General features: G+C 43.6%; 1 protein-coding gene across 3 annotated transcripts; it reads left to right on the top strand.

Annotated features, from left to right (window-relative positions):
* The first annotated feature begins 31,425 nt into the window (after window positions 1–31,425).
* On the top strand, window positions 31,426–81,483 carry SMAD2 (SMAD family member 2). 3 transcript variants are annotated; one of them, XM_058824178.1, is made up of 12 exons: window positions 31,426–31,534; window positions 42,411–42,700; window positions 64,865–64,954; window positions 66,098–66,291; window positions 66,771–66,905; window positions 69,967–70,041; window positions 70,979–71,041; window positions 71,633–71,686; window positions 72,753–72,965; window positions 74,705–74,842; window positions 75,000–75,144; window positions 79,567–81,483. In XM_058824178.1, the coding sequence occupies exons 2-12, from the start codon at window positions 42,468–42,470 to the stop codon at window positions 79,688–79,690; spliced, it is 1,464 nt and encodes a 487-aa protein (XP_058680161.1). In that variant the 5' UTR covers window positions 31,426–31,534; window positions 42,411–42,467; the 3' UTR covers window positions 79,691–81,483. The 3 variants fall into 3 exon arrangements, with proteins under 3 accessions (XP_058680161.1, XP_058680162.1, XP_058680163.1); XM_058824179.1 differs by lacking the exon at window positions 70,979–71,041; XM_058824180.1 differs by lacking the exons at window positions 64,865–64,954; window positions 70,979–71,041.
* Window positions 81,484–132,553: the final 51,070 nt, after the last annotated feature.

Here is a 132,553-nt window from a genome sequence, read left to right as displayed (position 1 = left end):
CAGTGGTTGTTTTACATGAAACCAACACTTAGAAATGTAAATGTTACCAATTGGGGCTTTTATTTCTCTTTTTACTATGACCTTCCAACGTCAGCAAAGTCGAAGGGAATGCGAGGAGCGCGGGTTCATGAGGTTTTTGGTTTTTCCATCAGTGGCGAGGTGGCTGGATGAGAATCTGCCCACCAGAGGCAAGGAAGGGGACACAGGGAAGTCAAGGGTTCCACAGCCCTCAGGAGGGTTGAGGGGCTTCTGCTGTGAGACCAACCATAGCAGAATGGCCCCAAGGAACTGCCCAACACTTGGCTTCCTCCTCCCAAAAGAAATCCTTAAAGACTCCATGTGCAACAAAAGTCAATGGAGAGAAAAAAAAAAAAGAAAGAAAGAAGAAAAAGAAATCTTCTTAAAACTGCATCAAACTTTTTCTTTTTAATCCACATCAACTTCTTAAACAAGCGACGTTTTGCAGATGATTGGTTCCTTCAGGTGTTTTTTTGTCTACGATTTGGAGTCATTGTAAAATATCCAAAGATGCCAAGTACTGTATGATCTGCAAGGACTTGAAGCAAGGTGTTTTTTCTGTCTTGGTTTGTTTGTTAGGTGGTTGGGTTCTTTTTTTTTTTTTTCCTATATGTCTAAGTGGGGATAAACCTTTGCAATTTTTCTATTTATAGCTATTTTTATGTGATTGCTTTATGTACAAAACAATGGAAAAAAATCAAAACAAAAAAGTAGAGAGGAACACACACGTACACAAACAAATTTGCCTTAGTTACTCACGGGACAATCACCCTTAACTTTGATTGATGCTAAAAAGCTGATGAAAAAAAAAAGAGACTAGATCACTTCATGTATTTATTAAACTGTATTAATTGATGCTTTTAAATTATTAGCAGGACTTGATTCTCTTGCCTGTGGCCATGGTGTGAAGGCAAAGGCGCTGCAGTTGCTGAGCTGCCAGCACAGCCACCCGTGTGGCCTCAGCTCTGTGGATGTTTGCCTGACACCTTTTGGAAAGCCAGAATAATCACTTATTAATTAAAGATTGAGCTGGTATGGGCTCCAGCCCGAGGGGCTGATGCTGATGACAATTATGGAGTTAAGGTTGATTTTCCCGCATTGGCGCTGGGTTGGGCAGGGCTGGAGGGAGCTGAGCACTGGCTGTGATCACTTTTGGGGTGTAGAGGGATGGTTAGAGAAAACTCTTGTTTCTTCCCGTTTCGGTGTTGTGTGGTGGGTCCAGGCCACAGGTATCCCCGTGGGAGCCCAGCTGAGTGTGAAGGTGCCTTCCTGGGGATCTGCTCCTGTTTCCAGGGCGGGTGTGACGAGCACCAAACCTCGGCTGGAGGGACACGAGCTCTGTCCCAGCTCACGGTGTGGTGGCTTCTGGTTCATCCCACCCTGGCTGCAGCAGGGCAGGGGGATCCTGCCCCTGTGCCCCTGCAGAGCTGCCCCAGCCCTGGCTCCAGCAGCACAAGGAGCTGGAGCTGCTGCAGCCAGTGCAGAGGAGGCCACGGAGCTGCTGCCAGGGCTGGAGCCCCTCTGCTCTGGAGCCAGCCTGGCACAGCTGGGGCTGTTCAGCTGCACCAGAGAAGCTCCAGGGACACCTCAGAGCCCCTGCCAGGGCCTCCAGGGGCATTTTAGAAAAGAGATGGGGCAAACATTTTAGCAGGGCATATTGTCATAGAACAAGAGGAGATGTTTTAAACTGAAAGAGAGGAGATTCAATCTAGATAGAAGGAACAAATTTTTTACAATGAGGGTGACAAAACACTGAAACAAGTTGCCCAAAGAGATGATGACTGCCCCTGGATCCTTGGAAATGTCCAAAGCCAGGCTGGATGGGGCTTGAAGCAACCTGGGGTCGTGGAAGGTGTCCCTGCCCATGGCAGGGGGTGGGACTGGATGACCCTTAAAGGTCCCTTCCAACTCAAATCTTCTGATGATTCTATGATTATATGAACTCAAATGACACAAAAATGAGCCCTCTAATTCATGTGGCTGCACAAAAATTGCAGAATTCCTTTGCTGTTTTTGAATGAGGTGCAAAAGCCTGGAAGATAAGCTCCAGCTGGGAACGGTGGGACTCATCCCACATTGTTCAGCCATTTGGAGGTGAAGTAAACAGGTGCCCTGAGCCTCTTGGGACACCTACGTGTTGTCCTGCAACCTGCAGTGTGATTCCAGCCTGCCTCTGAAGCCTCCCTGGCTTCTGGTGGAGGGTGATTCACCCTCCCCTGCTGGACCTCCCAGGGCTGGGATGAATCACCTTGGGCACCTCTCTGCCACCTCCCAGCGTGATGTGCTTTCCCAGAGCTCTCTGAGATAAGGTTAACCAGAGCAGGGATGTTCCCACCAGCACCGCTCCCTCCTCTCTGCTCAGCTCACGGGACGGCCCCTGGAAAAGCCTTTCCCAAGAGGATGGGATGCTGGTACAGCCCAGGGACCCAGGTCAGGGTTTCTGATTTCTTCCCAGGCTGTTTTAACTGGGAACACTATGGGAAATAAAGGTCTGTGTCAAGCCTCCCAAGCCTGGGGACCAGAGATTCATGCTCATGAATCACCCTGCTGCAGTCCCAGTAAAACTTCCCAAGTTCTTATAGCCACAGGTTATTTTCCTTCCTTTACACTTCAGAGAAGGACTCCACAGCATCAGGTGCTCGGGCAGGGGCCCAGATCTGCAGGCAGAGTCCAGAAATGTGACTTGGGAACAAAGAAATACCAATCCCCCTCCCAGGGCAGGTGGTTGATTGTTGAGCAGCTCCTCTGTGCTTGGAGCCTACAGGACTGTGGCAGGGTCAGCCCATAAACTCTGTGGTTTTGAGCACAAAAAAATCCCCAAATGAAATTTGTGTGAATCACTTTTTAGCTATTTAAATACACCTGTAACTTCTTTTTTTTTTTTTTCAGCTCTTGTGGCTTTTAACCCCATTTTATGCTCACATTCTGGTTTGCTTATAATGCCAGAACAACAACAACAACAAAAGAAGAAATAGATTTGCAAGGGGAGGGTGAAAAAAAAATCTAAAAATCGCTCGGAGGAGCTGTGCATTAATCAGACACTTGGGAATCACAGGAAGAAACCAGCTTCAGTAAATGCTTGTTAGCAACAACATATGGCTAGATGCTTGCTGCTGAACAGCTGCTGTTATCTGCTGGAGCATCCAGGCTGTGCAGGGGGAACAGCACCAGGGTGATGCTGCACAGGCAGCGTTTGCCTGGACCAGGTGTTGCTGCCAAAGGAGCATCTCCTGGCACGAGTGGCAGGGAGCTGGGTGGGCAAACCCTTTCCCTGGGCTTGAAACCCTTTGCTGAGCATTGCAAGAGCCTCTTCCTGCAGTTGTGCAGAAGGAAATTACAGAGAGAAAAAAATATTTGTGTTTTGAGAAGGGAAGAAAGAGCCTGCAGTTTGGGAAGTGAGAGGCTTTTCCATTTGGCAGTCACCTGCAGGAAAAATATAAAGGGAATAATTTTGCAAAGTACAGCCTGAAATGTTTTAGGCTTGAATGTGTCAGCAGGACTCCTGGCAGCCCCAGTGAGGCTGCAAATGCTGCCTGGTCTCTGCTCCACTCGTGCTCTGCCTGCAGCCCCTGGGACCTGCTGTGCCCCCCATCCTTTTCCATCCACTTTGGAGGGGATTAGGGCTTTATTTACAGTCTTGGTGCCCTGAAGCTGGAATATTGTGTGGTTGCAGAAAAAACTTTTCAGGTAAGAGAGTACATGAAGCAAGACCCCAACCATGTTGTTTTAAGAAAATTATGTGCTTGGCAGCAGGTCACCCGTGGCTGGGTTTTTAAGATCTACCATTGCCTGTTGGTACCTCTGACTGTGTGCACCTGTGTTTCTTTCCAAGCCAAAAACAAAAAAGGGAAGAACTGAGAAAAATCCCTTCTTGTAGAAGATACCCCCTATGTAGTCCGAGCTGGAGTGAACTCATCCCCATCCCACCTCCCAGCCCCTCCTCTGGGACCTCCAGCAGAGGGAGAGAGAATACCTGTGGCTTGGAAATACCTTTTTTCCCCCCGTGTTTTCCTATGTTGAACCAATGTTTTACATGACTTGCACTATTTGCTGTAGGGCAGGATACTGTTTAGGTTTCTTTGTTCCAGTCTCTTGTTTGGTTGCGACTCCTCTTGGCGGTCCTGTACACGTACCTGCTGCACATCTTACACCCCTGGAGAAAATAAACTGTTACCTGAAGCACTGAGCCTCTCGTGTGTCCTTGGCGCTGCTCTGGGGCTGGGGAATTCGGATTTCAGCATCAGATTCCTGGTGGGACTTGGTGATCTCGGGGGTCCATTCCAGCAGAAATGATTATGCCATCGAATGATGATGAGCTGGGTGATGGAGCATTTTGTGGTGGCCCTCCAGGGTCACCCTTCCTGTGGCATCTGGGCTGTCACCACGAGGGTGCAGGGGCTGAGAAGAATGAAATTTTGTGCGGGGAAAATAAATGCTGTGTGTAAGTGTAATTGTCGGGGGTTTATTTCTCCCCGTCTCGGCACATCTGCTCGCTCAGCCCCTGCACACTCGAACTTGGGCTGCCCTCGTGTGGCGGCCTGCGGGCAGCTCGGCCACCGGAGCGACGCCGGGGACCGCAGAGGGCCGGGACCCACATCTGGGGCTGTTTTAGGGGTCTCGGCAGCACCAGGACACGCAGGACCCTCCATCACCTCCCGTCTCACCCAGCCACGGCTGTTTGCCAGGAAGAGGAAATGCAAACCTCAGCCACATCCTGAGGGAGCTTAATGGTTGGACTTGGTTTTAAGGGTCTTGTCCAACCTAGATGATTCAATGATTCTTAAGAAGTTTTTACAGCTTAGTTAACCACCACCAACTAATAAGGCCAGTGAGGCTGGAATGTGCCACAATTGTCGGTGGCCTCATGGGAACCCTGATTTTTTAGGGAATTATTCGTGCAGGGTAAGCCAGGACTGGACCCTCTGATGCCCAGTGCTGGTATTTCCCACTTCCCCTCATGGTACCACTAATAATTTAGCTCAATTTGGGCAAGCAGGGCTTTCAAATGTAAATCTTACACAATTATATAAAGCCCATTTCCTTAGGAACTGAGACTAAAAACCATAAATGCAAATGCCAAGCAAGGAGCCAAACAGCAGTGCTGAGCTGCAACCCCCAAAGTTTGATTTTATTTCCTTCTTTCTGCAGGGATGACACTGACTGAGATGTCACAAATCCGATCGGGCTTCCTAATAGTTCATGCAGTGCCTCGAGCCCCGGGGGTCATCTGAAATTCAGGCAGCCAATTTGCAGGCAGGAGATGCAAAGCCAGAGCAGGCAGGGGCTGAGGTTTATAAGGACAGACCCTGTCTGTCAGCTAAAACCTTCCTCTGCTCTTGGGTAACCTCTGGCAAATCCTTGCAGGGATGGCTGTAAACCTGCGTGTCTTTAATGGCTGACTGTTAACTCAGTGCGGTTTGACCAGGAAGAAGTGGGAATTCTGGGATGCTGTGGTCAAACCAATGGGTGCTCGAATTTTGATATTGGCACCTGATGTGGCCAGTGGGTTTTTGGACACACCTCTGAGAACACACAGGGGTTAAAAGCAGAGCTTTGGCGCTGCAAGGCTCTCTTGGGACTTCGAGGGAAGGAGGTCGGATCTCCCTCCCCGGTCCAGCCGCTGCCGCTGGGCTGAGAGGGGCGGCCATGTGGTAGGCCTGGGCCTGGACAGAGATGGGGGTGAGGAGGCCCTGGAGGATGGAAGGGTGGAGGAGCCCCAAGAGACATCGGGCAGCTATTCCCCCCCCCCCCCCCCCCCCTTGGAGACAGACAGACAGACAGACAGAGAGAGAGCAGCCTGTGTCCTTATCTTGAAACTCAGTAAACATGTGCTGGCAGCAGGCAGCCCAGCTGAGGAGATGGGGGGTTGCAGCCAGGAGTCCAGCTGCCTGGAGGAGTTTTTAACCCTTTTTGGACAATGAAAACCTTACAGAACATTAACCCTTCCTAGACGAGTGATAAGAGTGGAGGAGGACAAAGGAAATGAACAAGTGATGGGGGTCTGGACCAGAGAGAGAGAGAGAGAGAGTGAGAGATGTTGAAAGAAGGGAGAAGATGGAGTGGCATTTTATGCTGGACTCTTTCGTGTAGCCATGGACAGAGCTATGTTTCCGTGAGATACAGAGACTGAGTCCAGGGGGAGAAATGTCCCAGTGCCAGAGAAGATTCAGTGTGGGTACCCCTCGGCCCCAGGGGGTATATAAAATATGGGGGGGACGGATGTCCCAAAGGTGAGAAGGTGAGATACTGTGTTTTTCTGGAACTGGACGAAGCATCCTTAAAAAGACAACCCTGGAAGCAGCCCTGATCCCTGTTGGGTGGTGAGAGCACTGGAACAAGGACGGAAAAGGCCACCATGACACATGGAAGGACTCCCTCTCCTCTTGAGGAACTGAAAGTTTGAGCAATCTAGAGGGTGGTGTTGGACCCAGAACTGGTGATTTTGGAGGATGTATTGTATTGGGAATTTAGGGGGGAGGAGGGGGAGAGTGTTTTTTGTGAGGTTTTCATTTTCCTCGTGTTTTCTTTTTTTTCTTTTGTGTGTAGTTTAGTAATTGTTTGTGTGTAGTTTAGTTAATAAACTTTTCTTTATGTTTAAGCTGGAGCCTGCTTTGCTTATTCCTGGTCACATCTCACAGCAGACACCGGGGAAAAGGTGAACTCATGGGGGCTCTGGCTTCGCCAGGCCAAAACCATAACACTCAGTTTCCATAGTGAACAGGACAGGGCTGTCTTGGTGGGACCAACTTCTGCAGTGTTAGCTGGAGTTCTGCTTCGTTGGGGAAATATTTAAGGCTTCACCTCTGAGTTCTCAGAAAAAGGCTTCTCATTTAGGCAGATTTTGTGGTATTTTTCTGGAGTTCTTGATGATAAATTCATTGAAAAATCAGTTGGAAATACAAAGTCCTCGCAGCCTTTCTGAGACAAGGTCCTGGATCTGAAGTGAAGGTGAGCAGTGATTTGCTCTGGGTGTTGCTGCAGGGGTGTAAGCCAGGCTGTGACACCCCAAAATTTAGGATGATTAGGATTCAAACAGGACCTGGATGAGAAAAATGAAGAGTGAACAGAAGCCCTGTGGGAGATGGAAGAAAATCTCCCATGGAGAGACAGTGAGGCCACACCTGCAGTGCTGGGGACAGCTCTGGGCCCTCAGCACAAGAGAGACACCGAGGGGCTGGAGCGTGTCCAGGGCAGGGAACGGAGCTGGGAAGGGGCTGGAGCCCCAGGAGAGGCTGAGGGAGCTGGGCAGGGGCTGAGCCTGGAGCAAAGGAGGCTCAGGGGGGCCCTTGTGGCTCTGCACAGCTCCTGACAGGAGGGGACAGCCGGGGGGTCGGGCTGTGCTCCCAGGTGACGAGAGGAAACGGCCTCAAATTGTGCCAAGGCAGATTTAGGTTGGATTTTGGAAAAATTCCTTCATGAAAGGTCTGTCCAGCTCTGGCACATCTGCTCAGGGCAGTGGTAGAGTCCCCATCCCTGGGATTTAAAGGAGACTTGAACGATGTCCACATGTGGCACCAGGGGACATGGGTTTGGTGGACTTGGCAGTGCTAGGGGAATGGTTGGATCTGATGATCTCAGTGGCTCTTCCCACCTAAATAATTCTGTGATTCTGTGAGCTAAGGGCAATCATCACTGCTGCAGCAGCAGCCCAGATGCAGATGAGCTCCTCCTGCAGCTGCCCAGAGCTCTTCATGTTCAATCAGCTCAGCCTGTGAGAGCGATTTGTAGCTCCAAGCACTTGGGATGCTTTTTCCCTGGAGTGAAAACAGCCAAGCTGGATAATATATATGTGTGAGTGTGTGTGTGTGTACATATACATACAATAAATATAAATATAAATATAAATATAAATATAAATATAAATATAAATATAAATATAAATATAAATATAAATATAAATATAAATATAAATATAAATATAAATATAAATACATATATACACACTTTCAGATTGATCCAACAACCCTAATATATGTATGAACATGCTAATAATGTAATATAATATAATAAATATAACATAACATAACATAGCATAACATAACCCTATATATGTGTGAATGCATTCACAGACTTACACACATCTAATATGCATTTAGCTGTTACCCTCACCAGATATTATATAGAAGACAACAGAATTTCTCCTTTGGGAGGGGAAACTGAGGCACGGGGAGGCACAGAGATTTATTCACAGCGCCCTTGCAGCACACAGGTATCTGTGAGTGTGCTGCTGGCCTGACCTGTACACAGGTGCAAACCATCCCTGGGGGAGTGCTGGGCTTTGGCAATGGCTTCATCAGCCTGTTACATTAAATGTTGGGAAGGAGTATTCCCAGGAAACCCCCCCTCCTTGTCTGCAGCATCCCTCCCTGTCTGATTCAGCAGGGATGATTTGGCCGCTGCGCAAATCGCCATCCGGCTGGCGAGGGTGAAATTTGGAGCAAGAGGGAAAAAGAAAGTGACCAAGAGAGGGCGTTTTCAGCCGAGAGGAGCCCCCGCCCGATGAGCGGGAGAGCAGCGGGACCCGCACGGGTCCTGTATCTGTGATAAAGGCTTGGCTCCGAGCGTGGAGGAACCTCTGCCAACAGCCCACCCCGGAAAAAATCCCACCGCCAGCGGTAAACGCTCCCGTCCCTGGTGATGCTCTGAAGCACCCGAGCGGCAGCGGGGGAAAATGAAACGCGAGCATCATTCCAAACGGCAGGGAGGAGGGAAATTCCTTCCTGGACTTCCCTATAAGCGGCATCCGAGTAAATCCCAGCAGCCGGGAGGGGCTGCAGACGCTGCCACCACCGCCCTGATGGGGCAGGGATGTCCAGAGCAGGGGATGTGGCCGTGTCACACACGGGGGCTCCTTGTTTGCAGCGAAATCCTGCACCGGCCAGTGCCAGCTGCTGCATTAACGCCCCATATGCCCGGCCATATGCTCCATCCACGCAGGGGATGCTGGGGGGGCCTCAGGGGACGAAAAGGGACATCCCAGCACGGGGGAGCAGGTGGGGTTTGGATAGGGCCAGAGGTGTGGGAAGGACGCCTGACAATTGTGAGATGGTGTGGGGTGAAACTCTCTGTGCCCATCAGCAGCACAAGGGGGCTGGAGAGGGCTAGGGACCTCCATCCAAGCTGGGTGGGTCTCCAGAGGAGGAAAAGGGACATCCCAGCACGTGGGAGCAGGTAGGGTTTAGACAGGAACCAGAGGTGTGGAAAGGATGCCCGACAATTGTGAGATGGGCTGAATGTCTCTGTGCCTATCAGCGGCACAAGGGGACTGGGGGGTGTTGGGGGGGTGTTGAAGGGCACCACAGACCTTTTGAAATGGGCCCCTGGCATAAAGCAGCTAAAATGTGGGCAGGAGGATGCTAACACGGTGTAGGAGGGCGCCACTGACACTTTGCAATGTGTTTCTCTAAAGCAGTTTGGCAGCAGGTTGCAATTACACAATTTATTTTGGAGCGGATTTTCAGGACACGAACGAGCTTGGCAAAGTATCACAATGGGAATCAGAGGGTGCTGGGTGCTGCTGCCCTTTGGGAGCACAGCCTGCCTGGGTGGCATGGAGGAAAGGGTGGAGGGAGGAAAGGGTTTCTGCTCATCCAGGTCAGACACTCACAGAGGTGCTCTCTGTGTTCCAGCTCCCCTCAGACACTCACAGAGGTGTTCTCTGTGTTCCAGCTCCCCTCAGACACTCACAGAGGTGTTCTCTGGTGTTCCAGCTCCCCTCAGACACTCACAGAGGTGTTCTCTGGTGTTCCAGCTCCCCTCAGACACTCACAGAGGTGTTCTCTGGTGTTCCAGCTCCCCTCAGACACTCACAGAGGTGTTCTCTGGTGTTCCAGCTCCTGCTACAGTCGAGGGGAGAGCAGTCCTGGCAATCCAGCTACACACCTGGAATGGGTCACAGAACCACGCTTTGGAAATGCTGCTTGCTCTCCATGTCCCTTCTCATGCCGTGTCCCCTTTGCCTCTCGGTCTCCTGGTCACCTGAACTCATCATCCAAAGCTTTCCCCAGTCACCACTGAAGATCCCAGCACATTTAAACAGCCAGGATGGGACACAGCACGGCACTAAAGGACACGTTCTCTGTGTGGAACAGCAGATTGGAGAGGCAGGAGGCTGTGGATGCTCCCAGTGCTGGAAGAAGGGCTAAGAAGGGACACCACCAGCTGAAGATCCACAGGTGCAGCCCAAATAGCCTGGGGTGGTTTGGCTGTGCTGTTAATCCCACAGCACAGGGAGAGGGGAGGGTGGGATCTGCACCATCCTCAAGCCACGCTGTGGGGTGAATGTGGTTTTTCCTGCATTCTTGGTAGCTCAGACAGGTACTGGTGAGAGAGAGAGAGGATACCAGCATGATGCAAGAGGCTGGTGCAAATGCTTGAAAAGACACTTTTTGCTCTGAAAATTCAATTTATCTGGACAAATTAGGGTATTGGCTTCAAACAAAACTGGGGACCTAAGCCTCATTACATTTAATAAACTATCGTGTGTTCTCTCCCATCAGCCTGCACCAGGCTCCCCGTGATTTACAGCCCACAGCTGTAACCTGAGCCATCTCCCTGCTTAGAGAGAAACTCATTTAATCCAAGTCCAGGTCTGAGGCTCCGTGAGGGAAGGCAGCTAATCTTTCTGCCTTAGCTCCTCTATTTGTAAAATGGAAATGGTGACTTTATCCATCTTTGTGGATGGCTTATCGCTTAATCTGAGACTCTGCTGTGCCTTGATCAGGAGCCTGGTGTGAGGGGCTGCATTAGCTGTGTTGTTTGGGATGCTGGTTCCTGTTATGGCTCCAAGGACGGGGAGGAGGGGAGGGAGGCACAGGTACAGGCTCATGCCTGGGGAAAAGTGAGGAGCTGCTTGCTCAGGAGGAGATGGGGAGTATTGAGTATAAGGATAAATGAGTCTTGTGGCCCTAAACCCATTGGGGCCAGTGCAGAGGAGGCCACGGAGCTGCTGCCAGGGCTGGAGCCCCTCTGCTCTGGAGCCAGCCTGGCCCAGCTGGGGCTGTTCAGCTGCACCAGAGAAGCTCCAGGGACACCTCAGAGCCCCTGCCAGGGCCTCCAGGGGCTCCAGGAGAGCTGCACAGCCCCTGGGGACAAGGCAGGCAGGGACAGCACCCAGGCAATGGCTCCCACTGCCAGAGGGCAGGCACAGATTTTGGCACATTGGGAATTAGGAATTGCTGGCTGGGAGGGTGGGCAGGCCCTGGCCCAGGGTGCCCAGAGCAGCTGTGGCTGCCCCTGGATCCCTGGCAGTGCCCCAGGCCAGGCTGGATGGGGCTTGGAGCAGCCTGGGATGGTGGGAGGTGTCCCTGCCCATGCAAGCCTCGAGCTCAGTCAAAGCAGGAGGACACAGCTGCTGTCCTCTTGTTGCTGTCCCTGCCAGTGCAGGACCAAAGCCTGAGAGGATCTGCATCTGCATGTTGTCTTCCAGTGTCTTTATAATTCATGATGGTCTGTCTGAAAGAAGCTTCTGGCAATGTGTTTTTGTTACTGGTCTTAAAATAGGATGCAGAAGAAAGGTTTCTGGGACATAATTCATTTTATTGGCTCTTCTGCACCAGAATTAATTACAGCCATGTTTATTGCTCCAGCTAGTAGAGATGAGTTAGATAAGGGAATTACTTTGTTTAGGACAATGAATAATTTATGTCGCAAATTCGCCAGAACCTTGAAATTTGAAGGCCTGGTTTTGCTTCCTTCCATGTCCAGGGAGCAAGACTGAGCCATAATCCTTGTTTGTGACAAACATTTTATGATTTTTTTCCATCATTGTAATCATGTATTCAAACTCCTGTAGCACAAAACATGGAATTTCTCTGTGTAAGCTGCCTTGGCATCCAGGTTACTTCTGTGTGTGGTGGTGAGAGGTTTGCCCAAGGAATAACCCATTCTGTCCTAGGATAAACACATAATGCACAATAAAACACACAACTGACTGCAGAGGGAGTTTTGATGGCTTTGATGGCTCATCAAATCCTCTGCCAAGACACAGGTTCTGTGTCAAACCCACAACTCCTAGCTGAGCTGGAGGACAAGGTTTTAGAAAGACACCCTGAGCATCAGGGACTAAAAACCTCCCAAACTTTACTATAAATTTGCAGTTTCTTTCCCAAAGTGACTTTCCCCCAGGCTTTGGGCTTCTGATGAGTATTTGAATCATAGAATATCCTGAGTTAGAAGAGACCCACAAGGATGATCAGGAACTCTTGGAATATTATTAGCATTTGTGCCCCAGGGGAAAAACAAAAAAAAATCTATTTTTTCCCAAAGAGGATAGAGCTGTTGTTGAGTTTTCCTGTCCCTGGGGTGGGCACAGCTGCCTGCCCACCTCCCTGAGAGCCTGCACAGCTGTGGGCTGTGTCCTAGGATGGGGCTGGGTGGGTTTGAGAGCCTTTCCTTGGAGATGGATGGTGCATATGGGTTTATCAGCCTGGTCTGCCTGTGTTCTGGAGCAGAGCTGGAGGGCTCTCAGACATTGGTGTCCCTTGGATGATCCCTCACTTCAGAATGAGGAGGGTAGGTAGGAGGGAGAGACAAAGAAAGTCAGGAACTGTAACTTCAAAGACGAGCTGGGATGGGAGCCCGTCAGCTTCTGAGAGGAAAAACAGGGATGGTTTTCATTAGTGAGAAGGTAAAACACATGGCTAGACAAATAGCAATGCCCTTGCATAGCTCTCTTCCAGTCCAAGAAAGGACAGTGGTGGGGGACACTGGCACCCTCAGTGGAAACTGTTATGTCTTAGGAGAAAAATCTATTTATTTTAACCAACTGAGGAATAGGCTTCAGCCTTGGAGTGGCTCCCTTTTAGTGGCACCAGGGTTGCTGCTTGTGCAGAACAGAGGGCTCTGATATCGAACCAAGGCTAAAAGAAGGGACTGAGTGAGGAGAGAAGGACACTGGGGCCTAATCTGCCTCTGCAGAAGCTAACACTGCTCTGAAGAATGCAAGCTGAAGGCTGGTTATCCAGAGCTTACAGTCTGAAGGGAGGTCACCAGCATGTCCCAGCTGCCACAGAGTGTACTCTGTACCACCCAGCATGGGCAGAAGTCCTCTCAGAGCACACAGAAGGTGGGCAATTGCAGGGAATACATGTGTTTGTCAGAGTCACTAAAAGCAAAAAGCAGCAGTGGGACCGTGGCGTGGAGTGAGCAGGCCACGGGATGGCAGAAGAAACCCAAGCCACATAAAGCCCAGGTGCTGAGTGTGGAGGGGCAGTGGGGATTGGTGGCACTGCAGTGGCTTGCGCAGTTTGGCCAGTGTCTGACAGATGATGACAAACACCAACACTGGCTGAAAATTAACACTTAGGGCTTGGATTTTGGATGTGGGTACCTGAAATGGGATTCAGCTGCGGGATTTGGCAGTGCTCTGGTAGCTCTAAATGTGGTCCCTGTGTTTGTTGCTGTGTGGTTGCTTGAGCTCTGGTCAAGCCTGAGCTGTGTCCTGAAGGCCTCAAAGGTCTTTGTTTCTAACACCCATCCTCATGTTTTGCTGAAGCAAAACACAAATAATAGTGGGGAAAAGGAATCACACTGTTATCTATTATTTTTTTTTTTTTTCTTTTAAAGTACAAGTATGCTGGTGTTGCTCTCCTTTGCAGGTGCAAGGAAGGCACAAGTGTGTTGGACCCCCATCCTGCATTTTCTCAAATTTGCAGGTCAGGATTCATCCAGCAGCTGAATTTTTGTCTCCTGCAAAGGCAGAGAAGAGGTGAAAAAGCATGATAGCTAAAAAGCCCCCTGTGGATCAGTCACAAGGAGACAGAGCTGGAGGCTGCTGTGGGAGCACTTTTCAGTGCCAGAAGTGACCAAAGTGGGCAGCTCTTTCCCTTGCTTGGTGTTGGGAGTTGTCAGGCAGTTGTGAGATGGTCTCTGTGCTGGAAATTTCTGTGACAGGAGAGGTAATTCAGCAGCTGCTGAAGTGTGCTGGCCCTCAGCTTCTCCTGCCCTCCTGGACATGGCCTTAGAAGCCATCTTCTGTGTGTGGGAAGATTGGAACACTCCTGGCTCCTCCAGGAGGATACACTGCTGTCCTGGTGAAGAAGTTTTGAGGCAAAAGTTTGGCATTTGTCAGGGCCCGAACACCAAACTTTTAACTGTGCTCTCTCCCAAATCTGCTAACCTCATCCATGCTGTTTGCTCCCCTGCCTCAGTTTTCCCTCCAGGATTTTTAATTCCCATTTACTCTAGCCTTCAAAGCTTACCCCGAGGGGTCAGGTTGGAGGGCATGGGGAGAAGTGGATCATCACAGGGAAGAGGGTGAGCACTTCTCTTTTTTTGTCTGAGCAGGCTGTGGTTTGCACAGAGGCTTCAGGCCTGGGCAAGGATGAGTGTGTCAGCGTACTGCAGGGTTAGATTTTGGTGCAGGGGCACTTTTTGCAAAAGCATTTAGTGACAGGACAAGGGGGAATGCTTGCCAGCTGACAGAGGACAGGGTAGGATCAGATATTAGGAAGAAATTCCTCCCTGTGAGGGTGTGAGGCCCTGGGCAGGGTGCCCAGAGAAGCTGTGGCTGCCCCTGGATCCCTGGGAGGGTTCAAAGCCTTCAAAACCAGTTTGGGTCTGAGTGACCTGCTCTGGTGGAAGGTGTCCCTGCCCATGGCAGGAGGCTGGAACTGGATCATCTTTAAGGTCCCTTTCAATCCCAGCCACTCCATGATTCCCCAGCACCTGTAGGGCACAGGAGGCCCCATGCCACAGGCGCAGCCCTTCAGGGCCCACTCCTTGGGTTATGGGTTCTTTTTCCTTCCCTAACACTGAAATCCCTTCTGAGACAAACCACAGCACAAACCAGAATGCACTGAGTGCAGAGTCAGGCTCTGCCTCCCTAGCAAGGCCTGGATCAGTGTTCCAATGCATTTGCAAGGGTTAGGCCATAGTGTTCACCAGCCACCCTGCTCCTAAGTTTGTTATCAAAGCCTCAGGAATTTGTCAAAGCTATTAGAACATAAATTGTGCTAAACTAAGAAAGAAGAAGCTAAGAAACTGAATACCAACACAACAAAAACTAGATAACAGATGACTGTGAAACACCTAGACTATAACCAATCACAGATGCTAAGGGATTGAAGCAGAAAATGAAAGAGCAAAACAAAAGCACCAATCAAGAAGTGTCTACTTAGTAGTTTATAGAATCTATAAATATGTGTGCAAACAATAAAGTGGCTTCTACTTGATCATATTAGTCAGTTATTCAAAAGTCCTAAATTTCCCACAATAGATCAGTGTCTTTGTGACCCCTGCCTCTCTCTGCTCAGCCACGGGGAAGCTCCACAAGAGCTTCCACTTGTTCCCATCCATCCAAGGCTCTTCAGGACCATGCAGGGAACAGCAAGAGGGCTGAGCCCATCTGTGCAGTGGGACTGCACTGGGGGAGAGGCAGAGCTGCAGCCCCTGGGCTGACAGGGTGCCACGCTGGGCTGGTGGGCTGCAGCAACACCCCATATGAACCTTGTGCCCCTCTTCACAGGATCACAGCATGGTTTGGCTGGGAGAGACCTTGGAGACCATCTCATTCCACTCCTTGCCATGGGCAGGGACATGTTCCTCTAGATCAGGTTGCTCCAACCTATCCAACCTGGCCTGGAACACTTCCAGGGAAGGGGCATCTTCAGATACGCCCTGATTCCCCTTCTTCTGATGACTCCAGAATTTAGTCTGTAGTATACAGGCATAAGCAAGCTCAGCCTTGTGCTTAGCCACTAGCAAAGCATCTTCCACTTCCACTGTGTTCCCTTGGCCCTCAGATGGAATTTCCAAGTGCTGCCTTGTTGAAATGGCTTTAACAGCATCTTTGGACTGTGTAAGATCAGACTTCAAGGTGTCCATCTGAAAGGTGGCTGCTGCAGTCTCTCCCACAAAAGATTTGTGTCCTTTCAAAACCCAATCTCCACCTGGAATTCTCTGAACAGCCAAGCTGACAAATTCACAGACAGAGGTCTAGTAAGGGAGCAGCTGGGGTTACATTAGCACCAGGCTGTACAATACAGTTTTTTCAACACAAAATCTAAATAATCTAAGTAATCTAAAACCAGGGAGAAAGTTTTGTTCCAGTCAACCAAGAGAACAGATTTAAATTTCCATATTTAAAATCACTGCAATGTAAAGTAATGCTTCAATGAAAGCTCATGAAATATATTTATTCTGAATGATATGAAGGGAAAAAGGGAGTAATTACTTAGCCAAGCTATAATTTCATTCATTATTATTAGGTGGATTTAGATTACTTGCTCACTCGAGATTAGAGATTTGAAATACATGGCTGAAATCCTCTTTCTAATCCAGAATTGCTAAATCCTTGGGTATTTCTCCACGATCATGCTTTGATTTGCGTCTGTGTTGATGTTCAGGGCATGATTTCAGTTCTCTGCCAAATATTTGTTCCTTTCTTCTCCCCCAAACACAGTCCCTGGTTTTCCTGATAACAAACACTGTAGACAAACCAACAGCACCAAGGTTCCACAAGGCTCCCAGCATTTCAGATCTCAGCACAGTGTTGTGATTATAAGCTAAAAGCAAAAGAGAATTAACTTTATTGAAACAAAAAGTGCCAGCAATGTGAACCCACTTGAAAATGTGATTTTCTTTTTTAATTTTAACAGCTCTGTATAATCATAGACTGGGTTGAGTTGTAAGAGACCTAAAAGATCATCTAATTCCAAGTGGGCAGGGACACCTCCCACCATCCCAGGCTGCTCCAAGCCCCATCCAGCCTGGCCTGGGGCACTGCCAGGGATCCAGGGGCAGCCACAGCTGCTCTGGGCACCCTGGGCCAGGGCCTGCCCACCCTCCCAGCCAGCAATTCCTAATTCCCAATGTGCCAAAATCTGTGCCTGCCCTCTGGCAGTGGGAGCCATTGCCTGGGTGCTGTCCCTGCCTGCCTTGTCCCCAGGGGCTGTGCAGCTCTCCTGGAGCCCCTGGAGGCCCTGGCAGGGGCTCTGAGGTGTCCCTGGAGCTTCTCTGGTGCAGCTGAACAGCCCCAGCTGTGCCAGGCTGGCTCCAGAGCAGAGGGGCTCCAGCCCTGGCAGCAGCTCCGTGGCCTCCTCTGCACTGGCTGCAGCAGCTCCAGCTCCTTGTGCTGTTGCAGTACACAGCATACAGCAGGTACACAAACTTGACAAATCTTCTTTCTTGGGCTGCAGCTGCCAGAGATGAATTCTAACCCCTGTCCCCAGTTGCTCGGTCCCTTTGGCTCTGCCTGCCCACGAGCTGTTCCTGAGTGTGGGGATGTGTCAAAGGAAGGAGAAAGCAGACAGAGCTGGTGCTCCAAGAAAAAGGAGTTGACCTCAGTTGGATAACTGGGGTGGCTCCCATAGTGCTAACGGGGTTATGCCAATTTATGGTAGGGAAGGACTTTTTTGGTCCTTCATCTTTTTGGAAGGGGGTTTCTAAATCCTACTGGTTCTCACTTAGCCATTTCTCTTGGTGTTAATGTACTCCAAGAGGATCTCCAAGGTCCCTTCCAGCCAAACTATACTGCCTGTTTGCCCTTGTCTCTGTTAGGGGAAGAGGTTATTGTTTCTGGGTGCTTGTGTGATGTGAATCCTCGGTAAGGTGGAGTAGATTCTCATTTCAGGTTGCACAGTCAAAGGGGATAGGCATCCAGTCCCAAGACTTTGCTCACTGCAGTTTCACCCATGGAAATTTCAGCTACAGAAAGGGTCGCAAGTTTTTACTTTGGGGCACCAGGATGTCACTTCATGTTCACTGCCACATCCTAGCAACTGAACCTCACATCAAGAGATGGAGCAAGGAGTGGTGCTCAGGGACCAGCTCTGAGTGTTTAGGCAGCTTCTGAATTGTGGCACTCAGCACCCTGCTCATTAGTATGGCTGGAAAAGGCATCCATGTTTTCCTATGTAAAGTAAAATAAAACAAATAATTGTATGAGGAGGGGGAAAAAAACCAACCACATTTTGTAAAAAAAAAAAAATCTCAAAAACAAAACAAAACAAAACAAACCAAACCAACAAAATAAAAACCACCAGAAAACCAGTCTTGTGGAGAGGCACCTCCAGCCCTTTTGGTTTTTCATCAGCCTAAACAAATGCTCAGGACGTGAGTTTGGGTGCTGCCCAGAGCTGTAACCACAGTGGTTGATGTTTCAGTCACGTCTGGTTTCTAGCTGCTACCTGCTCTCACTCAACTGATTTTTAACTCGCTTGGCATTTTCTGTGCGTGCAAGATGTTTGATTAGAGCCCTTGTGTTGCGTGTGTGGAAATAAAAGGCCAGCCAGGAACAGACAACTGATTAGGCATTAGGTGAGCTATAATCCTCCCTAATCACATTTCTAAACGTGGTAGTTGGAGGTGGGATTAGAGTTATTAACATGCGGACAATAAAGCATATAATTTATTTAACAATTACTGGCTCTTTGTGAAGGAGGGTCTACATGAGATGCAACCACACACCAGCTCCTTCATCCTGTGCAGGATGGAGCTGCTGTCAGTGACAAAGCTGGCAGATAGGGATGGATGTCCATTGACATGAAGGGCAGGAAAATAATCACAAATTCCTCCACAGGACCCCTATAGGAGAACACTTGACATCTAGATATTAAACAGTACAAAAATGGAAAAAAAAGAAACTCCAAAGCTGAAAAAAAATTTACTGAAGTTTCCTAGTCTTCTCTTCCTGGACACACTGAAATGCAAATGTACAGTAATCTAAAAAGCTGTTTAAAAACTTGTAGGATGAACAGGAGGCAAAGGCAACAGCTGGCAAGCAGTGATGTTGTGCAAGATCAGCAAGGAAGGGAATTCCAGAGCTCCCAGACCAATCCCTGTCCTGACCCTGTCATACAGCTATGCTGGGCACTGTGGTGTTACACCAGAGATTTGCATGCCAGGTAGAAATTCTGGTAGTCAACAGATTTGTATTTTAATTCTTGAGTTTATCATGCCTGCCTTTGAAGAACTGAGGCTCCATCTTGTGATTGTGTTGAGGATGCTTGGGACAGCAAGGTTTTTTCCTTAGTACTTTAAAAAAAATGAAACAAAACAAAAGTCCCAAACCTGACAAGCAGACCCAAGCTTGAGACCTTTAGAAACACCAAACCCCCCAATTCTGCACCCCAGCCTGTTGCCTAGGATAGGTATTACCCTACTGAAGGGTAATTCCAAGTGGCTCCAAGAAGCATTCAGGTCTGCTGTGCAGCAGGACAGAATGCCAAAGCCCGGGGGCATCTCAGCCTGATCCCAGCACCAAGCAGATGCAGATGAGCAAGCCCAACACACAGAGCTCTGTGTCCATGCTCTCTGATTGCTGCAGTCCAGGAAAAGGCGGGGTCCTGGGCCAGATGCTGTTTGCAGACAAGTTTTGGGCATGGTTTGGGATGTAGGTCAGGCCAGGGACCATTTGCAGCAACGTTTTCCACATGCCTGCCCTGTTTGGAAAGAGGAAAGTCTGGCTCTGTCTGGGTATTGCTGGTTCCACGCTGGCTGCATCTCTGGCTGTGGCACCTACACCATGCTCTGCTGATCTGCTCACACTGCTGCAGGAGGGGGAAAATGAGACTGCTGTGGCCAGCCTCAGGCCTGGTTCCAGGTTTGGACCCTGCAGGTTTAGACCCTTCATGCTCTGCTGTGTGTCCAGAGCCAAGCTTGCAGACTTGAATACTGAGGTATCTAAAAGTTAAGAGGCTACATTTATAGTCGGGGCAGAAAAACAGAGGGAATTCCTATCATTATTCATCTCACCCTAAAACAACCTCTGAAACAGGCCAGATGAACTGTCCTCTAGAAACTTTAGGATGAGTAACTTAGACTTTGATGTCTAACTTCTAACATTTGGTGAAGTGCATCCAACCATCTGTCTGCTAGGATTTGGTGTTGGAGATAGCCTCAAGGCACTCTCAAAAGCCAGCACAGGCCTAGCCTGTAAATCCCACAAATGCCTTTTAATTTATTTTTTTTTTTTTGGAATATATTATAGAGCAAAACCACGTTACAAATATTGTTGCATGGGAATGAGGTTGGCCCTGTTCCCCTGATCTTCCTCCTCAAGGCTTTGTTCTTGCCACAGACAGCAGCCATGCAATGCAGCTCCTGGCTCAGAGCACGGAGATCTTCCATGTAAAGCATTCTGTGAGAGACCTGGCAGCCTTGCCAACAGCTGAAGCTGTAGTTGGGTCATGTCACAGACTTGAGCCATATCAGACACCAGAAAATTTTTGTGCTCAGAAAAGGGCAAAAAGACAGGAGAGGAGAATGGCAGAATTCATTCATGGGGACAATCCTGTCCATCTGGATCATAAATGGTGCTGGGATAATTCTCTCACTCTTCTCTGCTCCTCACCCTTTTGCTGGGAAGCAAGCTAAGAAGAGATACTGATGTTCTGTTTAAAAAAATATTTTTTTCCAAGCCACTAGCCTTAATTTTTAATTGTACTCCAAGTGTAAATTGTCACAGATTTTCTTCTGGCTTTATCTAGCAGCAGGAGACCACTATCTACTGACATTAGCTGTTAAATAAGTGCAAACTACCTGTAACTGCAGCATTGCATGTGCCCGGGGAATTTGTGTAAGCCTGAGCTGATGACAGGGATGGACTTCTGGAAAAAAAAAAACCCAAACCCTAGAACATCTTAAAGAGGCAGAGTTGATTCATCGAATTATGTCTTCATCTGAAATTGTTGTACTTGCCACTGACACAAATAACCTGTGAGATCATGACTGAAAGAGGATTCAGAGGGAAAATATTCTCCCCTATCATTTTGTTAACTTTGTGCCTTTGACAGCACATCAGTATGTCTAGACAGTTCCACGGGTAGGCTGGCAATCAGCTGTCTGGCACTGACACGTGGCAGGTGAGACACTGCAGGTGCCTCTCCTCCGGATCAGCTACAGGAGAAACAGGAAGGATGATCACAAAGAAGGCCAAGTGTCTGGCTGTCACTTCTCTAAGCATTTTCAGGACAGGGCAGTTCTCACACAGAGCATTGTGGCTGTCAGTGCCCATCAGCAGAGTCATTAGAGCTTGTGCTGGGCACTTTCCCTGGGCAGAGTGACTGCTGGACTCAAACCTGCTCCAGGCATGTCTCCATGGTGTTTCTTAAGAATGGACAGAGTTCAGACTGACATTCCCTGACTCTCTTACTCCACAAACAGTGTAATCACCTGCCAAGTTTGGTGCATTGCAAAATCCACCAGGGCCTGGGTAGCCAGCCAGCCCTGAGCTCCACACTGTGCTGGTCACAGAACTCACAAACCCTGAGATACTGAGCTCCATCGAGAGGTTTTCAACTCTCATTAAACTATAGATGAATCCTGGAAACAGCTTTCCAGATGATTCTTCTGTTTTCTTTAACTTCTAAGGGGCTTTTTCTTGCTGGTGGGCCAGAGTTCAGCTGAGCTTCATACACGAAACTGAACAATTGCACCCAATTCAAGGTCCTCCAAAGCATTGTACTGTGATAAAATCACCCACCGAGTGCTTGGGCCAAAATATTTAGCCTCTGCCCTGCAAACCACAAACATCTATCCCCTTTCTTATCTAAGGAGAAGTCTGTGGTTACACTGAGCAGAGTTAATGTCAAAACTACACACAGAGGACAATGTGGGTCCTTGACTCCAAAATAAAAAACCTCCTTTAAATCTTTACCTAAATCTTAAGTTTAGCTTTTAAGTTTGTGAAAGACACTTGCATTCTTTCTGCAAAGAAGACATAATGTCCTTGGAACATTTCCCATATAATGTCTTAATATCTGCTTGAGGTGCAAACTGTTTTTTTTTTTTTTTTGTTTTGGTTGGTTGGTTGGATTTTTTTGCTTTAATCTTCAAGCCAGTGGATGAGAGCAAGATGCTCCTTCTGAAGGTTGATACTGTTTTTCTTCTGTTGCTGTAGACTCCGAACTGGTGCAGATTGCTCTTTGTGCAGGCTTGGAAAGCAATGTATCTTGGAATGAACACATAAAGCAGGATCATTGAATATTAGCCTCTTCCTTTGTTTCTTGCCCTTTGCAGACCACTGCCTCTATTTCAGATGCTGCTCCTTTTTATTGTCCGTGGTGTCAGCTCCCATGTTTTCCAAGGTTTTCATCTTTTGCAGCTCATTTTTGCCCTGCTCCCTGCCATGACACACATCAACATACTGATTAATTCTGAATCTGACTTTTGTAGCCTGTATGCAGTGATTTCCTTATCTCTGCTTCGTAAAACTGTATGATCTGTAATCTGCTTGCCTGCAGCCCTGTCAAACTTGCATGAAGGAGCTGACTCTGCCAGACTGCAGTTTCAGGTTTGGTTTGGTCACATCTACCACAAGATATACCTCTCCATTTCCATTTCCACCAGCAATACCACTCTAAAGCATTTAAGTTCTCATTTTTGTCTGACCTTTCCTCACCTGTAAGCGTGGAGATCTGAAAAATCAAAAGCTGTCCTTGCCTGTGGCTGGAGGCTGGGAATCTTTTCTTACTGCCATGTTTCATAAATATTGACAAATTACTTTTACAGACCAATTTTCACAGTGCAGAAGGTGTAGTCACTGAGAATTGGTGTTTTTAAGACAGCTGTCTGAAGGAATCAGGGGCGCACATCTCAACATGAAGAGCAGGGACTGCATTTGGGAAAGCAGTGGCTTTAAAAAGAAACTTACTGGTCACTGTATCTATTCCTAGTTTTACATGGTAGCCCAGAGAGGAAAGAGGGCCTTTGAACGTATAAACAGATGACAACTGAACAAAGGCAGAGAACTGTTGTACCACTGTAAATGAATTAAAGGGCTGTTCACGGTTTCAATGTTCATATTTAAAAAGAAAATTGAAGAGGTAAAGAAGTTGTGGGATAAACCTGAAAGTTTGGAAATCCTCCTAGCAGGGAAAGACTAAAGAAACTTGGTTTAGAGTGTTTACTTTAGAAAAAATCCACTGAGGTGTCTCACTCCCAGTAGCCAAATATTTACATGGGATAAAGATTTGTATGTGAAGACATCACTGTGACAAAACAAAACCAACAAAAAGGTATAATGAGATTTGATGGCTTGAAGATAAAAGAGAGAGGCCTCCATTTTCACCACACCAACTTACTTGGCAGATAGGGGATCCTTCTCAACCCAAGTTTGCCATCAGAGCTGAGCTGCCTTTCCTGCAACAGCTCACAGCTGCAAAGGTTGCAGACTGAAGAAGGGATCCTCTGGGAAAATTATGTGGTCTTTGAAGTGAGCAACATACCGTAATGGTTGTAATGCTCCATCTTAGTTGAAAATTTGTAGATTCTGGTAAAATATTAATTTTTAACCTCTTGCAGGCAGATCATGGCATGAGGACAATGACTGCCCACATATTGCTGAGATGTGGTCTGTGTGGCCAGCAAGGCACCTCCTACGTGTAAAACAGGGCAAAACTCCCTTCTGCAGAGTGGAGTTTGCTGTGCTGAGAGAGGACAGGTGCCCACCCCCAGTTTGATCCCAGACTGGGGGAGGACACAGCCAGCTGACTCTTACACCACCCAGCAGTGCCAAGGATATCTCCTCGTGCTCTCCCCAGCTCCTCATAAACACAGCAGCTGTCACAGCATCGCTCCAGGGCTGTCCAGAGCAAGGAGCTCCTTCTCCTGTCACCCCAGACAAGGAAACCAGCCCCTGGTAATGCAGGATGCCAGGGATGGAGGCTCTGACACAGGCTTCCCTGGGGATTACACAGAAAAACTATCAGTTGGCTGCAAGCACTGTGAGATGGATAGGCAGGTTTTTTTTGCATCAGTTATTCATCATGATACATGCCAAGAGCTAAAATAAACAACATGACAGCTCTGTAGTGATAAAGTCCCACTATATTTTTAAGGCCTAATTTTTTTTATGGCAACATTTTTATTTTGTGTTATCTTCACCGGCTCAACAGTAATATATGTTTTATATCTCTAAAAGAATCTAAGCAAGAAAGGATTTGTCAAGTCCTTTAAAGTCTTGCTTGATTTATTTAGTCCATCAGAATAAATCTTTTAAGATGATAACTTTTAATCAAAACTTTAAAATGGATAATGTAATACATCACTAGTTTTTGAAAACAAGGAGAATGGCCAAAATCCGTAAATAAAGATTTGTTAGGCCAATAATAACAAAAAGAAAACTTCTACCTCAAAGTGTTCTAAACACGTCTTCAACTAGTATAGACAATATATACAGAGATCACTCCCAACTCAGCTACCAATCTTGCACAGATGGCATAGAAAACTGGGGTAAATCTCATTGAGACTAATCTATACAAACATATGCTTAATTAGCATAGTGCATCTTACACAGTGTAAAACAGAAACAGACTGTATTGCAATAACTGATCACGGCATAAATTGGTTTATTTTGATCCTTCCTGCAGAGCCACAAACTATTTGTTATTGATTATTTTGCAGATTTCAGTGTAATGAATTAATGTTAGTTTCCTGGAAAAAGCAAACTAAAAAAAACTAAAGATGATAAAAAAATAATCATACCAGGTTTGCATTTATGCTGAATTTTGTTTCTATGACTGGTCCCACTGGCTTGTTCACTGCATAGATTTAAACACGTACTCAAATCCTTCCTGGACCAAGGCCTACCATTAATTCAGAAACAAAGCTATTGTCCCCCAGGCCTGCTCAGAAATTACACTTGTTTATTTAAGTCAATAGAGATAAACTTGTGTAAATCTCTTTGTAAACAAGGCTATTTCACTTTAATGATGGCTTATTTGGGGTTACCATAAATGTGTTTCTAATCAACTAATCCAAAATAGAGGATGTAGGCAGATGAATGGTGCAGTATTTGGAAGAATAAAAAAGGACAAAGGAATAATCTGAGGAAAAACAGAAATGCTGGCAACATGAAAAGTTTCTACACAATAAAAAACAGAATTGGGAAAGGAAAAGCCAGTTTCAGTGCACGAAAGTTTCCTGTCAATTTCAGCACAAAATCAATCAAGATAATGCAGCAGAGGAATTAAAAACTTGAGTGTCTGATTGTGTCCAAGTTGTCTGTCAATTCTTTACACTTTGGGTTACTGAGGGCAACTGGGTGTATGTGCACAAAGGCACTAGGAATTAAGGCAAGTTAAGGCAGTTAAATAATTTACTCATCAAAATCATACAGTGTAAATTAAGAACAGATATATAGGTCTTCTCATTGTGCTTTGAATGTCTCAAGGGGGATGTCACTTCTAAGGATTATGTCTAATTCCATTCCATCTGATGAAAGCACTGTGCTTTGTACCACAAACACCAACCAGTTTGTGCAATGATGGGTCAGAAAGGCAGAACTTTGCTTTTAGCCTATTATTTTGAATAGTGGTTATTTCTTAAGTCTGCTTTGCCAAGGGGATAAGACAGACACAGCAGGCTTACATCAAGAGCTGTCAAGTTTTATTTTTTGTCAATATTTTTTTCACTGTGGAACTGATTCCTCTTTTTTTTTTTTTTTTTTTTTTTTTTTGGCTTTGTTTTGAAATCTTCCAACAGCCCAGTCTGAAATGACAGTGATTTGTGTAATATTGGAAACATACTTCTGCATTTCAGAAGAGGCAGTGAACAGATTTGTGTTTCAAGGTTTCAGAGGTTGTTCATTGCATTACTGAAATAATGAATAATTTCAATATTGGCAAGATAAGAATAACAGAAATATGCAATGCCTTTTTTATGTATTTTGCTGTTATTCCTAGCCATAGGTTCCAGCATATTTTATTAAGTTTGAGAAGTTTTGTATTTAATTTATGCTGGTATGACTGAGTAAAGTTGCTGTTTATTTTGGAGATTTTTATCCCTCATGCAATGGCTTTATTTAAATTTATGATGCTAAATCTCTTCTCTAGACACTTTAATGCAATGCCCGTTTTGACGCTACGCCAGACATTACTTGTCTTGAAAATCAACTGACATGCTCCTCATGATGTGATGGGGAAAGCAGAGTGTGGTTTTCTCTTTAACCCTCTTTGTGCAGCCAGAAGAACTGGTACAGCATGAAGCTTATGTGCAAGCTTGACAAAGATGCAAGGAAAAGGGGTTTAATCCATATTTAACTCTCAGAGGGAGACACAATCTCAGTCCTCCAAGAGGTTTTTCATGCTGGTACCAACAATAGGGGTGTTTTTTGTTGTACTGCTTCCCCGTGGCAGGCAGTCCTGCAATGGCAAGGACAGGCTGTTTCCATGTTTGGCCATGAAGTAATGCAGAGTGAAAGGGGATCTGTGTCTTTCACAGCTTCCAGACTCAGCACCATTCCCTCTTTCATAATCTTTTGCAGATTTGTGCAAGGGGAAAGTTACTTCCATGTAAGTTTGGAGAGAAAATAATGTGCTCAGATGGCATTAAGAGAAAACAGGGAAGCAACATTGCAGCCAGTGATGCAAGAGACAAAGCACCTATTGAAATACAGAATAGTTCTCCAACAGAATGAGCTAAGAAATCTAGGAACATTTAACAGTGGTTTTCCATGGATTTGCGGCAGGTTTTATACACAGAAGTAAGCACTATACCCTGATTTGGATGGGAACCACAAGGACCACCAGCCCAGCTCCTGCCCTGCACAGACCCCCAGCAATCCCACCCTGTGCATCCCTGGCAGCGCTGTCCAAAGGCTCCTGGAGCTCTGGCAGCCTCGGGGCTGTGCCCATCCCTGGGGGGAGCCTGGGCAGTGCCAGCACCCTCTGGGGAAGAGCCTTTCCCTGAGATCCAACCCAAACCTCCTGAAACAGCTCCAGCCATTTCCATGGGTCCTGTTAGTGGTCACCAGAGAGAAAAGATCAGTGCCTGACCCTTCAGCTCCCTTCATGAGGAAGCTGCAGACCAGGGTGAGGATTTCCCCAGTCATACATGGTTACCTGTCTTGAACTGATCTTTTCATATCACACCTCTGCTCAAAGCTTTTCAATTTTTTTCAGTTTAACACATCATTTTGACATGTTGGTAATAATGACTTCAACACAAAAACTATCTACTCTGCCTCCAAGACCTGTCCTCCTGGCATTGCACTTTGCACTTGTCTCTACTTTCATGCAGGGATACCTGCTAGCGTTGAGTCATTCAGAAATCCTAGGTGTCTTTGAAGTTATCTGGTATTGATGTTGTATTTCCTCTGGTCATAGGCTTTGGGAAGTCAGCATGTATCCTCTACAGCACAACAGAGCCAGCTACTGTTTCTTGACACTTTTTTTAAGTCCTGGGCTATTTCATACAATCACAGAGTGGTTTGGGTTTGAAGGGACCTTGCAGATCATCTTGTTCCACAGGCAGGACACCTTCCACTAGACCAAGTTGCTCAACCTCCTTTGTTCTTTTTAGCAGACAGATGATAGATACCACTGAGCTGTTGCTGTCTCTGCACACGACATCCTTTGTGAGGATGTCGAACTGCTCCCACACACTCAGAGACCTTAAGGTGGATGCTCATGTTCTCACATGGCAGCCTAAAATCCAAATGGGACTGACAGCCATTTGTATCTAACTGCTAATGTCCAAAATGTGCTGAGCTATGTGGCTTGAGAAACAGGAGGACCTGGAGTGAGTCCAGAGGAGGCCACGGAGCTGCTGCCAGGGCTGGAGCCCCTCTGCTCTGGAGCCAGCCTGGCACAGCTGGGGCTGTTCAGCTGCACCAGAGAAGGTTCCAAGAAGACCTCACTGAGGGTCTTCAGTACCTAAGGGAATCTCATAAAAAAGATGGAGAGCAACTTTTTACAAAGCAGATAGTGAAAGGAGAAGGGGAAATAAGGAAAACTTAGATTTGATTTTAGGAAAAAATTCTTGCCTTTAGGGTGGTGAGGCTCTGGCACAGGATGCCCGGAGAAGCTGTGGCTGCCCCTAAATCCCTGGAAGTGTCCAAAGGCAGGTTGGACAGGGATTGGAGCAACCTAGGATAGTGTAAGGTGACGCTGCCCATGGCAGGGGAGTGGAATGAGATGAACTTCCAGCCTTCCAAACCAAACTACTCTAGGATTCTGTGACTAATTAACAGGACACAGCAATATCCAGCTTTGATGTCAGGGATCAAGTTTTGCAAATGGTTTTACTAAATCAAGTATTATTTCACAGTTTGGATTTGGATTTGCATGAGACCTTTAAAGGTCATCCAGTCCAACTCCCCTGCCAAAGGCAGGGATATCTTCAGTGAGATCAGGTGTCTGAAAGCCCTGTCAAACCTGACCTTGAATGTTTCCAGGGATGTGGCATCCACCAGCTCTCTGGCCAACCGGTGTCACTGCTTCATCACCCTCATTAAAAAAAACTTCTCAATGCCCAATCTAAATCAATGCTCTTCCTGGAGCTGCAGGCATAGGGCTGGGAGCTCTTTCTAGATCAGATGCACATCCTGTCTGCCTTCTCCACAGCCACACTGCTTCTGAGGTGACTTCTGGGCTCTGGGATTTGCAGCTGTGATGCTGCCTTCTTCCATCGGCTTTCTTCCTCCTGCTGCTTGCAATTTCCTTTCCTAGAAAAAGGTTTATGGAAATGTTGGATTTTTTTTGTGTGTGTGTGTGTGTGTGTGTGTGTGTGTGTGGGTGTGTGTGTGTGTGTTTGTAAGTGTCCCCCAGCATAAACTGGCCAACCATTTGACTGATTTCAACCACACCTGACAGAGAAGTAGAGCTTCTGGAAACACAAAGCCTGTGGAGCTTCATGGCAAGCAGCAGCCCTGTTAGAGAAGACACATGTTGTTAAGTGCTCTGCCGGGGAGAAAGGCAGGCAGAGCTCAGCCCTTATCAGCACTGCTTGGCTTCCTTGGCAGCAGATAAGGGGCAGGCAGCTGGCCAGCCAGAGCACACACATCCCTGAACCAGGCACAGCATGTGCTGCTCCAGACAGAAGGCCAACACAAGAAGGCTGGGGACACAGAAGGGAGATTTGGATGTATCAGGAATCAGCCTTGGAGATAGGAGGAGAGGGAGCCACAAATCTGTTGCAGAGGAGAGGTGAAGGGAAGGTCTGATGCAAATCCATATGAAAACTGATCTTAATTAAATTACTCTTCATAGGGAAAAAAAAAATCTCTCTGAATGCAGTGAAACCTCCATAAAGCAAGTGCAGTGTTGCCTGAATAGTCTGTATGTGTTTCCAGGCACAACAAGACTGGAACACCTTATCTTTCAAAAACATGATGGCAATCTCTCAGGTGCTCTGCTTTGTCTGCAGAGGGGATCTTCTCCATTTCACTTCGCTATTAATTTCATGACCAGCTTGAATCTGGTTTGGAACTGGCTGAAAATGGTTCCAAAAAATTAAGCCACATGTCCGCTTCAAGCTGGGAAAATCCAGGCACAGAAGAGGCAAGAGGGGGATTTCTGTGAGTCCACATTCTGTAGAAGGGCTAAATATTGTGAGGTGTCTCACCTTGCTCCTGGGAATACCAATCCTGATAAGATGGGAGCTGTGCCCAAGACACTGAATCATAACACCTACATCACTGAATGCAGAAACCCTTCAGTCTAGAAGATGAGCATGACTCTGGAGAGACAACTGCTATGTTAGGGAGAGGTGACCTCAGGTGTGAAGGAAGTGGCTTGAAGTGGAGATATATGATATATACTAAAGTACCAAAAAGGCAAAGCAGAAAAAACCCAGAGGATCTCCAACAGACCTACAGCAAATCTGGAATTGACCTTCTCACCCCAAAAACCCCCATTAAATTCTCACCTTGTGGCTTCCCACTTGTAGAATCACACAATGTTAAGAGGTTGGAAGTAACCTTAGAGTTCATCTGACCCCACTGCCATGTGCAGGGACACCTTCCACAACACAGGTTTCCCCAAGCCCCATCCAACCTGGCTTTGAGCACTTCCAGGGTTGGGGAATCCACAACCTCCTTGGGCAACCTGTCCCGGTGTCTCTCCACCCTCATAGCAAAGAATTTCTTTCTAAGATCTAGCCTAAAGATCCCTTTCTTTCAATTTCTACCCATTCCCCCTCGTCCTGTCACTGCAGTTCCTGACAGAGAGTCCCTCTCTGGCTTCCGTGTGGGCCCTTTTGGATACTGGAAGGTGCTGTGAGATCTCCACAGAAACTTCTCTTTTCCAGGCTGAACAGCCCCAGGGCATCACTGCAAAGGTCTCTACAGACACAACAGCCATGGAGACCCACACAGATAGGTCCCCAAACATGCACTGCTACAACAGGCTCTGATTCCCTTATGGTTACCCTGGACACAGGGTCTTGGTTACCTTTCACCATTACCTCAACACAAGTGGTTAAAGCTTTGCAGAGATTATTGAAGAGAGTAGCTAAGAAAACCCCAGCATATGGGGAACCCCTATGTTAAGAGTTAAGAGTGTGTAAAGAGTTACTGAGTTTGGGGTGCAGGCAGCAGAGGGAGGCTGGGCAGGCTCTGCGCCATGTCTGTGTCACACCTCGGGACCCCCACCCTGGAACTGTTGTGCCATTGTTGGAACATGGAGCTGTGGGCAGTTTGGATCTATTTAGAAACACAAAATCGTTTAGGCTGGAGAAGCTCTCCAAGACCAGTGAGTCCAACTGTGACACCAGCAGTGCCAAGGCCACCACTGACCCATGTCCCCAAGTGCCACATCCACACGGTTTTTAAATCCCCACAGGGATGGAGACTCCACCACTGCCCTGGGCAACTTGTGCCAGGGCTGGACAGCCCTTTCCATGAAGGAATTTTCCCAATATCCAACCTCAACTTCACCTGAGGCCGTTCCCTCTGCTCCTGTCCCTGTTCCCGGGAGCACAGCCCGACCCCCCCGGCTGTCCCCTCCTGTCAGGAGCTGTGCAGAGCCACAAGGGCCCCCTGAGCCTCCTTTGCTCCAGGCTCAGCCCCTGCCCAGCTCCCTCAGCCTCTCCTGGGGCTCCAGCCCCTTCCCAGCTCCGTTCCCTGCCCTGGACACGCTCCAGCCCCTCGGTGTCTCTCTTGTGCCGAGGGCCCAGAGCTGTCCCCAGCACCGCAGGTGCCTCAGCAGCGCCGGCACAGAGGGGCGGTCGCTGCCTTGGTCGTGGTATCGCACTATTGCAGGAAGAAGCCAGGTGCCACAGCCCACCCGTGCAGACCCCAGCCGGAGTCCAGTGGCAATTCCCGCCGGGAATCCATGCACTCTTTCTCCGCTCCCAGCGTGCCCGCCGCGGAAGAATACGGAGCGGGGGTGCCGCACTGCGGCCACGCTGCTGCAGCTCATCCAAACCTCCGGCGCGCGCCGATCAGCCTCCCGCGGCGGGCGCGCGCGCTGTGATTGACAGCAGAGCCAACCAATGAGCGCTGCGACCTCGACCCGCCTCCCTTCGCCTCACGCCTGTTTCTTCCCCTCCCCTTCCCTTGTCTTTTTTTTTTTAACGCTGAGGGCACTCCATTGGTCATTCTGTCTGCCAATCAGACCCTTGGACCAATAGTAGTGCGGCTCTTTAAAGAAAAGATAAATGAGGCCAATGGGCGGCCTCCCCGCCCAGCGGCGGGGGCGGGGCGGCTCGGGGGGCGGGTCCTCAGAGGAGGTAACGCTGAGGGAAGAGGCGGCGGCCGCACAGCACTCGGGGAGACGGAGGAGGATAAGGAAGGGGAGAGGAGGAAGAAGGAGGGGAAGGAGCTGTGGCTCTCGGCGGATCCTGGTGGCTCCCGGTAGGTGCTGGTGGGTGCCGGGCCCGGGGTCCTGCCCCATGGGCAGGGTCGCTCCGCTGGCGTTGTGCGGGCCGTGAGGAACCGTCCGGGCCTGGTCCCGGCGGGGCCGGGGGTGCCTCCCTACGCCCTCGCCCTTTTTGTTGTGGTGGGACCCCGGCTTGGTTATCCCGCTCCCGCCGACATTACCCCCGGGCTGTGGTGGGAGGGCCGCGCTGTGCCGCCCGTTTGTGTGTGTGTGTGTGTGTGTGTGTGTGTGTGTGTGTGGGTGAGGGGAGGGAGGAATAAAGAAGTTGTGCCGCTCCCTCTCTCCCCCGCTCCCTCCCTCCGTGCCCGGTGTGTTTTCCTTGCAGGGGTCCGCAGAATATCCCGAGCTGGAAGGGACCCGCGAGGATCATCGCGTCCAGCTCTTAGCGCTGCTCAGGACACCCCTCTGTGCCTCCTGGACGTGCAGTCAGGGTTAAGTGTGCGAAACTCCGTGGAGTTATGGAGGGGAAAGTTAGGAGCGGTGTGGGGTGAGGGGTTGTGTTTGGAGCTAGGAGTTTGTGTTTGGGATGGCGAGGCCTCGCCTCACCCTTTTGTCTGTCCCCTCTCCTTGTCTGCAGAGCCGCGGGTGTAAAATACACACAGCCCACGTGAGGCAGGACTCGAGATTTTATTCACTGGTTTAATTCACGCCTTTAATGCTGCAGCGACCTGTGTGTTGTCAGAGGGCAGGGGTAGGTGGGATACTGGGGAGAAATTCCTCCCTGTGAGAGTGGTGAGGTGCTGACACGGGCTGCCCAGAGGAGCTGTGGCAGCTCCATCCCCGGGTGTTGTTTGTAAACAAACACAACCTCGTAATGTCTCATCTGTCTCGATAAGTGCACGGAGGAAGCTCTGTCGTGATAAGGGCAAGAGGTTGGTGTTGTTGCTGCAGAGTTGTTTGTAGGGTTTTTTGTTTTGTTTTTTTTACATTTTGTGGAGAGTGGAAGGGAAGAGAAGTGCAATGCAGCGTGGTCTTTTACTGTTCACTCTGGGGAAATAAAAGAATGGAAAAAAGCTTGTGAATGAGTGAAGAGCCCTTGTGATGATTGTGGAGAGCTGTTGAACAGCTGGGATTCAGGCTACAGGCTGGTCTTGTGTCTCTTTGGTCATCCATCACAGTTTATGACTGAGAAAAACCCAACACGTGTGTTGTGCTCTTTTCAAATGCTTGTGAGTGGGATAGCATTAAGAAAAAGTTTGTTTACTGGGCTTGCCAAAACAAGTGTCTCCAAAAACCTGCAGCCTGTGTATGTTGTGTGTGGAGCTCATGCTGTCACAGTCCAGGGGTGTAAAGGGTTTAGATTCCATTGGTAGTGAGAGGTTTGTAATAACAACTTGTTAGGAGACCGCAGGTAACAGCAGGTTTGTCTCTTCTCGAGTGCTCTGTCTTAGCCTGGAGAGCTATACTTCCGAACTGATTCATGGCATTGCTGCTGTGGGGGCTGGCCTCTGCACCGAGGGACTGATTAGCGCTGCTCTGTTCTCCAGGCTGGAAAAAGAAACACCCTCTGGCTGAGGTGAGGGGCCAGCAGAGCGAGGTTGCTTGTTTAGATTTTCTCATGCTTTGTCGAGGTGTCGGTGCGTGAGCGGGCTGTTTGTGTGCTCCTTCTGAGGCACAGCTTTCAAACTTCTAACGTTTACAAGCTCCGGTGAATTCGGGGGGGATGAGAGGGTGGGTAAAGGAGGTGTCTGTGAAGTCCCTTCCCCCCTTTGCTTAGCACTGTCGTGATGAAAGATAACATTAGTTACAAATGCCTTGAAGAAGTGGAAGGGGAGGTTCTTGTTTAAAGTGGTTTCCACTTGAAGATGAGTCTGAGCATATGTTGAGCAGCATCTTGGGGTGTTGAAAAGAGTAACCTGGCAGCTGGTTGTTGTTCTGCAGTTGTGTGGGTCAGATACACAGTCAACAAAAGGAGTGTAAGTGTTTGAAGATCCATTTTTTTGATTGAAGAGGCTGGATGTGCATGATAGAACCTTGGAGAAGAATTCATCAGCTTTCCTGAGGTTTTGTTTAACAATGAAAGAAACAGGACAATTGAAGCAATTGAAAAAATGAGGTTCAAGATTTGGTCTCTGAACTGTTCTCTTGTTTCCTTCCACCCAGCAGCTAGATTGACCAACAAAATCAAATACCCTGGAATTGCACAGTGAATCGCCAAATGAAAGGCTCTCCTCCTCCATCTTCCTGTTCCACTTGATCTCTCAGAAGTCTTGAGCACCAGTTGATATAATTGAGTTTATTGGAGCTCAAAAAAACCTCCCTGCTACTGAGGACAACTTTAAAAAACAAACCTTGTTTCCATCTCTCTAATCCCTTTCTCACAAAAGTACTGGGAGAACAGGCTTTGTAGTATGTTCTGGGCAACAATGAATCTGAGCTCTGCTTGAGACTGAAGCAAATTCCTAAGTTTTGTTTGTATAAAGAACAGTACGCAAAGTTTTAATTATTATAAAACGTATTCCAGAGTTTTCAAATGTATTCAGTGCTGCCTTAATGGTTGTGCATGTAAATGCCCTATAATTGAAAGCATCCATTTATGGGCCTGACTTGCTAAGTGAGCTGTAAATTCTGCTTTTCAGATTGGATTTAATGACTTTTATCATAAAGCCATAAACTGGTTGTGAACTGTGCCGAGAGGCAAACAATACCTAAGCTTACTTTGCCAAAATATTTGTAATTGTTGATTTGTTAAACTGAATTGCTGCAGGTCATGCGATGGGATTAGGTTTTTGTAATAGAATGGAGAGTACAGGCAGCCCTGTGCTCAATACTCTCTGGGCTAGAAGAAATTGGCCACTGCAGAAAACCTTCCTAAACATTCCTCTCCACTTCCAGTAACAGCAACTCCATTGCAAACATTGCAGCCTTCATTCCAGATGACTTTTTACTCTGATTATGTGTTTGACAGCCACAGTGTGAAGAAAGACCAAGCAGAGACCCCAAGAGGGGAGCTCCAGAGTCTCCCATCAGTTTAGTCTGGGGCTCGAGCTTGGTTTAAAACGCTGGAGCAAGAGGAGATTAACATCAGATAGATATATAACATAATGGAACCCTGCTTATCAAGGGGGTGGGGGCTGGCTTGTCTGAGGAGCACTAGGCCCCTATTGAAAGTGAACTTGCATTAACGAATTGTTAAATGCAGTTGTTTGGGCTTTGACAAAGTGGAGGAGCTGCTAAGCTATAAACTGAAACAGGTACCTAGGTAACTGATAGCAGCTCTGTGAATATTCCTGTCAAATTTAGCCCAGGAGTATTTATTTTCTAAAATAATGAAGCTGACACTTGCCTGTTGCACATGGAAAATTTTAGTTAAAATTAATGAGGTGAAAGGGGCTTAAACTGCTATGTTTTGGAGTGCTTAGTCACAGCTTTTCTGGGGCTGTTAATGTCCTTTGAGTTTCAAGAAGCACTACTCTGATGTTGTTCATAATATTGATTAAGTGGAGGAATTTTGCATCTTTGTAGAGACAGGTGGATTGGCCAGTTACAGTTGTGGAAGTTTTCCTCTTCTGCAATTTTAAGAGAGTTGCTAAAATACATTGGGCCCTCCAATAGTTTAATCAAAGGTCAATAAAATTAGCAACTCTTCCTTCTCATGTCTCCTGTTGCAGGCAATTTTAGTGTGCCAGGAGTGCATGTGTTAGATGGAGTGCTAATTTTTTAATAGCAACACACCTTTTCATTACTGCATTGGCTACAATTTGAGGTAGCCCATAGTAATTGAAGAAAAATCCAGCTTCCCAAGCTTTTTTAAGATCATTATCATGCTTGTTTAGCTCTATGAGAAATTTGAGTTTTCTCATTTGATTCATAAACAGACTTCATGGAGTGGGTGAGATACACAGTCATGATAGGTGAGTAACTGTGTTTTCAATGAGTATAGTTATGTAGAATTTCGAGATGCATTGCAATACTAGAGTGTGGTAAACTTAAAAATATGTGTGAATTGAGTCTCTGTATAGGCATGTTTCAATTTCTCACTCTAAAGCTGGCCCAGAGGAGGAAATCCCTTTGCTCCCTCCTTCCCTCACAAGTGTCACGCCTTGAACTTCATCAGCCTGTATCAAAACAGAACCAGGACCTTGATCTTGCTGGCCAGAGCTCCTTGGGATGGGAGCTCTCCAGAGCTGCCTCCCCTACTGAGCTGACTGTTGAAAACCTTAGCTGGAGTCTGAGGGCATTGCTCAGTGGGGCTGAACTCCCCTTCCAAAGGCAAAAACCCAAAAGAAACCCTAACACCCAAACCCCAGTAAGGGAATACTGCCCTGCTCTGACCTGACTGTGAATGAATGAGCAGTAGGAATGAGCACTGTATCACTTTTTCTGGTGGTGGTTCTTCAGAAGGGTATCACAAAACCAGATGTCTGTTTGTAGGAAATGAAAGAGTTAGCCCTTCTGGAATCCTGAAAGGCAGTTTTTTGAGGAGTGGTGAGGGCAATAGATGCCCCTTATCCTTTCCACTGAGTGATTTAAGCTAGAGTGTATTCTATCTCAAATGTAAAAGATTGACTTTGATTTTAGTTTGAAGTTCATACTGAATTCAGGTGCACATTGTGCGCTTGGTGAAATTGATAAAGAATCTTTTCCAGATTCCAGGATTAATGAAAAAAACATTGCCTTTTAAAAAATCCCAAAAATGGGACTAAAATAGGGAGGAAATGAGCTTGTAGACTTTCTCTCAAATACCACAAATTATTTTCCTCGATCTTCTTTCCTCAGGAGCTTAACTTCTGTCTTCTTTATTTCAGAAGAGCTCTTGCAAATGAAATTCTTCTAAGCCAGAATACTTCTAGTAAAACCAGGAGAGATCAGATTTCTTTATTTCAAGTTTAAGATGAATAAGCAGACTGATATGAAATATGTTGCATAAGGCTTTAGAATAAATTAGCCAGAAATCACTTGATATTTTTGGTAGCACCAGTGTGTTTATAGTATGTTCCAGACACTCAGGAAAGGAAAATTTTCCTTGAAGATTTCAGTCTGCTAGTATGCTGCCCTTAAGGTTTTCTTCATCTTTTGTGCTTAGTTATTGCTGGGATCATGGGCTTAATATTTAATACTTGTTCCAGAGAACCACAGTAGAATGGAATAATAGTAGACATGACTCAAACTTTGACTTTAGGAGTTGCCAACTATGACACTGTTTGACCAACTATAGAAACATGTGTGCATCAGGGAGGAGAGATATACTGCGGGGGCAGAGATGAAACAAATACCACCAAAGTTAGGCAATTTGTAGCTCTTCCAGTTTTAATCTGTAGGGAGTAACAGCACATGGCTCTCTGTGTTCCATCAATCTAAAGGAACTTTTGTACCTTTCTGGGTAACAATGAGTACTCCCTTGAGTATCCCTAGCTGCAGTTTGAAGGCACATTCTGGAGATGGACCGGGATGGAAAGGGCTGAAATGGAAGTTTTATGCTGACTTGGTACTACTGGTTCAACTACAGTTGAGCTTGGGAAGGGATCCTGAAAATCTCTCTGCAGTTGCCCAGAGAGTCCCTGAATCTTGGTGTCTTGTGGTGGATATTGGAAGTAGTGCACAGGAAGGAAATAAAGATCAAATTTGGGCCATGCCATTGGGCCTCAGCAGAAGGGAGCAAAGGGGTCATGGTGCAAAGAGTCAGTGATGGTGAAGCACATCTGAGCTCCTTTTAAAAGCAAAAGCTGTGAGTACTCAGTTTTTTGAGGAGGTTGGCTCTAAACTACGAGGGAATCACAAAAAAACACTTCAAGTAAGAGGGGATGTTACATATTTAGCATGTAGTTAATCTGAGGCCATTTTAGCAATGTGGAAATGTTTCTTGCAGCATTGGTAAAGATTGTGTTCTATGTGCATTTGGGGGAAGAATATGTTTTATTATTTTTTTTTTTAGTGGATGAAGAATGTGTACCATGCAAAAATCTAGAGGAATGTTTCTAGCAAGAGGCAAGTGTCAGCAGTGGCAGTGTATGCAATTATTGTTCTTTAAAAGATCAAAGCTTCTTCTATTACTGTATCCATTTGAAGGTAAAAGTTATAATTGATGAATAGAAATGGGATTTTCTGGTCAAAAATGAGCTTTAACAGTGACTCCTAAACCCATTGGTGTAAACAAGGTGTTTCTGATACCATCTGGGTGGGTACATTTAGAATGATCAATGCAGGTCTAGGGATCCTTATGTTTGTTTGAGAGATGTTCTGCAGCAGACACGTGCACCCTGCCTTCTATCTCCAGTTCCTCATGAGGTGTAAATTTCTATCCTTATGCTTTATATTTAAATTATAATGTTGAGAGCTTTAGGATAATATGACAAAATGAATAAATGCAAAGATAACGTTAGGCTGATACAGTATTTTTCTGTGGTCCTTGGATTAGTCCTTATACAGTGTCTTCAAGTACTTGAAATTAATTTAATGGAAGAAGTAAAGCTTTCAGGCTTGGTCTCTGTCCAGGGGAACATCCCAAACTGTGTGAGCTGAGTTCAGGTAGTTTCTTTGTGAGGAGAGGCTGAGAGCCCTCTTATTTGAGGGAGGAACGTGATTCTCGTGTACCGAGTTGTGAAGCTTGCAGGCCAGATGAATGCAAGTAGTTCTTCATTCTTCAGCAAAGTTTTCAGTGGTAGAACAAGAGTGACTTTCTGAAACTAGGAAGGGAATGAATTAAATTACTAGAAGTAGTTTTTCTAACAGTGAGCACTTAAATACTAGTGCAGTCTGCCACAAGAGGTTGTGAAGGCATGTTTAAAAGGTGGTTAGATGGATTTGTGGGACAGCAAGTCCATAAATTGCTTCTGATGGGAGAAAGTAGCGATGTAGCCTTTAATTTTGTAACAGTTTAAATTGCTGAAGGATTATGGGGAGAGTGGACTGCAGAAAACAGGTTCACATGCTTTCCTTGAATAGCATGTCCTTTTGCCACCTTAGGAGCCATTGTAGCACTGGGCTGGATGCACCATGGCTGCATTTTCACTGCAAAATCTCCTTTTATCCAAATTGCTCATAATTCAGCCCACTCGTGCCTTGCAATTTGCACTGTCTTCTCTAGGCTTGGAGCAGAGTGCCTTTTTTTCATAAATTAAGCTGGTTGAAATACTCCCATGTGAGTACTCATCACAATAGGCTGAAGTATTAAGCTGAATGAAGTCCCTGTCCTACTTGTGTCACATTCTCTCTGCTCACCCTTTGAAAGATACAGGGTCACTACTGGAATAACTTACTTACTGAAATTCTTATTGATAACTCCTGGCAAATCACTGACATGGCAAAACAATAGCTAGAAGGAAGAAGTTAGTTTAAGCCTCCCAGACTCCTAGTCTGCAGCTGTGATGTATGTTGTGTTTTTGTTAAATAGCTGCAAAGTTGCAAAAAAATCATTGTTAGAAAGGCTTCTTTAAGTGTGTCTCTTGGTGTTTTGGGGTTTTTTGCAGTTGATTTTCATGGAGGTAACATATCAGTTTTTGCTTTCTGACATCTTCTGCAGAAGCTGGATGAGCCCAATCTGTAAGGCAACTGTATAAAATAAAATGTAGTATCTAGAAATTTCTGACTAGTTAGGTCTGCGCTTACTGTCATTTGGAAATGTAAAAAGAGATTTTTTAAAAAATTTATTTTCCTCCGAGTATGTCAAAATAATGTGAAAGTTAAAATGAAATATATGGAATTTCTAAATTCTTTTGTGCTCCAGGATTTAAGTTACTCAATGTGTATTTGAAGGAGAAAGGCAAATCTTTATTAAAGAAACACCAAACCACCAGAGAACACAGAAAATTTTATTTCATTATTAGGGGAGAGAATACTTCAAAATTGAGCACCTCATCACAGGGAGTATTAAAAGCTGAAAAATTGGATAAATGCATTGAGACTGTTTGGAGGGCCTGGAAGAATAGGCTCCAAAAGAGGGTATTTACTGCCTTGGTGGTAAATGAGACCTTTCTGAAGTCTGTGTTTTATAAGGCTGACAGTCAAAGGAGTATTCTGTGGCACTGAAAGGTGTCAAATTTGAAGCTAAAGAACAGAAAGTATTCAGATAAGGATAAGAATTGGTGTGTGGATCAGCAATGATAGTGGTACTTGATTGCCTACATCTGTCAGCACTGAATTTAATATTTAGATATTATACATCAATTGCTGCTCTTTTGAAACAAAGTCTTAAAAGCCAAAGGGATTGTCTCCTTTTGTTCAGTCTTTCTGAATTTCTTGTGTGTGCCTCTGAAGCACCCAGTGCTGGCCTTGCTCAGAGGCTGAAGTATTTTTATAAAGCTCCCAGGGACTGCTGCTCCCTGCTTTAGAAACTGAGTGTGATTCTTCAACCAGTGGAGGCCCTGCAAGCCTGCCTGTTTAATCTTTGGAGCTGCTTGGTGTACTCATTAGGGGTCTAATGTCTCTCACTGCAAGGCCCTCAAATGGTTCAGAACATATCAGGCTGCTTAACTTGGCTTTGTCACCAAAATAAATGACTTAAATTAAAGCACATTTCCAGCTATGCAGTCAACACTAGTGCTGCAGTGGAAGTCTCTTTCCACACTCCTGTAATTCATCTGACATCACTTGTAGTACATCAGTACCATGTGTGAGCAGCTTTTTAGCTTAAAAGAGAACTATCTTGGCAAAACCCCCAGAAAACTGATGGGTTTTTGCTCTTACCTAGCTGAATTTTTGTGGAAGGGCATTAGCACTGGTGGTACCACAGAAAGGAAGGAGAACTGGGCTTCCTGTGGCAAAAAGCTGTTGTGTTGGCTTGACTCCTTTTCATACTATACCTTGAGTGTCTGAGTCAGTGTTTCATTAAAAAATGTTGTCTATTGAGTTTTATTTTTCTTGTTTGCTGTAGCCAGGCCTCCAGTGCAATGCTCAGCAAAACCATGAGTTGGAGTTTTGGGGACAATTCAGTAATAATTTAATGTTGCTGGAAGAAGATAATTTCTTTATAGTCTTGTGTGAAAATGAATGTTTTATCTTTTTACCAGGGCCTCTACAGACAAAAAATGTGCAGTAGTTTAAAACTGAGAGAGGGTTGGTCTGGATTTGGTATAAGGAGGAAATTCTTGCCTCTGGAGATGGTTAGGTCCTGGCACAGGTTGCTCAGAGAAGTTGTGGCTGCCCTGTCCCTGGAAGTGTTGCAGGTCAGGCTGGATGGAGCTCTGAGCAGCCTGGGATAGGGGAAGGTGTCCCTGCCCATGGCAGAAGGTGCAACAAGATGATTTTTAACAGTCTCTTCTCAAAATACTCAGTGATTCTGTGGTTTAGGATGGAGTATTTTCAATGGCTTGCGTAAAATTATCAGTGTTGATCTTGGACCCTGTTAATTAGCACCTCTGTCTCCCTGACCCCAGAAAACTACTTTGCTACCTTCTGTCATATTTTTTGGGTGCTCTGAGAAGCTGGTTTATGGAGGTGTAATTTATTTGAATCTGAAATGTCATGCCTACTGAATGTTCTGTTTTGTGGAAGTTGCAAAGTTATGACTTAAATTACCTGTAGAATATAATCTAGTATTTGTTGACTTGGCCCTCACTGAAAGTGCAAAAATGTGACAAGGCATAAATTAGCCACGAATACTGTAGGCTGAAGTACCTCGGGTCATGCTGTTGTGCAGGTGGGAGACTTCAGTAAGATGAAGTTGGTATATTTGGGATAGATGTGAGGAGTGTGCCTGTACAGGTTGGAGAGGCACATAAGCTGCCTTCAAAGCTCAAATCATCAAATAGCCTGAAGGTAGTGTTAGCTTTTAGCTAAAACAAGGTATTTTCAACTGAACTAACTTACTCAGCTTGGGAATATGGGAGCTTTCTGGAGTTCAAATACCCATTTTTTGCCTGGAAATAGAATCATTTTTGACTTCAAAGCTATGCTTCCATCCATAGGACCATTAATGTCCTTGAGCAATTTCTAACAGCTGTGTCTGCCTGTTGATTTCAGGTATTTTATTTTAATGCCTAAAACCAGCCTAATGGAAGCTGCAAAAGCAAGATGCTTTTTCCTAAGTGGCTATCATTTCTCTTTTAAATTATTTGAAGTGCATATTGCAGTGAATGCTAAACATAGCTCCAGTTTCAGCATCCTTTTTAATATTTCATTTTATATTAATATCCTGCTCAGGTAGTTATACTGAATGAAAGGCTTTTAAAATTGAAAACAGACAGTTCTACTACCCTGATGCCTACAAACTAAGATTTTAACTGTTCCTTTAGTGAATTTTAAAAGACTTCATGTTAAGGACTGCCATTTGAGAGGATTTATTATCTGTAGACCACTAAATTTTAGAGGGGACTAGGCTTATTACTAGACTTAGGGGAAATTTGAAATTGGTGTCTCCCCAAGTAAAAAAACCTGGTAGTTATTTAAAACATGACAAAATGAGAAAAGGTTTGTGAAATGACTGGCTGTTGTAAGGTTTCTCTCCAGCTATAATGACTAAATCACCTTCCAAGCACAATTTCATCTGCTAAATTAATTTGGAGATGGGCAGAACGTGCATATATATGTATGCAATTTGTCAGTCATTTGGGGAAAATATTAATAATTTACTTAAACCAGCTAGCCTAGGTACAAAGCTAGACTCAAGTTACCTCTGTATTTGGTGAAGTTTGCTTTAGTCAGGAAAGACTTGACAAAAAATAAATTTTCTATTCCAGTAGTAATCTTGGTCTGTGTTAGCTGTTGAAGAGTCTGCAGCAAACTTGATCTTTATTGATGAAGTACCTAACTGCAATACAGACTACTTCTGAGCTATTTATCTTTTTTTTGTTGTTTTTTTTGGGATGCAGTGTCCTTTGGAATTTCGCAGTGAAAGGTCCTGAGGCAGACAGGTGTTTAATTAATGTGAAACCTCAGTGCTAACGTGTCTCTTGTTTTGGTTTGTGTTTTTAGGGATCAGGTGGGAATCTCCAATTCATTGCTTGCTGAGTGTCCTCTCTGGTGGAAGTCATGTCCATATTGCCATTCACTCCACCAGTTGTGAAGAGACTTCTGGGCTGGAAAAAATCTGCTGGTGGCACTGCAGGGGCTGGTGGTGGTGAGCAGAATGGTCAGGAGGAGAAGTGGTGTGAGAAAGCAGTGAAAAGCTTGGTCAAGAAGCTAAAGAAAACAGGACAGCTGGATGAGCTTGAGAAGGCAATTACCACTCAGAATTGCAATACAAAATGTGTGACAATACCAAGGTAAGTGCTATTGTGTTTGAAACTGTTACAGCCACTTAGGAAATTACTAAATGGATGCTCAGACCTTCTGTGAACAAATGACTGAAAAATAGTTGCATGCTTTTGATTCTTTAAAATTATTTAAAACCTGTATAGGATTAATATGGTGCTTGCTTATAATAGAATCATGTGCTTTGTGAAATCACAATTTCGTTACAATTTTTATTGATATGTAGGATCCTGGTTTTGTGCATTCTGATGATATTTAACACTGGTCTTTGTTTGTAGCACTGCCTTATGCTTTTATTTAATAACCCTGTCTATACTTGGGGAGGGGAGCATGCTGGAGCCAACGCTTTTACTTGAAAAAATACCAAAAGACTAGTTTTTCCTTGGTCAACACTTCAGTAATCTAATTATTTTCAGTTTTATCTGCTAGTTTAAATGGTACAAGCTGCCTCCATTCTCCCTTTTGAAGGGAAGTTTTATCTTTGGAGGCAAGTTGTCTGAAGACCAGTTTATTTACTGTAATTATTGTTATTGTTTAATGAAAACACTTTTTGCTTAATAACTTGGGGTATTTCTTGAATTGCTCTTCTGATATGTATAAAGATTTAGATGAACAACTTGCATTCTACCCCTTTGACTTTCCCAGCTTAATTCATAGCAACTGCTGTGCGAGAGCAAGGGTTATGTTTGTAAGTATAATGCAGTCTGCTCTTGATTCATGTTGCACTGAAATCCCACTGGGGTGCCTGGGCAAGCTCATTGTGTGTGACAGAAGTATCAAATCACTTCACAGGTGTGTTTTCCATGAAAAAGTTAGACAGTTTCACTTTTCTGGGCACTTAAGTCACTTGATGCTAAAGTTATTTATAGGGGAGAGGAGCTACATCTGGTTTATGAACTTCATTTCTGTATTAGCGCATTCATCCTAGCTACTTTCAAACTTTGTATTAATCATAGCGCAAGCTAGATTTGACTGGTGTCACTGATGATTCCATATATCAAATGTGTTGTACTTATTATCTGATAATGGTTTCAGCATTCTGTTTTCGATTTGACACAGCTGTCTGGGAAAATCATGACTATACCCTGAATAACTGACTATTTTAATTCTTATTTTTCTATTTTTCTCTTCACATTTTGTTTCTAATGCTGCACTCTGCTTCTTCCCTAGAATATACCCAAAAATTTCTGGTTTTGCCTTCTGCTTTCTCCCTTTGCCAGATGGAAACAATAGATTCACAAATATTAGTGCTTTCTTGTCTTAGTGTATTATCAGCAGACTAAGATTGGAACCTGTAAGGTTTTATGTTTCTTGAGATGACTCCGTGTATTTAGCGAGTCTTTACTGAGACTCAGATGAGGTACTTAATTGGAAGTTGTTTCATATGACACAAGTTAAACACAATATAAAAATGTGTACTTAAACAATAGATTCACAAATATTAGTGCTTTCTTGTCTTAGTGTATTATCAGCAGACTAAGATTGGAACCTGTAAGGTTTTATGTTTCTTGAGATGACTCCGTGTATTTAGCGAGTCTTTACTGAGACTCAGATGAGGTACTTAATTGGAAGTTGTTTCATATGACACAAGTTAAACACAATATAAAAATGTGTACTTAAGTTCTAGAGCTCTTGGATTTTATAGAGCCCTCCTCAAGGATACTGAAACAGTAGATATTGTTATTTCAGAAAAAGAGATGTTTACAGTGAATTTTGTTAGAAGATAACAAACAGTATTCTAATACATTATTATTTTTGAGTAGACTCTAGTCTACTCATGGTAGAGTATGCTTGTATGACGTTTTGTGCTAAAGTAGACATAATAAATAATTCTTTAAAATGGAATACAGATATTCTGTGACTAGCAGTTCTTGCTGTTCTCTGTCCTCCACTCAGCTTTAAAAAGAACTGGACCTGGATTTTGCTCCTCTTGAGTACCTTCAGAGTTAGGCAGGAAGAGTTTTTCTGTTGGTGTTGGCTATTATACAGGGCTTAATTTTAAATTTAAAAATTGTTTTGGCACTAAGGGGCAGGGTGATATCAGGGCTGCCAGCAGTGCCATACAGAATTTTTTAATTTCATAGCTGGGTTTTGTATTGTTGATATTATTTCACTTTGACAGCAGTAGTTTGCGTTCCCAAGAAATAATGAATGTCAACTCGGTACTGTAATGACTTCTTGGAGATTCTGTTCTTGGATTTAGTAAGTTAATGAAACCACTGCTTGAGACCCGCTTTAATGAATGTCTTAAAGATCTGTAGATCAGCAGGGATAAATAATAAAATGCTGAATTTGAAACTTTTTTCCTTACTAGTCAGCAGGAAGTTTGTGGTGCCAAGCTGCTGAGATGCAGTTCTGATGTGACAGCTGGGCTAGCTTTCCAAATGTTGTTCTGCTTGGGGAGGGTTTTTGTGTATGTTGGTTTATTAGTTAGCTTTAGTTTACTTACTACTGTTTTTAATTTGGTGCAGATATCAACAACTGTCGTGGAATGCTTCTGTTTGTCACTATTGCATTATTGCCTAAAGAAAAGTTTCATTTGCAGTTTCAGAAATTTCTGGTCCCCTGGGAGATTTCCAGAGGTTTGATACAGTGTTAAACTCTAGTATACTTTTTCATCATTGAAACCTAAAGCGTCCAAACTCCCACAGACTTTTCACAAAACTGAGAAGCAGCTTGAACAAAAGTAGTATTAAATCACCTACTCAGAAATCTGCATTTCTTACTGTGTGTCATTGATAATTGTGCTGAATCAGGCTTATTCCGCTCCTGTGCTGTTTGTCAAGGTGACTGCACACTAAGGGAGGCTGATCCTGTGTGTACTACACAAAAGCTGCTCATGTGGTAATTAACACAACTTCTTACGAGACTAATGGAGGTTCTGAGAAAGCAGAAGCAAACAGATGGAGTGGGTGTTGGCATTGCACAGCAGGACTGCTTAGCTCTTCATAAGTGGGTCAGTAATCTAGAGCAGAGGCTAAATAAGTACAGAAGTCCTTTTGACACTAGCCCTCTAAGTAATTTGTAGTTATCTTGCTGAATCCTCCCAACGAGCCAGTGGGATTCTAATCACATAATCCTTGTGTATTCTGAAACTAAACGTTGGCACATGAGTTCACTTTTCTAAAATACAAAATGAATTTGGTGGCGTTTAAGAACTTGTCTTCATGCTCTCTCATGCAGTTTTGACATGGGCAGAAGATGTAGTCAGTGGAGAAACATTGTGAGCATCCTTCTTCTAATGGAGCAGTTTCTTCCTTCCTAGCCTGGATTATTCTTTTGAATCTCAGAATCCTAGATTAGTTTGGGTTGAAGGGAGCCTTAAAGATCACCTAGCTCCAACTCCTCTGCCATGGCCGTGTGCAGAGGCATCTTCCACTAGACCTGGTTCCTCAAAACCCAGTCTATAAATGCTTTGTTACTAGTGGAGGCTGAAATCCAAGCATTTAACAAACCAAACCATGCCATGTAGTGAATAATCAGCTGGCATATTGTCCTATCTTTGGCATATAGTCTGGCATATAGTCTTATCTTTGTTATTCAAAAAGTTGTTTCAGTGGTAACAGCACAGAGAATTGAAATCCAAAGTATGAAAACACAACTAGTTTCAGCATCCCAGTATTTTGGTGTGATCAGCTGAATCATTTTTCTCTCTTAAAAAGAGTACAGGTATGCTTCATGCCTTATTTCTGCTCTTTTTAAATGGGACCACAAAACAGTTGCTTTTTTCAAGTGCCTTATAACGTACAACTAGTAAAAAGAGTTTGGTTGGGTCAGGTTTGGGATAATATTGACTTGCTGTAGTTCATTTATTTTCAAAATTGGAAATAAATAAATAAATAAAAAACCACAAAACCATACCAAAGCCTACGGGAAGGGAAGCATTGAATTTGGACAAATTTTTGTTGACATTAATAGCAGTAGTCATATTACAGTTATTATATATAGTTGCTTTTGATACTGTATGTGGGGCTGTAGTTATCACTTGAATCTCAGCTTTAATTGGGGGCTTTGGTTCCTGCAGAGGAGGTAAATTTTACTGCTGATTTATATTGAATTGCATCACAAAAGTAGAGCAGTGTTGAAAGTTGGAGAGCACTCTGGCAGATTTTTGGCTGAAGAAAGGTTTAAAAAGCCCAGCTTTCTGAAACTGCAGTTCAGAGAGTCTCTGCTGGGGTGCTGGTACCATGCAGGTGCCTCAGAGCCCCAGCGAAACGCAGCCATTGCTTCCAGAGCAGAGCAAGGGCTAATACTCTTGTCATGCTCTTCCTTTCCAGCCTGCTTTGCCATTGGAGTTTTAGTATGATCTGGTCTTACATGTGCTTTCTGTCCCTCTTGTTTAACATGAGGAGAGCTTCTCTGTGTCATGGTTTTTAGAACCTTATTCTTGCTTGTTTTTTTTGCAGCTTCCCAGTTTTGACTTAGAGTGAGAGTAAGAATGTAGATGATCTATGGAATTTGCGGTCCATATTTAGATTTCTAAAGCACCTGGCTTCTGCTTCCAATATGAGCTGAATTCTGAATTTTTGTATCATTCAGAATCAAAGAGAAAATCCTACAATGGGTTCCATGGTTTTGGGAATGTGGAAGATAGTGAGGGAGTGTTGGGAAGGTGAAGCACACAGTAACAAATCAAGTGATTGGTTGGAATTACTGATCAACTTCATTAACATTGATGGTGCTTTGAGATTTTAGGAGGAAGTAGTAATATTTCAAATATTTTAAAGCCATACTTGTATGGCTTTCACTTCATCCAATAGTAAAGGCTGGTAATTTTTTTAACTGCTCCCATGGAATTGATTGTTGCTGATTCTTCTGGGGAAATAGGATGTTGTTATTTAAGCATTGCATTCAGGATACCTTTCTGATATTCTTTCCTAAAAAATGTAAAAATGCAGCAGCATGCATTGATTGCATCTGAAGGCTGTAGTGTTTTTGGGTTTGGTTGTTGTTTGGTTAGGGCTTTTTTAGTGAAATAAATATCCATGTGACTTCTGAGCCTGAAAGACTGCTCTTGATGCTGAAGTGAATAATGCTATTGACACAGCTTCTCTTAGGCTTACTTTAAGTATCCAGGAAATAAATCCAGTATATCATAATTTTGCTGTATTTCTGATGTACTCAGCAATGCTTCAATACTTAAAACTGCAGAATCAGATGAAAATTTGTCAAACGCATGAAAAAAAATGCCATTTGACTTGATTAAAATCCTTTGAAGAAACTGTTTCTCTGTTATATAAATGTTATTCCTTTGGTTGCTTGCCCCACAGCCCTTTCCTCATTCCCTACTGTGAATAAGACAAGGGGCCTAGGCATGGCTTATGGCCCATGTTAAAATTGTTTTCTGCAGATTGGCTCTCTTTATTGGTCACTCTGAGCCTCCAAACATGGCTGCAGATCACAGTGTCTACACAAGAGTTACCAGCAGGAGTACACTGGGCAAAGAAATACCCTGCTCAAATATTGGGAAGCTGGCTTGGAACTGCTGTTTGAAAACAAATCTTTTAAAATAATGCTTTTTTTGATGCCTTTTTCTTCACATAACTGAGTAGAAAGTAAATTTAGGTGTAAAGAGGTGAAAAAAACAAACCTTCTACCAGTTAGCATGTTGTCTTGAATTTCTTGGGGATATTTGTCAGGAAAGTGATCACATAGGTAAGTGCAGTAACCTAGTTTTAGAAATGTTTTTGATCACTAATAGAGCTGAGTTGTCAAGCTGATGCAGCTTCTAGAATAGATTGTTTTCAGGGTTTAATATCTTTCCCAAAAATAGGTTACTTCAGAGGAGAGCACTACAGGTACTCCTTTGTTCCTTCTCAGGTTAAAGCCATAGGACACGGGTGATTTCAGCAATTAAACTGGGGTGCAGGGAAAGTTTCTCTGGGAACTGTTCTAGGAGAGTTCCCAACGTCTGCTAAGCTATGAGCAAGTTAGTGAAGAGGACAGTGGTAGGCACTTGCAATAACATTGCAGTCCAGACAGAGGTGAAACCTGTTTTCCCAGAAAGAAAACTTGGCACTTTCTGATAGTTTGTAGCAGAGATGGGATAATTCACTATTTAAGTTGGGGATGGACGCTTAATCATAGTTTAATGTATAAAAAATGTCCTCAAACCATGTAGTGTTTCTCGGTCTGGATCCGTTCAGTTGGATGTAAATGAAAATGCATGAAAACTATAGTTGAACATCTTAAGCTTTCAAAAATATGTATAGATATTTAAGACAATGCTTCAAAGTTCTTGCTGAGATTACAGGAATAATATGCTTGTAAATCGCTTGTTGATAAATTGACTCCCTTTTCTCATGACAGGCTTATTGAGGATGAAGCAGACCCCCCCTCTGTTTTCCTTTTGTTGGAATTTCAATAAAAACATTCTTTAGAACAAAGCCAAATAAATCTTTTCTGGAAGTATTGCAAGAAACAGCTGAGATTGGGGGATATTGGCCAAGATCAGCTTCATAATCTTGTGCTCCTCCTTATGATATTTGATGCTATGAGTACTTTGGATGTGTTCATAGGAAAGGTGTAGCAGGAGAATCAAACTGCCCTTATTCTGCAGTCCCATAATTATGGTGGAACTTAAGTATTGTTCTCTGTAAAAGACTAAAGGATGTGGTTATAGAAAAAAGGATGCTGCCCTAATTATGTAAAATGACATGTTCAAACTCGAGGCTGCAAAACACCTTTAGATGTTGCATGGACATACAGTGGGAAATAAAAATTCACATGAGGTTTGACTTCAAGGCTCCCTGAAACTTCCTGTCTAAACTAGAGTTTAACAATTAATATGGCAATGTTGGTAATGTTATCATGTTAAATACTGTTATTCCTTCTATTATTAACCCTTTCAATATAATTCCCACATTATAGTCTAAAAGCAAATTTTGTTAGTTTTCTCCTATTTGAGTAATAATGTTGCTGTATTTCATGTGTGGAGTACAACACAGGATGGATATGAGCACAAGGTAATGTTTGTTTTTTTCTCTAATAGCTTTGTTTTCCTCTACTGCCACTTCCTACTGGAATAGTCTCTCTTCAGGGATACCTGAGAGCTTCTTCAGATACCTTCAATGGACTATAAGAAAGGGACTTTGGACAGGGGCCTGGAGTGGCAGGACACAGGGAATGGCTCCCCACTGCCAGAGGGCAGAGTTTGATGGGATATTGAGAAGGAATTGTTCCCTGGGAGGGTGGGCAGGCCCTGGCCCAGGGTGCCCAGAGCAGCTGTGGCTGCCCCTGGATCCCTGGCAGTGCCCCAGGCCAGGCTGGATGGGGCTGGGAGCAGCCTGGGACAGTGGGAGGTGTCCCTGCCCATGGCAGGGGGTGGAATGAAATGAACTTTTAACTGAAATTAAGGATAGCAGTTGTGTTCAAGTGTAATTGAGTGGGGTTTAATTACAAATACTAAAACATAACTGTTAACTTGTTTTGTGGCACAGCTGTGGCTGGTGGTGAGGACTGAATTGCTCTAGCTGAGGTTAAGCTTTAGTGTAGGCATAGCTCAGGTTACAGCATCTTACAATGATGTCATCCTGAAAAAGGAAGTCTTAGAGTATTAAACAAAGATACTTATGGCTGCCAGCTTTAAGCTCCTGCAATTCAGGAAGCCATGTGACTTACCCACATAATTTGTTAGAGTTGGTGTGCCAAGCAGGGAGTATTGGCATGTCATTTGAGCTAGGTCAATGTGTAAAAATACAAATGTGAAAAATACTTAGCAAGTAGCAAAATGCTGTGTAGTTCAAAGGAGCTTGTCTCTCAAGTCAGAAGGAAGAAATGTTGAATTTTGAGGATTACATTGTATACTAACTGGAATTCTGGATAAAGGCTGGGGGAATGTGGATTCTGGCCTTGGATTTCCTGCCTTTTTCCAGGTAACCTAAGTTTCTAATTTGCTGTTATTTTTCTGTCTATAAATGGAGATACATATTTTTTTAAGGGTTGTAATAATGCCACCTTCACTGCTATAAGGCATATTAATTGTTTAGAGAGAAAGCTTAAAGTATTTTTTGCTGTTGGATTATCAGTGATGTGAAAGCAAATTTGGGGGTGACAATGTGAATGGTTAAGATTTGTGAAAGTTCTTTGTTTAAGTTGATGCTGCTCTTGATTAGGATTGCCTTAATGGTTAGAAGCAGGAAAAGTCTGAATCAAAAATAAATGTTAAAGTAAGTGTTTAGGCTTGCTTGATTTTTTTTTTTTTAAATTTTTAATTTGCAGTTAATTATCAGGTTAACAACTGATGCCAAGGCTGCTTGTGTTTACTTTATCAATTTACCTGCACAGTAGGTTCTGTTAGCAAGTTCTGACTAGGAAGAGTAATACCTGCATCTTGACAGTTCATGCTGCCTTTAAGAAGGTGTATTAGTTCACTCAAAAAAAATATATTGACTGTGCTTTATTGTCAATACTGAGCCCCAAATTATCTCATAAATAGGTTTTTTTTTTTCTCCAATAAAGGAGTCAGTCTTTACCCAGTCCCAGTCTATGCCAAATTGTTCCCTATCTTGCTGTGGTAACTCATGCCTTTAGCTGGCCAGCTATTCAGTGTGGTGAAGATTCCTCTCCTCATTATATTCTTCTGTCAAAGTCAGCCATTTTAGTTTTCTTGGTACTGTAACAAAACACCTGAGTGCTGTTTTTACTAGTGTGAATGTTTTATGACAACCTAGCCAATTTTACATGAGAAACTTCCCAAGTATGTCGCTCAGGCTGTTAGTCTAGGAGGAATTTATAGGCTAAACAAGATACTGCAGTTCCTTTACTGCTGCAGCTTTGAACACAAATAGCTGTTTAATAGGCTCCCTACTGATTTAATCCCACTTGTAATGTACACCTGCTAATTTAATAAAAGTAATTTCCCATGTCTTGTTTACTACTTGGAGTTGTTTTTTTTTTTCACTTACTCTGACTCAGTTGCACTGCTGATTGGTGGAAAGCTTCTAAAATTTACTGTGTACAATGCCATAGTCTCATCATGAACAGCTTTCTTTGGTTTCTGTCATGTTGCATTGTTTGAAGCCGACTGGCAGGATACAAGAGAACAATCGGGAGCTGGAGTAAGTTCACATCTCGCTGCATATGCTTTAGAATTGGCAGAAGAACAATGAGGTTGGGGAAATCCCCTTGAACAAGTGCTGCACAGTAATCTGACTTCAGCATTTGTGCAGAAAAATCCTCCAAACTGTGGCTTTTCATTACCAAATATACAAGGAAGTCTTAGAATTAGAGTTGAGAATTTTCATGTAGAATCTTCACTCATAATTGTAGGTAGACAGGCCCCTTTTTCAGTGCTTGGTTTGTTCTTTTCTTGAGTAGTGGATAGAGAAAAGCCTGGTGCAAGTGAAGCATACTCAGTTTTAGTTTAAATGCAGAATTTCAAAGTTACTGTTTAGTTCAGTTAGTGAGTTACCTCCCAGAACTGGCCTTTACTTCTCCTTAGTTTTGTGGAAGGTTTTGAGTTCCTCTGATGCTTGAAATAATTTCACCTCATGCTGTAGTTTTGCAGGTTTGAACATGAAGAAAGGCTTATACCAACTGATGTGGAATCTTGCAGCTTTGTGGCACAGAAAGTTGTGTTTGAAATGGTTTTTGACTCAAGTCAAAACCCTGAAAAAGCCTTGTCTCTAGTAGACTACTCAAATGTTCATCTCATGGACTCCCAACTATATTTTTCAGGAGTGGCTTCTGAACCTTACAGTTTGCATAACCTGCAGAAGCACAGCCTCCAGTGACCCAAGCTCATTGATAATTCTTTACTCTCTTTGTCTTCTCCCATTTCTGCTGCAGTGGGAGGAACTTGAGTATGAACTGAACAGCTATACCAGGGAAGGGAATTCATATGTGTCCATAACCATGAATTCCACAAAACCAATAACAAAAATGCTTTTTCAGTTCTTGTGCATTTTAATTTTGAATGTTCTGTTTGTCCCATGTACCTGTCTTGCAGATTGATGTCTTGTCTAAACACAGTTAGTACCCAAACATTTGCTGTCCACTGTATGTCTCAATTAGATGAATATAGGAGGAAAACAGAAGGGCTCTACCTAGTGCAAGCTGCATTAATGGCAGTCATTTAAAAAAATCTGTAGTTCTGTTTGCTGATGGGAAGACATTTTTACTGGAGTTGAGTGCTGATGTGTTTGTTCATCCTCTGGGAGCCCCTCAATGTTTTGGCAAACAACCACAGATATTCCAAGAAGGATTTAAGCAGCTTTCCTTCCAGCAAAATCCATGTATTTGTTAACTTAAATGTTAGTGTTCCTTAAGCCTTTGAAACACTCATCTTTTTGGCTGCCATAGGACAGAGAGAGAGAGAGCAGGGCAACTGCCACCTCAGCAGAGGGCAGGTGGTGGTAGACCAGGGCTGACTTCAGGTAGGTGGAGTGAGGAAAAGAAACTGTTGGATGTCCTGGGAAAGCGTTTTACCTGTTAAGCAATTGGATGTGAGGCAAGAGCACTTGTGGGCACAGTCTTCAGATGCATGTTGTGGGTGTGGACCATGAGCAAGATGTTGAAGACTTCAGGACTTGGCCAAGGTCTTAACATGTCCTTTCTGCCTAAGCTCTAGTCAGCAAAGCTCAGGAAGTAACTTTGGCTCTTATTCTAGAGGTGTCTCCTGCATATTCTAGTTTTCTGATGACAGTATCTGCTGTAGGGTCCCATGTTCTCTTCTGGGCCTGAGGAGAATAGAGGCTTCTAGTCAGGCACATTGGCTATTACCTTCTTGATTTTGTCTTATGAAAAGCATATGAAGTAATATAATATCTAAGCAAACAGGCAAAGTACATTTTAGAAATGTTTCATTTATTTATTCTATCTGAATAATGCAACTCTTCAAGGCTTTTTATGGCTTCCTAGCTAGTTGTGAGTTTTCTTTATTCTCATAATGAAATATGGGCATTGTCAGACATAACTTTGTATTTTTTTGGCAAAAAGTGATGTCACAAGTACTGTTCAATTCTCACCCTCAGTGTGTTGCTCGGGGAAGCTTTCTCTAACGCTCAAACTTTAACTTCATTTGAAATTCCTTACAGGAAACACTTATAATTTAGCTATATAATCATTGGTATTTCTTTATGTTTTCATAAAGACAGTCTGTTGTTTAGCATATGGATCAAGGTCAGTGTATTCTCTGCTTCACCAGTTTTCTGCCAGGTGTGCATGGCTCGGGCTGCAGCAGGGATTGTGGTGGCCTCCCTGCATTGAGCATTTCATAGCATATAACCTCTGTTGTTCTTCTTGGGTTTTGAGATGGATGTGCAAGTCATAGGGGCTGTTCAGAGGAAACTTCAGTTTGAAATGAGGTATTTAAAAGATCCTGTAACTGTTGTTCCACGAGTAATCTTTTTGCCAAGGTAACATCCTTTTTGAGGACTGTGGACAATTGACTTGAAGGGCTAATCTCTCCCCTTCACTGTCCCAAATACACAGTAGTTAGAGAAGGTTAATCAAAACATCTCATGTTTTCTCAGCTGTCTATCAGCTGCAAAACAGCCCACGCAGGTGGTAGCATCAGCCACTCACCCACTTGAAGGATGACGGACTCCTCAAGAAAAATTACTTGGCTTGGCACTTCCTTGGTAGCTGTACCTGTTAGCTTGTGGGGAAAGCTTTCACCACACCTACTGTGACTAACAGTGGTTAGAGAACTTGAGATAAAGGTCATTTTTTAATGTCTGTTGGGAGTATGATCTTCTGTGAGATTTGTCTGCTATTAACAAAACAGTTGTTGTGGATATATCAGCCGATATTGTGGTGGATAGGTCTTCATATACAGGTACTTTGTCTTTGGATATTTCTGATTTTCAGGTCTGTAAAGAATGATACGACATCAACGTGTGAAAATGCACTGGGTGTCATCATAACCCACTGCCTGATGTTATCACAGAGTAGTTTATGTTTCTAAAGATGTGAAACTGCAGCAATTAGAAAATCTTTATCGGCAATAACAGTATAATGAATAAAGCAATGTAGGAACTCCAAGTTACCATTTCAATAATGCCATCTTAAAGCATAAACATCCACGGCCTCAGTGTTTGTAGGTTTATATGGTAATAGGTTTTTCTTTATTGTTGGTTTTGTTGCATGGGGTTGTTTGTTTTTTGTTGTTGAGTTCCCTCCACCCCTTGGTTAGTCTTTAGAGAGCTGCCATTGTGAATGCTCTTGTACACTTGTCATCTTCAGTAGATACAGGGCATCTAGGAGTGATTGGTTTTGATGGCTATTTTGGAACATGTGACTGGGGGCAGTTTTTCCATGCTTAGGTTCCTCTTACCTCCAGTTAGACTGCTTTAGTGTTTGTGAGATGCAGAGCTGCTGAAAGCTGTGTGGTGTTTGGTTGGGAGTAGGGGAACTGCAGGGCAAGTTTCCCAGCAAAGCTGTTAGCTCATGATTTCCGTGGGCTGCTTTTGGATGCTCCACATCTTTGGTCTTTGAGCAAAAGACTTGTGGCCAGCTCCCTGCTGAGCCTTGAAGGAGGCTGAGCTGCACTGCATGCCTTTTATTTCTCAGTCCTGACACCACCTCTGTGTTGCTTGACCTTGTCATTTAGAGATTTTCAAGTTCTACTCCCCACCTGCCTTTGAGCAGAGAGTAGAAACTCCTTGATCAGATCTGTGTCTGAGCAGACCATATGGACAATGAGAAAAGAAAGGAATATTTTACTTCAACTTGGTTTCCATGGCGTCCTGGGAACTTTGCTCTTGAACTTTGAGGTTCTATCCTTCCAGGATCTCGTAGCATTGAGAGAAAAATAAAGGTAGCACTGGTTGTTGTGGACTGCTTTATTCTGTCTGCACTGGGCTAGCAAGTCAGGATTTGGGAGAAGGGAGGATGATAAAGTGCTTTGAAGAGCCTTGTATCTGTATTTTTGCCTATGTAGGCAGTTTGTTGCACATTTGACCAGGAAGAAGTGTTCCTTTAGAAAAGGCAACAGAAGCATAGGCTGTTCATCAAGATCGCTTGTTGGCCTGGCACTCAGCAGCACTAGAGAAAATCAGCTACTGGCCCTGGGCAGCAGCCCTCGAATGCTGGGCTCTAACAGTATCTTCTGTACATCACGTTCCACTTTCGTGTCCCCTGTGGACATCCTTGAAGTTTTAATCTGAAGTAAATGGGAGTTATTCAATGACTTTTTTTCTTTTCCCACAGTGTTAGAGAGGTTAATTGCATCCTGTGCCTCCTGCTTTTCTGGCTATTTTGATGTGTTAATTTTTTTAGCATACATCTATTTATAAGGAAGGTTATTAAGTCATTTTCCTCGGTTCAGATGCTGCATTTTGTATTTGATGTAATGGTTTTGAATATGCTTTATAAAGTTCTATGTAAACTTTATTCGTAAAAGCATTCTGAAAGATGAGAGGTTGTGTAATGGTTCCTGATTTATATTCCACTAAATATGCACATACATAAGTGTATCCTTCTTGGCTGCTTGTGGTGTGTCTTGAACGTGCCTGTGGGGTGGGGGGAGGGAGGGAGGGAGGGAGGGAGAGAAGGTAGTTACAGTTTTCAGCAAGTATCTGTGTCTTCTGCTTGAAGCATAAAGGTCTGCTTTTGGATTCTGGGGAAGGAGGAAAAGCAAATTTTTTTTTTTAATTTCTTTTTTTTTTTTTTTTTTTTTTTTTTTAGTAACTGTGTAAGGCCAGTTGCTTAAATAAGTAAATCTAAGGGGTTAGAGATACTTGAGGAAGCACTCCTAGTTGTAGATGATCAGTGCACAGCCCACACTTTTGTTTTGCTGAGTTTGTGCTGAGAGAGAAATCTGTGATTTCAGTTCTACAAGAAGATTAAGTCCAGGACTTTGTAAGACAGTACTTGGTATCCTTTTCCTAGACTTGCCAGGCTCTATTTCTGCCTTTAAGAATGGGAGATTCTGGTGGCAAACTACCTGTAACTACCTAAACTGTCCACCTACAGTTGTGTGTAAATACATGTAAATATTCATTTACTCTGGTTGATAATACAGCCCTTTAACAGAACTTTTCTAGGGGTCTGCTTTTCTACCCCAGCTTCTATCACAGAATTGTCTACATAAAAGAACCTTTGTCTAGCTCCTCCAAAGGGCAAGTGCCACCACAGAGTGGTATTGATAATTTTCAACAAGAATTCATACCTGTGGTTTTTATTTGGTGTTCGTTAACTTATTAGGTCATCCCTCTAGCAGATGATTGGATGAGAAATCATTATTTCATGCTGAATTACTGAAACTTTATATTTTCTGTTGCAGGATAATGAGATCAGGACCTCTGTAACTTGATGTCATTGACAAGCAGGAATGAACTGCTGTAGCTCTGAGTCATTCCATTTGATGAATGTGTGTGCCTGGTTCTGCACACTTAAGTGAGCAGATGACATTATGTCACTATAACATGGAATGCTGGAGATGCAAGTGAAGACATTGATCAGTTCTGCAGGGATGCAAAATAATTCAAAGGAGGAGTATGGTAGATCTGTCATGAAAGGAGCTTAGCATTCGTGTCCTTATTGCAGGTTGTTTTAGTCTTTCCTAAGTCAGCATAGTGCACTGAGTCAGCATTCTTTTCCCCTGTCACCCTCAGCATGGGGAAAAGAAACATAAGCAGCATGCATTTCAGTAGTTGAGGCATTTAGGACAACCAGATTGCATTTTAGTGGATTTGTTCAGGCACTAGCTGAGGTGCTGCTTGGAAAGATTGGTAATATAGTTAGCGTTTGTAGGCATTTTAGACTGTTACAGGCAAAAGTGCTAATTGTCAGTATGCAGAAAGGACTGTCAAATCAGAATATAAAAGAATATTTCCATAAAAAGCTATTTTCATTTGAAACCCAGAATTAAGGAAACCATGTTCAGGCAGGTTTGCTAGGAGCTGTCTGCGCTGAGTACAATACTCATGTACAATGTATCAATGTAAGCAAGTGAACTTTTTAAAATGCTGGCTTAGTTTAATTGCTGTTACACTTAAGCGTTTTAATTCAGTTTTTCCTATTACTGGAGACTTTGAGGCCATTCCTGAACTAGCTTCAAAGGCTTGGTATATCTCCTCAGCTGTTCTTGAATCTCAGTTGCATCAGGAAGAAGGTAACTAATATGAGAAGGATTCTGTTCTTCCATATATCAATTCACTGGTCCTTTTCTCAAAGGTAGAAACAGTGGAGTGCAATGGGCAGTGTGTTCACAGAAATGCAGCTTCAGTGTAGCCATACCAGTGATAAACTGGAGGCCAAGTCAGTGTTGTGGTTCTTGCCTTGGCTTCCTGCTCACTACATTGCTCTGAATTCTTGGATCTAAGACATTACATAGCAAGATTGATTTATTTCTTATAAAAGAAAGGTACAGGTCTTTTATACAAGGTACAGATCTGGAGTTTTCAGACTTCAACCTGTTTTCTCTGGTCAATTTTACAGAGGCAGCCATGAGCAGAGCTAAAGCACTGGAATTGCCCATTTGTTATGAGAAAATGGGATTCCATAAGTCTAATGGCCATTTTTTACCATTGCTCTAACTCCAATTTGGATAGCTTGGTGTAGCTCTTGAAGCAAATTTTCTGCCTCTTTTCTGCCTACTTGGCAAAATAACAGGGTTGTAAGCCTGATAAATGTTAGGCTAGTATAAAGGTGCCTGCTTGCTTGTATAAGTAACTTTTCTAATTCAAGTGAAAAGTCTGATCGTTTTTGTTGTTGTTGCATTTTTTTCTTGTTTAGTCTTTGAGTAAAAACAGGGAAAACCAACATCAGGCTCACTTCTGTAGGGCAGACTTTGCGTGAGAATTCTAGAACTGGAAAACTAACTTTGATTCTCATCTCCCATTTTAAGAGATAAATGGAGTACTGTCACAGATTGCTGAAATTATTTTTCGTTTCAACCACAGCTCCAGCACTATGAGTGCCTCAGAAAACGTAGGGGCAGACAAATTAGATTCAGTGGGAGAAAGGCTCATGATTATAAGATGCAGGAGAAAGGCAAATGGAGAAGATTGCCTTGAACATGAACTTGGCAGACTTGTTAGTGGCTGCAGATTCTGAAAGATGTGAAAGATTCAGGAAGGATATTAGGGGCTCAGTGTAATACTTCACAAATAAGCAAATTAAATGTCCAAGACCATTTCTGTAATGTTTTCTGTATAATGTGGGCTTTGACTAGCACAGTGCTATTTGCATTTCAGGTTTTATTTGTCATATTTCTAGTGTTACCACTTCAGGTAAAGAGGAGGCTGCCAACTGAACTCAGTGTGTTTTAGCTCCTTTAGAGCTGTTCCACCTTGCAAGACTTCGAAGAAAAAATGTGTAACTACAGTTATATATGAATTGTGACAATATTTAACGACTTCTTTATAGAGTTTCTGGTACTTCATATGTAAATATCTTTCAAGTGGTTCTGCCTGCTTCCATCTGATGTTGTACTTGTTGCAAGCACTTAATTTAGTACAAAAAGTACCTTGAGCACAAGGAGTTACCAACACTGTAAATAGGGGTAGGATAGTTATTTGTTCAGTCTGTTTCTCAATAAAAATTGGTAATAAATTAATGATAGCAACAACTTGTAATATACCTAGATCAGCCCAAGCACTGTGTGTGATAGTTTTGGTGCACACCAAAACTGTCACATACTGGGTACTGATTAAAATTCTTTGGCTTCAGGTTTTTCAGCTATAGCCTCAAATAAACATCTCTGTAAAAATGAGTATTGTTGACAAGATCTATCTCATTTATCCCTGTTTGTATCTTCTGCTTTGCAAGTGCTCTCAGGGAAGGTGCAGGGATGTCTTGGAGGATGTGCAGTGCTATGTATAGACATGAGCATGTTGATGCTGTGGCCATGAATATCTGGTCAATGCATGCACATACTTGCTTGGATCTGCAAATCAGTACATCTGGCTTTTAACTGTCTTGAGAAACTGATCCTAATTAAGTAGCCGATGTTGGGTACCAGTAGGCTTTAATAGTTGGCATCTGGACATGAGTGAGGGGATTTGTGGATTGATCTGTGTATATACGTCTCCAACTGCTGATGTTTCTAGTTACAATTACTGCTGCCACAAGCCAAGATCCAAAAGTCTTTCTATATTCACTGAGATGAGGTTGTGCTGTCACAGGTCATCTTACCCTGTTCAGTGTTCTCCTGCAGTGTCCTTTACCACCTAAACGTATCAAATAGAAGAACTTGGTTTTGGGCAGTGTGTTCCAGATAATAAGAGCTCCATGTGTATTTTTGGACTCATGAAGATCAGTACAGTGCATTTCTTTAAACTATTTCATTAATGTAGGGTTTTTTTAATTGGTATGAATTTTGATAGAGACAGTATTCCTCTGGTTGAGATACACTGCCTTAAAATAATTTTAGTGCTTACTCATGAGTGTAGCACAAACTGTTTTCTATGTTAATTTTGTTGTGGGCAGATCAACAATTTATTTGTATTTGTACCAGGACTTGATAGCCCAGTTTTTTTAGTAGACTTACAGTTAACTGTTATTCCACTAAGGTAGTGGAATAATGACTGGGAACATCATCTGTAGATAATACAAATACTTGCAGATTATCTTCCATAGTAGTTGGGGTTGTCCCGTGTCCACATGTTTCTTGTGTATGTCAGAGTTTTCTGTCTTACTGAATAAAGACAGTCAGATTTGTCACTTTGTGTGAAAATAGTAAAGCGTTGCTACAGCTCATTGCTGTGTAGGTAATTTCTTGCCCAGAGTATAGGTTTTTTGGAACTCAGATTTTCCTGTTAAAGGAAATGATGAAATGGAAGAAGTGAAGGCATACTGTGAACGTTGCACGCTGATAGCCACATTAAAGATTCTTCTTGCCAGAATTGCACAGTATCATATGAGATGATATTCCTTATAAGCAGATAAAAAGTCAGGTTGAAACACCAGCTCTTACAACCCTTTCCATTCAGGGAAAGCTGACAGAAGTAGCTTTGGTTCCACTGCGTATAAATTTATCTGATCCTTTCTTTACCACCTCAGTCCTAAAGAGTCCCAAACCCCAGTTGTCCCAGGTTTAGTGTGTAGCAGCTTAACCACATACCTGCTAGATTTGGTTTCCCTAAAAGTGATTGATCTCAAAGAGTGCTTCTTATTCCTTGCAAATATTTTTTTCAGCACTTCTTCTTTCTCTAGGAAATAGTTTTCTCCTATTAGACCATCCTCCTCACCTGGGAATCGGAGCCAAATTGGTATTTATATCCCTGAAGTCCCTTATAATAAATTCACTTGTGGGAACTGCAAAAGTAACAATCTTCTGTTGAGGCATGGAGTACTAAAGGCCACAGAACATGATGATTTGCTGTTGGGAGCTACTGTTGAAAAGTGTTGAAAAGATAAAAAACTAGCTTTTGTATTGTGGACCAAATGTTTGCTTGTTTCTGTCAACAAATTGTTTTAAGAACAGCAGTGAAAATGCTCTTTGGAATGAAAGTGTCCAGGAGAGAGGAAGTACATTAGCTTTGAACTTGTGTTTTGGAGTATATTTAAACACTCTCTGCACAGGAAACATTTAGGTACAGTGACACAGAAGCCAAATTATATTTTGAAAACAATGATGGCTTACCAGTGATACAGTGTACAGCGAGTTCAAAACCAAACCCCCTTGTTTGGTAAAATACAAAGCCTGAAGTGTGCTTCCAGGCTTCAGCTTGAGTGCTTACTGAGGGTGAAATGGTGATATGCTTTGGCTGCCTCCTTCCTAATAAATTAAAGGTGCCTGGGAACGTTCCCAGGCTCTGTCCAACTGGCTCAGGACTGCCTTGTCCATTCTCTTCAGCCCTCAGCTAGCCGAGCAGGGGAGCTGCATCTGAATTGTCCACTGTGACTGGGTCCCGATGGTGTGCGACTCACAAACCTGGGAATTGTGTGGGAGGACAGTAATTGGCGCAGCCTGGTGCTGGGGAATGTCCTAGCTGCTTTCTAGCATACATGATCATGTTCCAGGGCCTGGGAACATTTCCAGACAAGGCTTGACTTATGAGTACAGATGTTAGTACTTGATTCTCCTGAAACCTTTATGGACTAACGCATGGAAAGGACTCTGCACCACACAAGATTTTGGATGCTCCAGAAAGGTAGATTTAGGAGTGAATGATTCCTGTTTATTTTGAGGCAGTAATTCTGCACTATTAAAAATCTGTCTTATTTTCAGATGGTTTTACGGGTGGTTAAAACATCTGTCAGAATTCAGTCACCTTTCCAGCACCACCTTTCAGGGACGAGTAGACATGCCTGCCCTCTGTCAGGCAATGGCTTGTGTATGAATGAACATACTGTGGCCTTTCATGGAAGTGCTGTGTATTGAAGTACGGTTTTTAAGGTTGTGAGGAATTTAGTTTTGATCTGGTGTGCGTGTGTGTGAATTTTAGAGTCTTGATTTATTGCCTAGGGGACGTAGTGAGGGGATGGTCTTGCACCTTGTGGGCAATGGATCTTTTATGTCAGCAGGAAGTAGAGAAACCTCTTTATTTCTTTAGATGTTTCTTCCAGCAAGCAGTAAAATCTTTGTTGAGCTGACTTCATTGATCATATGGAATGATTTCCTGCAGGCTCTTTCTTCTGTGTTTGATTGTGCATTACTGGAGTTTAAGTATAGTCCTGGTGTAGATGAAACAGTAATACACTAGTACTAATCCCAACTCCAAGCAGATGTGTATCCTGGAGGATAGCACATCATGTAAACCAATGACTTGGGAGCTGCTCTGACTGATCACTTTTCTGTGCCTCTTGGCCTGTCCTCCCTCCATGGTGTTTTAAGCTTCATTCCAAGCTGTGGCTCTGTCACACAGTCTGCTTCAGGATACTGTTTGTCTTTCTGTAGGTTGTGGAATGCTGTCAGCTTTAAATATTAATAGGGAGAAGAGGTTAGCAATATAAAATACTGTTCCTGTTCATCTTGTTTTGTCAAGGGCTATGAAATTTTACTTTTGCATGTGCTGTATTAAAAGCCTTGTGAACCAAATGCATGGCAATGTCATGCTTACACCAGTGATGCCCCCGACAATTTTGGGAATGTGTAATCTGTGTGACAGCTCCACAGTTTTGGAGCACTGCTTTGTATGAAGGATCCATTGCTCAAAGGTAGTGAGCTGTCAGAGCTCACTGTGTCAATTAATATGCAGCAGGCTTTGTGTCTGCTGATTGTTCTTCTAATTGCATGTAAAGATGATCTGTCTTAGCAGCTCTAGTGGTGCATATTTAAGGACACAGTACAGTGCGGAGATGCTCCCTGGTGTCCACGTGTCTTCAGGGCAACTGCTTCAATCCTTGCAAAGCTTCTGGCGACCCAGGGTTCTGACTGCATCTTAGGAATGTGGAAAAGAGAGGCTGCAGGCCCTGCTGATGCAGCCATGGGCAGGATCCCTCTTTGCCCACTCCTTCGGGAGAGCTGTGATCTCCTTGAGATCTGGATGCTTGGTGGTTGGCTTCTCTGAAGAGCTGGATCTGTGCCAGAGAATGGGCCTTCATCTCTGGCTCTCTGCTGCTCTCTACTAGGCAAAGTCATCTAGTACAAGATTTTACTTGTATCTATAATCAGTAATATATCAAAAGGCTTTATTTAACATATTTAATTCTGATAAAAGCAGTCTGTTGCCACCCTCTCCTCCTACTTAGTAGTGCTCATATAACTATGGTGAAGAGAAGTGATCTGACTGAAAAGTATCTCAAAACATGTATTTTCAGCCATGTTTGTTCTCTGGTCAGATAGCCTGTTTATTGATTTGGGTCGCTTCTCACTGGCATGCATGTTTCAGCCTTACTGGGATGGCATTAGAAATGAGGTATGTGGTAGAGGCAAGAAGGAAGCAAGACCCGTTCATTGCCTTCACCAGTTGCCAGCACTTAGGTTTTATTAAAAGTCACTGTGGAATTGAGGTGGTTGTCAGCCCTGACAGTGGTTTCAAGTCCAATGAAGTGCTGTCTGCTCTTTTGTTTTGTAACACTAATGAATTTTCCCTGTGTAATGAGAAGAAAAAAAACATCAGCCTCACTTTTCTTTTCTTAAGCACTCAATTAAAACTTGAGTGTATCAGCTAAACTTGGTAATTTAAATTTCAGTCACAACACTTGTATTTAAAATCAGAAGTTTGGTGACCTTGGATTCTTCCTGTTGCAACTTTTCAGAGGCTGTTAATTTTAAAGGTAATACAGCAACAAGCCAACTTCAGGCTGCATAATTAGGAAGGAGAGATTTGCTTGTGAAACAAATTCTCTCCATTTCTGAAGTGAGAGTATATAAGTATGTTACTTACATAAAATAAAGTGTTTTCAGTGGTCACTGAGCAAGTAGGTTATAGAACTGAGCTTCATTTATGCTTCTGAAAGTCTGCTGCCTGATTACAATCCTATGCTGTTTTCTTGCTTTGTTTAAATGTGCCTCTGCTTTAATTTGTTTCTATGACTGAATTTTCCTTTATCTTCTCTATTGTGATCTGCTCCTTGAGCCAGTTTGGTAAAGGCTTAGCTGCCTTTCCTTTTCTCCTGCTTGATTTAGCAATAAAAGTTATGTGATAGTTGAATCTTAAGGTACTACACTGTAAAGCATTCTGTTTTGTGTACTGTGTGAAAGAATATTTAGCTGTTTAATCAAGGAGAGTACAGAAAACAGTTAAATATCAGCTATAATGTGTTTTTCTTCAGAGTTTGAATTTCTGTTTTTCAGAATAGCAACAAATTACTCTGTGCATGGAAAATGAGATTAATGCTGATTAATCAAGTGGTGATACTTGAACTTTAGATTGTGATGTTCAGTTTTGGATACACATAGCCTTTCTTTGAAGTCTTAGGGCAGTTTATGTTTAGAAACAAACAAAAACAAAAAAAAAAAAAAAAAAAAAAAAAAAGCCAAAAACCAACCCAACCCAGAAACTACCTTTTAAAATTGAATTTTGTAAAGAACTAGGCTGAGGAAGTTTTGCCTGTTTTAAGAAACATTGCAACTGTATCAATTATTTAAAATCTGAGAACTTGTTCACCTTTAAAAACATTTATCATTTACCTTGAATCACTTGTTCCATTTTGATAGCCTCCTTCATATAGAAAATATAGCATGAGATGTCAGTTTAAATGCCAGTCTAACAGTGCTCTATCTTCTATGTGAAAGGAAGTATTCTGTACATTTTTCCATGTTTGACCTCATGGTGTTTTGAATAACCATGTTCCATATTCATATCAATTTTTTGTTTTTGTTTTCAATTTATGCACAGCACTTGCTCTGAAATTTGGGGACTGAGTACACCAAACACGATAGATCAGTGGGATACAGCAGGCCTTTACAGCTTCTCTGAACAAACCAGGTGAATATTCTGCCCTCTCTCGCATCATAAAAATCTTGTGGGAGGGATTGGCTTTGGAGGGTCTGTAATGGGATGCTTTAGCTGTAAAATAGACTAAAATGATTCCTAGGCCTCTCATGGTACAGCATTTTGAAGTATTTCCTTGCCAGTGTAGAGATCAGTGTGTTCACAGCTGATGTTTTGACCAATGAAACTCTTAATTCTACTGTTACTCCTTTTTCACGCCAGTGCTATTGAAAGAATGGGAAGACTTGTTAAATGCAAGCTCTAATGTGATTTGGTATTTATATTAACAAAATTGGCAAACTTAATTCTTTAGACCTAATCTTACAAAGTGTTTAAACTGCTTTGTATGTCACAAGCTTTCAGTTAAATCTTGCTAATTGGCTCAGATACGAGCTACTAAAGAATTGTTTGTAAATTCTTCAGTACTTAATGGTGGGCAAATTCTAAACAGGGTCTTTATTTTTTCATGTCACATTACTTGATTTGTGTATTGAGGTTTGTCTCCCATCCCATAACAATCATAAACATCTGCATTTGTGTAAGCATATGCAGTCTGTCTTAAAACTAGCAAAACATTTTCAGCTGGTAGCAAGGCAGATGAAGTGAAGAAGATAAACTGTACAGCCCTTACAAGATGTGCATTCATGTGTTTTGCATTGCAGTTATACTGCCATGTGGATCACTTGGGCAGCTGACTGCTTATAGGCTTATTTGCAGTCCTGTGGGAGTTCTTATGCTTAAAACCATAAAGCATCCATGCCACAGCAAAGCCTTGAGGTGCCTTTAGCAGTGGAAGGGACCATTAAGTGTGTGAATTTATTTTTAACAACTGTGTTCTGCATTTAAAAAAAAAAGAAAGTATATGAAGCAATCATTCTAAATACTTCGTTGTATGTAAGTGGCTTTTAATGAACCCTAAATTCACTGGCAATAGTTTGAGCAGCTCAAACATGAGTTGACATTGCTTGATACGATCATTGTCATGGCATTTGAAGCCTTTCAGTTAGAGTATAGATGTCACTAGCAGAGTCAACGCACTAAGTTCTGAGAATGAGCTCCCCATCTGTGTGCTCTGTTGCTGGAGGGGCCGAGGCAGCACGCAGTGTGTAAATGCTTCTCCACGTCTCTCCCCTGCAGATCCCTCGATGGCCGTCTGCAGGTGTCTCACCGCAAGGGACTGCCTCATGTCATTTACTGCCGCCTCTGGCGCTGGCCAGACCTGCACAGCCACCATGAACTTAAGGCAATTGAAAACTGTGAATATGCTTTTAATCTTAAAAAGGATGAAGTATGTGTAAACCCTTACCACTACCAGAGAGTGGAGACACCAGGTAGGAGGACTGCTTCTGACTTTCTGTGTCAGCATCTGTTTGTGTTTATTCAGCATAATGTTTTAAATGAAAAATGAGAGAAAGGTGATGTCCTCTCTTGATATAAGTACACGATTCTTTTTGAGATCGTATCCCTGAAAGTTCTTAATAGTAAAGTTACTGAAAAATCTTTACAAATGTGTTTATAAACACTTCCAGGACTGCTAGCAGTTTCCAGCTGGCCAGGGGCAATTCAGACTAGATACGATAAAAAAGTTGATTTACCTTTGTTAATGTGGAGTGGTCTTATTTAAGGCACCTCAGGAATCACATCTCTTCCAGTAACTAGCTGTGCAAATGTAGAATTAGCAGTGCTGAGTTTCAGAAGATTTCAAAACATCTGAAGAAACTCTTAAAAGTTTTAGATTTATTGTTTTTCATTTTATCTTACAAAATTGTGTATTTTGATTACCAGTGATTTTTGAATTTTGCCTTTCCAGTCTTGCCTCCTGTGCTCGTGCCACGGCACACTGAGATCCTAACGGAGCTGCCACCTCTGGATGACTATACCCATTCCATTCCTGAGAACACTAACTTTCCAGCTGGGATTGAGCCACAGAGCAATTACATACCAGGTATTTTCTTAACTCCCACTCTAGACAGCATATTCTGACATTGTGCCCCTGGAACAAAGATGGTCATTTCATCCTTTTAAATGATCAAATTAATTGAAATATGCACCACTGAATCAGATTTAGTTGATCTCATGTACTAATTCCAGTGGAAATACCTAAACAATGTTGTTTGCAGAACGTGATCCTGCATGAAACTATATTGCTGTCGTTTCACAATAGCTGACTTGGTTTCAGTAGCTTGAGATTCAGAATGCTAATAAGTCCACGGTAGATCTTCACCTTCTGCTTTAAGCCTCTTTCATAAACATGCAAGGGGTTGCCAATAGCTGTGCATTTGAGATTGAGTAATAAACTGATGCTCAATCCCATCCTGTGTAATATGTGGAGAAGACTTTTAAGTTGCAATGTAGTGACTTAACTGTTTTGATCTGTAGTTCACATCAGTAGTGGTCTCCTTTAGCTTTTTGTTACTATTGTGTGCATATTGTTTTATCTTTCTGTATGAAAGAGCAACCTAACAATACTGAACTGTTAAAGAGTTTCTCCTCACTCTCTTTTCCCCCTTTTCCACCCCAAAATAAACAATGCTGAACTGCTGCACCTGAAACCCTGTTACCCTCATTGAAACAAAATTGGTGACCTTTTTTTCCTGCCCCAACTTCCTGTTTCCTGTCTCTTCAGGAAGTCGCATGGAGTGTAAAACCAAGCAAAGCTGAAGTTTGCTCATAAATGTTTAATGCATTCATGTTACAAATAAGCTGAAAATTCACATCTGGAGTCTCTGAAAGAATGAGATGACTGCCCCAAAACTCAAATATGTGCAATATACATATTTGTACATAAGTTGTACTTACAGGTCTTAAGCAGAATGTTGCTTGTGTTTTCTTTAAATATATCCAAGAATTGAAATGGCATTAAACAATCAATTAATTTGACCTTTCTGTTTAATTTTGGTCTCATCCGTTTCCATCTTTATAGAGCAATTGAAGGCACTAGGAGTTGGTGTTGCTTTCTTAACTTGCTTATACTTTAACTCAAACTGAGGGCTTTTGGTAAGGTTTGCAAACAGCTTGCCTGAAAGCCACTTTCTGCAAACACAGTGCTATGGAAATGAGCTAAAGTAGTTATTTGCAGGAAGTTTGCTCAAGAAGATTGTAGGCATTCACATGATCTTCAAATGTTTATGCAGGTAACCACACCTCCTTCTCTTTGTCACTGACACCCTCCTCCTGTGCTCATATCATGCTATCTTACTTTATTTGACCTTGCGGACTTAATCTGGAACGCTTGGCTGGGTTCTGATAAGCCTTGTGTGCCTTGATAGCCTTCTTCAGAGAACGATTTTCTTCAGTGGTAGGGCAGGCTCACATCTGGTAGCTTTGTACCCCAGACCTGTCTCAGTACTTGATCTGCAAGAGAGAAGGTTCAGGGTGGCCTTTGAGAGCTGCATGTTCCAGTTGAGGTTCTGGATGAGCTGAGCTGCATCACCCACACTTCTGGCAGCACTCAAGCTCTAAATTTTTGGTGTCCCACCTGAGTACTCATTTCCAGCTGTGTGGTGCTCATCCTCTGACCCTAAACTGCTAATAGTACTAGGTAGAATAAATCTTCTGTGTTTGGGCAGAGACTAGACATGGAAAGTAATCTGTGCCAAAGAGCCTAGATTAGCAACTGGAAACAGGAGTCATGGGTTGGATTAGAAATGTGTATTGACCTTTTGCCACAGCTGTGGGTTTAGCTGTAGCTAATGATTTGGAGAAGGGTGGAGTCCCCTTTATCACAATGAATGCTGTAAAAATCTTCAAAATGGATATGATTTTTGTTATTGCATTTCTTACTAGTGATGATTTCCTTTAATTGTCCTTTTAAATTGAATTCTGTCAAGTCTATACTTAGCGCACAGAATGAATCAAAGATAAAATTCTCTCAGTTAATTTTAATTTAATCAATTGACTTAATCTAGTTTCCTCTCACTGGTTTCCTTCTGATCTCATAATATTGCAGTACATCTCAGACATGATGCTTGTTATAACTGTATTTTATTTCTTAAGCAAAAAGTCTTTATCTTTAAGTTTCTGCTGTTTGGTAATAGTGCAATTAAAGATGTTTAACCCCTGGGAGTTTCAGAGACAATTCTAAGGTGATTGTAGAGATAGTTAGCTTCAAACACTTTCACAAAAGAAACACAGGTTTTGCCTATAATATGTAGGAAAAGACATTTGCCCAGTTCAAAGAAATTTATTTCCTGAAATGCAGTTGGTTAACTTGTTATGTGGATTACAAAGAACATCTTGAGTGGAAAAAAGGAACGTGTATACTCTCCTGGGTTTTGAAGATATTTCAGAGGAATTAGACACAGTTTCTGGTATCAGAACGCTTCAAAGTTGGTACTGAATTTACTTTGGTCTGTGGAATTCTATCTTTAAAGAAAGCTAGTTAAAAGAGTAGATGATAGTTTTAATAGAGCTCAGAAGTATCAGTGGTAACAATAACAGAACTTTAGCAGCGTTTTAAGTCAATAGAGTTATAAATGAGTCAAATCAGCTGTTGTGTATGGAAGAAATACATATTTGGGAGCTGAACTGAAAAACAACCTTTAAATCTAACAGCTTCAGTAAGGTGTGGGAGGGTATCTGATCTGATGGTTATCCTACATGAAGACAGCTCACATTATTTTTTTGTGGAAATCACCAGATGGTTTTTTTCATTTGTGATTCTACTAAATATGAAAGCTGTTGATCAAAATTACAAAATTGTTACTCATTGTAGTGACAGCAACTTATCTTAAATGGAACAAACAAGGATTCTGATATTTATATAACAAATTTCAGCAACTGATTGACATACAAAAGAAGATACATTTTACATACCAATAAGGCAGGTAACCTGTTTGAAGTCCTACTGTAAGGAAAAAGGGACAGCAAATTACATTCAGATTCAGTGTTCAGGTAGGTATAACAGAGCTCATGAAGATGTCATGACAGAATCCACAAGACTTGGATCTTACAATAGTTTGCCTAGTCATTTTACAAATTGGTGGATTTTTCTTTTTTTTTATAAGAAACACCTCCTCCAGGATATATCAGTGAAGATGGAGAAACAAGTGACCAGCAGCTGAACCAAAGCATGGATACAGGTAACATTTATTTTTCATCACTTTCAAGGCTTTGTATTAGTAGCTGTGATCCCTCTGCATAGGAGCATGAATTCAGCCCTAAAGATGATTGCAGTTTTCCTCTGTAAAATCTGGTGTTTTATGCCTAAAATACCACTTTCAGTCTTTAATGAACAAAGCAGATTTTGCCAGGGAAATGCTTCTAAAACATTCTGTGACTTACTAAGTATATTACATTTGTTCTGTAACAGGAGCATACAAGTCTAATTAAGACTTGACCAGAAACCCTTAAAATAGATTTTAATAGCTAATTGGTTTCAACCATTCCCCGGCAAACAGGTTCATTGAAGCACAATGTCTGTGGCCTAAACAAGGTATAGACAGTCTGTGTTCTGAGAACCGTCTCTAACTCTGACAAACTTACCACTTCTGCCATGTTTAAAATTAGTTCTTGTGTGGAAGGTTCTGTGGCAAAAGTAATGGCATTTGTGCCTTTGTACATAAGGGTTTCTAGATAATGTGGTTGACCTTAGACTTGGACAAAGCACAGTTAATGTGCTGGGTAAGAGCCTCCTGCTGTGTGTTGGCAGACTTGAGTGTGCTTGGTTAGCTAATGTTAGCAACCATTTTCAGTAAGTTGGAATCTGCTGCACCAGTTTCTGTAAGAACTGCAATATTTTCCCACTATGTGACAATAAATACCTGAATTAAAACAGCCTGACATCAGTGGTCACTGTAGGAATGTTTCTGTGAAAGCTTTTCTGTATTTTGCCACCTTGTGTGCAAATTGTGTTGGAGAGTTCATTTTTTTATGAGTGTTTAAATTCCTCCTTCTGGGAAATAATTCTATTTCCTCAAATGAGGAAATTTAGCTTGCTCTTTTCTGGCGATCATAGAATCATAAATTATAGAATGGTTTGGGATAAAAGGGACCTTAGAGACCGTCTCTTTCCACCAGGGACACCTTCCACTACCCCAGGTTGCTCCCAGCCCTGTCCAGCCTGGCCTTGGACACTTCCAGGTATGGGGCAGTCACAGCTTCTCTGGGAAACCTGTGCCAGGGCCTCACCATCCTCAGCATAAAGATTTTTTTTCCCAATATCTAATCTAAATCTCTCCTCTTTCAGTTTGAAGACTTTCCCTCTTCTCCTGTCACTACCTGCTCTTGTAAACAGTCCCTTTCCAACTTTCTTGAAGGCTCCCTTCAGATACTGGAAGGTCTTTTCTAAGATAACTCTTTTCCTTTGAGAACAGAGAGGCAATGTCTTGCTTGTCTCATCGACTCTTTCTTACCTGTTTTTTTACTGAATTTGGGAAATCACTACCTTCTCACTGGAGAAGTGCATAAATGATGTTGGGAGTGTGTGCAAAGTGGCAGTTCTGCCAAAATACAGTGCTAAGTTAATTGAGTCTTTACAAGGAGTGGGGGTACACAGAAGTCTGGAAGATTAAATGAAATCCTAATTCAGAGTAAGTGTGTGATATTCCAGAAAACTGATTTTTCTTACTCTGAAAAACTTCAATGAAAACCTGATGTAGATAATGGTTATGCCTACTGATCTGAAATAATAAAAAACATTTGCTCTGAAACCTGTCTGTCTTGCTTCAACAGGATCTCCAGCAGAGCTGTCTCCTAGTACTCTCTCTCCAGTTAATCATAGCCTGGGTAAGCTGGAAATACTTACAATTATTTCTCCATGTGTAGTGATTCTTCATTATATATGTAATTACTTTAAAAGTGAAAATGTGCTGTAAGAAATTAAGAGCTATATTAAGAGGTCATTCTTGTGTTGGCTTCCTGGTGTTAAGCATAGTGGGGCTGGGTTAATCACTTGTTAACAATTACTCTATTTCTGTACCTGTTGAGCTCGTAGCAAAGAGAAGAAGTAGTATCTTTGTGTGCAGGAATAGCATTTATAAAATGAATAGTTTAAAAGGATGTTTGCCTCTCTGTGATGCTGCCCAGACTTGCTGTCTCCCTTGCGTGTGTGTTCTGCTGCTCTTCTCATGTACTGTTTCACCTGTAACCACAGCACAGTAGTTGCTCCCACATTAGTAGCCCACCTGCTTTGATCCAGTGCTATTGCTGTGTGTCTGTAAGTGCCGCAGGAAGATCAGATTGCCATGGGTTTGTTTAAGGAATGGTGACAGGATGTGACAGGAAAATGCAGAACGCTGAGTAAGTAATTAGGGTAGGTAAAAAGGGGAAGCAGTGAAGAAAAAAGCCTGAAGATACACAGGGAAGAGTCTCTAGTAGGGGACAATAAAGTAGCTTGGAACTACCTTTATCTAAAGAGAGAGTTTAATGCAAAAGAACATGATTATCTTTTTTTTTTTTTTTCTTTTTGTTGTTCCATGTTTGATAGTTTAATCTTTTCTTTAATGCTGCCAAAATGTTTGCAAGCTACAGAAAAGGCAACAGGAATGTCTCAACGTCTGGCGCTCAGAGCACCATTAGCTTAATCATTTTGCCGAGCAAAATGCAAGTACTGAACTAAATGAGCTGTGGTCAGATTAGATCATCCCTTCTTCCCCTCCTCATTCCCTTGTGTGGAAGATTGAATTCCATTCTGTTTACTGAAGTAGGTAAAAAGGACAGCAAGCAAAATATAGTTTGAGTAGTTTGAGGAGACTACTGCTGTCATTTCTGGGAGAGACAAATAGCAGGGTAGATCTATCTACTTTCAGCCTCAAAATCTGTGTTAAGTTTGGTTTTTAAAATTTTTTTTTAGACTTGCAACCAGTTACTTACTCGGAGCCTGCGTTTTGGTGTTCAATAGCATATTATGAGTTGAATCAAAGAGTGGGAGAAACCTTCCATGCGTCTCAGCCTTCCCTGACTGTAGATGGCTTTACAGATCCATCAAATTCAGAGCGATTTTGTCTAGGTCTGCTTTCCAATGTAAACAGAAATGCTACAGTGGAAATGACAAGGCGACATATAGGTAAAGATCTCTGATCTTTTAACTATTTAATTTCATTTTGTTGGTTAAATTATCTGGAATGACCCAGGTAGGATGTGTGTTGGGTTCCTTTCACCCTTGTGCAGCCAGCCATCAGCCATATCTCTCAGGGCTTGTCAAGGATAGTTTGGTTTCACTGGCTGAGAACAGAAGTGGAAAGACAGAGTCACTGCTTCTGAAATTAGGGAGAAGCATGGCAGCTTCTGCTGCTGAAGCCAGTTTGAACTGGGAAGAGATGTAGTGATGGCTGGAGCTGAAAGGAGCTGCCTTTCCTCACTTGGTAGCCCCATAGCTGGTGGCAGCTGCAGTCACACAGCTGTCACACTCCGGGCAGCACAGGAGCAAGCCACTCTACTGTGTGGCACTCCAGTAGCTCACATTGCTGTTCTTGCCTTCTGGAAAATGATGGTGCACCAAAGCATCCCAGGGACAGATTTGTGGCTTCCAGCATCCTCAATGGACCACTCTGCCCTGGGCAGCATTTATATTCAGATTTACTTGTAATTGAAATTTAAGCTTTAATTACAACATATTCCCATGTTGCTTAGTTTACTGTAGTTTATAAAATGCAGAATGGACACCGATAGAATGAAATTCTGGATTCTTTTCTGGAATGGGAAAAGCTGCTATTGAGAACCCATTGTTCTGACATGATTAAGGTTTTCTTTGTAATGGTTAGTCAAGAATGTTGTTTTCCACAATGCAGTGTCTTGACTTCAGGTTCTTCAGTAAACTACATTCATTCTTTTTTTTTTTCTGGATACTTTCATTAGCAACATTTATGAGATTTGTTGTTGTTGTTATTTTTACTTGCAGTAAAATTTCAACCTCTTCAGTAGAACTGACTCCTTTTATGCCTAGTCCAAATGCCAAATCCAGATGCTTGTCTAATAAAATTTTAGATGTGCAGAAACCCAGGCTGTGCTTGTGCTGACTGGTCAAAATGATCAATGATAAGGAAGAGCAAAAATCTCATGAGCCCTTACTCTTTAATAGAGGGAGCTCGCATTTTGTTTGAAAAATTGTTTTAACGAAAAAGGCGAATGGAAACTATGGCCTCTAAAGTACCTGTTAATTATAAATAGTTCTCTCTGGGAGATCATTTGCACATTATTTACTTTCTGCTAGAAATAAACCATGCAGATTTGTTTTCCACTCAGAGACAGAACAAAGTAACAATTTAAAGGTGGAAAATTGAGTTTGTTTTTTTTCACAGTTTTTTTTGTTTGTAATAGGGCTAAATGAAATCATATTGTTTTTTTTAAAGCAGCACGGGATATGCAATAGGCTGTGAAATAGTGTGGGTGTATGTAAGCGGAGAGTTTTGCAGTGGTGATCTTATGTTTTCTCCTTTGATCATAGTGGCCTGTACTGCTTCACATACAATGCCTTAATATTAGCACAAGTTTTAATTCTGTTTTATGAACACTGCTTCTGAGCTTGGATTTGGTTGCAAGCCATTATATGGCTAAAAAAGGCTCTTTCACTTTTGACCAAAAATTATGCTGCTTTTCCTTCATGTATTTTGCATTCGTGGGAGAAAAATCCAATTTAATTGTGTTCTGCTCCTGCTACAGCTGTCAGCGCAGCAGTGAGGTCGTGTAGATAATTGATTTCTGTTTGTGTTGTAAAGAAAAACCTTGGCTTTCCCTGAAAAATAAACTTCCTTGTTCCCCAATCTAGTCATACCATAACTAGAGTTCCTTTGAATTTTGCTACAGGCAGGGGAGTGCGTCTGTACTACATTGGCGGAGAGGTTTTTGCCGAGTGCCTGAGTGATAGCGCGATCTTCGTTCAGAGCCCCAACTGCAATCAAAGATACGGCTGGCATCCTGCAACTGTGTGCAAGATTCCTCCAGGTTAGTGGCCTGCCAAAGGTCTTGGGTGAAAGCGCCCAGTGGAGGTGGTCACTGTATGATGTTTGCTTTCCTTTTTTTGTAGTTTCTTCATAGATTCAGACTTCTGTGTAGCAAGTGCAAGTGTATTCCCTGACTGTACCTTTTTGAATCTTTATAGGATGCAATCTAAAAATCTTTAATAACCAAGAATTTGCTGCTCTTCTGGCTCAATCTGTGAATCAGGGCTTTGAAGCAGTTTATCAGCTTACTAGAATGTGTACCATAAGAATGAGCTTTGTTAAAGGATGGGGGGCTGAATACAGGTAAGAAATTAACCTCCTTTGTTCTTAAATTTTGAGTTAATAATTTTTGTTTTTTCACTAGTATACCATTTCTGTCTGGCTTGTATGTATGTAAGCCATACATACACACTTCTTGCTGCTATTGTGGATATGCTCTCTGCAAATTGAACCCATATTTTCCATTTTCCCCCCCCCCAGCTATGGAACTGCTAAGTTACAAAGTCCATAAACTGATTTTAGGGTTGCGTTGAAGCCAACTGCTGAGCAAGGAATGTCGTCAAAGTTCCGTTCCCTTGCTCAGCCCTGCTGGCTTGCATGTTGTGGTGAAATCCACGCCATCATCTTAAAGTTCCACAGTTTGTGCTGTGAGATTATTTGCTGTGTGTTAGACTTGCAGTCATTCTGGTCTCTGTCCTGCTCTGCATGTAGCATGAATTCCTTAGGCTGTGGTGCAGGATGGGGTTGGTGGTACCCAACGGAGAGATGGGCAGTGCCTCTTGCAGAATGGAATAGCTGGAGAGCATGCATCTAAGGGATGGCAAGTATTTTGGAACTTTCAGTGGAAAAAGCTTTGCAGGAGTAAGATGATTGTGTTTATGTAGTAAAACTTCTAAAAACAGTTCTTTGAGTGGAAAGAAATAGCATTCTGTCTGCTTTGGAATAGATTCCAATTGTGTTCTCTATTAGCACAAATGAAAAGTGGTAGTTGAGGACAGTGCCTGTTTTTAATGCAGTATGGAAATCCAAAAAGAAAAGGAATTGACGTCTAACTGAGCAGTTCTAAAGATTTCATTATTTTGGAGAGCTAGACCTGTGGTTTTAAACAAATCTCTTAAACCTCTCTAGAAATTGTCCACTGAAAGAATGAAGTTTGACAAGTCAATACCCTAATGCATATATAACGATTTTTTTAAAAGCCATATTATTTCTGAAGTTGAATAATGGTGTGTAGGCTCCACTTAGGTTGATTCCTTTATCTGCTCTTGAAATACATACATGTAAATAGCAGTGTCAGTATGTGGGGGAGGTTTCTCAGCTAAATGAAGCCAATTTTGTAGTAGTCTAATGAGATGAAATGAGAAATTTGAGTAATGGAATAAATTGGTACCTCTTTGTTAGGAAGAAGTAAGAAAAAAATCTGGCTCAGGTTTAAAGAGCTATTGGGTTTGGCCCTGAAGGAGTATGTATACACTCAGGCATAATTAAATACAACATTCAAATCTGAGCAGAAGAAAGGCTTAATCAGTCAGATTATATAGAGGCATCTTGAAGTGAGTGTAAGTGCTGGTTTAAAACTGTGGGGAGGCTTTTGTTAAAGTTGATTCTGAGTGGGGAGAATGTTGGTGGTTGGTCTATAAACTGTTTGTAGACTGTAGGATTGAAAAAGCTGCAGTGGTAGCACTGCCAAAACGGCACAAAAACTGGTTACTGACTCATGATGAACTAATTTCTTTGCCCATCTCTTTAAGATGGTGCTAATAAATTACTGATACACAAAGCTTGTAAATATGCTCTAGCTGGGATTAGAGCAAGAAGAGGTGGCTCCAATGACATAACCTTGAATTTAAATTAGTGTGGCTTGACTTGTTGAAATGGATCAGGAAACACTGTAAACCCCATCACTCTTGTTAAAACATCTGTGCTTCATTATTATGTGAAAAAAAACATTTCTCATAGAACAAGCTTAGGCAAAGCATTGCTTGCATTTTGAGCATATGTGCATAAATGTGCAGATACAGCAAGGTGATATGTTTTATAGGCTTGGTAGACACAATACCTAACAAAGCTTTTTGCTTTGTTACATGTTGGTCCAAATTGGGGATGGTAGAAGTTCAGATCACCAGTCAAACGCTCATGTTAGTACAGGAACAATCCAGGTCCAGGATCATCTTCTGAACAAAGTTCAGCAGAGGTAATAAGTGATCTTTGAACTGGAAATCTTTGGGTTGAAGAGGTTGAGTTTTTAGCTTTAAGATGGCTGCTAAGTGACTGTCACTATTTTACCAGTTTTTACCAGCGTGGTGCAAAGGGAGGATTGTTGAACTGAACCAGTTGTAAAATTTTGAGGAATTGTGTTGTGAAACACATTGTAGGAGAGTTGACAATGGTGGAATAATGAACTTCCTTCTTTGGGAGAGGATTCAAGAGTAAATGCAATCTATATTTCCTGTGGTTTAGATTTGTTTTTCTGTTGTATCACTTTGTTCTGACATAGGCATTTGGAGCTAAGATAACTGTTTTGTGGAGTGCTGAAAGAGCACAGACCCCAGCTGCTGTCTTCTCCTAGAAAATATGAAACTTTTGAAATCAATCTTCACTGTCTTAATCTTTCTGCCTTTTCAGTTCCTCTGTTTATATAAACAGATTTCCTTAAAGGAAAGGGCTGCATGCCGACAGTAAAAATGAAGGAGCTCCGTTTGTGTCTGACTAATCTGCTGCCTTTGAATCTTGGGATAGCTGGAGTTACTACAAAAAACTGGCTTAGCAACCATTGTCTTGCCAGTCTGGTTAGGGAAAACTCCCATGCCTAGAGTGGGTACAGTGAAATAGGATTTCTCAGGCAGAATTTGTTTTGTCCAATACTGATTTCTTTACTTTGGAGATGAGAAGGAAGATGTTTGAATAGCAGATCTGTGAAACAAAGGTATGTGGGAGAGAGAATGAAGCTTTTATGGTTGTCAGTCCTTCAGCTTTACTGAAATGTGCTATATGGTGTTTAAATTAAGGTCTTCTATTGTGGAAAATTATAGGCAAGTTATAAAAGACAAGGGAAACCCAATTTCTACTTCAGTTGTTTCTGTGAGGATGTTGTAGTACAAAACACATGTAGAAGTGTAAGATTACGGGAAATCAGAGATAAAGTTTGGTGTTCCTTTGAGATACCATCAGTTAGCACAGTGCAACCACACACTGAGTTTTGATACAGTGTTTCTGACAACATCTGCCAATTTCCTTGGTACATTTATCATGTAGTTTACCTCAAAAAGCCAGAGCTTATGATCGCCATAGCATTGTGCTGTTGGCCACGCTGGCAGTGCAGAGCCAAGGACTTCTATTCCATATTTCTCAGTAGTTGTCTACAAAATTCAAATCCAGGTATGCATGCAGACCCTTGAAAGGTTGACATACAGCTGCACACAGTTGTTTGTGGTGTGAACACTGCATCAGCTGGACAACCTTCACTTCTGAATTTCTTTTCAGAAGTAAGGCTTTTGGTGTGGCACTTGAAGAAAATACTTGTGATGTTATTCTTCAGGGTGAAATATTCTTCATTTATTATGAACAAGCAGGTAATTATCGATTTGTCTTACATATGTGAAATGCTTTGGAGTTCTGGGACCTTTTTTCCTGGAAGAGGTTTAGTAACAGTTACGGTAATGGTTACAGATTTTTATCTCTGTGTACTAGGTATGGATGGAAACATATCTAATCATAGGATGCAGAATTTTGTGGCTGCTGAGCCTGCTCTCTGGCTGTAGTGGGTTGACTCTGACTGGATTCCAGGCAGCCACCAAAGTAGCTCTCTCCTGTCCACAGCTGGACTGGGGAGAGAAAATGGAGCAAAATAGTAATGAGATAAGGACCAGGAGAAACCCTCACCAAATACCATTTGGGTAAACAGGCTTGAATCAGAATTATTGAATGAATTATTGCTAACAAAACCAGAGCAAGATAATGAGAAGTAAAATAACACTTAAAGCACCTTCACCCTTTGCCAGCTCTACCTTCTCCCCCAGCTGCAAAGGGAGGTAGGAATGCATGTCATCGTCAGTTCTTTAGGTGTTGTTCCTGCCACTACTCAGGAAGAGGAGTTGGAATCCTTCCCCTGCTCCAGTGTGAGATCCCTCCCACAGGAGACAGTTCTACATGAACTTTTCCAGTGTGAGTCCATCCCATGGGCAACAATTCTCCATGATCTGCTGCAATTTGGATCACACTTCCATGGGATGTGGTCCTTCAGGGACAGGCTGCTCCAGCATGGGCTTCCCTCTCCACATGCCTCCCACAGGCTCACAGCCTCTCTCAGGCACCCCCTGCTCTGACATGGGCTCCTCCAGGGGCTGCAGGTGCGTCTCTGCAACCGTGGTGCCCTCCATGGGATGCAGGGGAATCTCAGCTCTGGCACCTGGGGCAGCTCCTGTCCCTCCTTCTCCACTGCCCTTTGTGTCTGCAGAGTTATTCCTCTTACTTGTTCTCACCCTGTTCTTCTGTGGCGATTAAAACTGGGTAACAACCTCATTTTTTTCTTAAATCTGTTATCCCAGAGGCATCACCATTCCTAGCTGGCCCAGCCTTGACCAGCAGCATGTCCATCTTCAGAGCTGCCAAAGGATATCTCTGCCAGACAGAAGGGAAGCTTGTGGCAGCTTCTGGCAGAAACCTCCCCAAAACCTGGTGACACCAACCCCATGGAGTGACTTTTCCCTATTCTTTGTTTTCTAGGCGGCAGACGGTAACAAGCACTCCTTGCTGGATTGAGCTTCACCTGAACGGGCCTCTACAGTGGCTGGACAAAGTATTGACTCAGATGGGCTCCCCTTCAGTTCGCTGCTCCAGCATGTCCTAAAACTCTCCTCTGTCACCTGTGGGCTAAAAAAGGAGTCCAGTCAACAGACTTAATATAACAGCTCGTCTGTCGTAGTATTTGTGTGTGGTCCCCATGAACTGTTTACTATCTAAAAAGGTTTTTTAAAAAGGAAAAAAAAGAAAAAGAAAAAAAAAAGAAAAGAAAAGAAAAAAGAAAAAACAGCACTTGAGGTCTCATCAGTTAAAGCACCTTGTGGATTCTGTTTCCTATACTCTGATACTAGATGAAAATTTAGTGTATAGAAAAGCCTTCTTCAGAAAGAAGGGACAGTTCTAAAGACTCTTTAATGGTGTTTTTTATTGGGTATATAATTGAGTGTCCTAATGGTTGTCAATAACATGAATAGCTAAGTATATATACAGATAATGTATCATGATCTCAAGTATCACAGTATTGTGCTGTTCTACATTTTAGTTCCCATAAATAGTAATTTTGGTTTTTTGATTGGGGCAAGTATCTCATGAAATTCCAAGACTTTGCTCCCTTATTCTTTTATATTTTTTTAATATAAGCAGGTTTTCAATTTGTCCTAAACATAAAAAGACTTTCCTTATAGAAAAGCTGATTTTTTTTTTTTGCTGCGTTCTTAAAGAAAAGTCCCTTGATTGGAAGGGAAAGAAATGTCCTGAGTTTCATCTGTGAAGTCTTAAGATACTTTGTATACTTAATGGGGCCTAAAATGAATTCATATTATAAATTCTGAGTGTCCATCACACTAGCAGTCTACTTTTTGATACCCATTTGAGTTGATGCATCTGTTGCCAGCAATATTGCTGGCAGTGGTGTAATTTGGGACTTTTTTATACCTTGGATCATTGAAATGAGTGATTTTTTTCTCACGGACTGAGAATTTACCATGGCTTTGGATATTGGATTAAGTGCACAAGGCTTACCCCTTACATCTGTAATTTTTTTCTTTTCATTGAGTAAGTCTTACCCCTTATCATCTGTATTTTTTTCATTTTTTCATGTCACTAAAGTTAATGGGGTTTAGTTTTTGGAGCCATATACCTTGAAAAATTATTTCCTGGGTTAAGCTAGGCTCTTTGTTTAGGTTTTAAATAGATGCAGCTTCTTAACATATTTCAGTAACAGAATTTAAATTTCTTATCTGAGTCGCTTTTATAGTTTACTTACACACCAGATCATACGCATTCATTATGTCATAATGGGCCTTGTTATTAAAAGTAGTTGCTTCTGCAAAACCTCTAGGATAGTGGTTGCTGAGGTATGACCAGCGAAGGAGGACTTCCAGGTTCTTCATGACAGTGCATGTTATTGTGAACCCTTGGACACTACAGCTGCACCATATTAAAAATATTCTGAAATATATTCTACAAATAAGTCTGGGTTGGGGCTGGGTTGGGAAACTGTATAGAAGGGTTATTCTGACTTGAAAAATACACATCTTACTAACAATCTTGTGATCTAGCCGTCTGTCATTCTTTTGTTATTGTGGCAGTAGCAGGATTGCCTTTGTCTGTTTTTTTCCATTGTTTCATCAATTACACTAGTTCTGTACTTTGTAAGTACAGCTAGTGATAACTTAGCTTTGAGAACAAAAATGTGGCCAGTGTTACAGCTTCTAATCACTTGACTGAATTGATGATAGTGATGGATATTTTTATGCCATAATGACTAGGGCATAGAAGCAATACCAAAAATCAAGCCTTGAGAAAATGGGCCGGACACCTTTCAAAAATTGGCAAAGCAGTTACCAGTTTGTGCTAGTTTTACCAGTAGACTAATGTATTGGTAGAACTTGTGGACCTAAGAAATAAGCTTCATGCGTGTTGCATTTGCCTAATATGTGAATACACTAATAAAAGTTTTAATTCTCAAAATGGCCATTGTTTTTTTTTTTAATTAATTACTGTGTATATTTTTTCATTGAAGGTCAAGAGTTGCCCTTATCCACCCTGTTAAATGGTACAAGTGTCCTGCATGTGGTGGGTGGAAAGGCAGAGTTTAGATCCTAATACCACTTTCCATGCAGCTGTTGTGGAGGTTCTGGATCTGTGTGTGTTTGGTGGTACAGACTCCTGCTCCTGATGGAGTTTATTAAAGCAGTTGTTTTTTCCCTGCCACAATCAAATTGCATCCTGCTATCTCAGGTGTTTACTTTCACCTGTGAGACAGATAAGATTAATTTTCCTGGGTCAGACTCCCATTTTCGAGCAGGTTGCAGCTTGAATCAGTTGGGTGGCCTAATGCTGTGGTCTCCTTGCTGTGGATTTCTGAATGTGTCTTTCACCTGTGGCAGTGTTAGTTGCTTTGCCTTGAGCACTGTAGTAACCTTGACTCTGCCTCTTCTCAGGGTGGGCACTTCCAAGCAGAGTGCCAGGACCCTGCAGACAATGCCTGTGGACCATTCTGGTCTGTGCTGAAGTCACTGTTTTTGACTGCTGCTGGTACCATTCAAATGTTCTCCTGCCATTGCAGTTCCAGCCACAGCTTAGAGGCACAAGGGAGTTTATCTGTGTTTGTAATGTTCACTTGTCTGTGTTTCATTTCAGTGCCTTTGGCAGTTCTTGACTAACTTTAACCTACTCCTGTTTCTTAATCCAGTGCCTTTCTGACACTGCTGTTCTGCTCTTCTTCAAATTCATGCAGATGACTCCAGCATCTTAATGCAGAATGCTTGTGGTACATAAGGAATGTGTTTTTCCTTCCCCTCCTCTTCTGCCAGTCAAAGTACTGATGTCCAAAATACAAATAAAAGTGTTTTTTTTTTTTTTTTTCAATGAGGCTATTTTGCTAAATAAAACACCTAGCAAATAGGGAGTACTCAAGTGGAAATGCTTTCAGTAAAGTGTGGGGAGCCAGCTGCTTACGTGTATCACAGAGCTGAAGAAAATCTGTACGAATTTTGTGTAGCATTGACTTTAATTCCACGAGCTGGGGTTCTGATCTCTCTTGTCACAAGCCCTGCCTGAGCCGTGATTTTCATATTGCCAAAGCCAAGTAATGCAACACCAGGTGGTTAATGTAAACATCCAAACCTAAAAATTATTTTTGAGTTGCCTTTTGGCAGCTTGAAGGCACAGAGTTGACTTTTCGGAACCCTTCCTCCAAAGAAAAACCTGATTATTTGTAAGTTGTCTCAGGGCTGAGGCTTTGAGAACCATGTCGAATGCCTGGACTTTGGCAGCTTTGCACTGTGAGAGTTGATTACAGTAGAGTGTCATCATCTCTGCATGTTTCCCCGTTCCTTTTGCCCGTGGCTCCTTTTTAGGTGGCAAGGTCCTTGCAATAGGCATTCCTACTCATATTTCAGCATTTTGTGTGGAGTCCTTTGATTTCAGGTGGTGTTACACAAATCTGGAACACCATGAGAGCTGTGGTGTTCTCTTGTTTTTATTCAGGACATTGTGTTTAAACAGATCTTAACCTCCCTGAGAGCAATTGCAGGCAAGGAGAGTAAATAATTTAACTTCAGACTCCCTAAAAAATTGACAGGGAGAGGTAAAATCTGAATTTGGCTGTCAGGCAGCATAGGCTGTTTGCAAAGGAGCCTGTTTTAAGTGCATAGTATAGATATAAATGTCTGCCTTAAGAGGTTCTCTGGTGCTATCAAAGTAGTAAGCTAAGATATTTAAGAATAAAAGGTTTAAACTAATTAACACACAGCCAGAAATCACAACTACTATACTTCATCAAGCTCTTTGTTTCCATGTGTCCAACATTTTTCATGTTGAAGTGGGAGGGTGTGAAATTTGGGGGTTTGATAATCATCTGTAGCTCTGAATAGCTGGCACAATGAACTGTGTTTTGTTTTAGCCTTGAAACTTGTCACACTTCATTGTGGTTACTGTTTTGGGGTTTTTTAGCATTGCAAGCTGAAATTTTACTGCAGCTGGGTTTTGAGTTAGAATATTGTGAAATACAGGATTCACTACATTCCGCCCACACAGTGCTTTACATAAGTATGAAGCACTATTCTTTTTTACCAAAACAAGTTTGGCTAACCTAATTTTGGGGATGCTGAAGTTCCAGTGCTAGCTCTGAAGCATCAGTGAGGTACTGTCTTTGTTAAAAAAAATTATAAAAATACTGTCTTTGTTAAAAAAATTATAAAAATAGTTTTATAACTAAAAATAGTTATAAAACACACCAGCTGCATTAGCAACCGCTTCTGGAAGGACGAGAGGAAGTTCCACCAAAGTGAAATCCTGTGATCCTCCTGTCGCGTCAGCAATAGAAACTTTTTTGTTTCTGCCCCTGCATGTCTCGATGGGATTAATGTGCATTGTGCACCAGTATCAATAAAGCTTTATCCGCACAGTCCAAAAACCACGGTTTTCCCCAGCCTCTACCTGGCTAGAGGCAGGGCCCCTCTAAGCCTGGCTATCCTTCTTTCCCTTGGATGCATGTCTTGGATGTTCCTTCAAGGGGAAGGCTGCTTTCCTTTTGGTGGAACTTCCTCTCTGAGCCTCACCTTCCTTCAATTCATGCACCCATTGGGCCAGAGCAGCAGTAGGTTTTCCATCTCACCTCCTCATGTTTTCTCCACAATCCTGCAAGAAGGACTACAGCTCAGCTCATGAGGTGTACCTTCTCTCCCCATCTGGGGAACTTCTGTGTTGGATACCAGAACATCTGATCTGTGCTGCTGAGATTTAGAAAAGATCCTCTTTCATCTCCTCCCTGAGTTTCTTGTGATTCTCCTCTATCTTGTCCTCTAATTTCTGCAGACATATTTCCACCACTGCGATTCTGGCATGTGTTGGGGCCATGTACAGCATCTGCATAGGCTCGGAGCTTCTTTGCCATGTCAAGCACGGTCTCATCCCTCTTCATTATGGTTAAAGCAGAAGTGTATCCTTGCGGCCCAAGTCGTACAAGTTTTCACCACATCCCAGACATGCATGGTACCAAGTCTGGGTTCCTAGTTGTTACGCCATCTGAGAGGACAATTTCTGCCACTCCATTTCTCTCAGGTGTTGGATCCCTTGCTCTATGGTCTTCCACTGCGTTTGCTGCATATGGAGATCATCTGCATGCAGATATCTTTGTGACGCATTTCCTAAGATCTGTGCCCAGAGGCTGTGAGGGTTAGCCCCCCTCATCATTCCTTGGTTGATGACAGGATCCTGTGACAGGGATCCCAAATGCCTTGCTTCACTACTGTCCAAAACTGTAGCCTCACCTGCAGCATCCCAAAGACAGACTAACCAACTAATTATGGATTCCTCACATCGTTGAGTGTAATCCTTAGGCCATGAAAGTCCTTCAGGGAAAAGGACTCCATAGTGACTTCTGATTTTGTGCCTGTTGCTGGCCTTGAGGTTCCTTTCCCTGCATATTCTTCATCCACTGGGCAATTGGTTTTGGTTTTGTGTTTCATGCCTCTCTTGGTAGGAGCAACAGCCATTGCTTTAGGCTCACTGTCTGGTTTAGATGCAGGTTTAGGCTCACTACAACCTGAATAGCTGGGGTGTTGGCTGCAGCCTGAGTGTCCGGGGTAGCTGCTGATTTATCTCCCTGCCCTGCTGCCTCTCTCTGCTGCCCTCCATCTAGCAGCATGCAATAAGCACAGGCCAGGGCCCAGCTTGTTGCAATGACCTTTTTCTCCTTAAAGTCATCATGGCAGTTCTCTTCCAGATATTTCCCCACCTCATCTGGGTTCTGAATTTGTTCACAGGCTATTGGATCAGAAAATTCCTTCAGGGTTTTTGACCCGTTCTCTCCCATTCTCCAGTCCACTTGGAATTTTCCACAACTGGGTCCATGCCTGGGCCAGGGGTCTCATCAGCCCCTCTGGACATCTCAGCTCATTCTAGACAAGCTGCAAACTATACAGAGAAAGCCTACCAGATGAAATACCAGAAGGGTAGTATCCTTGGCATCCAGGGGAACCTGAGCATTCTCAAAAAGTGACGTTAACAGATTTAAAGCAAAAGAAGGAAAGGAAAGGATGGAAGGCCTCACCCCCTGCTCCTCCTCTAACAAACGGTGCAATTACAAATAAACCCCCAAAACATGCTACTGAAACTAGGACACGGGGTACAGAGAAACCATAAACCACTCATATTTCTAACAAACCTCAGTACCTTTGTTAAGTCCTTTTAAATCATTATCACCACATCCATGGTGGTGATAACCCTAATCCATGCCTCTCTATGTGCCAGTGACAATACTGGACCTATCTGTGGATAGGAAAGTAAACCTAGGGACCGGAAAGGTATTAACACCTCAAACAGCCCCAGGGGCCACAGAAACATCAAGGCCTCAATAAACTCAACAACATGGTGGGTACAGATTGCTTAATTCCAAGACAAAGTAAGTGAAACCAAAATGCAATCAGTTCAGATTTTTTCCACTTTCTCAAGCTCCATGTTGGGCACAAAGATATTTGTCTTGATTTGGGACAGATTTGGGAGGAAACTTCACTAAGGGATCTCCTCTAAAAAAATTAGTTCCAGCAGCCCCTCCACCAGCTGATTCGGGAGAAAAATCTCTTTGGGGAAAAGTGGAAAAAACCTGTTTATTTCACAAGAAAAGTACTCGTAAACATTAAAAAAAAAAAAAAAAAAAAAAAAAAGGAAAAAGAATAATGTTAAACAATGAAACCTCTTGCTGCTCTCAAGAGGTGGCAAATTCAGAGAGCCCTTCTGTGGGTGTGGCTCAGTCTCTCCAGAGGTCAGCCTGGCATCCAGGCTTGGTGTCCAGCTTTGGGGGGAGGGCCTGGATGATTGTCCTGGTGTGTTGGACCAGAGGAAAACCTGAACAGTTCCATAAGGGTAAAAACCCCACAGTCCTGGGAAAACTTTTCTTTGCCTTGGCTAATGAGGAAAACCAGCAAAAGAAGCAAAGAACAACTCCCAGTCTGCCCCTTGCTCTGCACTGCTGTGAGGTTAGTGAGAACTGAACTCTTACCTCTGTGTTTTGAATATAGGCATAAAAAAAATTCCACCACTCCCCCTGCCCCTCTATCTCACTCTCTAGACCTAGCTTAAAGCTACAGGACCATTTCTGGGCACACAGCAGGTCAGGGGATACACTGCATGATAAAGTCACCCCAGGACACCTGCTCAGGGACTTAATTTGCAGCTGGTCTGAAGCTTTATCAGTACTGAGAAAATATGAATGAAATGTGTTTTTCCTGACCACTTAAACTTGGTGAGTGAATAACCATCATAAACCCTATTAAAGAAGGCCTTTTAAAAAACTCTTCAGTCATGTTTGTCCTCTTCCATCTCTGCTGGGTAAAAAGTTCTCTGGGTAAGGTTGACATCTCTTCCCTTGGAAAAGCAGTGTGTGGAGCAAGGTTCTTGTCCTGCATTGTCACAGCTACAAGAACTAGAACCAAGGCTTCAAAGCTGAGAGCAGTCTTTGATGTTGCCTTAGCTGTTGTTTCATTAACTGTAATCAGGATTAAATCTAGTTGGCTGGAAGAAGAAAAATTAATGACAATGGAAATGTAGACATGTCAGACCTCAGTGCTCTTGATCCTTCCCCTGTGTGTAGAAGATGTAGTCAGAATGAATTTGATAAAGCCCAGTTGCTTGTCCTGTTTCTTTTGGAATAGGATCCAGTATCTATGGGCATAGACATTCTGGCCCCACTGTTTTCCCAGCAGGGGAAGGTGAAACAAAGCAAGCTTCTGACACTCTTGATTTTTCTGTTAGCAGCAGCATTTTTGCTCTATTTGCTTGCCTAAAACTATAGCAAGGTATCATAAAGAATTTATGCCTCATGAATTAATTGAGCTTATGAGCAATGTGTACCTGAGGCTGCAAATTCAGTTTGATTTTAACACTTACTCTGCTTTAAAGTCTAGTTTGCTTGCCGTTTCATTTTGGAGTAAAATTCCAAGAACAGCTGTTGTGTACTTAGTGTGGAGGATCATTAAACATAGTTGCAGGTGATCTCTGGGTAGAGTTGGATGCTCTCTATGAATTTGTACTTAATCTTGGAGAGAAGTTGTTTAGAAGATGGTCACCTTTGATCAAGGAGTAACTACACAGCGAGACCAGAGCCTCAAACATGCACCCAATTTCTGGGGAAACTGGAGTGGAGGCAGGTCAAGGTGTAGCGCCAAGTCCTGGACCAGGGAATTGCAGACCCCCCAGTTACCTGCCATGCACCCAGAACTCTTCAGAGATACCAAACAGTTGGACAGATACACTGGAATCGTCTAGATGCATGAATTGCTTTGAAATCACACCAAGGCATAATGAATTTAGAAACACTTCAGAAGACCTGTCTCTTCTGTTTGTGTTGCATGTCCTTGGTGGGTGGATCTGCAGGATTCACAAAGTGAAGCTGGGAAAAATGTGCATGTGTGAGAGCTGGTGAGATTCATGTGGGGGTTACTCAGCATGGATTCCCCAGGGCTTTCACACCTGTGTGTTGGTGCATTTCTTTTTCCCCTGTGGGATCACTGGTGGAGTCTGTGGTTAAAAACAAAACGCTTCAGGCAGCAGAGGGGCAGGACTTGATCTCAGTGAAGCTCTGGGAAGAATCACACTGATCTTGCTGAGAGGAGATTTGTGAGCTGCAGGAAGAATTTCCCTGCTGGGAAACACCATGAGAAGGACAGTGTGCTGTCACAGGGGGTGTTGATGCAGGTACAGGCCCAAGTGACATTTCTAATGGGCTCAGCCAAGGTGTTCACAAATAGAATTAGTTGCATTATGTGCCTGTGCTTCCTCTTTCTAGGTGCCAAAGCTGGCAAAGGCAGAGGGAGCCTGGGATAAATGGATGAAGATCAGCAAGGTCCACTTGAGAGCTGGATGAATAATCACTACCCAGGCTGCTTCCTGATAGTGGAAAAAGAGCTTTTACCTTATGTTTTTGTAAGTGGTCTGATGAAGAACAAAGGGCATTAAGTTAGATAGAGGAAGTCCTGGAAGAAAAAAAAATAGTTGTAGTGAGAAACAAATGAAAATATCTTTTGGATGAAGAGCTGCCAGGCACCTGAGGAGCTCAGCAGGCTGGCAGGGCTGGCAGGCACTGAGGCAGGCTGTGGGCTGGGATGCACTGTGGTCAGTCTGGAGAGTGTCTGCCTCCAGACTGGACATTCCCAACAGGATCCTGGTTTGCACAGGAGATGCATCTCCATCACGGAAGTGTACGTTCATAACCCAGCATCTCTTTTGGTATACTTAGGCCTAGAAAATGATAACATTAATTTTTGAGACAGTAATCTCCTTCTAGACAAGTACACTTATCTTTTCTTCTACAGCTTCACAAGTCTGAGAGTCCAATGGGAAGAAAAACCACAGTAATTAGCAGCGGTGCTGTTAGTACTGATGGGAGGGAAAATGTCTTCATAATGTACGCAGACTTTGAGGTTTGTGCAGCGTATGAAATTAAAACGGGCAAAGAGCCAGGGCTGAGAAATACAAAGGTTTACTAAAACAGGAAAAGTGGTGGAGATGAAAAAAAGAATGAGAGGGTGGCTGGTGCTCAGCTTCAGCAGTGATACGTGGTCACAAAGGCACCCTAAGCAGTTATCTGAACGCTCGTAATATGCATCTGCTTAAAGATCATGAAACTCATTTTCCTTTTATTACAGCACTGAAGGAGTTGTTGGAGCACAGAAGCAGGTTTAATGGAAATGGGGCTGAGGAGCACAAATCCAGTTTTGCATCTCTGATTGCCAAAGATGAGCCTCAGTCTCTTCTGGAGCAACTTGAGTTCAAGAATGAAGAACAGAACAGAGAACCCTGTCTCCTGGTAGTTACTTGACCATGAGGATAAGAAGTCTTATAAATAATAGTATAAATAGCCCACAAACTCTGTGGGAAGAGGTTTGCTGTAATATCTGCATGAATTTTTATTCTGAAGAAGACTTTTTTTTGCTTTTTCTTTACTGCTGGGACAGTTCTTGGGAGTGTCCAAGTGCTCATTGGCAAATAGTACATCTCGTCCCATAGCATGAACATGTTTTGTGATGGGGCTTTGGGAGGGAAGGCTTTGTTTTTGAGGAATGCAGAAGAGAGTCTGACTTCCTGAAAGTCTACAAGACTTTTTTCTCTCCCGATTCTGTTCTTAAAACACTTAAATCCAAAGTTAGTGGAGTTTTGCGTGACAGCAGCCACGCTTGTAAAATGTGGGGAAAACACTATACTCTTCTGAGGCCCCGAGGAAGAATATTAAAGAGGAAATTTTTCAGAATACTTATTTGCTAATAGCAGGAAGTCCTATTAAAAAGGGGGAGGGAAAAACCAGCTTCAAAGTTTTCTGCTTTAAAACAGGGTGGGGGAAGTGGGAATGGAATTAGCGTGCAAGTAATAGTCTAAATATTTTAATTGTGGTTGGATTGCCCTGGGCTGAAACTTGCCTGGCTGATGGACCAAAGCCTCGATGAAGTGAAGCTTGAAGAGGCTTAATTTCAAGCATAGGACACTTTGTCATAAATGTGCATTGTATTTTTAGCTTGCTGTGTCAACAGCCACCCTTGCTCTGTGCAGTTTCACTTGGCTGACAAAAGCAGCATGACAAAGGTGTTTTCTCTCCACTGGAGACACCTGGAAACAGGTCAGCCATTGGTTGAATTATTGATTTTGTGTGGCCTAAGAAACAAACCTGGTACCTCTGGGAAGGCAGTTCTGATCTCTGTACCATCCCAAGGGCACAAACTCAAGGTCGGTACTCCCATTTCCCATATGGATGTTCACACACACCCTCTTGGACTTTATTTCTGATCATCTTGTTGAAATCAAGGGGGTCCAACAGAGGTTTGCTGCAGTAATGCCATAATTAGGTGACAATGACCATAATTTGGGTGTTCTCTCTGAGTTCCACCCACTCCCCATGAGTTTACACAAGTGGACCCCTGGGAGCCAAAACCCTTGAGCTCATTGAAAAGACGACTGTAGAACTTTGGGACTGTAGAATTTTGGGATCTGTTTGTACCCAGTGCTTCCCCCAGGCGTGCTCCGAGGGCTGAGATGCTTGTGTGAGCAGAAGGAATGATTTATCCTGACTTTGGGATGATGAGCACAGCTTTGGGAAGTTGTACCTCAGGCATGGGGTAAGGAGAGATCCCCCTAGTCTGCTTCGGTCCCCAGGTCTGGTGCTGTCAAAATATCAGGGCGGGTTTAGAATAATTAATGTCCTGTTAATTAGCACTGCAGCAGGTGGCACTGGTCATACCAATTGCTAACGATGGGCCTGTTGTGTCTGACTGCATGTCCAACAAAAAATAAAGGCAGATTAATTTCTGGCAGTGGCCTAAGGAGCTCCAGTGTCCTTGCAGAAGGAGCTGCTAGCCTGGATTTGCCATGACCCTGTCAAAATCCAGCCAGCTTTTGAAAAGAATTTATATTTCTTTGATATTAGGCCAAATAATTGAAAGTCATCTAATTAAGGAGAAAGTAATCTAGTTAAGGAAGTGATTAAAAACTATGGAGGAGCAAGGGGGTAATTTGTGGACTTCTTCCCATGGCATGGAGTGTTTTAGTGGCAGATCCAGTTCAACCCAAAATTCATGTATAGGCTGCTAACACTGGTGTACCTGCATCCATGGAGCTCTGTTTTCCTCAGCTGTGATTGAGCCAATTCTGAAACTGATGATTTCAAAGGTGTGCCTTTTGAGGTTTACAGCAGGTGTTCTGCGCTATTTTAGATTCTCTGCTGCCCTGTGCTCTGGCTGGCTTTGTTGCAACCTTGCCTTTCACTGAGTACTATGGGATTTTTAAAATTTTGTGTTCTTGTTTCCCATGTGGTCAAGAAAATGTCAACTCTGTGACAAACTAGGTCCCTTAGAGCCTCCTCCTCAGAGAAAAGAACCGATTGAATGTGCTGATTAAAAATGAAATACTCATGCTGAGCATGATTGAGGTAATGCCATAACTTCAGAAGTCCAGGAAAAGAGATCTCAGCCTCGCTGCCTTGAAAGGTGTTTGTAGGGGTTGTTCCATCCAGAAGAGGCATCAGATTCTCTCCACGAGGGTGTCGAACCTCCACAGCCATGGGAGGGAAAGTGATCTGCTCAAAGTTTGTGTGGAGGAGTGCCAAGGGAGGCAGACTGGGAGGAGCAGTGTCTGTGTGCAGATGGAAAGCAGATAAGAGCAGTCAGCAGCAAAACAAGTCAAAACTCCTTGTTTTGGTGGAGTCCTCGGGTCCTTCTGTGTCAGCTCTGGGTGCTTTCAAACAAGGTTAAACTCCTGGGGGGTTTCTCTGTTGCCATTACCGCAGGGTGCATCTGCAGCAGCAGCATTTAAACCCACGCCTTCCTGCCTCCCAGCCTCAGGATGGTTTCACAGTGTTTTCTGACAGGGCACCACCGTTGGTAGCCCATGGCTCTGAGTCATGGAAACTCTGAAGTGACCTTTGCAGGGCTACAAAACTTCTGTTTGCCTTCGTGTCCCCCTTCCTTTGGCTTGTGGGGCCGGTCTGGTTTGAGCCCAGTGAGACCCAGCAGGGTCTCCCTCTTGTCCTTGGTTACTGAGGCAGTGGTGGAGATGCTGTGAATGGAACTCAAGGGGGGGTTGGCTTTCTGAGCCGCTGAAAGGGGAAAGTGTTTTCATCAAAGAGGCAAAATGATGATGGACAGGTGTGACCATGTTTACAGCGGTTCTTGGATGAGGGAAGAGATGAGGATCTGACTCCATGTTTCAGAAGGCTTGATTTATTTTTTTATGATATATATTACATTAAAACTATACTAATAGAATAGAAGAAAGGATTTCATCAGAAGGCTGGCTAAGAATAGAATAGCAAAGAATGATAACAAAGGTTTGTGGCTCGGCTCTCTGTCCGAGCCAGCTGACTGTGATTGGCCATTAATTAGAAACAACCACATGAGACCAATCACAGATGCACTCCACAGTTGCATTCCACAGCAGCAGATAACCATTGTTTACATTTTGTTCCTGAGGCCTCTCAGCTTCTCAGGAGGAAAAATCCCAAGGAAAGGATTTTTCATGGAAGATGTCTGTCACAAAGAGATGTTGGTGTTCATGAAACTGGTTGTACACCTGCTGACCGACTGTTTTTGTTCCAGGTAGTCTTGGAATTTGCAGAGGTGACACCACTACAAGCCACCCTTACTGGGAGGGTAAAGCTGCTTTTCACAAGGCCTGAGGACCTTCACTGGTTAAAATGTTTTAAGGAATTTAAATTATCAATAAAGCCTTTATTGAAGAGTGCTAGGTGATAGTTTTCAGTTTACACAAGAGAAACAAACAAATTTAGTTATATTTGGATTAAAAATAGTAGGGGGAAGCACCAAGCACTTTTGACAAGAGTTGAAATGTTACATGGGGAAGTGTTGATTATGTGTGAGTGCTGAATAAAAGCAAAGCAGACAATTTGGTCCCTTGGCCATCATTGCAGACTGGCAGCCTCCCTGAGCTGGTGTCACCCCATGTGTCTCCAGCTATTTCAAAATTAAATTTTTCTGACATGCCTTCTGCTGAATATTTCTCTGTTTGAATCTTCCTCCCCCATATCACATGGAAACGATCTCTTTCCACCTAGGATGGCTATTCAGCTCTGAAATCACTGCAGCTGTGGTTGTTTGCATCACAGAAACGCATTCCCAAAACTGCTGCATGAATTCAGGCTGCTCCAAAACCCCCTGGCCCTACCTCCTTATAACAGGACTGCCTTGTCATCCAAAAATTGTCTGTGCTGTGTTGTTCTTTTGCTCTCCAGCCTCATTCTTTTACTACTTGGGGAAGCAATCTTTTGATCTGTGTCATTGACAGGTCACATCTTCCCCTCTCAAGAGTGTTTGTCCAAAAGCCTATGTCTCCCCAAGTCAAGGACAGCTGGAATTTGGGGGGAAAAAAAGCCACAAACCCACGCTTTTAAGACATCCTACAGTGACTGCATTTAAGTCGGTGCAACCTCAGGAAGGTGCCAACATTTGGTTGGAATTGTGTATTTCTGTGAGGATGGAGCTTGTTAGAGCACCTTGTGACTCTCTAGCAAGGCACTTGATGTTGGAATCTCTGCTGGTCAGAGTGAGCCCAAGAAATGTTAAAAAGTCTCTTTTCCCAGCCTGGTGATCAAAGAAAGAGTCAGGTCTCTTCATTTCTGGGTCTCAAGGTTGTTTATTATTTCTTATCTATAAAATTCTTTCTCCTATACAGCTGAGGTCTGCTCAGCAGGACAGACAGAGGCACACTGGTGTTGTCTTTGTATACTAAAAACTATGTGTACAATGTTTACAATTACCTTCAAATACCTATCACCTATGTTAGACAGTGAGCTTCTACTCTAAACCAATCCAAAAGTGCCACCATCACAGCAGAAGATGGAGGCCAAGAAGAAAAAGAAGAAGAAGAAGAAGAAGAAGGAGAAAGGCTGGATATGCCCAGATTCCTCCATCTTGCCCCCCTGAATCCCCATTCTAAAAACCCCAAAATCTGCTTTTCCACCTTGTGATAAATTCACTATCATTCTAATTAATTTGTTGTGGCTTGCTGTGATGGTGTTCACAGGGGTTCTTGGATCAGGGAAGAGACGAAGATCTGACCCCATGTTTCAGAAGGTTTGATTTATTATTTTATTATATATATATTACTTTGAAACTATACTAAAAGAGTAGAGGAAAAGGTTTCATCAGAAGAAACCTATTCTTCATTCTTAGCTAAGAATAGAAAAGGAAGGAATGATTACAAAAGCTTCTGTCTCAGACAGAGAGTCCGAGCCAGCTGACTGTGATTGGCCATTAATTAGAAACAACCACATGAGACCAATCCCAGATGCACCTGTTGCATTCACAGCAGCAGATAATCAATGTTTACATTTTGTTCCTGAGGCCTCTCAGCTTCTCAGGAGGAAAAATCCCAAGGAAAGGATTTTCCATAAAGGATGTCTGCGACAGCTTGCAGATCTTCATACAAGGTTGGTAACTTGCTCCACAGTCATAATCAAACACACAGGAGCATTTTGGGCTCTGTGCCAGGGTCTCTGAGCCCCCTGGCAGGGTCTGGGCCTCTCAGGACAGACAGCTGGCTCCTGACAGCTTGGCTTCCTCCTGGGCATGGTTTTCCCTGTGCTCCTGCAGCTGGCAGCCCAGCCAGCCCATGGTCTGATGGTGTCTGTCACTCCTGGGCACAAATCCTTTGTTCCTCGCTCGAGGTTCCCTCTGTGATCTTTGCTCCAGGTGTTGCCAGCTGTGCTCTCTCTCCTCTCCTGCCAGACTGTCCCACAGCACCCTGGCCACTGTTCTTGCCGTGGCAGGAGCAGCTGGGTGGTTTTGATGAAAGCCAGGTTCTCCCTGGGCTGGTGTTAGCAAACACCATCTGCTCTGGTGGAGTATCTCAGGCAGGAGACTGCAGCAGCCTTGGCATGGTCCTGGTGGACACAGGAATTCCACATTCATGCCCTAAAGCTCTGGGCTGTTTTAGAAGGCATTCATGCAAAGCTTTCTGGTCTGTCAGCCACAGTTTGCTGTATCAAAAATTGTTACCTTTCCCTCTGCCAGGCAGTCCTGATTTACCTGTGGGTTGGGGTAAAGACAACAGGATCTCCTTGTCTCAGCAGCTGCCCTCCTGCTTGTCCTTGAGTGCTCTAGGAGATGAGCTGAGTGGAGTTTTCCTTTTTTTCCCACCAGGCAGGGGATCTATTTGAAAATTATTTCAAAGGCATGTGATGTGGCCTTAGCCCAATGTAAATAAACCCAGCCTGCTCATTTCCCATGTGATCAGCAAAGGTGGATTCCTCTGCCTTTGAGAAGGTTCATCATGCCCAGGGTCTTTCTGAAATGTTTTGGATTGCATGGCTGAACTTCCCTGGAATCTCTCAGGGATAGGCAGTGATAGGACCTGAGAGCATGGCTGGGGTTTTATCCAGGGAGGATTAGGTTGGACATCAGGGAAAAAGTTCTTCCCTGGGAATGGGCACAGCCCCGAGGCTGCCAGAGCTCCAGGAGTGTTTGGACACCATTCCAGGGATGCACAGGGTGGGATTGTTGGGATGTGTTTGTGCAGGATCAGCACTGGACTGTGTGATCCTGGTGGGTTCATTCCAGCCCAGGATATCCTGTGATTCTGTGATTCCTCAGCTTTGCTGTTGCTTTGTGCAGCTCTGAAGAAGTCACAGGGATGGCCTGGTGGTTCTGGCCAGTGGAGCAGTTTGGAGCCAGATCTCAATGTGTGTCCCTGTGTGCAGGGAGGGACACAGCAGGGCCCAGGCTCTGCTCTGGGGACAGCAATGGCACCAGAGGAATGGGCAGGGACTGAGCCCGGGGAATTCCACCTGGACATGAGGAGGAACTCCTGCCCTGAGCAGTGACCAAGCCCTGGGCAGTGACCAAGCCCTGGACAGGCTGCCCAGAGAGGGTGTGGAGTTTCCCTCACTGGGCATATTCCAGACTCATCAGGATGCAATCCCATGCCCTGTGCTCTGGGATGGCGCTGCTGGAGAAAGGAGCTGGGACCAGCACCCACTGTGGTCCCTTCCAGTCTGACCCATTCTGGGCTTCTGTGATTTATATTGCCCTCTTCATGTCTGCTGATATCCCTGGAATCTCTGTGGGATAATCCCTGACCTCCTGACTGCCCATTTGCTTCATCCTGAGTCTAAAATTCACAACTGGGGTGTCCTACAGGTCTCCTTGTTTGCTCACTCCTCTTCTCCTGTATACCAGAGGTCTGAGTTAATGACAGGGGATCTCCCAGGAGCAATTTTCCCTCTTCCTCTTACAGCTTCTGAGGATTTTGGGACTCCCAGTAGAACCAGCAGTTTGAGTTTCCCCTCTGGCTCTTTTAGGATCTCCTGTCCTGGCTGTGGCTTGGGAATCTGTGTCCTTCATTTGTTTTCTTGTGCTGTCATGGGGGGATGGAGGAAACCAGACTCCTCACAGCTCAGCTCTCAGGGAAGGGGCATTCCTTCAGAGTCTTCTCCCTAAACCTGTGTCTGATTCACCCCGGAGATTGATCCTGTCATCTTTCACACCTTCTTCTCAAGCAGAGTGTCCTCACTGAAGCACTGAGGGCACCAGCAGTGCTGGGCTGAGCAGCTCCATGGCTGAGCTTTGCCATGGAGGGCTGACCCTGTGCCCTCGGAATTAGGGACACGTGGGAATGATGGGATCAGGTGTGGAGAGGATCACCCACTGGTGAAAATCAGCTGTGGAAAAAACCCTGGTTGGTGTCGCCGCCTGCATGTGTCAGTCTGCTGGAGCTGGGTTTCTGTATCTGACAGGAAAATTGAAGAGGTGTGATGGACCTTCATCCACCTGTGCGCTGAGCTGTGGGTGCTGTGGGTGCTTTAAGGTCCCTTCCAACCCAAACCATTCTGTGATTTTGTGAGGTCACGCAGCTAACTGGTAATGGAGGGAAAAAAAAAAAAAAAGGGCAATAGTGTAAATTATTCTGAATTATGCAACCAATGGTCACTGCATGCACTAGGGACTTATGGAAATGATGCACGCCAAGAAAACCTCCAGGAAAGGGATCTGGGTCATGTTTCGTTTTTCTATTCTGATGATAGCCAACTGTTCTTGGAATTTAAATCACATTTTATGGGGAGAAAAATTTGTGGTAGCCCCAAGCCATGAAAATTCAGATTTCATTTTATTTTTTTAAGAAAAGAAAGCACACAGCAAAAGTTGAAATGAAAAAGTTAATGAAACCCATATCCCACTGAGCACTTGCAGTGAAACTTTACAAACATGAAAGAAAATATTCCTAAGTAAGCTAATGCCCCTTGAATAAGGAGGACTTTCTGTAATCCACTCTGGTAGGGTTTGGACTATGCTGTAGGGAAAATAATGAGATTTTTATGTCAAATAATATTTTTCATATATTTTACTTAAAGCAATTTGTTCCAGACTGATTTCTGCATTGCCACATCTGTTTTATAATATGCATCATTTTTATACTGGCTGCAAGAATCCCGTTTCCAAAATTTTTAGGGTTTTGGGTTGTTTTGCAAAGATAAATGTTAATTGAACAGGCAGGGCCTTAATTTCAAGGGGAAGGGTAAATATATGAAGACTTCCCAGGAAATTCACTACACTGCTAGCTTAGAAAAGAAGGAAGGAAGTGGCGGAAGGAAGTGGAAGAAGAAAGAAAGAGAGAAAGAGAGAAAGAGAGAAAGAGAGAAAGAGAGAAAGAGAGAAAGAGAGAGAGAAAGAGAGAAAAGAGAAAGAGAGAAAGAGAGAAAGAGAGAAAGAGAGAGAGAGAGAGAGAGAAAGAGAGAAAGAGAGAAAGAGAGAAAGAGAGAAAGAGAGAAAGAGAGAAAGAAAGAAAGAAAGAAAGAAAGAAAGAAAGAAAGAAAGAAAGAAAGAAAGAAAGAAAGAAAGAAAGAAAGAAAGAAAGAAAGAAAGAAAGAAAGAAAGAAAAGAGGATGAAACCTCAAAATGCAGATGGGCATTATCAATGTAACGTCATGGATGGGGGAAAGCCATCAAACATTGGAAAAGTGCAGGTTGGGATAAATAATTTTTGGAATTCCTGTCAGCTGGGATGCAGTGCTGTGCCTGAGCTCCCCGTCCCCGTGGCCTTGGGAAGCCACAGAGACACAAACGTGCGGCAGGGAACATCCGAAGAGCCCCGTTCCGATGGCGGGGAAAGTCAATTAAAGGAACAGGTTTGATCATAAACCTCCTGGAAAACGCGAGGATATTAAAGCCGGCTGGATAATTAGCATAATTACATCACAGCCAATGCAAAGGAGATCATCTGAAGGGATGTTGTGCTGTGGGAGCTCGGCTCCAACTGGTAGCGCATGTTGAACGACAGACTAATAGACTGCTCCGGGGAACAGAGCAGTAAAATCTTGTTATGAATTTGTTTATCAAGAATGCAGGGATAGGGAGGAACGGCGGTGGCAGTTAGTTGGCTGAATTATTGCTTTTTTAACCTTGCTTTCTGCTGATAGTCTTTGTCAACACCTGGGCATCCCATTTACTTTAGGGGCAGGGGGAAAAGCAGGAGCTGGCAGGGAGCCTTGGGGCCACGAGCACTGTGAGCACCTGCAAACAGGAGACACTTTGTGTGGCTGTTTCTCTCTTTCTCCTGCTGCCTTTTTCACACTCTGCTTCTGGCTCTGCTGGTGCTCCTGCACCAGTGTTGATCTGTTTTCATAGGATCACAGAGACATTTGGTTGGGAGGGGGGTCTTAAAATTTCATCCAGTGCCACCCCCTGTAATGGAAGGGACACCTTCCACTATCCCAGGGTGCTCCAAGCTCTGTCCAACCTGGCTTTGGACACTGCCAGGGATGGAGCAGCCACAGCTTTGCTGGGTAACCTGTGCCAGCTCCTCTTTTCACCAAGGTGGGAAGAGGAGTGCTCCACAACTTAGAGATGTTCAAAATCTACTGGGAAAATTTAAGATACTTTTTTCAGTGTCCTGTTTTCCTTTTCTGTGGGTTTTCTGAGTAACTTGAGAGTGTCCCCTGTGTGCTTTTGGTTTAGGCATAATTGTGACCATGCTATTGTCAGTCCAGGCTCTCCCCTCCCGTGGCACCTTGAACCCACTCACTAATTTGGGTCAAATTTAACAGAGGATTTATCTTGTCCAATCTTCTAGGGCCACCATGCCTCTCAGCCTGCCCCAATGTGAGCTTGGTGTTTCTCTTCTGTTTGGTTTGCCTCTGGTGAGCCAGTAACATCTGGCCAGCCAGGAACTGTGGATTCAGCCTGGATGGGAATTAAATCAGTTGGAAAACTCTCCCTGGTGGCTTCCCCAGCTGTGGAAGGGGTTGGAATGCCGTGGAAGATCTGGGAATAAATCACCAGGGGTGGACGCTTGGAGGATAATAATGCATTATGGGTTATGGGTGACACTTCATATCCCACTGCAGCCAACACCAAGCATCCATCCTGGCAGTGCCCTGCGTCTCAGAAGGATCAGGCTGGTTGGATCCTCCACCAAACTGCTGAAGTTTTCCTGCGCAAGCATGTTCTGTCTGAATTTCAGTGCTGGGATCATACTCTGGGCTTTTGGTGGTGCTGCTGTGGCATGAAAAGTACTGATTTTAAATTACACCTTTTAAATTAGCTACTGCTTTCTACAGGAGTGCAAAACAATTCCAAAACCCTTTGCAAATGCTGGTGTTCCAAGCAATCTTTGCAGTTCTACTCCACCTTGGTGAGGCCCTATCTGGAGCTCTGCATCCAGCTCTGGGGTGCTCAAAAGGCTCTGGAGCTGCTGGACCAAGTGCAGAGGAGACCATGGAGATGCTGCCAGGGCTGACACCCCTGCTATGGAGCCAGGCTGGGAGAACTGGGGGTGCTCTCCTGGAGAAGGGTCTGGGCACACCTTATTGCAGACTCTCAGCACCTAATAGGTTTTGGAAGGATCTTGGACACAGATTTTTTTTTAGCAGGACTTGATGTGTCAGAGCAGGGGGTGATGGCTTTAAACTGAAGGATTGTCAGTTTAGAATACATGTAAGGAAAAATACGTTTATGCTGAGAGTGCTGAGGGTCTGGCCCAGGGTGCCCAGAGCAGCTGTGGCTGCCCCTGGATCCCTGGCAGTGCCCCAGGCCAGGCTGGATGGGGCTGGGAGCAGCCTGGGACAGTGGGAGGTGTCCCTGCCCATGGCAGGGGGTGGAACTGGGTGAGCTTTAAGGTCCCTTCCAACCCAAACTCTGGGATTCTCTTTCATGATTCTAAGTCATGTGGCATGCTGAGAAGAAGATGCACTTGTGACATCAGATAGGAGCAGTTCTTGTCTAGGAAACCTCTTGCTGCTTAGTGGGAAATTAAGATGTGCATTTCTTTCCTTTCTCTGCCAGCAGCAGCTCCATTTCCAGTGCATTTAGCACCAGAAGATCCTCCAAATCCTCCAAACACTCTGGTTCTCTGCTGAACGTGAATCCTGCCCTGTGTTTGCTTTGGCATCTTTGCTGGAGGATGCCAGGACCTGGAAAAAAACAAATGTACAGGAAAGCTTCTGGTGCTGGTGTAATGCCAAGGTGGGTGCTGGATCCTGGCCCTGCCTAGAGCCTCCCCTGCCCTGGGGTGGGGAGATGCTGGGTGAGGGGAGCAATAAATGCTGCTGCTCTCCCAGGTGGGGTGAGATCCAGACCACAGACTTAAGAGAGCAGAACAAGACCTAACAACTAATTAGTTGTTACAACAACTAACAACTAATCTAACAACTAATTGTTGAGTCTTGGCAGCCTTCTGTGGTGTCCAAACCCAGCTTGTTCCCGGGAGGGAGGGGGAAACATCATGGATCTTTCCATGTCCTCAGGCTCCCGTGGCTTTGCCTGTGTGACCAAAGGCCGGGCACTCACTGCCCGTGGGCAAGATGGAAAACTAATCCCAGTTTGGGCCCTGGCTTTTGTGGACTTCAATTAATCGTTGTTCTAAGATCTTCTTTGATGGGAAGGCCTTATTGGCATCTAGGGATTGTGACAGCTCAGTTGCTTTTTAATCTTAGCTACTTGGATAGCATGTGACCACTCTTTACACCGTTATAAAGTTAATTTGGGTCTCCTGTATCACCACGGTGGCTGGCACAGGATTTACCAACCCTAGATTTGCTATGGCTACGTCAAGCTTACACTCAATAACCAGACCACACACTGAAGAGAGCAGAACAAGACCTAACAACTAATTGTTGAGTCTTAGCAGCCTGCTGTGTGTCCAAACCCAGCTTCTTCCTGAGAGGGAGGGGGAAACATCGGGATCTTTCCATGTCCTCAGGCTCCCATGGCTTTGCCCGTGTGACCAAAGGCCGGGCACTCAGCTGCCCGTGGGCAAGATGGTCAAACCCAGGGAAAACACGCTCGGATTTCGCAGCTTTTAGCTGAGTAAAATGAAATTAGATATCCACCTGATGGCAGCAGAGAACAGGGAATGAGGGAGCCCGGGCTGGCTGCGCGGTCCCCAGCCCCGCTACCACTCAATTCGCGAACTGCGTTGGGGGGATTCCCAAAATGTGGAGCTGCTTTGGTGATGTGGCTTTGCCATGGGGACAGCCGATGTCCCCTGTCCCTGGGAGAGCCCACTCACATAATTTGGAGAGGAAAAGGCCCTGTGGGGTTCAGGTAGCACTTTTGGGGGTGTCAGGGCACGATGAGCATCATGAAGTGCGTGGTGCGGTCGGAGGATGGATTCTGCCCAGCAGCAGCATCCCCAAAACCCCCATGCAGAGGGCTGAGGTGGCACAGCAGCAGAATGGGTGCTCACACTGTCCCTGCCAGGGGTGCTGGCCCTGGACAAGGTCCCTTCAGCCCTGGGCATGATCCTGGGGGTGGCTGTGACTGCCAGGGGGAGCGGGACAATGGGATGTGGATGGAGCAGCAGGAATTTGGGAGCTTCCCATGGGGTGTTCGAGCAGAAGAGCCCTCAGAGCAAAACTGGGGGGTTGTTTTGGAGGGGAGAGAAGAACTGAGGAGCAGGATGAGGGCTGGTGCTGAAGCATCTCTTGGGGAAAGGGGTGAGGTCAGTCCCATCACATCTTGGGACAGGCATCTCGCTGCAGAGCACAAATGGCTTTTTCTGGCCATGCCACCAGCATCTTTCCAGGATTTGCTGGAAAAGGCAAGGAGGTGGGTCTTCCCATGTGCCACAGAGTCATGGCAGTCATCTGTGGCACATTGCACTGAAAATAACTTCTTTTTCTCTTAACTGAAACTCTGGTTGAAGAAAAATCCTAATCCTGCAGTTTTTAACTTCTGTTCTGACAAACTGTTTGGGTCATGGGATGGGTATTTAAGAAAAGTTTTAGGGAATGTCTCAAAGGAACACTTTTTAAGCAAAATAACTTCTTGTATTTTAAATATTTCCTATTTTGAATTAGATTCTGTTGGGAAAAAATATTCTTTTAAGTGCTCCATTTGAAAAAAAGTGCAAGGCCCCTCCTGCATCTTCCCTCCCCAAACCCTGCTGGGATGTCCCTACTATTGCCATCAGCTCAGGTCACCAGCCAGGAGAGAGGATCCTCTGCTGCCATAAAAACGTGGTGCTGCTTCATTCCAAAGCTGAGTTTGTTTCCAAAACCAGCCAGGGAGTGGAAGCTTGTTGTCATCCCAAAGGTAAATCCTGTGCCTGTCCCTAATGCCTAGGCTCTTGTTTTGATGTGTTTCAAGGGACAAAAGGAAAAAAAAAAAAAAAAAAAACAAACAACAAGAAGGAACAGATCCCAGCATAACTGTTTGAAAACTATTACATTTATTGGAAACTACCATGAGGAAAAATTTATTCATGGTAAGGGTTGTCCAGGCCTGGCACAGCTGCCCAGGGCGGAGGTGGATTCCCCAACCTGGGAGGGGTTTAAAAGCTGTGTGGATGTGGCACTTGGGGACATGGGTCAGTGTTGGGCTGGGCACTGCTGGGGAATGGTTGAAGTCAATAATCCTGGAGGGCTTTTCCAGCCTGAATGATTCTGTGATTTTGTGCTGGCAGAGCAACACAGATGTTGTGTGAACCTGAAAATACAAACGTGGAAGGTCACTGCTGCTGTTGTAGGCTTTGAGGAGCTGGCTGGTCTTTGTGTGATTCCTGTCCCATTGATGAGAATAATTGAAAAATAGTATTTATATCCCCATGACCTTGCAGTGACCAAGTAATCAGAGCAAGCCATTGATTTGGTGTCAGGTGAAGTCCAGTTGGGAGCAGGCAGCGAGGAGAGGGAGGGCAGCCTTGTTTGAGCACGAAGGAAAGCTGAACAAGTTGATTTCAAAGACCTTCTCATTCTGCATTCAAAGCAGACCTTTAGCTAGTAATATTAAATGCTAACAAAAGAGACTCTGGTCAGTTGTGGGTAATAAACTATTAATTGGAGCTTTGTCAGAAACGACTCTTGACCTTTGAGACAAGACAATGAGCAATTGGGGGTCCTTTGTTCCCATGCTCTTGACTCCAGCAGTGTCAAATGTTGGATACAGGTGAGTTATGTTGTTCTTCCCCTTTGGGAAAGGTGATGCCCGGTAATTTGAGGATATTCAGCAACTTAGGAACTAATTAGTTTAAAATTAAATTTTCCACTCTGCCAGGCCAAGCACAATGAGGCGAGGCCTTAAGACACAAGAGAGCGCTTTAGAAAGGAGTGAAGGGTGACTGGGCACATGGAAGATGCCAGCGTGCCTTTCAGGCAGATCCAGGCTCCCTAATTAGGTGGAACACAAAGCTGTGCCCTGGCTGCTGCAGACCCGAGCTGCTGCCAATGCCTGTGGGGTCCCAGAAAGCTGCCAGGGAGGGGACAGGTCCCCCTGATGTCCCCAAATCCTCCCCGTGCACCACTTTGCCATGGGATGGTCTCTGCCCACCTGTACCTGCCGTTTGTTTTCGCTCTCCTCCCTTGTGCTGTGCGCAGCAAGCCGGGAGGATAAAATAAGCTCAGCTGCCCAAGTGAAGACCATTTAAAATTTAAAAAAAATAGTTAAATTAATTGTGGGCAGAAAAGATGGGCTTGCAAGGCACTGCTGTGCCTGTTACATCCCACTGCTGATCCAGCTGAAATCTGAAGGGTGGAGACCCAAACCCCATCTCTTCCCTCGCACCTGGATTTCCTTCATTGTGCCTCTTGCCCTCAAAGCCCCACTTTGGTTAAAACTTGTGCTCCCCCTTCCCAAGGTCCTGGTACAACCCCAGATTTCTGTGAGGGTTTTTGGGGGCTCCTTCCCACCCCATGGTCATCCCAGCTGCTCACCACAGGGGCCAGGGCCACATCTTCCCTTCCTGGCCAAACTCGTGGCCACTGTGGCACGTGCTCAGTGTGGACACAAATTTATCTGTGGTGGGGAAGGTGAGCTTTTCTCATGGGGTGTGCTCCACTGTCTGCTGGAACCTGTCCACTGCACCAAAACTCTGCAAGTATTTTCAGGATTGGGCTCTAGTGAAGTAAACCCTGCTAGGTAGGAATCTCCTCTTGAGCGTCGTCAGGTTATAATTAATTTGGGTTTCTATGGAAAAGTGTTTTTTTTAAAAAACAAAGCAAAACAAAACAAAAGAAAACAATACAAAACAAAAAAAACAACAAAACAAAACCAACAAAAACAAACGAAAAAGGAAAAAGAAGCCCCCCACAAAACCATCACCAAACAAAAAACCCCAAAAAAATAAAAAAAAAAACACCAAAAACCAAACCACAAAACAAAAACCAAACCACCAAAAAATCAACCAAAGCAAGATCTTTCTGTATGTCCTCAAACTACTTTTTAAAGTACAAACAAACCCCAGGAAGGGTTATGTTAATAATGCTAAAAGCTTTCCCCAACCCCCAGAAGCCCCAAGCCCCTTCTCCAAGTCAACTCTGCCCCATCATCCTGTGGTTAACATCGCTGAACGCTGGAGAAACTGTAATTGTTCATAAGCAAAGTAGCACTTCCCAAAGTACAGTATTTGTTTAATGGATCGTTAAACCGATATAAATAATGCTGAAGCAAGCATGGAAGCAATGAGGATGTGAAAGTAATTACACAGGGAAACTTGGAGTGTGACTGTCCGCTCTCACAGGCTGTGGTGGGGATTAAACCAAGCTCAGGAGAGGCTGAACTCTCCAAAACACCCTTTTAGGTTTATGAATTTCCTTTCCTCTTAAAGAGAAAATTCTGGGGACGGGCTTTGACCTTTTTACCTTGTTCCTGGAATGATTTCCTCTCTAATGATTTCATCAAGATCAGTGAAATTAAATTAAAAAGGAAAAAAAAAAAAAAAAAGATCATTGCTTCTACAGCTGCGGGAGTTGGCAGTGAAATGAATGAAAAATATATGCCACTTCTGGAGAAGATTTTGGAGGTGTCCTAGTGTATCTAACATCCATAGATTCAACTTCCAGAGGGGGAATCAGTGACCATTTTAGCTGACCGGCCAGAGAATCTACTGCAGTTTTGACTTGTTCAGGTGTGTAGTTTGGTAACTCACTGCAGGGCTTCTTGGTCTGCAGATAATTAGATAATTTATCTTTTCTCTTTCTTTTTATTTTTTTTTTTTTTTTGAGAAAGAAGATCTCAACATTGCAGCTGGAGGAAAACAGTGTGGTTGGGCTAAAGCTCATCTGTGCACTGGTCATCTCCAATCACTCTGACCTTTACTGCATGGGGAGATAATTTAGTGCTCTGAAAATGCCCATTATCAGCCCCAGTGCAGCCTCACTGGCTGGTGCAGACGTACAATCAATGGAAGTTTGTTATTCTGTTCATTATTACTTAAGCTAACATAAACACATTTACCAATAATCAAAAACATTGCACTGGAGAGCATCGTTGCACCAATAATTTCCATGCTCTGTGTACAGCATGGAGGAGCACTTGGGGGCTCCTAATATCTAAAATCAAGCTCTAATCTGAGCAGTGGAAAACACAGCATCTTCAGGCTCCTCATCTCCAGAACCATGAGCTTTAAAATGAACTGTTGGGAACCCCTTGCTGAGGAAGGGCTTATTCAGTCATAGAACCCTCACAGAATGGTTTGGGTTGGAAGAAACTTTAATTATCACCTCATTCCAGCCCTTCTGCCATTGTCAGGGTGGCCACCCACTAAATCAGGTTGCTCAGGACCCCATCCAGCAGCCCTTACATGCCTGCTGGGTGCACCGTGAGGACATGAGGTCTTCATGGGCCTCTGCTCCAGGCACCCAGTGCATTGGAGAGGAGTTAATATTCCTCTTTTTGCATCAAGAGCTGAGTTCTGGGCTCTCTGCTGTGTCTTGGTATCTAAGAGCTCTGGATTTTGTCCCTCCTGTGCTTCTGGATGCCCGTGGGCCAATGTGATGTGGGGAGAGAGTGATCCCCACGGAGGGATGTACTTCTTGCTCAAAGCCTTGTCATGCTATAAACAAGACCTATGAAACCCTGACCCACCTAATGTGCCCAGACCATTTTTCTTTTTTTGGGCATCCGGAGGGACCTGCCAGCCTCCCCTGCAGCTCCTCACTCCTCCCCACTCTAACCCCAGCCCTGGAGCTCAGTGCTGTGTTTTGTGGAGCCAGCATCATCCAGGGATGCAATCAGAGCAGGCTGTGACACCCAAGGGTGCCCGGCGTGTGGGATTTCCCTGTTTTTCCACGGAAAGTGAGAGCTGGCAGCTCTCCCACCTGCCTGGACCTGGAGAGGGCAGCAGAGAAAAGCGGAGCGTCCTTGGCTGCGAGCGCCTGGATGGAGCAGGAGCAGCTGCGTTGCAGTATCCAAACACACTTCTCTGTGAGGAGGGTAATTTAGAGCAATTACACCGATTATTATTGCTTTTCTAATTAGTGCTTTTCCTACAGAATTAGCTGAGTGTTTATTAGGAGCCGCTTGTTGCCAATAGCTTAACTGCTTCACTACCAGTTTTTATCAAACATTAGAGTGGCTTAATTTTATTATTATTCCCCCCCCCCCCCCCCCCCCCCCCGTGTGTGTAAGTGGTTTTGTTATCTGGTTTCACATAAAAGCCCCAATTAAATATTCATTTTGCTTTGTTACATATGGCATTAAATTTTCATGAGCTGTATGTTCTCCTTGAATTTTGGGGGGGTGGGTGGGCAGGGAGGAGAGGGGTGAAGTCACCCTTGGTCTCTTAAAGGCAGGGATGCACACGTGTGTTTTTTGCTTTAGTGATAGTGAGAGAACTGGGAAAAACAAAAGAAAAAAAGAAAAGAAAAATCAACAGAAAAAGCCTTTTCTCACGTACATTAGAGATCCAGCCTTAAACCCACCGGCTTAAAGGAAAAAAATTGTGAGGCAGGTGGAGTTTTGGTGCCCCTCTTTGCACTGCGGCACGAGGTTGCAGCATCAAGGCTGAGGGGGGGAAAAAAAGGCTCTCTGGGGGCAGAAAAGATGATTTTTCACTCTCAGCCCCTTCTCCCCATCTTTTTTAGCATCTTTGAGCAAGTTTAGTGGGTCTGCAGCCCACAGAATCCTTCCTGTGTTCAGTCAGGGTGTGAACTTGTGTTCCTGGGAAGGGGTTACGTCTTAGCAATGCAGAGGGAAATGGCTGGGATCAATGCTGGCTTGATCAGGGGATTAACGAAATTAGCAACAATTAAATCCTTATCTTCCTCTCTGATGAGGGGATAAGGATTGAAAGAGCAAAATTCTGACTTTTCTTTTTTTTTTTTTTTTTTTGAGCCATTAAATTTAAATCATAAGAGCAAAGATAAAACTGCATTTGAAGCAAATTATTTTGATATATTCCATAAAAATCCAATTAAATACTTTCTCCAGAATAATACTTGTTCTTAAGACACCTAAGAGGTTTTTTGTTTATTTTCTTTTCCTTTTTTTCTTTTTAAATTATGTGTTCACTGTCAAGAGTAAAATGTAGTTTTGTTTAATTTTTTGACCAATTCTCTTTGGTCATTTCTTAAGCAGTGTTGTGACTTCGTACAAAATTTCAGCACCCTCATCTTTATCCTTAGAAAACAGTAATGCTTCCCATCTGTACTTTGAATTGTAAAGGGAAACAAAAATGGGAAAATGAGGAAAAATTATTATTCTCAATTTTTCTTTGCTTAAGGAGGCAGACAGGGGTCATGGGACTTGGAGAGCCAGGAAAAAGCTGTCACCTTTTTTCTTCTTATTATTCTCACCTTTTTCCCTCCTATTACCCTCAAAATGAGACAAAATAACCCAGTGGTTTTCAAAATCTTGTAGTATGAGTATTTTTTATGACTTTTAATAGCAATACAGTGGGTTTTAACACAGGATCCAGGGGAATTGCCATGTCCTGCAGAAAGTGCTGGGATGAGCATGTGGGCTTCAGATCTCAATAAAAGCATTGAAATTATTATCCATAATAAAAAAAGTTTCAAAGCAGTGACATTTCTGCCAATTCTGTTGTCACAGTCATGCCTGCCTGCTTGTTGTGAGCTTGCAGAGCTGCCTTGAGCAAGGAAAACACATTTTTTCCTATTTGAGGGTAAAACAGGTACAAAAGTATTTGTCCAGCAAACCAAATGTCTTTTGGTGTTTCTGGATGCGATCTGTATGATTGATTTTATGTATTAAAATTAAATAATAAAATGCAACATGATTTAAGTAAAATTTTATGTGTTTGTGTCTGTCTTATATTATATATATATTTATATTTAAGGACATATTTCTCCGCACAGCATCAGGGGCTCGCGGAAATAACTACTCGGCAAAACATTGACCAGAATATCAAATCCTCCGAATTATGTCCTACTTATGGGTTTCCAAAAGCGAGCTTTAGAATAAATTCCAAGGGATAAGTAGGATGGGAAAATACACAGGCTAATATGCGTGCACGCATGGCGAGCGGCGCCGCTGCCGCGGCTCGAGCCGGGGAAGGCGGGAAGATAAATGAAATTCATAGTCAATACATCATTTCTTATCCCCCTCTTGGGGCAAAGGGTTCAGGTTTTGTTTGGTTTGGATTTCTCCTTTTTTTTTTTTTTTTTTTTTGCCTGTGTTCATCTGTGGCTCCTTTGCTGCTATCCCTGAGTGTAAGAGCAGGAGCGGGGAGAGCTCAGGGTACCTGGTGGGACCATCCCAACCTTCCTGGGGTCTTCAGGCAGATCCCTGATACTTGGGCATTTTCCTCTTGTGAGGCACCAGAAATCCTGATTTTGGATAGTGGCCATATATTTATTTTCCTTAGTTTCGGTTTGTTTTTTTTTTTTTTTAATCAGCTTCAATTAACAGTGCCTTTCTTTGCTTTAAATAGCAAATTTTATACCAAGTTTAGCACCAAAGAACCTATGGAGCCTATTACAGGTGAACGAAAACTGGAGGAGAACACAAGTTATTCCCATGTTAAAAGGTGAACAAACTCACTAAATAGCATTTACTAAATTACATCAAATCAAACAGATTTTTTTTTTTCCTAGAAACAAAATGCTCAAAAATTTAGAGGCAGAGCATCATTGTAAGTAATCTAAATGGCATATTTAAATTTCTAAATAGTGTTTTGAAATGGTCCAAAATTACTTGGAAAATGTGAAGCCCCTGTTACCACTGCTGTCTTTGAAAAAAAATTAAGTGAAGCAAGGCGGATCAAATGAAACAACCCTTTAAAATAATTTTTCTCATCTTTAAGAGAAAAAGAAAACCACTTTGCATACAGGTTTCACATGCTGTTTTCCTCCCAGTTTTTTCAGGGGCTGGAGTGGAGTGGGAGTAGAGTGACACAACCTGAAGGTCCCTTCCAGCCCAGCCATTCCAGGAGTCTGTGATCTTCTCACAAGTCTGAAGATGGAAAGAAGAAAGGACAAAAGACTACATTCAACTTGGGAAAGGCTAAAACCCCACAACTCCATTTCATTCCTGAAAAGTGTGCGTGGGTTAGATTTGAAAAAAAAATAAAATTAAAATATCATATTTCAAAAGAAAAAAAATATTTGGCATGCAGCAAAGTTTGCATAGCTAATAAAATTTTTCAAATTTACAAATTCAAGGGAAGGTTTCTTGTTTAGACCAAAGCTTGAAAAGCATAAGCCTTGACTAGATCTGCGCTCTGTATTCCCAGTGAGTTTGTCTCTTTCCTAAACATGAAGGTGAGGACACTGCTGCTCTGAATGTGTAGTCTGTGAAGGGGATCATATGTAGAGGTCTCCAGAAACCAGACCTTAGTGACAATTTGAGGAATAAGCAGGATTGAGAAATACACAGGCTAACACACACAGGGCTGTAAAGCTGTTCTTCTAAGAGCTTAAATAGAGCAGGGCAGCCAGGGATGAATTTTTATGGTGGCAAGTTTGATTGCTGCAGGTTATCCCCATCTGGGAGCTGCAGCTGAGGCGCTGCTGGAAGCACCAGGCCTGGCCCTGTTTTGGTGCCCACACAGACACTGAGCAGGGGTTTGCTGCTCAGGGTGGGCAAAATGGGCCCAGTGAGCTGGGGCTGGGGCAGTGCTGGTGCCACAGGGGTCAGCTAAGGAGGGCTGTGCCTCCTGGGAAATTATGGAATCAAGGAATGGTTTGGCTTGGAAGGGACCTTAATGATGCCATTCCAACACCCCTGCCATGGGCAGGATCACCTTCACTAGGCCAAGCTGCTCCGAGCCACGTCCAATCTGGCCTTGAACAGTGCCAGGGATGGAGTAAATGAACATGTGGAATCTGTGGGTTTTGGGATAGACATCACTGATTTTGCAGCCACAGGACAGTGAAACAGTGACTAGCAAACAGTGCTGTGCATGCAGGTTTCTACTCTTCCCAGGCCAAATTTGACTGAGCAGCAGTCAAATCCAGGTCAAGTCTGCTTTCACCTTGAGGCTGGCGAGGGAGTTTCTGGCAGAGATCATTTTCCTGATTCCTCTAAAGTGTGTTTCCCCACATGGAAGTGCACCCCTGGCTTGGGAAGAGCCATGACACCTTCTTTCCCTCAGGTGGCAGCCACCCCTCAGGGATGCCAGGAGTAAGGAGCACCTGGAAAACCCCAGTTCTGGAGGCTGATGAGCAATAACCCAAGGTGGGAAACATCCAGGGATGGTGAGGGATCCCCAAAAAACAGCTTGGGCCACCTTTAAGTGTGCTGACCCCACAGCAAGGCAAGGGCACAGAACCTCTCCCCTCCAGCATGAAAACCAGACTGTGTCCCCACAGGGTTTGGGTTGGAGGCTGGAAATCAAGCTGAGCTCCCTGGCCCATGGCTCAGTGGCATGGAAACAGGAATGCCCCAGCAGGTTAAGAACTGGCTCTTCCACCTAAAGGATGGAAAGAAGGGGGAGAAAAAGCAAGAGAGAGAAAGAGCTGCTGCCATTGAATAATTGATGAGTTTCAGACCAATCAATGCGACAGCAGAGCAGGGCTAATTAAAGGTTTCTGAGGAATCCCTGTAGTAATTTACTTGAATGTAAGAAGTTCATATTCTCTCTCCCTTTTTTTCCCCTCCCTTTTCCCAGGAATTCCAGTTTTAGGCTTCGGCGGTCTCTAACCACCGCTCACTTTTCCCCTCCAGGGGGATGTTTGCTATGGAAATATGCAATTAATATTGCAGCGATCGTAATTGCTAATTATTAAAACAATGCTACCCCCTTTTTCATGGCCTACTTTCTTGCTCAAAATGATTTAAATAACAGGGAAAAGAAAAAAAAGAAAAAAAGAAGTGGAGACAAGGTGGCTGGGGCTCAGCTGAGCCAGGATTAAGTGCTGAGCATGGCTGGGGGTTTTTTTGGCTGTAATTTGGTGAATTCCCACATCTGCCTGAAAACTAAGGGCAAGGTGATGGCTGTCAGTGAGTGGCCCTTGCCATAACCTTGAGCCATGACAAGAAAACCAGCGTGCAATGCCAGAACAACCTGAATCCATTTAGTGATGAGGGCATCTGGATGGTCTGCCCGTGTTTCTGAAGCAGCTGTCGTGGTGCTGTCCTGGTGCTGCCATGAAATATTAATAGTCAGAGATGAGGAATTAACTGTCAGAGGTGTAGGCTGTCAAGGGAAAGGTGAATCAGGCAGGGGAGATGTGCTCAGTGGTAGGGACCTGGTCTGGGGGAAAGATGGAATTCTGTCCCACACTTGGACAGGACTTGCCATTCCACAAAAAAAAAGGGGGCAAAAAAAAAAAGGGGGGAGGGCTTTTTGGGTTGCCCAGATGTTGGGATCCTGAGGGAGCAGAGTAGAGCACAGCCAGCTCAGGACTAAAAACCCCAAGGTCAGGCTTTGAGGAAATGGCCTCAAGCTGTGCCAGAGCAGATTTAGGTTGGCTATAAGGAGAATTTCTTCATGGAAGGGACTCCCAAGTGCTGGCACAACTGCCCAGAGCAGTGGTGGAGTCCCCATCCCTGGAGGGATTTGAAAGCCACGTGGATGTGGCACTTGGGGACATGGGTCAGTGATGGCCTTGGCAATGTCGGGGGAATGTTGGATTTGTTGAACATAGAGGGCTTTTCTCACCTGAAGGACTCTGTGATTCTCTGATGGTCAAGAGCTGAGATGTTGTGGGCTCCCCATGCTCTGCATCCCAAGCCTTTCCTAACCCATTGCTTGAGCCACTGGCAGGGAGCTGGGCTCAGCTGGGGCAGATGGAGGGAGCTCACACGAGGCACCACAGGAGGAGCCTGCATGGATTCAGACGCGAGCAAGAGTCCACATTGGGAGCTGCCAGCACCCAGAGCACTTGGGGAGCTCTTGGGGCACCTCTTCCAAACCATGGCAGCTGCTGCCATTGAGGGCAGGGCACCTCAATAACAAACTGCCTTTTAAAACAGCATGAGGAAGAACACCAAGGTGGTTCCACAGCCCATGAGAATACAGAGGGAAGAAGTGAAAACCCTGCTGCTGAGGGTGCCGGGGCTGTGCTCAACCATTCATGCTCTGACAGCAGACTGCAGGGACCTGCGGGGAGGGAACCTGCTTGGGGGTTTCTGGAAGCAATGAATGTATGTGGAAATAAGGCTTTAAAAAGTCCCTCTGCCTGTTGAGGCTAGCGACTGAGCTGTTTTCTCCCGCACATAAACGAAAGCAAAAAAATTGTCAGGGTTATAATAAAACATGAAAGGCTTATGTATAAGCTAGGAAGCAAGGCTTTGAATGGTTTCCTGGTGGTCTCAGGTGGCGATAGGTGTAACTATAATACAGCCAGCAATTAGAAACAGGTTTGCTATTAACTGGCTTGCTTTGCTGGCTGCTTTGATGGGGTTGACCTTTCCCTCCCAGCCCGTCCTGGAGCAGGTGACAGGTTGGAGAGTGCCTGGCCCTCACCCCTCCCTGTTAAGTACAGGTTTGGGTCCCACCTATCACATCTTTTCCTGCCAGAGGGGTAGGCTTTGTTGTGTGTGGAGCTGATGGAGCGGTGGTTGAGCCCTGGCTCTATTTGCAGCACGTAGGCACTGCAGACCTGTAGTGGGGAAGACAGAAGGAATGGGCTGAGATCCCTGTTACTTCCTCAAGAGCAAAAAAAAAAAAAAAACCCTGGTGCATCTGAGATGTTTGAGGAACTTTTTGTTCTCTCTCTCATTACATGGGGATGCCCCACCTCTAAAAATCCCTGTGTATTGTAGCACTGTCAAAGGTTCATTACTGATGTTACTGGCTGATGTGCCTGGAATTTCTCCTATTTATCCTAGGAGTGAATGGGGAGTTCTGTTAACAGACAAAAATATTCCTGATTTGCTGGGGTTTTTTTTTATTTTATTTTTAAAGGCCTTGAACTAAGTAACCTTTTTATGCAGCTCACAAAGCTGCCTGGAAGTTACCTGATCTAGTTTCAAATCCACCACTGATCCTGCTGGGATTTGAACCAGTAATTTGTAAAAAAGCTTTCTGCTGCTTTTCTTAGGTGTGCTCTGCTTTCCACCACCAGGTATCTTGTTGGGTGACCAGTGATGAAGAGGCACAATGGGGAGAATGGGCAGAATGGGGAGAATGGAGGTTGTTGGCTTCTGCAAAGGAAGAAAGGGAATTGCCACCAATGCCAGTGGGTGAGGAGCAATTGGTTTTGGGCTGGGCACGGCAGAGGTGGAAGAGCTGATGCTCCAGCCAGGTGTGTCCTGTCTCCATTTTGATGTCACCACAGCTGAAGGTGTACTGTTCGGTCCACAATAGGTTCAGGGGAAGATGTCCCTGTCCATAGCAGGGCGTGGAATGAGGAGAGCTTTAAGGTCCCTGCCAACCCAAACCATTCTGGGATTCTGTGAAATGGAAAACACAGGTACAGAAGCAACTGAGAGGAGTCACCCAAGGCTGCTGTGTTGGGAAGTAGCAGAGCCTGTTTTCTTAACCATGTGCTAGTCAGAGCTCTAACCACCACATCTTCCCAATCTGCTCCCCTCACTTGGTTTTTCATTTCTATCACACCAGCGACACCTCTGTTGGAGTTTTGGGGAAGATTGTTGTCAATTATTTAAGAAAATTGCCACTGCTGGTGGCACCCCTCTGAAATGCTGCCAAGACCCACAGCAGGCTCCCAGTGCCTTCCCAAGCTGAATGATCATATCTTCACCCAGAGCTGGTAGATGAGCAGGTCAGATCTGCTCCTAAATTCTGAGGGTCTTGGAGCCCATCACTGAGTTTTGGGAGGAAATAAAACCACCCTCCTGTCCAGCAGGTGTGGGACACCAGGCTGATGGAACCATGCGTGCCAGGACCCTACCCTGCAAATAGTTGAACAAACTTGACTGTTAATCCAGCAGAATTATGGCAACAAGTTTGGGGATGCTCACGCTCAAATCCACACTGCAACGAGGCTGCTTGTTAATTAAAAGCTGAGGAGAAGCAAGCAAAACCAGAGAAGCAAAACCACAGAAGTGGTGACTTCAGAGGAGAGCCTTGGAGTACTTCTGGAAATCAGAAATGGAATGGCACTAGTGCTAGTTTTATCATGATTGCTGAAGTGAGGATCAGGCAGGATGTTGGGTGGGTGAGTTGGGTGATGTCCCATTGTGTGGTATGTCAGGCATTGGTTATGCTGGAGAATAAGACAAGGGCAGAAACAGCTGCTTGGGTCAGGAAGTACTCAGTGGCAGCTTCAATGGCTCATGGGTGATGGGATTTTGAGATTAATGGGAGGATGGCAAGTGTGTTGATTCTAAGGCCAGTCCAGGCCATAATTCAGTGGTTACTTGAGATAGCAATGGTTATTCCTAGGAGTAGGCTAATGATGAAGATTAGATTTGCTTGGGGGTTCATTAGCAGGGGAAGGACCTCCTTCGTCTGCTAATGAACAGAGCACCTCCTCACCTGTGCCCAGATGCCAGGTGTTTTTTAAAGGGGTTCACAGGGAGGAGTGCCGAACTTTAGCTGGGTAAAGCTCAGCCTTTCCACTCACCCCGGGACGGAGGGAGCGTCCCCAGAGGAGAGGAACTGGTTAAAGGGGAGCAGCAGCAGCAGCAGCAGCAGCAGCAGCAGCAGGATGCTGGCGGGGCGCTGAAGGATTGGTGGGCTGTAATGATGCGCTCGGGCTCTATGGAAATGCCCACCAGCCCTGGGCGGCAGCGGCGGCGGGCGCGGCGCAGACGGGGGGACGCGGCTCCAGAGGCACGCGGAGCGTTATTGATGCGCTCGCCTCGGGCAGGGAAGCGGATAATGGATGTGGGATGCTGGCCGTGCTTTGTCATCAAACGAGGGGCCTGAAAGATGGTGCGCTGGAATATTATCAGTCATTCCTTGATCAAGATGTAATGCTCTCGGGGTCCTTTTCTTTCTCTCCTTCTCCCCCGCCGCAGTGGAGAACGCTTTTATTTCTCCCCCTTTGACCTTTTTGCTCCGGTGTTTGGGAGGCTTGGATCCATTCTGCTTTTAACCAAGGGAGCACTACCTTCCCCTCTTCCTTTCCTCCCTTCCCCCAAGCCTGAAGGTAGTGGTGTGAACTCGAGGAAATCATGTTTCCTGGTCTGTGTGTCTTCATCTTGGAAAAAAACCTCTTGCTTTTCATCCCCCCCCCCCACCCTGCCATACTGTTAATAGATTATGTTTATGCAGACAAATATTTAAGTTTTATTTCTACGGTACTATAGGTAAGAATAGTGCTTCCTAAACAAATAAAAAGGTCAGTCCCTGCTTTGGGATTGCCATAACACAGCAAGGGATGGCAAATAAGGGGTTTTATTGCATTTCACCTGTATTTAGGCAAATCAAACAATTGCATTTTTTACAACCCTGCGTAATGGCCTGATGCAACCAAATGAGACCTCTCTCCTGGGGAGTTTAAGCAGCATATTAGCTTTATCACTTGATGACCCATAAAATGGTTATGCACCCCTTAGTGATTACCTGACTTACTCAGCACAGCTTGGCAGGGAGGATATTTAAACATTTTTTGCATTATCTGTTTCTCAGTGTCATCATTCTAGACGTCAGCCTCTCAGAGGAGGTGGCTTTCCTTTACATCTCTGTATGGGGTATTAGACCAAGGAAAAGGGTGTTGGGAAGAGAAAAAGAAGGTTTCTTCATATCTTGGAGGCAGAATTAGAATTTGGGGCATCTTCTCTTCCCCTCATGTCACCTCTGATGGAATTTCATTGTGTGAATAACTTTGTAGTTGTGAACCTCATGGAGTTGATGGACAGGACAAAAGGAGAAATATTTTCTCTCCCACAAAGTGGCAGTGATCTGGTGTGTGCTGCAGAGTGGTGCTAAGATGCACAAGAGAACAGAGGTGGAAAAAGTGCTGCACATCATCTCTGCAGGATGCACATCATTTCTGCAGGCTGCACATGGCAGGAGAGCCCTAGGTCCTGGGATCCAGGGCTGGTTTTCTGGGTTCTCCATCCACCTTTGCAGGCTGCAGAAAGTTTTTGCTGTGTTTATCACCACCTCTTCAGTAATTATCTCTTAGCACAAGGTGCCACAACACCGTGTTCGTGTCCTTTGGTATCCTGGCTGGGGTTCATCTGCAGAAATGCCATGTTTGGGGCTGCTCCCAAGTAAAGGTTGTCTGCAACAGGAGCAGATGCTGAGCAAACCCTCACCAGCATCCCATTGAGTCACCTCTCATGAAAAATGAGAAGTGTTGCTTTTCCACAGCTGACAAAGAAATCTGCAATTAGAGAAACCCTCTGGGCTGGCATTAGAAGGAGCATTTCAAAGCATTCCTGGTCAAACTTCTCCTCTACTCCATCTGAGTGGAGGAGTTTATCCACATTATTCCTTGTGGATAATTCCCAAATAAAGGGTGTAAGTCATGACAGCAGCAGTGTTTGCCTGTAATTACCTCACACTACAGCTGGAAATGTAGGAAAAAGCGATGCAAAAGGCATATACTCCAGAGTAGTTTATGAGAGAACAACAATAACCTTGGAGGAATGAGATCCAAAACCTGGGCCTTGGGACAAGAACTTTAAATGACAATGCTTTTGAGCATCTCAGTTTTGGGGAGTTGCTTTTTGTGTAAAGCAGGTTAAAGAAAGGATGTTTTTTTCATTTGTTGAGAACATCGAGGTTGCAGATTTCACATTTTGCTGAATTTAAATAAAAAATAAAAATTGGATATAAGCAAATATTTTGGTTTCATTTAAGAAAAGCTTAGCTGATTGTTTAGTTGAAAAAAACTCCTAAATTTAAATTTAAATCTGCTGAAGACCTTAAAAGAGGGATGACTTGAGATGAAATAAAGTTTATTGAAATGAGACATGTCAGTATTTTATGGCATTTTTCTATTTCATTATAAAATTTTTTGTTGCAATCCGTGTGACAAATACTTTGTGCTTACCAAAAGTGCACTGCTCCTGGGAAATGTCTTCTGAGGATAAGGAAATGTCTTCTAAGGACCACTCTGCTTTTTAGGAAGGAACCTAGGGAGTTATTTACTCTTGCTGTGGGTTCTTAAAGGTATTTTGTGGCCCAGAGTTCCCCCCAGTTTGACTCATCACCACACCTGCATGGACCACAACTGGGCAGCAGCCTAAGGTCATGGCTTCAACTTGCCAGCCCCTTTGAGGGGCAGTCCTGAGGCATCTGGATACCTGTGTTGGGGAATTTCATTGCCACCTGCTTTGCAATTTGGCTTTGTACAACCTCTCTTGGTTGGAGGGTGCCCGGAGGCTCACTGGGCTCCATCCAGCAGAGCTGCACCATGAGAGAGTGGATGAGATGTCTGAGCAGCAAGGCCTCTCACATCTCCTACAGCACGCTGCCAATGGGCCCAAATGTCACCAAACATCACCAAACTTGTGGCCGAGCCCAAAATTGCACCATCTTTGAGCTGGAAAGGAGGTGAATAGTGTAATCTCTGCTGTTGGCCTCACTCACAGTGTCTCCCCGCCTGAGGAACAACCACCCAAGAGTGATCTTCCAGTCTTTGTGGGAAATTTTAGGCGACTAGGTGAGATATCTTATCTTAAATAATTATGAAACAGCACAGACCTCTCTATTCCTACTGATCCTGTCTCATCCATCACGCTGAGCCTTCACTGGTCTCCGTGGGAATTCAGTAAGCAGATATCACAAAGGGTTTGCATGCTATGGTGACAAATCTTCTCTTCTGGAGTAAGCACACTGAGCGTATCAGTAATAGGATTTACTCCCAAGAGATAGACCCAGGCCTTGGTTACAGACCACTGTCCTGTTCATTACCCTGTCACTGGTTCCCGCACTGGTTTGATCTCTGATGACTGTGCAGGGAGCAAAGCTCAGTAACCTGAGCAGGAGAGTGCTTTGAGGCTCTGTCACCAACCAGGTGGAGTCACCTCAGGCAAGCCACTTGCTCCTGGATCGCCAAAACCACATTGTCTCTTCAAACTCATGGACACCGAGGAGAGATTGTGGGATTTTGGAAGGATTTTGACTCTGCTTGTGTCACATTAGTCAGGGTGTGCTTCCCTTTCAGCCCCTGAGGCTCAGCAGACTGGAGAGAGAGGAGGTGGAAAGGCTGCAGGGTTTCACACAGGAGCACTGAGAGAAGGTGTCACTTTGTGGTATCCATAGGGGCATTGGGGTTCTTCTGTCCATTGGAACAACGTGTCTGGGGGCAGCTGTGGGAAAGGGACCTATATTGAAAGGGCCAGTATATGATGGGGAGTCCCATTTTACTGGGAGGTGTCCTGCAGGTCAGAAGGAGGGGAGATGTCAGCTGCTACTTTTATTTCTAGTGACTGGTTTCTCAAAATCGCCTCTGATGCACAAGGCAGCAATCTTTTTTCTCACTTTATTTGGTAGACAGCTGCACAGACAGGTTCCTTCCAAACAAACTGCTCATGAGCTGTGGTGGCAGAGTCACCACTACTGGAGATGATCAAGGAAGAGCTGGACAGGGCACTTATTGTCTGGTTGACAAGGGGGTGGTCAGTCAGAGGTTGAACTCAGTGATACTGAAGGTCTTTTCCAGCCTAAGCAACTTCTAGATTTGACCCCGTTTCTCATTTATTATCTGCTAAATTAAAGTTAGCAAGCCCATCTAACCATCCTAAATTTGCTTTCTCTGGAAAACCTTTAAAGGGATCTGTGAGTCACCAGTTGGTAAATAATCAGGCTGTACTGAGCTGAAATGGGCCCATCAGGCTCATTGAGACCAGCTCCTGTCCCTGCAGAGAAACTCCAACAATCCCACCCTGTGCTGAGAGTGTTGCCCAAATGCTGCTGGAGCTCTGGCTGCCTTGGGGCTGTGACCATTCCCTACAGAGGCAGATGGTGTTGACCCATTTCTAACGTGTTTATGTAACCCACATTCTCTTCTCCTATGCACCAAAGGCTGAAGCTTCTTCCATGTATTGCCTTTTTCCATTTATAGCTGCCCCACCAGAAATGACAATCACCTCAGAAGTTCCTCACATCATTTTTTCAGCTTGCTTTTTGATGTCAAACCAAGCAACAATCCAGGAATCTGAGATAAATGTGTCAATTTAAGTGATTTTTTTTTATTAGTCTTTGAATTACAACTTCACCCAAATGCTTCCTAAATCAGGACTCTGCTTTGGATTTGACAATTCTTTGATGATTTCTGAGACTTGAAGCAAATATTGCAGCTGGCTGCCAAGGGGCTCTGCTGTGGGGGCTAGTTTGTGGAAACAAATTCCTAACTATTCTGGTCTATAAATCCTGAGCCTAACACTGTGAGACTTTCATCAGTGATTTCACTCCCAGCATATTGGCATTTTAAGTTTTTGACAATCCCATTTAACCATCTGTATTGATTGCAGGTTTGGGTATATACAAAGGAGCCTTTTTCGGGGGGAATTTGAATTCCACTGGAGTAGGAGGAAAGCCCCAGATCACATCTACACACTTTGATACTTAATTGGCAATCCTGGGATAGTGTAACTTCAATTAAAGTGAAGTCATCCCGCATACCTGCCTACTGACCTGAGCTCCTGCATGAGCATGACGATGTTTGATAATGAGCATGGAGAGCACAGAGTGTAACAGCCCAAGGTAAGGAGTGCCCCTAAGGCACCAGGTATCAAGTCTCCTCAAGGCACCCTTTCCTTTTGTTTTTCTTTTTGTTTTTGTTTTTATTAATTCTTTCTCCCTGTAGTGGCTTTACCCACCTGTAATTGCAATAGAGGGAGGGAGCCAGGAGATATTTCTTTGCAGACAAGACAGTGGTTATGTTATTATGGTGTATTATGTTACTTTCCATTAGACCAAAAACTTTTCATCTCTAACCCTAGGAGGTGACCTACAGTAAATACAGTGTCGTATTTAGCTTTTGTAAATAGCTTAGCTCTCATGAATGTTTTATAGTGGGGTAAATATCACATTCTCTCCACTTATTTACATCCGCACAGCATCACAGAAGACTTGTTGGTATTAAATATTAATTGTGAGCTTTAGTGAATCTATGCTTTTGTCAAGAGTGCACCGGGCCACACATCTTTTTTGGCCTCACACATTGAGAAACCGCATGATCTTCCGAAGAAAGAACTGGAAGTGCATTATCAGTGTTTTTAACCAAACTGGCCCCAGCCTGATGGCTGCAGCTCCCATTCCTTTTACCCTGCAGTCTGGCAGGAGGGAGAGAAGCCACGGGCAAAGATGTACACCCAACACCTTGGCCTCAGTCTCTGTATCTCTCTCATCTCAGGGAAAGTCCCTGTGGAAGGATTTTGGAGATTTATGAAGGCCAGGACGGATCAGCCAGTCTGGCTACCTCCGTATATGGGTCCAGTGACCTTCTCAACCGAGCCAAGAGCTTGTGTCTGCCTGAAGTATATCTAACTGGGAAGCAACCACATTTTTGGCTGGAAGACTTCAGTCAGTGGTGAATCCACCATGTCCCCTGGTACATTGCTATTACTTGATGTATTGTAATTAATTTTAGAATTACCAATGATTTCTAAAGCCATGCTCCGATTTTCCTGGGTTTTTGCTTCTAGACATGAACTTTTGTTGTGCCTTTCTTGGTAGATTTGCAGATCTTGTCTTATATCTTGTACTTTCCTCCTGGGAAGGGAGAGTTCTTGCTGTCCTTATTGAGGGTAATAATTCCTCTCTCACTCTGAATATGCCTAATACATGGAGCTCTTGTTCTCTGTCTGTTTCAAATTATCCATAGCAATTTTTGTATCTCAGTCAATTCTTGCGCCTCATCTGATTTAGGGCTGGGGGATGTACTCAATACTTCAGGATCAGTCTCTCTCTTGTGCATAAAATTTGCTTTTCCAGCACTGAGTCTTCCTCCAGAGTGACCATGACCCATTACAAGTTTTGCTTCCAAAGCTTTTTAACCCAATCTAGACTTTTTCATAGATAATTTTTTGAGAAACTGCTCCAGAGTGAGACCTACTTTTGAATATGAACAGCACTCTGAGATGTGCTATTTTTACTGTCTATAAAGACAGTTTATGTTTCCTCCTCAAACTTCAGAATTACTTTTCTCAGGTATTGACCATGGGTTATTGAGGTCCCATGTGCTCTATACACCCAAATAAATTTACACCAAGGCATCATTTCAGACCTGTAGGTAGGAACAGAGATGCCAGCATCTGTGTTATTGGTTGACTTCAGTAGCATCTCACCAACCAAACATTGATTGATTTACTGTTCACCCATATTGGTGTGTCTCTGTGTCTTCCCCCTGAGTCTCTGCTGAATCACACAAGTGTGGGAGACCAGAAAACTGGAAAACTTGTTAAATATCAGCAGAAGACACAAGGGTCAATATCTTTGAGATATTATTTTTTAAATTATTTTTAAAATATATTTTAAAATTATTATTTTTTAAATATATTTTTGAATGTTTCATCTGCAGGATGAATTCCTTCTTCCTCCTTCTGTTGCTGGTGCTGGTTGGGGTCATTGTTTGTGCTCTGGCTGGTATTGGAAAGGTGGTTACTCAGACATGGGTTAGAGATAGGGTAATGGAGTTTAACAGCATTGATTTTACACAGAAGGCTCATTCTGCACTTAAACCCCTCCTTTCCCTGTGAACACCTTATTTAAATGGTTGGTACATAATTTTTTTATGAGATGTTCCTTAATCCATCCTACCAAAGACTAGGAAAATTGTGACTACACAAGAGGGACAAAAAGCTTCTGGTTTTGTTAACTGCCCGATTTTCTGATTTGTTGATATTGAGGGCCTTCCCCTTGGCAAAAAAATTCCTTTTTTTTGCCCCATCTGCCCCTAACCCATTAAAATGATTGCAGGAACCAGAGCAGTTGCTGGTGCATGCTGGAGTTTGTCAAGGGACTCTTAGCCCAGAGTACCAGCCTCGTTATTTTTAACCAATGCTAATCAAGTTTTGAAGCATCCATTATGCCCTGGTCCAGGGGCAAATTAAACTACATTACAAAACACTTAAGCCCTGCAAAAAAATTTCCTGACCTCTGAAATCTCTTATGACCTAGTTGCAGCTTCACAATGTCTAGCACTAATCTCTCCATTAAAGCCTTTTCACCTATTTCCTAAACTGCTGCACAATGTATGTATTTAGACAAAAGCAGCAGCTTTCAGAGCCATTAAAGGCTCAAGCCAAAAGTAAAGATGATTTTCTTATGGCTGAGGATGTCTGACAGCCTCAGGGGGTTGGACAACACCATGTTCTTCAGCTGACCCTTATTTAAGACAACCTGTGAGTGTCAGGATTACGATGCTAAGATTACTGTGGTATTTAAATATTATGTTATTAGTCAAATACTGGCATGTATAAACCCAAGATAATTTGGGCGGAGAGAGGATTGGCTGTCAAGGCTCAGATTTAAGCTGTTAGATTCAGCTCATAACCGAGTCTTTAAAAATATGTTTTTCTCCACTAAACTACTATTTATATTTACTGCAACTTAAATCATTCCTCTCAAGTTCGGTGACCCTTCTCTCTTTTAATTCACTGATTACCTTTATAATGGAATCAAGTGTGTTGCATTGGTGGGAGAATGTCTTAAATCCTCCTCTTCCCTTGGAGGGAAGGAGAACCTGAAATCTATGTTACTCTCTACAGTTTTTAAATTCCTGAAACTCTCAGAACTCTTACAAATGATAGTCAAGAGCAGTCAGGGCTTATTTCTCCCGAGGAAGAGCACACCGGTCAGCTGAGCAGAGGGTTTGCATTGCTGTGAATAAGTAGGAGGAAAACCAAATTAAGACCCTCTTCCAGACTCACCCTGACCCTTCAGCCTTTCCAGAGGTAGAGCAAGGACCTGAATGAGGGCAGAGGAGTGGCCCTTAGAATTTTGTTTTTCCCTATCAGGCAGGCAGAAAGGTCCAGCTCCCAGCAGCCATCAATGTCTGAATGTGGATAGGATGATTTCCACCTTGTCACAGGTATAGATCACCTGCTTTGAAAAATAACTTGGCAAGAAATCGTGATCCAATTGTTCTGCAGGTTCATGAAACAAAGAGCCTGTGGGGGGAATGGGGCCTGCTGTGTCTGCAGCACCCAAACCCCTTGCAGGCCTCATTTCGCTTCTTTTACTTTTGAAACCACCCTAGGGGTGACCCTGGTTTAGATGCATCACCTCTGGGGCTCTTGGCCTCCTCTTCTGTAAAAATAAGAATTCAGAGCCCCTCAAGACCTGGTGCAAAATGCAAGGACCAGAGCAAGTGGTATTGGAGCAGCAAATGGACAGAAATGAATTTCCAGGGAAGACACTGGCACTGCCTGAGGTTGTGCCATTCACCTTCCCCTGTTCTCCCACTTTTTATTGAAGTTATTTTAGTTGTCATTCTTCACAGTGCTGTGGTCTCAGGATCCAGTTAAGCAAAACCCGCATTATCCACACTACCTAACAGTGTGACATCTGTGAATGGCTTTCTAATTACTCAAATAAATCAGCATGATTGGAAATTCTTGAGATTTTATTGAGAAGGAAATTTATAGTAATTAAACCAAATTAATTTTGGATTTCTGTTAATCCAAAGAAGGTTTTGGAAGCTTTAGGTTAGACCTGCATTTTCTCCCGCAAGTTATGTGGGTGAAAGAATGAGAAATTAATTGTTTTTGGACAATAAGATGATGATAATAGGAGAATCTTTCAAATGAGCTTGCTATACATCTTTCATCAATTGCAGAGTGTCTTTTCTGGCATCTAAAAATATCGTTCAGGGCTTTTACTAAAGATTCAAACAGACTGAAAGGAATCTTTTTTAATCAAAATAAAGAACCCTTTTTAATTACTCAGACTCCTTCACAGTTGGAGGTAATAATTGTCTTACGTTCTTAAGTAGTGCTGTTATTAGCCTGCCCTGGGGCTCTTCTATTTTCCAGAAGTTGGCATCGCTTTCTGTTGAATACCAGGGTAGAGCGTGCATCAGCTTAAATAAATATTTCTGTGTCCTCGATGCTGGAAAGGATGCAGGTTGAACTCAGCCTCCCCCTTCAGTGCTGCCAGTCCCAAAATGCCTGCACACACCAGCAGGACCCACTCCCAAACACCAAGGAATGGTAAACCCATGTTCTGCAGAAAATTATGGGTTTGGGTCCACCTGTAAGACAATCCTCTTTGCTTTTTCTTAAGCACTTTATAAATATTTTTTTTTTGTTGGGGTTTTCTTTTGTTTTGGGGTGGGGAGGTTTGGCATATAAGTGCCAGTGAAGTGAACAAATATGTTTCTCTCTGTTTTTTGCTAATATACTTTAAACCTTCCCTCCAAGATGAATGGAGGGTGAAGGGGAGCATACAGGCAATGCCATGTCTCTGCCCTGTAGCTGCACAGGTGGGGGTTTGCAGACTGTTCTGCAGGATTATTAGGATGGGGGTATACATTTTTTGGGGGAAAACAGGATTTATGGGACATGGGATTGCTGTTCTTCATGAAGACTTCCTCAGTGCTCTCTAGGAATCCAACTGTTAATAACTGACATAAAATTCACTGCTCTGGGTAGGGTATTGCCGACCCTGAGAAAGGGTTTTGAATATTTGTGCAGATTTTTGTATCTTTTTCATGTTCTTGGCCATGGATGCTGCTTCTGGGTCTATTTACTTTTTGTCAAAAATACTTTTCAAGTGGATACTTTTGTTGTCTCTTTTTTGTGGCTTCTTCCAATGCTGAGCAGCCCTGTGTTTTGAATTGCAATTGATGTTAGTAAGAGCAGAATCAGCCAGAAAGCCTCTTGACTTATCACACACACCAAAACACAGAATATAGGTGTAATATTGGTGGACTCAGATTCTGTCTCTTCAGCAGCTGTAATCTTGTTATTCACCAGTATTCTTAATCAAGCACACTGTCCTTTTTTTCTGTAGGCATAAAGGCGAAACAAAACAAGGCTCATCCCAAACTGCTGAGAGAAGAGGTTGAATGTAGAATCAAGGCATCCAGAGCCCCATGTTACCACTTTCACCCCGCCAGATGTTCAATTCAGCACATCCTGCCTGATTCAACATGTCTCCTTTACACTGCCTTAAAATTACACAACAATAATAAAAACAACAATAATAATAATTTTGGTTGGAAGGAACTCAGTGTGTTTAATTGCTGTGAGAGGGGAAGAACACAAGTCCAGAAAAATAAGTAATTCACCACACAGAGTAGGACCCATCACTTATAAGGATGTCTACAGAGAGAGGGAAAGAGAAAGGAAAGAAGGAAGAGCATGAAGATGCTTCTTCTGTGCCTGCAGAAGCCATTTATATAATATAATAAACCCTGAATAACGGGGTTTTGGCTCTGTTATTCAGCAAGGGAGTGTGGTAAAGAGTGGCTAAATCAGCTGCCTCAGAGCATCTTCTGAGGCCATGGCACCTGAGATGGGTTTGGTGGAGCACCAATACGTCCAAATTAACAGTTGTTGGCTGTCTTTGATGGGGAGCTGGTTGCCCTGACAGGATAAAATGGTGATATTTCCATGTCCCACATCAAAAGCTGAAGAAAGCCTTGTTCCATAATACTGAAAATAAAAAACTGCTTTGGATATTTTGGTTTGGGAGACATTCTAAACTTGATGTACAACCAGGAGCTGGTGTTACTGCTGCATTGAAAACCCTTGGCACAGCCAGGAAAAACCTTCCACTGAGGCAACTTTATGGGCATGAAATGCTTTCAGTAAATCAAGGCAAGGTCTGGGTGAAAACGCAGGAGGCAAAGAGTTAAGCTGCTTTCATGTTCCAGGTACTTTCCACTAAAGAAGCCCCATATCAGAGTGCTGCGTCTTTCTGAATATGAGTTTAGACTGCTTTTGTGCTAATGCATTTATATTGTGATTGTGAAAAGCTTTTTTTAAAGAGGAAGATAAATCTTACCCAAATCTGATAATCATTTTTAAAAATCTCTGCTCTGAGATTTATGTTGCTTTTTTCCCCTCCTCCCCCTGACTAAAAAAAAAAAAAAAAAAGAAAAAAAAAAAAAGAAATAAAAAGGAAAAACAACAACCCTACTGCATCAAAGACAGAAATAATGGCTTGTAAGTACTTAAAAGCTTATGGATAGGAAACTTAAAAAACTGGTCGGATTCAAACCAAATCCTATCAGATTTTCTTGGTTCTCATAAACCTTTAATCAGCTCCCATGGGGCATTTTTACTAACCATAAAACATGTGATTAGAAGACACATGAACTACTGGAATTATGACAGCGAGATGGGCTTTGACTTTAGCCCGACTCAGGGACGGCAGCGCAAGGAGCTCTGCCCCAGGAGGGGACACACCAGCACTGCCATCCCCACCTGCCAGGCTGGGGACAGCACCCTCACCCGGCCTGTCTCGGCCCTGGCAGTGGCTTTCAGAGCCCGGCACCCTCCTGGATTGAACCTTGGTGCTCCTTGAGGTGCTGGCAACCTCCTGCTGTCAGTGAGCTGTGAGAATGGAGTGACCCACAAAGGACAACAGCAGAGGGCTGGGGTGATCCCCATGGCACATGGATGGAAATTGTGGCACTTTTACCAACCCTTTCTGTAAGATGGTATCTGGCTGGCAAGTGCAAAGTGTGACCCAGGGTGCCTGGTGGCATCCTGCCCCACCCAGGAACACCCTGTGAGTTTGACCCAGCCTCTTCCTATCTCAGGGTTTGGCTGGTTTGAAATACCAATTTTATGGAGCATGAATTCCCTCATACAAGTCAAGGCTTTGGAGTAGAGTGTAATTTAGTTGGGATCTCTGAGTGCTTTTGTCTGGTTTGTATCTGCAGGGGGACACTCACTGAGACAGAAGAGATTTTGAATTTGAATCTTAGAATCACAGAATGATTTGGGTTGAAAGGATCTTAAAGCTCCTTGCATTCCAAACACTCTGGCATGGGTAGGGACACCTTCTACTAGACCAAGTTACTCAAATTAGGCTGAAAATGGCTCCTAGGCCCCTTTTTGGGGGAATGTAAATATTTCATTTGTAAAAGTCCCATTATCTATAGGATAGAAATATGCTGTAAACAACATAGAAATCACAAGTATGGTAAATATAATTTGGCATTCCTCTGTGTTAGGTATTACTGATGAATGTAAGAATTTCTATTTCTGTCATTCAAAAGCAGTCCAATTTGGAAAAAAACCCAGTGTCTAGAGGTGAACAGGTCTTTTTAGGATATTAGTATATAGGCAAAGTTGCATTTCCTATCTTTTTACCCAGGTGATTATGCAAGGCTGATATTTTAAAGGAGAAATTGGTTTGGTATGTACAGACCTGAATGTCTGGTTTGGTAATTTCAGATGGGGGAAAACTGCTGTTCTTTTAACTAACAGCACTGCACATTAAGTATCACCCCACAAAGCACATGTACTCTTTGTATGTGGATATGATAAAGATTCCACTTAACTAAAAAGAGCCAATATTTCTGTTAGGATAAAAGCAAGCAACTTGAGTATATGACTAAAACCTAACTTAACATAATCACTTGAGCACACCAAGGCAAAAAGAATTCCAGGAATCCTGGATATGTGACACTATTTTACTAAGCTGCTGGGGGCTGCATACATAACTTAGTTCATCTGCTCTGGTCTTCTCCAATTTCTGCAGGAATTTTCTTGAGTGTACCTGGGAGGACTATATCAGTTTATGTTACACCAGCTACTGCAACACTTTTTGCTGTAAGACAAATTTGCAATTCCTGATGCTGCAATGTCTGCAGGAGGATTACTGTGTGTTAATGTGATTGGACTGTACAGTGGCTGGAACAATATGGAAATGATGGAAGAGCCTGATACTGTGAATTGCAAAATACAGAATCACTGGTACAAGTGAACTCCTGGTCAAACATCAAACTCTTCAAGTGTAACTCAGAGGAAGGTAAAACTGGAAGCACAAGGCTCATATCCAGAGCAAGGTTCAGCTTCAAACCTTCCCTGTATTGGCTTCTGGGAGTTTGCTTTGGCCAGGTAGAAGGGGCATTGTGGAATCAGCTGGGTCCTGTTGCCGTGAGAGGGGATGGACAGCCCATCCCTGGAAACATTCAAAATCAGGTGGATGGGGCCCTGAACAACCTGCTCTAGTGGGAGATGTCCCTGCACACTGCAGCAACTGACAGAACCAGAGGACAGTCTCAAGCCATGCCAGGGAAGGTAGAGGTTGGATATTAGGAAAAACTTTTTCACTGAAAGATTAATAAAGTACTGGAATGCTCTTCCCAGGGAGATGGTGGAAGCACCATCTCTGGACATGTTTAAAAAAAGACTGGACATGGCACTTGGTGCTATTGTCTAGTTGAGGTGTTTGGGCATAGGTTGGACTCGATGATCTTAGAGGTCTCTTCCAACCTCATTATTCTGTGATCCTGTGATCCTGTGATTCTGTGATTCTGTGATTCTGTGATTCTGTGACTTTTAAGGTTGCCTTCCAACCCAAACCATTCCATGATCCTGGGGGACACGCAGAATTTGGGAGGTGCTGGGATTCTTCTTGTCATGGAATTCTTTGAGATCCTGAGACCCTCTTGAGTGAAAGGTGGCACAGTAATTTAAACAACAGCCCCGTGCTCTGGGCCACCCATTGTGCGCACCAAGAGACAGCAGGCTGGCCCTCACCAGCCCCTCACACCCTGTGGCCCTGCCTTCTCCATGGGGACATGAGACATGCGGACATCAATCTGAGCAGCTTTGTGAGACCTGGGGTCAATCCTCAGCCTTCACTTTATTGGTTTTCCCCCCTGTTTTTGCAGACATTTCTTTGCAGTGCTGATGTCTTATCCCCGCACAGGAACCATCTGAGAAGGGAGAAGCAGTGGCCATTTCTTCACTGCCCAGGTCACTGGAGAATGTGCCACTCTCTCTTTGGGATTGCCTTCAACCTGGCATCGCTTTGGAGAGCTGCTTGGACATGGTCCCAGCTACCCAGGCAAGTAAGAGTGGAGCTGCACTGCTGGCATCCTCTGTAGAGGTGCTGTGGCCAGGCTGGAGCATCACCATCCCAGAAATCTCCACGGATGTTTCAGGAAAAGTGCTGTGTCAGCATGCCCTGCTATTCCCAGGAAAATCTGGGGGATGCTCCCAGAAAATGCAGCCCAGCTCTACAGGAGCCCCCCAGGTAAGAAATGGGTCCTCCATCAGGACCCCAAAATAAAAGTGCTTACACATTTTCTGGAGAATTGAGGTGAAAAAGACCCATTTCAGTGTATATCCATGCAGCCACGCAGTGATTGCTCACATGGAAATACTTGGGTCACTTGGACCGGAGTCTTCAACACACGACGACTTTTAACAGGCAACATCTGACAGTACCAAAGCCCTTTGCAGCCCTGGGTGAAATTATGATAACAAGAGAAAAAAGCTATTACTGCCACCATGCTTTCATTATGCAAATGATATTAAGATAGGCTGTGCAGATCGCCTGTGGCTATGCTATAATCTCCATGCAGTGATTATAATGTGTCAAACTTAGTCATTTTGATTATGACATGTTAATTACATGCCATCCTCATGCAGACATGAATATTACTCGCAGTCAAACAAAACACAAATTGGGGGCATTGTTTTTTGTTGTTGTTGTTGTTGTTGTTGTTTTCTTGTCATTTTTTTTTTCCCCCAGTTCTTGTTTTTGCTGGAAATTTTGATGATTAAATGGATTAAAAGATAAAGAGATATGTAGCATTGTAAACTCATGAAACATTGGCCAAGCCAGCCCTGGCTGCCTGGGTGGAGTGGGGTCTTCTATTACAAAAAAGAGTCTGAAGCTTTATTATTGGGTGTATTTTGGTCCCAGCAGGGTTGGTGTTTAAAAAAATATGTATGTTATAAACTGTAGGGCTGAGTGAGGTTGAAGAACAATTGAGTTTTTAACCTTCCATGGGATTTATAAGAAGAGACTGCAGTTTGCCAAGGTACCCCCATTTCCACCATGGTCACCTTACTGTGGATGCTTCCCATGATCATCCTCAATTATCTCAATTTCAGAAAAATATTTCTTTTTAATTAAATAATGTTCCAAAGTTTTCTGAGGACAAGCCCGTTTTTTTTTCCTCTGACAGATCCTGCTTAATCCTCCTTGAGAAAGAACATTTTTTTTCCCCCTTATATTTTCCAGCAAAAAACACATTTTAAAATGTTGCTATTTTGAATGTAGCTCACTGTAAAAAAATAGTTTCAGGGGAGATAGTTGAGTAAAATATTCCCCCATGATGAAATATGCCATTAAATATAGAAACAGCTCAGATATCAGATCTTCCCACCGAGATTCCCCTGGATGAGGTATCTAGGTAAGAGGCTGAATAACAGAGACACCTCAGTACGTATGGAAGGGAGGAAAAAAAGAAAAGGCACCTCACAAGGGAACAACACTTAACTAGACTTATAAATAGCCAGGATTGCAACTTGCCTGATTAATTTGGGGAAATAAACCTCACTGAAAGCTTTCTGCAAATTCATCAGATTTCCTTACTTTAGCCCTTGCTAATGTTTAAAAATAAAATATTGACATCAAAGCTAAGGCTTTGATTTAGGTAATTAAATGCTTTAAGTTACTCGTTCATTAAGAGAGATCTCTCCTAGTACTGTTTCCTCTCAGTTAAGAAAAAAAAAAAAAAGAAGAAAAAGAAAAAAATAAAGATGACAGAAACCAAATAAAAATGAGCACAATAGACTACTTTTAGCTAAAATTTGTGTGATGGCAGGTGGGACAGAACTGAGAAGAAGGAAGGAGCCAAAAGATATCCAAACATCAAGGGACAAGCTTAAAATTTAGAATTGCTTCACCCCAAAATCAAATTCCATCTAAATTCCTTGGAGAAAAGTAATAATAAAACTGGTTCTTTCTGGAGGGACCAGCACCACTTGAGAGATCTGTCGTGGGTGTGATGAGCGCAGCAGGGCTGATCTTGATTTTGGATGCATTTTGGAGCATCTGCGGTGTAGATTGTGATCAATTACTGTGATCAATAATTTTTAACTTGAGGCCATAGTCACCATTTTGGCAGCTTCGAGGTGAATTGGCTCTTTGCTTTTTTCTAAAGTGTAAAATAAATTTTAAATAAAATAAAAGGCATCCCCCTAAACATAGTGCTTTTACAGAGGGACATTTCAAGGCAAGTTTTACACAGGTTCTGCCCAGAGGGAAATTAAACTCTACATGTAAATGGAGATTACACACAAAGGAATCTATTACTTTCAATATTTCTCAGCAGGAGGGTTCAGAGTTATTTAAATAAGTTTAGATATTAAACCTAAAGTAGCCATTAAAGGAATGTGGATTTGTTTGCCTAGTTTTTATAGAAATCTTTTTTCCTTTTCCAGCTGACTGAAAAATCCATTGCTTGCATGATGGTGAATATTTTTAATGCATAAAAAAAATCAAAGAACTTTCAATATGACACTTCCTTTGAATTTTTAAGCACCAAATTACAGCATACTTATTATAGTAAAATGTCTTCTTTAGGAGAGATTAAACTGCAAACATTTTCTTTACTTTTTTTTCCCTTTTTCCATCTATTCTTTAGAAGAGAGCTAATATAAACACTGACATTAAACCATATTGGCTATGTAAGGCACTTTGATTGTCATTGAGATTATTTTAAAAGTTATTTAGGTCCCCATGTTACATCTTTGCAACTGCATGGAAAATGTTTCACCATGTTTCTCTTTGCAATATTTCTTTGGGGATTCATAAATATTGATTGTACCGTAAAAAATTGATGGAATCTTGAAACAGACTGCAGTCTTGGTAGCTGGGGAATTTACTCAATTTTTCTCAATAGCTGCAGTCTATAAAAAGAGGAGATTTTGCAAATTGTTTCTCACCTTGTCTTTTTAGTATTTAATAGCTCTCAATTCTGCAGCCTCCTGAACCATGCACCGGGTGCATTTTCCATCAAAGCTGTATCAGGCCTATTCAAAGGGAATTAAAAGGCGAGGTG

This window comes from Ammospiza caudacuta, chromosome Z, assembly GCF_027887145.1.
Source record: "Ammospiza caudacuta isolate bAmmCau1 chromosome Z, bAmmCau1.pri, whole genome shotgun sequence".
Classification (NCBI taxonomy): domain Eukaryota; kingdom Metazoa; phylum Chordata; class Aves; order Passeriformes; family Passerellidae; genus Ammospiza; species Ammospiza caudacuta.
The sequence above is the reverse complement of the archived record's forward strand: the minus strand, read 5'-3'. Positions and strand labels throughout refer to the sequence as shown.

What these genes read in the sequence shown, in the direction of transcription:
- SMAD2 (XM_058824178.1), top strand. Translation starts at nt 42,468, where the DNA reads ATGTCCATATTGCCATTCACTCCACCAGTTGTGAAGAGACTTCTGGGC. An exon ending in CCAGAGAGTGGAGACACCAG is followed by an intron (nt 66,292 to 66,770) that starts GTAGGAGGACTG and finishes TTGCCTTTCCAG; the next exon opens with TCTTGCCTCCTGTGCTCGTG. An exon ending in ACAGAGCAATTACATACCAG is followed by an intron (nt 66,906 to 69,966) that starts GTATTTTCTTAA and finishes TTTTTTTATAAG; the next exon opens with AAACACCTCCTCCAGGATAT.